A 144,179-nucleotide genomic window follows, 5' to 3' on the forward strand; every position below is an offset into this window, starting at 1 on the left:
TACTGGCTGTTCGGTCAAGGTCACTGTCTTGTTTGAACCCGGCTAGGATATCTCTGAGTGAGTCTTCTCCCATTCATCCATATGGTTGCATTACAATCACTATGAATCAGCTTGGCACCCTCACTCAACCTGTGTCCATTTGGGTTATTTTCAACCAGCTCTTATGGGAAGTGTGGAAACAACTATGCACTTACATCATGACCCTCACACATTGCCATATAGTGTTGTTGTGGGTTGGTATGTCTGTTTTGTTATTGAGAGATGAATAATGTTCACCTCTGAAGCGCTCTGGGGCTGGGTGACTCATCCAACGCCTTAGGGAGGTTTTCCGTGGGATCTGCGTGGTAGCATCAACAACAAACTGTCCATAGCAGAGGAAGCTGGTGGGAGGAGCTATAGGAGGATGGGCTCTTTGTAATGGCTGGAATGGAATTAATGGAAAGGTATCAAACCACGTTTGACTCTTTTCCATTAATTCCATCCAACCATTACAGTGAACCCATCCTCCTATAGCTCCTCCCACCAGCCTCCACTAATACAGCCTATAGGTTAAGAAGAATATAAACTATATAGTCTATGATTAGGCTGAGACATTTTTCTTTTTGTTTATTTCCACCCTGTAGCCTAGATGCTGTAAAACAAAAAAATAAACATTCAGTTGGAAAATAGGGATCAAAGAAAGGTGTTTAGACAGCAAGTACAACCCAAACATTTTTAATAACAGAACAGGCTACAACCGTTTTATTTCGTATGCATTCGTGAGTCTTCGTATGGGTTCGGAAAAGCCCAGGAGAGGGGGCTGAGTCCGAGCCGCACTGATATCTAGGTTGCATGTGACTAATCGAGTTTGCCAGTGAAGTAGGCTACAATTCATTCCTACGGAATGTTCACCTGAGAGAGCGGAAGCACTGCAAAATAACAGGTGAGTCTTCTTAGAAACGCATGTCACTGTTGCAATTGTTCACTAAATGAGTCATGTTATTTCCAATAAGTTACTTTATTATTTTTTGCGGATAAAATAACTTCTAAGAATGATCGTGTCTATCTACTGTAGCACAAACTTTGCTATGAGTTATTTATAGTTCATTTATGGGAAGGCTAGTTTGTGAAAACAACTTGATAAACGTCCAATGTGATTAACTTTACACACGGATAGTAATTTTGAAGTGAGGTCGTTTCATTGAAGTTTGGACCAAATTTACACTAACCGTGATTCTCCATTACCTTTTAGACCGAATCGTTTTGAGAAATGTGGTGTCATTAGAAGCGAAGGACGATTGCACGGTAACCTGACTTAAAACGGAAATTACAAATTCCCTGCTGAAGGAGCGAAGTTTACAAACGTAGTAAAGCCACTGGTGAAAACCCCACACATACAAAACGAAAAAAAAGGAACATGGCAACGGGTGGATTTAAACCAAATGCACAGACAGACTTTCTGGAGGAATGGAAGGCTAAACGGGAGAAAATGAGGGCAAAAATGCTCGGGGACATCGCTGCGGCCACCGGCGCGTGCACTGGTGGTATTGCCCCTGCCACTGCGTCCCTGGGGAGCCACAGCAACAAAAGTGAGATGCGCAATGCTACCTCGAGCACCGAACTTAACAACAACGGCAACCCGGACCGCGGGACATCATACCCCATGGCTCGCTCATCATCCTCCTCAGCCTTGAAGAGACCTGACGATGACCCACACCCGACACCAGCCGTCAGAGGAGCGGATACACCGGGGAGTAACCTGAAGAAGACACCGCAGCCGGAGAAAGTGCCCTGCACCCCACAAGAGTCCAGCCCGACTGCATGCAATGACCATGGCAGTGACAAGGAGAGCCCCTCACCCAGTAAAGGCAAAGAGAAGAAAAACAGTGGTCCAAGCGCCAGGAAGGGGAAAGGACAGATAGAGAAGAGAAAGCTGAGGGAGAAGCGCAGATCAACAGGTGTTGTCAGCATGCCATCCACCGAGGTGAGTCCAAGCTGTCTAACTTTCATTTGTTTACAAATCATCGCCTAGTTAATTAGCATGACGCATGGTGTTGGATGAGACTGTTTACATTCTGTACTGGCAACCTGTAGGCCTATGCAACAACAACAACAAAAAAAAAGTTATGAAAAGACGGCATAAAAGTTGGACTTATCTGTCTCTTAGGTCGCGTCATTATCATTATGAAACGAACATTTCAATGTACCAAATGGGTTGGATATTTGTGGGGAAATAGTTTGAAACAGAGTAGCTTTAATGACCAATGAGATGTTATCAAATGGGTTTCTAAAACATGAATTCTTCTGACCTTCAAAAGCCCACATAAACATGTCTGTTCCGGTGGAGTGTTTATGAAGACCGTCTGTCTAGCACAGACATGAAAAAAGTCTCCATGAGTATGCTGAAAATGTGCAGAGGGAGCAGTATCGTTGTTATTGCACTTAAATCATGTCACAGTCTGGCCGCGGGGACGTTGATGAAAGCTTGACCACTAAGAACTTCCACCATCAGGGAAATTATGTTTATACAGTGCCTTTAGAAAGTATTCGCATCCCTTGACTTTTCCCACATTTTGTTGTGTTACAGCCTGAATTTAAAATGGATTCAATTGAGATTTTGTGTCACTGGCCTACAAACATTTTTATGTTTTTAGAAATGTTTACAAATTCATAAAAAATGAAAAGCTGAATTGTCTTGAGTCAAGTATTCAACCCCGTTGTTATGGCAAGCCTAAATAAAAATGCACTTAACAAGTCATATATTAAGTTGCATGGACTCACTCTGTGTGCTATAATAGTGGTTAACATGATTTTCGAATGAGTACCTCATCTCTGTTCCCCACAGTTACAATTACCTGTAAGGTCCCTCAATTCAGTTGTCAATTTCAAACACAGATTCAATCCAATTTCTCGCAATAAAGGGCACTTATTGGTAGATAGATTAAAAAAGCAGCCATTGAATATCCCTTTGAGCATGGTGAAGTTATTAATTACAGTTTTTGATAGTGTATCAATACTAGAGGACGACTGATTATGATTTTTCAACGCCGATACCGATTATTGGAGGACCAAAAAAAGCCGATGCCAATTTGTATGTATGTATGTATGTATGTATGTATGTATGTATGTGTGTACAGTGCCTTGCGAAAGTATTCGGCCCCCTTGAACTTTGCGACCTTTTGCCACATTTCAGGCTTCAAACATAAAGATATAAAACTGTATTTTTTTTGTGAAGAATCAACAACAAGTGGGACACAATCATGAAGTGGAAAGATATTTATTGGATATTTCAAACTTTTTTAACAAATCAAAAACTGAAAAATTGGGCGTGCAAAATTATTCAGCCCCTTTACTTTCAGTGCAGCAAACTCTCTCCAGAAGTTCAGTGAGGATCTCTGAATGATCCAATGTTGACCTAAATGACTAATGATGATAAATACAATCCACCTGTGTGTAATCAAGTCTCCGTATAAATGCACCTGCACTGTGATAGTCTCAGAGGTCCGTTAAAAGCGCAGAGAGCATCATGAAGAACAAGGAACACACCAGGCAGGTCCGAGATACTGTTGTGAAGAAGTATAAAGCCGGATTTGGATACAAAAAGATTTCCCAAGCTTTAAACATCCCAAGGAGCACTGTGCAAGCGATAATATTGAAATGGAAGGAGTATCAGACCACTGCAAATCTACCAAGACCTGGCCGTCCCTCTAAACTTTCAGCTCATACAAGGAGAACTGTATGTGTATATGTATTATACACATTTTGTAACGATGACAATTACAACAATACTGAATGAACACTTACAGTGGGGCAAAAAAGTATTTAGTCAGCCACCAATTGTGCAAGTTCTCCCACTTAAAAAGATGAGGCCTGTAATTTTCATCATAGGTACACTTCAACTATGACAGACAAAATGAGGGGAAAAAAATCCAGAAAATCACATTGTAGGATTTTTTAATGAATTTATTTGCAAATTATGGTGGAAAATAAGAGGAGGAAAACCTGGTTCCGTCTGCTTTCCAACACACTGGGAGACAAATGTACCTTTCAGCAGGACAATAACCTAAAACACAAGGCCAAATATTCACTGGGGTTGCTTACCAAGATGACATTGAAAGTACCTGAGTGGCCTAGTTGCAGTTTTGACTTAAATCGACTTGAAAATCTATAGCGAGACTTGACAGAGTTTGAAGAATTAAAAAATAATCTGTACAAATATTGTACAAATATTGTACAATCCAGGTGTGCAAAGCTCTTAGAGACTTACCCGGAAAGACTCAAAGCTGTAAACGAAGGTGATTTATAATAGGTTGATTCAGGGGTGTGAATACTTAAGTAAATTAGATATTTCATTGTCAATAAATTAGCACAAATTTGAAACATGTTTTCACTTTGTCATTAGGGGTTATTGTGTGTAGATGGGTGAGCAAAAAAAATAGATGTAATTCATATTGCATGTAGGCTAAAACAACAAAATGTGGAATAGGTCAAGGGGTATGAATACTTTCTGAAGGCACTGTATAATGGGCGTGCTTTATGATGTTGACACTGGCTCAGTGCCTTGAAGCCACAGAGTGTAGTCCACATGTTAGGGGTCTGGCTTTTCTGACAGCTGCCCACACCCAGAGCATGCTGCCCTCTGTGGCGTTTCACCTGTAGGTTGACCAGTGTCTGCTGGCTGGTGACAGCCTGTTATTAGAGGGCCGGCAGTGCCAGTAGAGAAGTTTGAGAGGCTGGTCAGAAGCCAAGCCGTAAAGCTAGGTTTCATCCCCACAGATCATGCCAAACTATGTGCTACCATGCCCCATGCAACAACATTGCCTGTGTTTATTGCATTGCATATTTCCCATGGTAAATCTATACCCTGACATGGCGATCACTGTATGATTTGGACCCTCTTCACACAAGGCCTCTGGTGTTATGAATTTTATTGAATAGGTACGCTGGGGCATAATCAGCCTGCATGTTCTGTGGGGCACAATAGCTGTTGAGGGGGTTTCAGAGCAATAGGGAACCCAATCGCGCCACTCTGAATAGCTGATAATGGCTTCACGGTTAACCGAAGCAAACACTGGCTCTTCTGTGGCGTGTCAATCAGGACCACCTCCTGCATTCCAGGAAGGTGTCTCGTTTCAGCCTCCCTGTCCATCTCACCCTCTTTGGCGGAGAATGGTATGTGTCTACTGGCTGTTGGGGACCTCTGACCCGCTTAACAAATGCTTACTGAACAACGGAATACTGCTTAAGTGATGTGTGCGTTTGAAGATAACGCTATCTGAGTGAGTACTCACATTCCCTGAGATCTTTGCTCGGCTCTCCTTTTCTTTCTCTCTTTAGGATGTGTGCGTTGTCAGTGATCCGTTTCCTGTTGGCCTCACCGTGGCTTAGGCCTAGTTGATGAGCCTCATTGTCTGGGGCCATCCATGTTTTATGACCAGCAGTATGTTTATAAGGCTCTGCTTGGGGAGTTGCTTTCACTCAGGAGCGTGAACTTTGTTTCATGTGTTGGGCTGGATCTCTTTGATAAAGGCTGCTGCTGTTGTGTCTGGAACACCCAGGGCTGTTCGTCAGTAGCAACTGTGAACAGGCTGAGTGATAGGGCAGGCTACATATTGGTGCCAATTAGCGCTGGGCCATTCCACGGTAATGGAAAATGCTGAGACTCACATTTTTAAAGTGAAAAATGTATACCAAAAAAAAAGCATTGATTTAAAAGTTTAACAAATCATACAACAAATCATACAACTATATGCACGAGGACTTTTAACATTTTCCACAGGAAATTTAGCAAAAACACATTCACAGAAAGAACTGTGCAGATACAAAGTTTGGTAACGGAATAAAACTGAGGGAGATTGTACTGTAATTCTGTTGGTAAAATTTGCATCTGCACTGTTTCCAGTAAATGTTAATTTATTTTCTGTGTAAATTGTTCCAAGTAGTCATTGTGCATCGAGTTGTATGGTTTGTTAAACTTTGAAATCAGTTGTTTTTTGTTTAGCATACATTTTTAAAATGAGTCTCAGCGTAATTCCGTTACTGTGGTGATGGGTAGCTTAGCGATTTAAGAGCGCTGGTCCAGGAACCAAAATGTGACTGGTTCAAATCTCAGAGCCGACTTGGTAAAAAAATCTCTCATTGGGCCGTTGAACAAGGCACTCAACACTAATTCTGCTAAATGACTAAAATGTCAAACGTAAAAAGGATAGGGCCGCAGGGTATAGCCAAGGGGATTTCTCAGAGCTTCTTCCTGGTTGCTGTTGAATCACTTGTGTGTAGTTCATGCATATCTGTCATGAACTAAGAGGAGTGTGTGTTTACCTGTACATAATCATGCTGATGTCTTTCACTCCACGGACAAAGCAATGTGATTATAACATTTATTTTCCTATGAGAATCTGCTTCAACAAAGTGCCCATTGACAGTTGGCTTTGCCTCAATGTTTATGGCCCATTGGTAGATAAAGCCACAGCTCCAGTCTGATTGGTTGGATTATCATTGTCATTTTGAGCTCAAACCGCAACAGTTTTGTTTAGGATCATATCTAGCTCTGGGTATATGCACAACAGTCTCTCCAGGTGAGTGAGTTGAGTTTTATCTGCAGACAGACCGAAAAGTTATTTCAAAGCCGTCATGCTACAATTACACCATCAAAACATCTGTAAACGCTCTTGAGTGACATACCATCATGTTGAAACAGTTTTTCTTCAGCATCTCTTGCTATTGTTGTGCTTAAAGTAGCAGTGCTGGCAGTGAGGGATAAAGCAGAGAATCTTGAGTGTATGGTATGTTGTGAGTCAGAGCTTTGCCCTGTAACTACATGAACTCCCCCCTTGACCTGTACTGAAGCCCTGGGGAATGTAACATGGATGTGATAAAGTGGCCTGGTTCTAGTTTATATTTTTTGCTTTCAAAACAATTTCTGGTCAAGCCAGTCTGACTCTCACAACCAGAAGCTGTGGCATTCAGACGTCAGACGTTTGGACACACCTACTCATACAAGGGTTTTTCTTTATTTGTACTATTTTCTACGTTGCAGAATAATAGTGAAGACATCAAAACTATGAAATAACACATGGAATCATGTAGAAACCGAAAAAGTGTTAAACAAATCAAAATATCTGTGTGGGGGTACAGGTTAGTTGAGGTAATTGGTACATGTAGGTGGGGGGTTAGTGACTATGCATAGATAATAAACAGCGAGTAGCAGCAGTGTACAAAAGGGAGGGGGGTGTCAAAGTGAATTGTCCGGTGGCGATTTTATGAATTGTTCAGCAGTGTTATGGCTTGGGGGTAGAAGCTGTTGAGGAGCCTTTTGGTTAAATCAAATCACCCATCCTAGTGCTGCTACACTCTCTGCCTGTCCTCTGGGAGCTGTATACGTTTTGCTCCACTACTTCCGTACCTTATGCTGGGGCTGTGGTACTTTCTCTCATCCATCTGTGTTCAGTTTCCACCTCTAAAGATACCTCTCTTGGTGCTGTAGTACGATCATAAATTATTCTGTTCTAAAGGCCTCCCATGGACTGCAGTTCTGAATGGAGTTGTCATTCACGTCTTTGAAAGCAATGGCCAGGGAACGTTTTGAGTATCAGTGCAATAGGGTGTTATTTAATTGTACGGTAATTAGGTGAAATGTAAAGCTTTCTATACATCTGTTCTCAAGGAATGTAAGTGTGCCATTGGGTGGAGCCTGTTGTACTCGCTCCTAAAACCTTTCCCAAACAAGGTCACATCATCACTGGAAATACCATAGGGATTGGATCATGGGCTTGGATAAGCAAGGAATTATTTTGGCAGGGTTTTGGGTTGTTGGTGGAACAAAAGGAATTTGTGAAGTTATGTTAAACTCTCTAATCCAAATAGTGTTTCTTTTATACCCAGGCTCCTTTGCCAGCTATGTGAGTTTACAAGAACATTTGACAGGTTGACTAATTAGCAGGAGTTGTTGATTTGTTTACGGGGATGTCTTTCGCAAAATAAGTTTTAAGGGGGGTGGGACTAATAGAAAAGTTCCAATAGAGCTGTGTGGTGAAAGTTAGGGGAATTCCACAGGAAGTTGTAGAGGAGGAAGAATGTGGAACTACTGTTCGCCTTGTTCCATGACATGGTTACCAGGTAGGCAGGCCCCTAATAAAGGGGGCACCCAATGGTCTCTCAGCACCTCATAAAACACCCTGCTCCCACTAATGGGCTGTGGCACAGGGTTTTGTGCATGTTTTTGGAACGTTACGTAAGCGACAGCTCTCATTAATGTGCCCTCTGACTAGGTGAGGCCCAGTGAATAGCCGTCCATTACTCTGTCAGGTTTAATCATATCACTTAAACAGACCAAGGGTATGTGAAAACTGGAGCCTTCACTCAGAATACAGTAGTCCTGGCTGCTCCTCTAATGGCCCTCTAACTGACCTGGCCTCTGCTTACTCCCCACATCCTCTTTGCTTGTCACAGGTTAATGAGCTCACTTTCTGGCAACGAATCCAGTTTTAAACGTTTTGTGACAAAACATGATCACAGGAGTATTTTTTACAATGTATGCATTTCAGCAGGCCTGACAAGAAAATAGCCTGCGTAATTTGGACTCCTGTTCCGAATGTGTAGGTTTGTAGAGTGTTCTGTTCTAACCCAGGCCATAGATTTCTCTGCTGTAATTGGGTCAGTGCTCTTTAGTTATGAGGCTATAGGAGCTCCATGTGGTAGATTATTATTGTCCAAAAAAGAATGCTCCCCTGCGCTGCCTCTCTACAAGAATGCAAACCTGATTGCCCAGGGTCAATGGGCATTGATGTCTTGAGCACGTGTCTGGTGAATGAGTAACAACCCCCCCCCCAGCCTTGAGCACAACAGAACCACACAGTCATGGTCCCAATGGACAGTAACACGCCAGGCCCTATGAATCTACCTTTTACAGAGACCCCTGTTTGCACATTTTGTTTGCGTGAGAAATGACATGGTCCTCTGTCACTGCTTGGATGACACAGTGGCTGTCTGAGGGGCCAATCATTAACTCACAATCAAAACCAGGATGTTTCAGCGATATGGGAGACTTGTTGGTTACTTAATAAGGTGTTGTTGAGGTTAATGTCCGACTGTGTTGTGAAATGTGACCGAAGGATGGGTCAACTGTTCGAATAGTAAATCCTAGCGTGACTGATCTTCCCTCTTGGTGTGTGGTTGACCAATACTTTAAACTATTTGTTAGTACCAAATTGTTTGTGTCCAATTCCCTGTGAGGCACTTCAGGATTTACTCTAAGACCTAGAGTAAAATGCCAATGCTTTGGAATTGTGTCACGGAACATGGAAGCCTTCTCCTTTGAACTAAATGGGTATTTCTAAGTCGTTGTCTCCCCTCATAGAGGTTAACACCTTCATAATCCAGTAGCAGATGTGGAGACAGTGATTTCCTTTCATCTGTCATATATTTAGGCTTAAGTTTTCCTTTTTCCATACCTGTTCCCTCCAATACCAGCCATCACGCTAACAGTATTAACATGAACTGTTGCATGTTATTGTAAGTGAAATGTCCTGCCCCTGAAATCTGATAATAGCTTATGGTTTCACACGGATACATGGGGTAGTGGTTTTCATGCCTCCCCTTTGGAAACTGCCACTTAGCCCCCCCCCACTGTGTTCTTGTGGAAGCTTGGGCTGCCACATTCAACTGCTGCATGCAGAGATCCCATAGAGAGATTCAGTGGATTGGGGTTTGTCTGCTGATCACAGCGACTGTCAATCAGCAAGCTGGTGTGTGTGTGTGTGTGTGTGTGCGTGTTCCTGCATAAATGTAACTTGTTTGTTGGACATTCCTGTGTGCTTGGCAGCAGTGGGGGATTTGTGAGTCAGCTGTAATCAGGCCACTGCATGATTAGGCATTCAGGAGAACTGTATGTTTGAATTCATTACAGTAGAACAGAATAGTATGCAGCTGCTACCTCTGTTTCTTTCTCTCCTCTTTCTATGGGCACGGAAAGAGTTGTTATGGAGTGTTATTCTTCGTAAAAACCTTAGCTTAATTTTTATGGATGAGCTCTTATAGATGATATGTCCACATACAGTGTCTCTAAAAGAGTTCCAGAACGTTATGTTAGTACTGCACACACAGCTAGAGAGATCCAGCACCACCACAGGCCAATGGGTTCTCTCTCCTCCCATTATGGCACCATGGTTCCCTGTCAGACTTTGTCCCCTGATAAGCGTCAGCAGAAGTAGGCTACGGTATCAGACACGGCAGCATAACAATCTAGCTAACCAAGGTGATGAATAATAAACATGCAAGTCATACGTCTGGGCTATTTTCATTCTGCTTCACCGTGTGGATAAGGGGGAGAGAGTCTTCTGGGTGTCATAAAAGCACCTAGCTGAGTGTAGGAATACGGTTGGTTGGTGATCTACAGGTGGAGGCGGTCAGGAGTGTTTGACATTCCACTGTATAATGGGAGGACTGTGGGGGATGGGGGTCTTAAGCCTAGCTCTCAGTCTTTAAAAACACATTCACTTTACATGCATACCTGAGGAGGCTTAAGTTGATTTGTTGGAAGCTGGCGAAATGGGAGGGATTCATAATGCTTTGAAGAAATCGAATATTCTAACTGTTGACGTGTATGTTGTTAGTGTGGCTCATCTTGTTGATTTATGGAAAATACAGCCAGGCAGGCTCACATCAAAAGAGGAACCAAATGAAAAAGTGGTTCAGGAGAATGTAGCCGATAAACACTCTAAATCAAATTAAAATGTGGGTTCAAAGTGCCTGTGGATATAAAGCCTTGATCTTTAAGTTGTTGAACCAAACAAATATGAATGAATGTGTTGTAGAGGATTAAAGTAACCACATGCCATCCTACCCTTGGCTTTAAAGCTGGAACCTCATTCTGTGTGTGTCCTTCCCCTACTGATCCTGTTGTGGGTAGAAGGAGAGTCAACTTGGCTGTGTTGAACTATGATGCATTACTGGAACGCATCCCACAATGTCCACAACAGACCAGCGATTGGCTGCTACTGGCAGCATACCTACCTTCCGCCAACCCATGTGACCCACGTATGCGTTCCCAGGGGGCCGAGATGGGCTTCCAACCAACACCCCAACCTCACATCCTTCCTCGCTTCCAGCAGGCCTCTGGGGCACTGGAATGCTGTCCAAATCCCAGTTTTTATTTTTGTGCTGGAAGCCTTAAAGACTCCGTTATGTGGATCATGCCAGCCATGTGCTAGGGTCCGGAGGAAAGCTTGATTTCTTCCCTGAGGCTACTAGGAGGCACGAGGTGCACAAGGCCCAAAGACAACAGAGACACGGAGCAGAACAACATGATTAGTAGTCACGCCATTGTTCCAGACCATTTGCTCCTGCTTACACCCCTCATTGCTTACACCCCTCAGTGCTATCCCGTCTTAGAGAACGTTTGTGTGTTCTGTAACGCCCACGGTGACGATTAACCCAGCCAAAGGTTCAATTCTTCTGCTATCAGAAGAGATTGCTTGGTATTGTACCCGGTGGCCTTAGGTGACACGTGGCCTGGCATGAAAAGTAAACACGGTGCTCTTTAATCACATTGGCAGATGCATCAACAAACCCTGTGTCAGTGTCCCCAACCCAGAGCTGAGGAATCTTGACAATATGGTTACGCCCTGTCAATAGGCATACTTTCCTCATCACACGTCCTATCAAAACAGAGTGTCCACGTAGCTACAGTATCTAGGGTCATTCTGTTTACTCAAGGCTGGTTTATTACACCCCATTGCATGTGTCTTGGCATTTTACAAGCTGTCAAGTGTATGGGTGGTGAGCCTCTCTTTATCATTGATAATCATAGCCATTATGAAGAGGTGTTGGCATGCATGGTATCTTTCCTCAAAGTGAAAGCTCGGCGAGGAGCCGTTGTCCAAGACCACAGTGACCTGCCCACCATCGCAGTTTAAACTAAACAAAGTAGCACTTCTTTGGCCTCCCCAAACATACTTGTATTTTCACTGTAGGGGATTTCCATCAAAGGATGAATGAGCGCCAACATGTTAAGTTCATCGAAGCATATCAAATTGGGTGCCAAGTGAATGAAGGCACAACCATTTTCCATCTTAAAAATTAGACATAAGTAAAGGCTTTAATTTCTGGGTAAACAGATGGAAAAGGGGTCTTAGAAACCAGAAAAAGTCTTAAACGGTATGAGAAATGCATCAAAACGCAATGTTGACGTAAAGACTCCTTTCAAATAATATTAACACTTTATATTTAGTATTTGTTTTAAATTGTTAAGCTTCTGTAAATGAAGATGTTTTCTAATTTCTCTCCCTCATGAGAAACGGAGTATAATGAAAGTTCATAGAAGTAACAAGTAATGGTAGACCTACCAATTAGTTAGTGATTTGACTTTTATCATTTAAGTTATTAAAACTCCTAATTCCGTTAGCAAATTGTTAGTTTTCACTTGTTAGCATTGCCAAATTAATTGCAAAGACTGGCAAATCCAGCTCAAAAAGTTATACAAGCTTGGCTTGTAGCTACCGAATGTCATTTTTGGTGAATGTAGACCATTTACAAGCGAGATAAATTATGCACATGTACAATGTTGTGATGCATGTTTTTCTGAAGGAAAAGTGGGAAGCACAGCGGGGGAAAAACTCATTCGGACCTCTTTGACTTCTGGCAGAAAGCCATTCTAAGATATCTGATGGCAAATATTTTGAAGTGAATTGCATACAAGTGTAACTTCTTCACCTCATGTGCACCGCACAACAGAGACTTGCCGATAGATATAAAACGCTATGGACTCACCAGATCACGCCTTCTCCCGTTGTGCAATTTACAAACATACACGTGACTGGCTCAACTGGTCTGGGGAACTACGGTAAGCTTCATAATGTAAACTGTGACGGGTGAAATGAAGAAAGCAATCTGATTTATCTCCTAACGTATTGCAGTTGACTGCAAGTATTAACTTAAAAGTAGCTACAAATATTCACATTTATTGAAAAACGTCAAATAAATTGACGATATGGAGAACATCCTGTGTCTTTTTCCAAATTCCCCAGTATATGGTATACCACCCAAGCCTAGTACAGATCAGGGACCCATTATGTAATTCTATTACCAGGTGTAAATCTACTTCACTTACAGTAGGTCAATAACATAAACAATTGTTTTGAAACTGAAGGTGGGATGTCATAGCTGGTCACCGCATTGTTTCTACAGACATCTTTGAATCTTAATTCAGGGCAGATATTTAAGTTTTTGGAAAACGTGCTTGCATAAAAACCTGAGGGAGATTTTACCCTAATTCCATTGCAAAAAAAACATTTTGTGTACAATTTTCTGAGGAAGTAGTCCTTGTGTATAGTTTTATGGTTTGTTAAACTTTGAAATCAATGTTTTTTTTTGCATACATTTTAAAGTTAAAAAAAAACTGAGTCATTGTAATTCTGTTACTGTTGAATTGCCCAGAAGCAAGCAATTCCACAGTGACAAAGGGTTATATTAAACAGCAATGTAATTCCAAACAGACACAGCATATACATGTAATTTCCTCCCTGTTTGTCTCTAGGAGTCTGTTACACCTCCAATGTAGATCATCTGCTCGCTTACGTTGTAAAACTGTCCAGTGGTCAGATCAGTGCAATGAAGTCTGTTACTGCTCTGTCCCCGCCAGCACTTATCTCTTGTTAGACGTTCTCCTTCTGCATACTGATAAGTATCAGTTTGGAACAGTTTTTTTCCTCCTCTCTTTCAAAAGTACACTGTTGCATAATTAATGCAGGCTTAATTGGTTTTGCCAGTTTGCATCACCCTCACACCTAAAACCCTGCACAAAAGTTTAAATTGAAGAGCAAGAGTCTCTGAGAGATGGCAAATGCCTCCCTTTAATCTCCTGGGTGATGACTGCACTTTCAGAGAGAATAAACCAAATGGTAATTTTCAGCAGGCTTGCCCTGCGCGATTTTGCCTCCTCTCCTCTGTGGGTATGAACCTTTTTGTCTGTGGAGCCCAGCGGCCTCTTAAAAGATGCACGGCCAATGAAACGCTCCACTCTGGTGTGACCGATGGGATTCTCATCCCCAAAACGCCCTCATTGATTGTGGATGCCTGGTCTGGGTTTCTGCTCCCTTTTTCCATGTCTTATTCTTCCTCTCTTTTATGCTCGGCTAGCTGCTTGAGTCCTCTCATGGTATTTATTTATGTTAGGCTGGTTCCACTTTTTTGCATTCTTTCCTTTCTTTCTCTGGACTGGGGACTAGAGGTCACTCCTCTCTGGCTTATCTTGTGAAACTGCTTATTTGCATGGCAGTCCTCTAGTCTGCCCAGACCGTGTTTGTTTGTGTCCGCTGTCCAGAGAGTTTGAGATGCACTGCTCCTCCTTTTGTGTGTCCCGGGCTCATGAGTAAACATGAGGTGTGGTTCTCGTTCTTTCTTTCGCTCTCTCGCGCCGTCTTTCGCTCCGTCCCCCTCCCCCCTCTTTCCTTTTCCCCTGTGGGCCAGCGGTGAAAGCTAGATGGCTGGATCCTTCTCCAGCAAGATGAAGGGGCTGGTGTTGCCTGCTCTGTCTGTCCACAGCGCTGGATTTATCTTTCCCAGCCTCTAAGTTCACACAATCAAGTGCAAATAGTCCATGGACCAGCATTATCTAGAGGGGGAGAAAGGGACAGAGTGCCTCCAGTCAACACTCCTTTTGATGTGAATGATACAAATGCAAACAGCATGCTTCTGGGTATATGGAATTTAACTTTCAAAGGAATGCACAGGAAGAAAGTCAACCAAATTCATGCAGTGAAATGCTCGAAGGCATTTGCCAATTTAAAGTATTAATGTTTCAGATGTTTCATGACAACACTCCCCCGTTGGTTATAATAATGATATTTCAATTGAACACTTGTCTTTTAGTTATTTATCTACCTAACTTAGTTATATGCTTGTCGTTTAATGTAACGTCAGGGCATTGTGCCAAAGCAGTATAACGTAGTAGTGAATCATGGTTTCCTGTTTCTGATTCCCTCTTAAAATGTGTTAACAACTTGACAGTGGGTTATAGTGGTCAGGAGGATATTCTCTCACAGAATAACTCACTTAGCCTTCATTCTGTGAACGTTCTCCCAGTATTCCCAGTAAGTATAATTCAGATACCACCAGGAGAACGATGATCTTCACAAGGGGCGCTCCCGAAAGAGCTGATTCTAAAATTTTACGAGGACATTTCCAGAAATTGACTTTGACTGCAGCAGCAGCTTTTTGATGTGGTTAGCACAGCACATGAAATTGAATTTCCTGTTTCCTGAGCTTCGCCGTTAGCCCCCCACGCTAACACAGCAGCCTTGGTAGGAAAAGCTATTTGCTCTGTGAACAACAGCCATTTCAAAATCACTCTCTTTATAGTTCAGCTCTTGTACTGATGCCATGTCTCATGTTCTGTGTCATATCTGCACATCTATAGTTCCCAGGTGAAAAGGGGAATAGGGAAATGCTGTTTTTTTTTCCTGATCAAACATGGACTTAACCTTTCCCACAATTCCCAGTGATCCCAATGTCTCCTCCTTGGAACCCAGACAGTGCTCTCTATGACTCATGGTCTACTCTAGTCTGCCAATGACCTAACACAATGGCCACTGTACACAAAGCCCCCTTTCTCATAGGAATGCAAAACATGCCCTAACCGTTTCCGACATAGAATATTGGGAGGTTGTGTTACTCGTTAGGCATGCCATGCAAGGTGCGCTTTATTTTCCCTGAATGTTATTCCCAAAACCACGTATTGTCCTGAGCACAATGGTAAAACCACAGTAGGGGTAGTTTCTTAATCATGAAAACATATTGACTTTGAGGTGTCTTTTATTAGAGTAACTTAGCACTTTCCCAAAAATCCGCTAAAAATCAGGGGGAGGAACGTAAAGTATATGTCACATTAGACACTTCAGACAGATTGTGAGGGAGATAGCAGGCACAAAGCCTTGCAGCAGTCACATGCAGACTGTCAGGTTTTTCCTCATGTTCCCAACAGTCCCTCGCTCTCCTTTCTTCTTTGCTTCTCTCTCTTGCTATCTCTCTTGCTCTCTCTCTCAATTCAATTCAAATAACATTCTAGTTCTCTTTTTTTTGTTAATTACTTGACACATCAGAAAGAATTATCTTTTTGTTTTCTCATGATTTGGTTGGGTCTAATTGTGTCGCTGTTCTGGGGCTCTCTGTTTCTTTGTGAATAGAGCCTCAGGTCCAGGTGTATCTCTCTGTAGGTGATGGCTTTGTTTTGGAAGGTTTGGGAATCGCTTCCTTTTAGGTGGTTGTAGAATTTAACGGCTCTTTTCTGGATTTTGATCATTAGCGGGTATCGTCCTAATTCTGCTCTGCATGCATTATTTGGTGTTTTACATTGTACATAGAGGATATTTTTGCATAATTTTGTATGCAGGGTCTCAGTTTGGTGTTTCTTATTTTGTGAATTCTTGGTTGGTGAGCAGACCCCAGACCTCACAACCATAAAGGTCAATGGGTTCGATAACTGATTCAAGTATTTTTAGCCATATCCTAATTGGTATGTCAAATTTTATGTTCCTTTCGGTGGGATAGTAGGCCCTTCTTGCCTTGTCTCTTAGCTCATTCACAGCTTTGTGGAAGTTCTTTGTGCTCTAGGGCTGCGGTGTCTAGAATTTGTATTTGTTGTCCTGACTTAAAGCTGCATCTCTGTCTCACCCAACAGCCCTGGGGAAAGAAGTGTTTTTTTTTGTTGCCCATTTTAACCGCACATTTGTTGTTTGTGTACATGGATTTTATAATGTCGTATGTTTTTCCCCCAACACCATTTTCCATTAATTTGTACAGCTGACCCTCATGCCAAATTGAGTCAAAGGCTTCTTTTGAAATCAACAAAGCATGAGAAGACTTTGCCTTTGTTTTGGTTTGTATGCTTGTCAATTAGGGTGTGCAGGGTGAACACGTGGTCTGTCGTGCGTAAATAGACAAATTGACATTTGCTCACTACATTGTTTTCATTGAGGAAATGTACGAGACTACTGTTAATGATAATGCAGAGGATTTTCCCAAGGTTGCTGTTGATGCATATCCCACAGTAGTTATTGGTCAAATTTGTCTCCACTTTTATGGATTGGGGTGATCTCAGTCGCTCGCTCGCTCGCTCTTAATCTACTTTGGAGAAGCGGAGGCAGTCATTTTGCAGCAGATGAATAACTGTTGAGTTATAGGGACACTTTTAAAATGCCTGGAGGTGATGATGCTTCTTTGTTGTCACATGCCTGTAGTTTGGAGGCAGTTGGTTTCCTGTCACTCTCCCTCTCTGTGGAGGGTTAATATCTCTGGAAAAGCTGAGAAAGTACAGACCTGAACCTTCTGAACCTTCTGAACCTTTATCTTTCACTTTGCGTCCTCTCTCCATTGGATGAATTATTGCAGTGAGATCCAGCATGCTGTCACATGCAGAGAGAGGGAGACATGGAGGGCGAGGTTCTGCAATGGCGTGTAAGGATATAACTCCCCCTTTGCACAGTGTCTGCCACCAGCCACCACTTAAACAAAAACTGAGAGAGTTCCAGTATAAACATCAGTGCTTTAGGTTAAAATGATTATTGGTTGAAGATCAATTGGTCATGGAGGTTTGTTATGTAATGATTTTGTGAACAATGTAATCTATAACCCTATCACAGTGTAGATATCAGATATGGTATAGCCATTACAATAACATAACTATAGGGAAGCCCGTTAGATCAATCATCCAAATACGTTGTACTGCTACGCCGATCATTAACATTGTTTTATATCAGGGTGAATTCACACCGTCACCATCATCGGCGTAGATATAAAAGGATACAATAGGAAAAGCAGGGGTAGTCGCCTAAATCGGTGCTTGCATGACCATCACTAACACAAAGACACCCGCTTTAAACCTGTTGGCTTCTGCTGTCCTTATCAGGTAATTAGATCTATATTGTGGAGACACACGGTTGCCAGAGTCCCATTTAATCAGATGAACATGCTATCAGGGAAACCAACTGGAAACATGTGAAACACTGCCTCCTCCCTCTCCGGTCTTTTTCCCTCCCTCTCACCCCCGAGTGGCGCTTTGAAGCAGGCAAACGGATCGCTTTGGTTCTAAAATATTCAAGGAACCGCTATCAGCTAGCTGTGATAAATGATGTGTTGCTGTTATCTCCCCGTAATCTCGCTCTGGAGGCCTTCCCTCTCGTGTTTTGCCTATTTTTAGATGGAGTCAAAATCGTGCATGCCTTAGATGTATGCCTCCAAGTGGTGTTTGAGATTTAGCTCAACTTGAGGTTTTTCCTCATTGTCTGGTTTCTGCAGGCATGCATACGCACTCTGTCTTATGATTGTTTTGTGAACTCCTCATTGGTTGAACGTGGCTGCTTGCATGTCTGCAAGGCTCTGAAATCCTCACTATCCCTCTATTATTTTTCTCTCGCTCACTCTATCTCACTGCCTCTCTCCTTCTCCACACATCTCCCCTGATTCATTCTTGGAGACTGTTACCCAATGCATGCTTGACCTGTTGGTCTACTTCCAAGAAAATCCATCATCTTCACCCCGAACTCTCTCTTGCTCTCTCTCACTTCCTCTCTGTCCCCCCCCCCCCCCCCCCCCCCATGCTGAACTCTCTTCTGCCACCTCCCTCTGTGCCAGATAAGAAGTGATGGGGTTTGAGGTCATAGACACGGTAATGGCGGTGGCCATCTTGGTCTGTCTTCAGATCCAGAGAGCAAGGGAGAGAGGAGGTTAATTTGCCCAGACAGTAACATTCCCAGATCTTTGTGGGGGGAGCAGGGAGCCATTTCTTTATCATGAATAACAAACGTCATGCTGGGCTGCGCTCTTGGCCATTTACACTGACTGTTTGTCTCTGTCTTTCCACGTTGGACCCTCCGGCTCCCTTGAAAACCACACCGGGTCCATTGCACATTTCTTGGGTGATCCTCTCTGAAAGGTGAGACTTAAGCAGAGGGAGATGTATACTATGAATGTGACGGTAGACAAACTAACACAACAGAGATGGTACTTTACCCTCTGGGTGTTGTTTAGATAAACGAGGGAGGAAGTTGCCATGCGGCTATCCTGTGCTGATGGTAACCAATGGAATGTGAAGAGCTTTAGACGCCTCTTATATCACAGCCACCTGTCCCGGAACCACACCTGGTGTGTCAACTGTCAACCACTCAAACAGCCCACTAATTATGGAAACTGTTGGTGTATGTTCCTGGCATGATGTGATGCCTCTTGTCACTATCTCTGGGGGTGACCTCCATCTTTGTCATTTCTACTGTCTTTGTGTTCCCTCTTCCTGCACCGCCAGGTTAAGGGGAGCGGTAGGAGGATTTCAGTAATGGTTCTCAGGTAACACAGTGGCCATTTTTAATCTACTGTCTCAGTGATGGAATGGACTGGTGGGTTTTTGAGCAAATTACCACCAGGGAATCGTTCTGACAGAGAGTGTGTGTGTCAGGCCTGTCATTGTTGCTCTAAGCCCGCCCACTGTCTCTGTCCTAACTGTTTTGCCAATGGAGCGGCAGTGCAGGAATGCACTAATCACGCAACTCTGCTGCCCTGCCTAGCCCTGCCTAGCAAAGTCTGCCAGACTGCTTTTCTTTGTCAGCACTTCAAAACAAAAGTCCTCAGACCAGACCTGGGCCATTTGGCTACGTTTGCCCTCTCTGGCCCAAACAATGCTGATGCAGAGGAAGTTTCACTATTGTCGGGAAAGTGTTTTTTTTGTTGTCTTGGTCTGCCGGGGGGGGGGGGGGGGGGGGGGGGGGGGGGATGTTAATATAGGGTAAATGCAGTCCGGCGTTCCCCGGATACCTTTTATGTAGAGGGACTAACAATCTCAGTTCTTGTGACTTTCTAAAAGGACATTCTATTCCAAAATGAATTAAAATAAATATGCTAACACCGTCAAATATAATTTCCATGATACTAGCAGTAAGCATTATCACCTGTAGCCTATGTGATGCAGCATAGTGGCTAGAAATAAATAGGCTGAAGCATGGGGTTGCCAACCTGCATTTTCCCGATTGCGCTAATCATTAGCTAAATCCCAAATGTGATCTTTTAACAAGTTCTCATCATATTTGATTAATTTTATATCCCATATATACAGTGACTATAATACCTGTAAGGGTAACTTGGGGTTAAACGCCACCTGGGGTAATACGCCCCTGCCTGTACTTCTCTCAGAACCCCCCCCCCCCCATCACAATTTGTCACTCCCTTGAAAAGATTGAGGTAGGGTCTCGTTTTACCCCAAGTTATCCTACAATTGACCCATGTTATATTCAGCCCCACTCTCCCCTATATACTCATGGTGGATTGCAGTGTGGTAAGGTTCTTCACCATGCAGCTGCTAAAAAGTCTGGGTTTAAAATGGTGCCATTCGTAAAATATTTAGGAGTTGAGAAATAAAGTAACAACAACAAGCTGACTAGGTAAATGGACCAACTCTTCTACCTTAGGTTTGTCTGATTTGTCTATTCATTACTCATTTTGTTGCAGAGCAAAAGTAAATGTGGACTGTTCCTGCATCTTCAAAGTGCGCCTCGGCAGAAAAATGTGTTCCTGTCCCACATTTTGTTGCCGTGGCGGCAATCATTTTGCCATGCCGCAGCTCCACAGTGAATTAACTGCCGCGGAAACACTGGGCTGAATGGGATCCCCCCGCTCTGTACTACAGTGAAACAATGGGTCTCATTCACAATGAAAGGTGTCTCACCAGGATGGGAGTTTCTCTCCACTTTTACAGCAGCCATGGCAGCACCACACCTTTCTTGCGGTGTTTGACTAACATTTCCAGGCTTGTCTTTCAAATGCACACAGACAAAGGAAGGAGCGCCAACTTCATGGCATTGTGGCATTCTTGTTTGATATGGCAACGGAGTAGCTTGAAGCTGGCTTATGTGTGCCAAAGTGAAAGTTCAGCTTTTTCTGGCCTCAAATAAACAACTGTTTCACTCATGAAGCTTCACTTAAACTGTTTTATGTGACCGTAAACTGAGCTATGTGCTTCCCAACAATATTTTCATCAAAGGGAGCCGCACATTCCATATGGTAGTGGGATGTTTTCAGGCTCAGAACTAGAGTTTTTTTTTCTCCATTTTAGTCATTTAGTAGACACTCTTATCCATACTGGCCCCCTGTGGGAATTGACTCCACAACCCTGGTGTTGCAAGCGCCATGCTCTACCAAGTGAGTTACACGTGCAGCAGAACTCTCTTTTATACCAGACAAGACATGCCCAACACCAGCCTCATTATTACAGTGCCAAAGAGGTGTTTTACTGCATCTCTATGCCAAACATATTTCAAGCTGAGAGTTTAAATGTTTGTTTTCTCCCCATCTGTTCTTAAGTAAAACAGCTGTTTTTGATGTTTTGGCCTCAGAATTCAGGCATTTACTAAGTTTCCTGTGTTTTCTCTACTCTCCCTTGGAATATTGTTATTGTATTAGAAATGTTTTCTATTTTAAAATCAATGATGATGATAATCAAGATGGCGCCGGAAGACATGGAAGCCCTGTTTTCTGGCTCCTAAGCAACTTTGCACAAGCATTTCGCTACACTTACACATATTTTGCAGATACTATTGCATGTGACCAATAAAATTTGACATTCAGAATTCTAGAAACACAACTTGGTTCAGAACCCAGTCTCTGCCTGCCTCACTGGTGAATAACTCTTCCTACAAAGTCCTTAAGGCCCTTTATTCATATTTGCTCTTCATGCAGATAGATGTAACTGACATTTGATACGTGTAGACCTAAAGTCTTTATGCAAATACGCGTCATTCATTCACTTCCTCCTTCCTTATTGAAGCCAAATAAGTAGCATTACTCATGTGTCATCATTGTCATGTTTGACAGGAAACTATGAAGCACGCCCCAGAGTATTTTTTTTTTTTAAGATGGCAAGTTTTCAAACTATTCAGTTACTGTGCGAGGATATGTATTGACTATTTTAGAGAGAGTGTTTCATGGTAAGACTGGTCCAGACTCTTACTTTTTTTTAATATATATTTTTTTAAACATGACAATGAGAATCTGATAAACATTTGCTGAAAACCAGCCTGTTTTTGTTTTCTACACTCTTATCAGCTCTGCTCGACACTGTCTGTCTGGTTGTTAGTTTACTTTGGGAGGAAAACAACCTAGTCATTCGACAAGTATTTCCGGTTTATGGAGGTATTTGTTGTACTCCATTTTAGATAATGTTCGCTAAATGCTAAATATGGCTAAGTTAGATCTATGCTTTTGTTCTGTGTCTTCCATCGAAGCTGAGCAACACAGGCACATTTCTGAAACAGAAGAAAAGGGGTATGGAGACAACGGGGCCTGCAGAATTACGTTGGGGGAAAATGACGGGCTTAAAAAATGCACTAATGCAATACATTCTCATTGAAGCCCTGGAGAAACATGAAGGTTGCATTTTCTCCTTTTTCAAATAAAAATAATATTTTAACATTCCTGTGTATCTGTAGCATTTGCTATATGAAAAATAGTCTTCTCTTCCGACCTGTAGTGGGAATCGCCACACTGACCAAAGCAGCAATGTTAATCCGATCATTGAAGGTCTTTTAACTTACAGTGAAGAAACCCTTATTTACCATCTTTCATTTATTGTAATGAACAGAATAGCATTTTATGTATCTTCACTGGAGCCATAAACTCAGGAACTCTGCAACATCAGGTGTAGTTCACACGAGCCGGCGAGTTCCACTGCCTTGGCGTGACACCCTCAACGGAAATCCAGATCTCTCTGAAGTGTCTCCAGAAGAACAATGCCCTGGAAGCCATCAACCCATCCTGGATAATAGTCTTATGTCACACTCTTGTAAAAAATCAGCCATTGAACCAGTTTCTCCCCACATTCTCTCTCCCACTTAGTCTCTCTCTTTCAAACTCCACCCCCATCTCTCTTTCTTTCTTTCTCGCTCTCTCTCCCTCTTTATCCCCCTCTCAAACCCCCCCTCTCTTTCTCTCTCACTCTCTCTCTCTCTCTCTCTCTCTCTCTCTCTCTCTCTCTCTCTCTCTCTCTCTCTCTCTCTCTCTCTCTCTCTCTCTCTCTCTGTCATCGTCTCCTCAGTTCTCTCTTTCCCCCCTCTGTCTTCATCTCCTCAGTTCACCCTCTCATTGTTTTTACAGCCCCTTTCGCCCCCTCTAGGCATTGAAACATTGTCAGTGTGTTCTGTCTGTATGATAAGTAGATGTCACAAGTCAGGGTATGCCAGTCAAAACAGAGTGTCTAGGGATTTCCTTGACTTGCTCTGAGCCACTCACACACTGATCAAAGCACAATGTCTCAAACATTGTGCCCAGTCACCCTCCTGGGCTCCTTCTTAGGTACTTTACATTGCTATATAGTATCATAGTCCTGCCATGTTGGCCTTATACGTGTTAGGTAATGCTAGTCTCCTTTGTGTTGAGTAGTTTAGTGCATTCCCTTGTGAAGCTGCAGGTGTGAAAGGGTGTTGGCTTAACATGTTCTGACTGGATTGTGTAGTGGAAGGTTAGGACTGGGAGAGACCGCTCTGGGGGACATGCGAGAGAGAATGAGCGTGGAAGAGAAGTGTTATTGAAGCCATGTGCTGTTAAAACCTAGTGCTTATGGGGATCTTCTACAAAGGGCAAATAGTTTAAATGGCTCAAATAACTTCTGATATCAGAGAGGTGATGGAATTTAATTATGCTCTCTTCTACACTTCACAGAGGATTTGAGGTTCTTAGACTTTGGTTTCAATTTCAAATTGCTTATCGGCCCTGAAACAACAGCCACATTTTTTGCTCAACATCAAAGCACACATTTTAATTGAAGCTAAACAGTGGTGGTCGAAGTTGCTAAATGGTAAAATAGCCTTTTTGATATTGTGATTATCAGCTAATCGTCTGAGTGGGTGGTCTTGCCCTCTCAGGGCCTGGAGTTGATGACTAAAACAAGTTTGATTTGAACCTGTAGTCTGTAATTCACGCTGATGATTCTCACTCTCATTACCTCACTCAGTGTGGCCACGGCTCTGTTCTCACTCAAAGGCGTAGAGGTGGCAGTGTGTCCCTTAGCCAGACTTGGTTTAACACGGTGGACTGCCAGAGCTGGTAGCGGGGGTGGTGGTGTTAGGCCAGCCAGCTCGTCCCGGAAAGCAGGGTAAACTGGCATTAGAGCGCTGGTTCATACTTTATAGCTCAGTAGTGCTGTGAAGTGCTTTATCAGCCTATGGCATTGTTTGTTTTTTATGCCCAGTGTAGCAAATCCCTGTCTGTCTCCATGTGCAGTGGACGTCATCATGTCTATGAACAGATGCCAATGAATCTCTACCCTTTTGCACGACTCTCCTATCTTCCCGTAGTGCTTGTGGATTTGCAGTGCATGCTGGGACTTGTGGTAAGCTTCATTGGCCAACTGGGGTATTTTGGTATTACTCCAATCAAAGTGTACCTGTGGTCTGTGGATTGTATTTTAACACTGTTTTTATGGGCTGAACTGAAGATGAGGTTTAGTAGCTCTAGAGATGTATAGTAGGATTGAGGAAATCAGATGGCTGTTTATATCTCTCCAGTGTACTTATACCCTTTAGGGGTCTGGCAGGAATGGGATGGATAGTTGCCCTGCAGGGAAAATAGTTACTCTACAAAAGAAAGGGACCATTAGACACTAATGCAGAACATAATCAAAACTTAATCAGTATGGAGCACACACTGGTATGAAACACGATGGTAAACCAACTGCGAGAGCCTACTTGCTTTGATTTATTACAGCATTCTGTTAGACCCAATTGAGATTACATAAGGTGATCACACAGGCAGAGGCTTCTCCCTCCAGCTCCTATCCACCTACATGTGATTCCACCCACAGTAGGCTACGTGGAAGAGATGGCCTCTAGTGCTGCTATAGCACACTGTTCAGTCCAAAGTAGTCAACCTAGAAACAAATAGTATGTTTATTAGAGAAAGAGTTCAGACAGAAGCCTCTCATCTGCTGTGATCCATCCTCGGGAGAGTTGCATTACCCAGCTTGTCCTGATTCAGGAAGCACACGAGAGAGCGATATCAAGAAAATGTTTTTGTTTTTCCTTCATATCTGACGTTTTTGTGCATGAATGCCACCCGTGGCAAAAAAAGACAGGGAATGCTGGTCCCCGGCTGGGAGGCACAGACAGTGAGAGAGGAGAGGAAGTACAGAATGCCTGAGAATGCTCACTCTTATTTTTTTTCTTTCCTTTTCCTTTCAACCATAGGAAGAAAGAATAAACCTGGCCCTGAAATAAGTGGGATGTCTGTGGGTGTTTTGTGTGGGGTCTCTCTCAAAGCACTTGGTCTGTTCTGTTCAGATCAGGTTTTGTCTCTCATTCTCACCAATCCCATACTTCCTAGTCCTCAAAATGAGAAGTAAAATACATTAGTTGGTTTGTATCTCCTGTCCTGTGGTTCTAACCAACAACAGGCCTAGAACCCCAATGCGTCTTCAGCTCATGTCTCCCCGTTGTCCACCACAGCGTCAACCATAGCCCATAGAAGATATTTGCCCGGTGGCCCCACAAATTGAATCACTCAACCAGACTATTTTCATGTTTGGGAGCTGTTAGAAATCTGGTTTATTTTCTTAAGTCTGCTACTCATCTCTCGCTATGGCTGGGAGTGCAGACAGCTCAAAGTAAAACCCTCAGCAACCCGATGAGTTTCGCACTGGCCGCCACTACTGGGAGGATCCGCACTCAGTTCATTTACATTCCTCTGATATTGGGACTCACTTCAGAGACTCATTACATTTTCCCCAGAACACCAGTCATCTGCAGACACACACACACACACACACACACACACACACACACACACACACTGGGCCCCAGTTTTGGGATTCATTAAAGTCCATATATTACCTTCTGTGTTTATACAATGGGCTTAAAGTTAATGCCGTTATTACAGTATATAAGTCACAAAGGAGTCTTTGTTATACATCTCTGATATACCCCAAAGCCATACTACTTTGATTATCCCATTAACATTTGTTATACCTTAGTTTTAATGCAGAGAGTGAATTTTAGACTTGTACATGGGCCCCGAGAGACTAGTCTCTGGGCCTTCTGCCCTCATTGGACCAACCCCAGCTTGAACCAATCAGAATGACAATGTAGCGGCTGTCCTCCGCACATCACTCTTCACCCACTGCGCTGCCTGGTGATTATGACATGGCTTTGACACTGTGATTCTTGGACTTTGAGATATGTGTGGGTTATTCGATCCACGAGAAACATATGTGCAAGTGTACACAGTGCATTCTCTCGGTTTTGCGTTGTTAAATCGTACCAAATGTGTGCGGAATGTGTTGACGTTGTTAGGTTGTGCAGTCACAAGGCCTGTGAGGAACCTGGGAGCCTGTGTTGCGGCATTGCACTGTGTGATTTATCCAGCCTTTACATGGGAGCACCGCTTGGCTCGTTAGTTCCTCATTAGTTAATGCCCAGGAATTCGGGGCGCTTCTGTCTTGCTGAAAAATAAACTCTTCAGCTGAGCTCTTTTTGTAGAAAACGTCTGTTTTTCCGAGCCTCCTGTTCCCAGCTTCCCTTTTGGTCCCCCTCTCAAGAACCCTTGGAGGAAATGAAAGTAGGAATGAGCTTTGTGCTTTGAATGGACTTGGCTGGGGGAATAAGAGGTGCGTCTTCAGTGTTCTCCTGTTTTTCTTTTTCTTCCAGAGGGCTGTCAATCAGATATAGTAGTCCCTCGGAGTTCCCACAGCCATACGGTAGATAGTTAGGTTAATGTAGGTGTTCAGTCAGCCCTGTGTGTGTTTGGAGGGGCTGTTCTTATGTGCTTAACTTCTTGACGCTACCCATCCCTTAAGCAGGATCATTTTCATCAGCAACCGCTGAATAACATAGAGCCTCAGTCAAATAATATTACTAAAATATTCATATTCATGAAATCACAAGTACAAATATTGCAAAACACAGTTTAGCCTTTTGTTAATCCACCTGTCGTGTCAGATTTTGAAATTATGCTTTACAGCGAAAGCAATCCAAGTGTTTGTAAGTTTATCGATCGCACGACAAAACATTAAGTACACTTAGCATCAGGTGGCTCGGTCACGAATATCAGAAAAGCAATCAAATTAATCGTTTACCTTTGATGATCTTCGGATGTTTTCACTCACGAGACTCCCAGTTACAGAACAAATGTTCCTTTTGTTCCATAAAGATTATTTTTATATCCAAAATACCTCCGTTTGTTTGTCGCGTTATGTTCAGAAATCCACAGGAAGGAGCGGTCACGACAACGCAGACAAATTCCAAATAATATCCGTAATGTCCACAGAAACATGTCAAACATTTTTTATTAGAGGGAAAAGCAATACCTATCCAAACTCTGTTGTGCGAGCAAAACTCATGTGACCACTTGACGCGACGTTATCGTTCTGGCTCATTTTTCAAAATAAAAGCCTGAAACTGACACCTTGAGAAAGCGATAGGAAAATGAATCTGGTTGATATCCCTTTAAATGGAGCAATGGGAACATGGAGTTTTCAAAATAGAAGCCACTTCCTGGTTTGAGTTTTCTCAGGGTTTCGCCTACAATATTGTTCTGTTATACTCAGACAATATTTTGACAGTTTTGGAAACTAGAGTGTTTTCTATCCTAATCTGTCAATTATATGCATATTCTAACATCTGGTCCTTAGAAATAGGCCGTTTACTTTGGGAACGTTATTTTGACCAAACATAAAAATAGTGCCCCCTAGCTTCAAGAGGACTCAATCGGGAATTCTTCATGTGGGGCTACCCATGCAGGGACCAGGGTCATGCACATATTTTTTGTTTGGGCCATTGGGCTTTTATACACATTCCTTTTCAAATGCTTTGTTTGGGAGAAGTACATTAACATAGTTCTCTAAATAGAAATGACTAATACACACTATAATGTAAATTGTGTCAACCGCAAAATTATTAGTCAACCCAGGAGGAGGATGTCCGTCAATTTGATGCCAAACCAACTTTGCACCAAGCTCCTCAGCTCAAAAATTGCCATTGTCGTTAAATCCCTTCAAACGTCCCCCCCCAAGGAAATGCCATATTTTGTGAGTGATCGCCTTTATGTAAACTGTGTACCGTGCATCTGCACAAATTAGGATTTCTGTAAATAAATGGTGGTTGATGGTGCAGATGGATTGATATTTTGCCAGAAACCCTTCATGGATCTGAGGGTGGCTGGCATTTTTCCTTCCATGCACTGAGCGGCTTATAGCACTGCCTCCTCATGTGTTTGACTAACAGATGATCCGGTGTACAAATGGGAGATGACGCGGTATACTCTGTGTGTGGCATTTCATTTTAGAACCTAGCCTAATTAAAAATTGGCTCCATCTTTTGATTCCTTCAAATTAAAGTGGGATGATACAAAAGCTAAGAAGAACATGAGCATGAATGACAAAGCTAATAAGAAAAGAGGAGGACAGTTTGTTTCCCAAGGCTCGGTAATCCCATTACTACATTTGATTCTTGGAGTCAGTCTTAGTGTGTTTTTTTTTCTCTCATTTTGAGAACAAGGAGCTCCATGTGAAATAATTGAATTGTGACCTACTCTGGATCAGTGCCCTGCGCTGGTTGCCAGAGGTATGTTTTGTTGCTATAAGACATTATCTCCTTAATTAGTTTGTTGTTGTATTGCCGAAATTGCTTTTAAACAGGCCAGTCCCCTTAATGAGATGGAGGGAAAATATCCTGAGGAGGAAATCAAGTCTTCAGTGCCATACTTTTCTAATGGCCCAAACTAAAAAGAAAAAAAGAGTCCAGCCTTGGAGCTGTTGGAACTAGGCTACACAGCAATACCCCACCACTCTAGTATTCCGGAGAGTGAAACCACATTGAAGGCAGTATGTGTGTGGTATTTGATTGAATGATGAATACCCCTTCAAACTCAACCTCCAATGTGAAGTGAAGGATGACGCGGGAAATAGAAAGGGACAACATGTTCTCCCACTACTCGATGTCCTCAGTTTCCCCTCAATAATTGTGGTTTGTGCTATCACACTACTTTGAAATTGCCCTGGGTGCCAGACCAGACTATTTCTGTGTTCAACAACGCCATATCATTTACAAGACCAAAAAAAAGTTAGCTAAAGCAGAAATTGAAACGGGTGGGCCTGGCAAAGAGTATGAGAGAGTTAGAAACTATGCATTTAACATCAGATTGTTCTGATTGAAATATATACTTCTGCACTCTGTCCAGCTCAATGCTCCCTACATGTATTTGAGGTCATTGTGTTTCTAGGAGACCTGTTGGAGGTGTGTTGTTTTTATTTATTTAATTTCACCTTTATTTAACCAAGTAGGCTAGTTGAGAACAAGTTCTCATTTACAACTGCGACTTGGCCATGAATAAAGCAAAGCAGTTTGACACGTACAACAAGACAGAGTTACACATGGAATAAACAAACATACAGTAGAAAGAAATCAATATACAGTGAGTGCAAATGAGGTAAGATAAGGGAGGTACGGCAATAAATAGGCCATGGTGGCGAAGTAATTACAATATACCTATTAAACACTGGAGCGTTTTGATGTGCAGAATATGAATGAGCAAGTAGAGATACTGGGGTGCAAAGGAGCAAGATAGATAGATAAAGAAATACAGTATGGGGATGAGGTAGTTGGATGGGCTATATTACAGATGGGCTATGTGCAGTGATCTGTGAGCTGCTCTGACAGTTGGTGAGGGAGATATGAGTCTCCAGCTTCAGTGATTTTTGCAGTTTGTTCCAGTCATTGGTAGCAGAGAACTGGAAGGAAAGGCTGCCAAATGAGGAATTGGCTTTGGGAGTGACTAGTGAGATATACCTGCTGGAACGTGTGCCACGGGTGGGTGCTGCTATGGTGACCAGTGAGCTGAGATAAGGCGGGGATTTTCCTAGCAGAGATTTGTAGATGACCTGGAGCCAGTGGGTTTGGAGACTAGTATGAAGCGAGGGCCAGCCAACGAGAACATACAGGGTAGTATATGGGGCTTTGGTGACAAAACGGATGGCATTGTGATAGATTGCATCCAATTTGTTGAGTAGAGTATTGGAGGCTATTTTCTAAATGACATCGCCGAAGTCGAGGATCGGTAGGATGGTGAGTTTTATGAGGGTATGTTTTAGAGGTTGACCGATTTTTAATTTGGGTTGATTTCAAGTTTTCATAACAATCGGAAATCTGTATTTTTTTTATTCCTTTATTTAACTAGGCAAGTCAGTTAATAAGAACACATTCTTATTTACAATGACGGGTGGGTTAACTGCCTTGTTCAGGGGCAGAACGACAGATTTTCAGCTTGTCAGCTCAGGGGACCCAATCTTGCAACCTTAGTTAACTAGTCCAACACTCTAACCACATGCACTCCACGAGGAGCCCGCCTGTTGCGTGAATGCAGTAGAAGCCAAGGTAAGTTGCTAGCTAGCATTAAACTTATCTTATAAAAACCAATCAATCATAATCACTAGTTATAACTACTAATCCAGGTTAGCAGGCAATATTAACCAGGTGAAATTGTCTAATTTCTCTTGCGTTCGTTGCACGCAGAGTCGGGGTATATGCAACAGTTTGGGCTGCCAGGCTCATTGCAAACTAATTTTCCAGAATTTTACGTAATTATGACATAACATTGAAGGTTGTGCAATGTAACAAGAATATTTAGACTTAAGGATGCCACCCGTTAGATAAAATACTGAACGGTTCTGTATTTCACTGAAATAATAGACGTTTTGTTTTCGAAATTATAGTTTCCCGATTCGACCATTTTAATGACCAAAGGCTCGTATTTCTGTGTGTTATTATGTTATAATAAGTCTGATTTGAAAGAGCAGTCTGACTGAGCAGCAGCAGGCTCGTAATCATTCATTCAAACCACACTTTCATGCGTTTTGCCAGCAGCTCTTCACAAGCACAGCGCTGTTTATGACTTCAAGCCTATCAGCCTAATGGCTGGTGTAACCAATGTGAAATGGCTAGCTAGTTAGCTGGATGTGCGCTAATAGCGTTTCAAATGTCACTCGCTCTGACACTTGGAGTAGTTATTCCCCTTGCGCTGCAAGGGCCGCGGCTTTTGTGGAACCATGGGTAACGCTGCTTCGTGTGTGGCTGTTGTCGATGTGTTCCTGGTTCGAGCCCAGGTAGGGGCGAGGAGAGGGACGAAAGCTATACTGTTACACTGGCAATACTATTGTGCCTATAAGAACATCCAATAGTCAAAGGTATATGAAATACAAATGGTATAGAGTGAAATAGTCCTATTATACTATATTAACTACAACCTAAAACCTCTTACCTTGGAGTATTGAAGTATCATGTTAAAAGGAACCACCAACTCTCATGTTCTGAGCAAGGAACTTAAACGTTAGCTTTTTTTACATGGCACATATTGCACTTTTACTTTCTTCTCCAACACTTTGTTTTTACCTTATTTAAACTAAATTGAACATGTTTCAGTATTTATTTGAGGCTAAATTGATTTTATTGATGTATTATATTAAGTTAAAATAAGTGTTCATTCAGTATTGTTGTAATTGTCATTATTACAAATAAATAAATGCAAATTGGCAGATTTAATCGGTATCGGCTTTTTTGGTCATCCAATAATCGGTATCGGCTTTTTTGGTCATCCAATAATCGGTATCGGCGTTGAAAAATCATAATCGGTCGACCTCTAGTATGTTTTGCAGCATGAGTGAAGGATGCTTTGTTGTGGAATAGGAAGCCGATTCTAGATTTAATTATGGATTGGAGATGCTTGATGCGAGTCTGGTAGGAGAGTTTACAGTCTAACCAGACACCTAGGTATTTGTAGTTGTCCACATATTCTAAGTCAGAACCGTCCAGAGTAGTGATGCTGGACGGGCGGGCAGGTGCGGGCAGCGATCGGTTGAATAGCATGCATTTAGTTTTACTTGCATTTAAGAGCAGTTGGAGGCAACGGAATGAGAGTTTTATGGCATTGAAGCTCGTCTGGAGGTTAGTTAACCTTTCTGATCTCCCCATCCCGGATCCGGGATCGTGAATAGACTCAAGCTCATTACCATAACGCAAAGTTAACTATTCATGAAAATCGCAAATGAAATGAAATAAATATGCTAGCTCTCAAGCTTAGCCTTTTGTTAACAACACTGTCATCTCAGATTTTCAAAATATGCTTCTCAACCATTGCAAAACAAGCATTTGTGTAACAGTATTGATGGCTAACGTAGCATTTAGCATTAGCATTCAGCTGGCAACATTTACACAAAAAAACAGAAAAGCATTCAAATAAAATAATTTACCTTTGAAGAACTTCAGATGTTTTCAATGAGGAGACTCTCAGATAGCAAATGTTCAGTTTTTCCTGAAAGATTATTTGTTTAGGACAAATCGCTCCGTTTTCTGCGTCACGTTTAGCTATGAAAAAACCCCTGTATCCAGGATTGTGTAAATCTATCAGCAAGCTCATTAGCATAACACAACGTTAACTATTCATGAAAATCGCAAATGAAATGAAATAAATATGCCATCTCTCAAGCTTAGCCTTTTGTAAACAACACTGTCATCTCAGATTTTCAAAATATGCTTCTCAACCATAGGAAAACAATCATTTGTGTAAAAGTTTAGCGTTAGCATTTAGCGTTAGCATTTAGCGTTAGCATTTAGCGTTAGCATTTAGCGTTAGCATTAGCGTTAGCATCCAGCACGCAACATTTCAACAAAAACATAAAAGCCTTCAAATAAAATCATTTACCTTTGAAGAACTTCTGATGTTTTCAATGAGGATACTCTCAGTTAGATAGCAGATGCTCAGTTTTTCCAAAAAGATTCTTTGTGTATTAGAAATAGCTCCGTTTTATACATCACATTTGGCTACCAAAAAAAATCCGAAAATTCAGTCCTCAAAACGCGAACTTTTTTCCAAATTAACTCCATAATATCGACTGAAAACATGGCAAACGTTGTTTAGAATCAATCATCAAGGTGTTTTTCACATATCTCTTCATTGATACATCGTTCTTGGACACATGGTTTCTCCCCTATATCAAATGGAAAAGTACAAGCAGCTGGCAATTGCGCACCGAATTCCACGCAGGACACCAGGCGGACACTTGGAAAATGTAGTCTCTTATGGTCAATCTTCCAATGATATGCCTACAAATACGTCACAATGCTGCAAAGACCTTGGGCGAACGACAGAAAGTGTAGGCTCATTCCTTGCGCAATCACAGCCATATAAGGAGACAATGGAAGACAGAGCTTCAGAAATTCTGCTAATTCCTGGTTGATGCATCATCTTGGTTTCGCCTGTAGAATGAGTTCTGGGGCACTTACAGACAAAATCTTTGCAGATTCTGAAACTTCAGAGTGTTTTCTTTCCAAAACTGTCAAGAATATGCATAGTCGAGCATCTTTTCGTGACAAAATATCGCGCTTAAAACGGGAACGTTTTTTATCCAAAAATGAAATAGCGCCCCTAGAGATCTAACAGGTTAACACCGTGTCAAAAGAAGGGCCAGAAGTATACAGAATGGTGTCGTCTGCGTAGAGGTGGATCAGAGACTCACCAGCAGCAAGAGCGACATCATTGATGTATACAGAGAAGAGAGTCGACCCAAGAATTGAACCCTGTGGCACCTCCATAGAGACTGCCAGAGGTCCAGACAACAGGCCCTCCGATTTGACACACTGAACTCTATCGGAGAAGTAGTTGGTGAACCAGGCGAGGCAGTCATTTGAGAAACCAGGGCTGTTTAGTCTGCCGATAAGAATATGGTGATTGACAGTCGAAAGCCTTGGCCAGGTCGATGAATACGGCTACACGGTAATGTCTCTTATCAATGGCGGTTATGATATCGTTTAGGACCTTGAGCGTGGCTGAGGTACACCCATGACCAGCTCTGAAACCAGATTGCATAGTGTAGAAGGTGTACGGTGGGATTCGAAATGGTCGGTGATCTGTTTATTAACTTGGCTTTCGAAGACCTTAGAAAGGCAGGGTATGATAGATATACATCTGTACCCCTTTGAAGAGGGGGATGATTGCGGCAGCTTTTCAATCTTTGGGAATCCCAGACGATACGAAAGAGGTTGAACAGGCTAGGAATAGGGGTTGCAACAATTTCTGCAGATAATTTTAGAAAGAGAGGGTCCATATTGCCTTGCCCGGCTGATTTGCAGGGGTCCAGATTTTGCAATTCTTTCAGAACATCAGTGATTTGGGTGAAGGAGAAATGGGGAAGCTTGGGCGAGTTGCTGTGGGGGGGTGCCGGGCAGTTGACTGGGGTACGGGTAGCCAGGTGGAAAGCAAGGCCAGCCGTTGAAAAATGCTTATTGAAATTCTCAATTATAGTGGATTTATCAGTGGTGACGGTGTTTCCTAGCCTCAGTGCAGTGGGCAGATGGGAGGAGGTGCTCTTATTCTCCATGGACTTTACAGTGTCCCAGAACTTTTTTGAGTTTGTACTACAGGATGCAATTTCTGTTTGAAAAAGCTAGCTTTATCTTTCCTAACGGACTGTGTATATTGGTTCCTAACTTCCCTGAAAAGTTTCATATCACAGGGGCTATTCGATGCTAATGCAGTACACCACAGGATGTTTTTGTGCTGGTCAAGGGCAGTCCGGTCTGGAGTGAACCAAGGTGTATATCTGTTCCTGGTTCTAAATAGTTTGAATGGAGCATGCTTATTTAAGATGGCAAGGAAGGCACTTTTAAAGGATAACCAGGCATCCTCTACTGACGGGATGAGGTCAGTATCATTCCAGGATACCCCGGCCAGGTTGATTAGAAAAGCCTGCTCGTTGAAGCGTTTTAGGGAGCGTTCGACAGTGATGATGGGTGGTTGTTTGACTCCAAGACACATTACGGATGCAGGCAATGAGGCAGTGATTGCTGAGATCTTGGTTGAAAACAGCAGAGGTGTATTTGCAGGGCAGGTTAGTTAGGATGATATCTATGAGGGTGCCTGTGTTTATGGATTTGGGGTTGTACCTGGTAGGTTCATTAATAAATTGTGTGAGATTGAAGGCATCAAGCTTAGATTGTAGGATGGCCGGGGTGTTAAACATGTCCCAGTTTAGGTCACCTAGCAGCACGAGCTCTGAAGATAGATGGGGGACAATCAATTCACATATGGTGTCCAGGGCACAGCTGGGGGCATTGGGTGGTCTATAGCAAGCTGCAATGGTTACTTGTTTCTGGAAAAGTGGATTTTTAAAAGTAGAAGCTCGAATTGTTTGGGTACAGACCTGGATAGTAAGACAGAACTCTGCAGGCTATCTCTACAGTAGATTGCAACCCCGCCCCCTTTGGCAGTTCTATCTTGGCGGAAAATGTTAGTTAGGCATGGAAATTTCAGGGTTTTTGGTGGTCTTCCTAAGCCAGGATTCAGACACGGCTAAGACATCCAGGTTGGTAGAGTGTGCTAAAGCAGTGAATAAAACAAACTTAGGGAAGAGGGTTCTAATGTTAACATGCATGAAACCAAAGCTTTTACGGTTTCAGAAATCAACAAATGAGAGCACCTGGGGAATTGGAGTGGAGCTAGGCACTGCAGGTCCTGGATTAACCTCTACATCACCAGATGAAAGTAGGATAAGGGTACGGTTAAAGGCTATAAAAACTGTCCGTCTAGTACGTTTGGAACAGAGAGTAAAAGGAGCAGGTTTCAGGGCGCGATAGAACAGATTCAAGGCATAATGTACAGACAAAGGTGTGGTAGGATGTGAGTGCATTGGAGGTAAACCTAGGCATTGAGTGATGATAAGAAAGATATCGTCTCTAGAAACATTTAAACCAGGTGGTGTCATCGCATAAGTGGGAGGTGGAACTAAATGGTTGGGTAAGGCATATTGAGAAGGGTGGTGGCTCTACAGTGAAATAAAACAATCACTAACCAGAACAGTAATGGACAAGGCATATTGACATTAGGGAGAGGCATGCGTAGCCGAGTGATCGTAAGGGTCCAGTGAGTGGTTGGGCTGGCTGGAGACATGGCAATTCAGACGGCTAACAGGCCGGAGCTAGCAGAAGGGCCTTAGAGGGAAGTCGGATAGGCGGAGGATAGTCCGTTTTAGCCTCCTCGTGCGTTTCTGTCGATAGACCAGTCGTGATGGATTAGTAGGGTTCCGTGTAGCAGGTGCAGTCCAATTGGCAAATGGCTCTATTCTGCTAATAGTCCAATATGCTCTAGACAGCTAGCGGGCTGCGGCTAGCAGATGGGCATTCAGGGGACGTCGCGATGAAGGAGACTGTTGGAAAAATAATCCTCGGGCAGATTATGTTGGTAGTCCAGTCGTGATGGATAAGCAGGGCTTCATGTGGTAAAAGGGGCCCAGGCTGATTTGGCAAAATATTAATAGTGGCACGAGAAATTAGCCGATGGACCTATTAGCGAACAGTCCGATCTGCTATAGACGGCTACCAGGCCGCGGCTAGCAGATGGGCATTCAGGGGACGTCGCGACGAAGGAGCCAGTTGCGTAACCCCCTCGAGCAGATTACGTCGGTAGTCCAGTTGTGAAGAATCGGCGGGGTTCCGTACCCCGTACCTGCAATAAAGGGGCCCAGGAGTGGCTGGTGGACCTCTTCAGCTAGCCGGGAGATGGGCCTAGCATGGGCTAGCTCCAGGCTAATTGGTGCTTGCTTCGGGACAGAGATGTTAGCCAGGAGTAGCTAGCTGCAATGATCCAAGTGAGAAGGTTCAGAGCTTGCGGTAGGAATCCGGGGATATGGAGAGAAAAATGGGTCCGGTATGCTCTGGTTCGAATCGCATTGTACAGACTAGCGAGAGCTCTCTGAGCTAAAGGTAGGTAGCTGATGACCGCTAGCAGTGGTTAGCTGACTACTAGCTAGTAGCTAGTTATCTGGCTAGCTTCACTTGAGGGATTCAGAGGTAAAGAAAAATAATTTAGAAAAAAGCAGATCCACACCACATTGGGTGAGGTGGGTTGCAGGAGAGTATTTTGAAGTTCAGGTTTAGAAAAATATAAAAAAAGATATGCAAAGAAAAATATATAAAAACATATACATTGGACAAGACGAAGGACAAAGACATCTGACTGCTACGCCATCTTGGATAACATTGTTTTTCTGTGGTGTGTTGTTGCAGGTCTGTGTTAATGTATCTGTGATAGACCTGTAAAGGTATAGTAGAGGAAGGTGGCTGCCTGGCAGGGGAGGATGGTTCAGTACTGCCATCAGGCGCATCCAGGCTGCTCTGCTCTCTCCTATTGGCCCATCAGTCACCCTAGAGACACAACACACACTGGTCTGACTCACAGCTATTTTTCTTTTTATCTCCTCATCTCCTTCTGTCACTTGATGAGCAGGCACCCTGATGTGTTACAGAAGAGCTGCACAGCCATCTTGGATGACATTTTTTGACTGGTATATGTTTAACCTGAATCTAAAGAACCTTGATTCCAAGCAATTGTTGAGACTGTTATTGAGACCTCTCTTGGAAATTGACTCCACAACCCTGAGGTCACGGAGGACTTGATCCATTCTCATGCATTGGGTTTGTCCTGGCCCTGTGTTTTACAGGGTCATAGTTGTGATTGTATGCACTGGTTTTACACACATCCTTTCTCATGTTCTAGACAGAATATATTATTCTACCCCGTGAAAGGACAAAGGAAGCTGGTATTGTACACAGCCCTTCAGGTTGTTTGGTTTCATCCTGGCCATGAGAAGTGATATCTTCCAGTCTGACAACGTGTTGCTGCTACTGCTCTAGCTGGCTGCTGTGCACCGGCTTTACGGCAGCCCAGTGTCTTTTTTTGTCTTTTGATAGCTCTATGAAACCCCAATAGTCCCAGAGTTGAGACTGTATGAGAGTGAAGAAGCTGCTGCCAAGATACCGAGCCATTGCGGCCAAAAACCGTGAGGGCTCACACAAAAGGAGCGAGGGACTGAATGGCGCTTGGCTCTGACTGTCGTTGGCTAGTTTATTTTTTAGATAAACCCAATCAAAGGGACGACGAACCGATGGCTTTCTCTTCTTTAAGCCTCCCGAGGGGTCTTATTGGCTCATACTGGCCCAGCCAAGACATCTCTTCATCTCTCTATTGCCTCCTTTTGTTGGGGCGAACCACTACTGACACAAAAACCCAGTGTTAAGTTCTTCTGTTGCTGATTCCCCTGCCGCTTGGAAGAGCCCCCTGCTCTCCGCACTAGGTAGCCTTAGATCAAAGCATTGACACAACATTGACACAGAATATTATGGGCAGCTACTACAGCTATTAGAGGTCAGGTTGTAATGGGGAGATGAGCAGCCCATTAAATACTGGTTAGCCTCATATAGTGCATTCGGAAAGTAATGGGACTTTTTCCAGACCCCTTATTTTAAATTGGTTAAATAAATAATTGTCTTCATCAATCTATACACAATACCCTATAATGACGAAGTGAGAACAGGTTTTTAGAAATTTTAGCACATTTATTAAAAATACAATATATATATATATATATATATACCTTATTTACTTAAGTATTCAGACCATTTGCTATGAGAAATTGAGCTCAGGTGCATCCTGTTTCCATTGATCATCCTTGATAGTTCTACAACTTGATTGGAGTCCACCTGTGGTAAATTAAATTGATTGGACATGATTTGGAAAGGCACACACCTGTCTATATAAGGTCCCACAGTTGATAGTGCATGTCAGAGCAAAAACTCATCCATGAGTTGGAAAGATTATGTCAAGGCACAGATCTGGGAAAGGGTACCAAACAAATTCTGCAGCGTTGAAGGTCCGCTAGAACACAGTGGCCTCCATCATTCTTACATGGAAGAAGTTTGGAACCACCAAGACTATTCCAAGAGCTGGCCATCCTTTCAAACTGAGCAATCGGAGGAGAAGGGCCATGGCCAGGGAGGTGACCAAGATCCTGGTGGTCACTCTGACAGAGTTCCACAGTTCCTCTGTGGAGATGGGAGAACCTTCCAGAAGGACAATCATCTCTGCAGCACTCCACCAATGTGGGCTTTATGGTAGAGTAGCCAGAAGGAAGCCACTCCTTAGTAAAAGCAACCTGACAGCCCGCTTGGAGTTTGCCAAAAGGCACCTAAAGACTCTCAGACCATGAGAAATAAGATTCTCTGGTCTGATGTTACCAAGGTTGAACTCCTTTGGCCTCAATGTCAAGCCTCACATCTGGAAGAAACCTATCACCATCCCTAAGGTGAAGCATGCTGGTGTCAGCATTCTGTGGGGATGTTTTTCAGTGGCAGGGACTGGGAGATAAGTCAGGTTCGAGGGTAAGATGAATGGAGCAATGTACAGAGAGATCCTTGATGAAAATGAGCTCCAGAGCACTCGGGACAGACTGAGGCGAAGGTTCACGTTCCAACAGGACAATGACCCTAAGCACACAGCCAAGACATGCAGGAGTGCCTTCAGAGCAAGTCACAGAATGTCCTTGAGTGCCCAGACTTGAACCCAATCGAACATCTCATGAGAGACCTGAAAATAGCTGTGCGCCAACTGGCAGAGCTTGAGAGGATCTGCAGAGAAGAATGGGAGAAACTCCTGAAATACAGGTGTGCCATGCTTGTATTTGCTGCCAAAGGAGCTTCAACAAATTCCTGAGTTTAAAGGCTGTTAATACTGGACATTGTAGTTTTATATTTTTTATAAATGTGGAGAAAAAATGGACCTGTTTTTGCTTTGTCATTATAGGGTATTGTGTGTAGATTGATGAGAGAAAAAACAAACAAAAAGTCAAGGGGTCTGAATACTTAACGAATACACTGTTTCTGTCCCATCGGGCCCTCCCACCACCGTGGTGACTCTCGAACAGCACCGACCACCTCTCCCTAAGCGTGAGTCAGCAGCCAATGGAACAAACATGCATTGCTGTCCATTGAGGATTGAAGGAAGGGAGGGGGTGCATTTGAGGCTGCCCTGCTTTCCCTTTAGTCTCCTGGCTACCTGCACTGCTTCCACCTGCATGCTTCTGTAGGACTGTGTGGATGGTGCGGTGAATGACCGAACAATGGAGGGAGCTTGGCGGCCTGGCGCTGGATGAGAAACAGCCTCACACTATGGGGTTGTTCTACGTGTACCAGAGTGCCAAGTCTAGGTCCAAAAGGCTCCTTGACAGCTTCTACCCCCAAGCCGTAAGACTGCTGAACAATTAACCCAATGGCCACCCTGACTATTTTATATTGACCCCCCCCCCCCCCTTGTTTTTACACTGCTGCTACTCACTGTTTATTATCTGCGCATAGTCTTTACCCCACTTTACCCCTACCTACCGCTAAAAGCGGGTGGAAGTAAGTATTCGTGCCAGTGCTGAGGACGGAAACAACATTAGGAGGTTACGCCTCGATCAGACAGACAGCGTCATTGCATAATAAATTCTGTAGTTACATTTTTTTCATTATGTTATCTGTGAGCAAGACAAAGGTGCTGATCTTGGACTACAGGAAAAGGCAGCCCGAACAGGCCCCCATTAACAACGACAGCACTGTGGTAGAGTGGGTCGAGAGTTTCAAGTTCCTTGGTGTCCACATCACCAACAAACTAACATGGTCCAAACATACCAAGATGGTCGTGAAGAGGACACGACACAACCTTTCCCCCTCGAGAGACTGAAAAGATTTGGCATAGGTCCCCAGATCCCCAAAAGGTTCTGCAGCTGCACCATCGAGAGCATCCTGACCGGTTGCATCACCGGCTGTTATGGCAACTGCTCAGCATCTGACCGTAAGGCGCTACAAAGTGTTGTGTCTTTGTCATTATTAAATTGAAGACTTTATTTTATCAAATCAATTTTCTGTAATTATTATTACATCATTAAACTAATGTCAATGTAATTAACTAGGAAGTCTGGGCACCAAGGAAAATCTTCAGATTACAAAGTTATAATTTTCCTAATATAACTTCAGATCTTTTAATATCTTTTAATTACTTTTCTAATTAATGAATTGTTCTTTACCTCACGTTAGTCTCATTCCAAACGTTGTAAATTGTTAGATATCTGCATGAACCCAGCCTTTACTATGAATCATCCATACATCAATTGGCTTAATCATTTATTTACTAACTAAATAATCACAGAAATGCATAAACAAACAAACAGTAGATATGGTTACAAAGAAATGATAGGGGAGGTTCCCTAGTGGGCTAAGTCGATATGACGGCTTGGTGGACAAAGGGAAGTGGGTGTGGACTGAGAAGGGCGCGAAAGACAAAAGAGAGACTACACAGTTGATAATTATATTCATTGAAATGCTAATCCTTTGCACATGAACGCTCACTCATTTGGGAATAATTGCAATCAATATATATTTACGCTCAGTGTGTCATCGTGATCTCTGTTGGAATCGTCCATCTTTCTGTTGGAAAGTTCCTCCAAGCTTCTCTCTGCTTCCCTTCATGGTTAGAATGGTTACTTCAGAGTACCATTCAGAAATGTTCTTATAGAATAGATGTTTTGGCGGTCTTAGCCAATGCTCCACGTGGTTTGGTTAGGAATTCAGCAAGCAATACAACCTTAGCTTATACTGAGGTTTTTGTGGTCTCTACTCAAACCTTCGCCCCCTCTGTGATTGAGGTATGCATGGCGTGTTTTTTTTATTCAGAACAGTAGAAAAGGGCTGTCCCATGAGCCAGATCATGTCTGTGTTCATGGGGGTGGGCCAATGACTTAGTTAAACTTTAAAGGGAATATAATTCTCTCACATTAACGGTTTAAAATCACATTCCATAATTTCACAAATAGTTTCATCTTTATTCATTCATTTTATACAATAATTAGACGCAAACCTCATAACGGAGGCTCCTGTATAAACAGAGTTATGGTAATGTGGCTGTATTGTCTTTCATGAGGTCACAAACATGAAACAAAATGGACCAGGTCGTAGCTGGCTTCTCCACCGACCGTTTACACATTCTCCAAAACATGGATATTGTTCAGTTCTCAAATTCTGTGATGTAGAGAAGTTCCTTTGTTCTCTCTATGCGTCTCTTTCTGCATGGCCAGGAGGAGATAACAGAACCTGGGTGTAGGAGGGAGAGAGGGGGGATGCCATGCTCTATACCCAGAAAGGGCCACTTCATGACAAGAGGGTACTGCGAACGGCCCAGTACATCACTGGGGCCAAGCTTCCTGCCGTCCCGTCCTGTGTCAGAGGAAAGCCCAGAAAATTGAGGCTCCAGTCACCCAAGTTATAGACTGTTTTCTCCGCATGCGGTACCAGAGCGCTAGGACCAAAAGGCTCCTCAAAAACTTTCACCCCAAGCCATTAGACTGCTGAACAATTCATAAAAATCGCTGCTGGACAATTTACATTGAACTCCCCTTCTTTACACTACTGCTACTCGCTGTTTGTTTGTTACCTATGCATAGTCACTTCACCCCCACCTACATGTACAGATTACCTCAACTAGCCTGTACCCTGCACACTGACTCGGTACCTGTGCCCCCTGAATATAGCCTCGTTATTCTTATTGTGTTTCTTTTTTTTTTTTTTTTTTTGCCTACTTGGTAAATATTTTCTTCTTGAACTGCACTGTTGGTTAAGGGCTTGTAAGTAAGAATTTCACGAGTAAAGTCTACACTTGTTGTATTTGGCGCATGTGGCAAATAAAGTTTGATTTTAACATTTTGTTCTGGATATGTGTACAACCAACAGTTCAACATTCACCCTTTTGCTACTATTTCTGTCAAGTCTACGGATACAATTTGATTAATACGTTGGATTTATCCATTGGATATGAATCTACTTCCTGTGTGTCCAAACGCAATGATGCTGTCAGTCTGAGGCTTTAGACAAAACACAGGACCAGCTTCCCCCGCTGACTCCGAATACCACCACCACAAACCCTGTTATTACTGCTGGTTTACAGGGATTCATTATGATGGTCCTGGATCCAGAGCTGTGGGTCTAAGTACTCTAGCAGGTCCCAGCTACCATCAGCCTGGACTCACTGTTATACACTGGTTTGAGTTACAGTACAGGCCCCTTAGCTTGTGGATAGAAGAGCCAGATGTTAAATATATCCCATCTACACTTGCCTTCAGACAGTTTCAAGACCCTCACGCCAGCTCTGGGGATGAGATGGTATTGTTGTTGTCATGCCAACAAGAAGAGTCAACAGTGTTATACTAGAAGAGTTGGATGTAACTGTTGGTATTTGAAAACCACACTGCCATTGAATAGGGGCAGCAGGTAGCCTAACGGTTAAGAGCGTTGGGCCAGTAACTGAAGGGCTTGGTTCAATTCCCAGAACTGGCAAGCTGTAAAAATCTGCCCTTCTGCTCTTGAGCAAGGCAGTTATCCCCCAACAACTGCTCCCCGGGCGCCGATGATGTGAACGTCGATTTAAGGCAGTACCTCTCTGATTCAGAGGGGTTTGGTTAAATGCAGAAGGCACATTTGGGTTGAATGCATTCAGTTGGCGTGAGGGCCTTAACTGTCTGCAGGCAATCTGAATATATATTTAACATCTGGCAAATGACTAGTTACCCCCTTTCCCTTCCCTTCTCTTTCCCTATACCTGTGGACAGGCATGTCTGAACCTCGAGTCATGCAGAGGTTTCCTGTCATCATGATAGCACAATGAGTCTACCTGCACCAACCAGCTGCTCTAGGGTAGCCAGAGCAGTGGACCAGTTGAGTGTGTTTGCAGTTGGATGTGCGTGAGACACTCCTCCCTGGTCAAAGACTAGAGAAAACAAACAGTAGATTTGCAAATGGTGCCTTTAACTACAAGCTGCATACCCTTCTATCAGACCCAGGCAAGCAATGTTTATGCAGTGGGCTAGAGTCAACACAGAGATAAAGACCCCCTGGCCAACAGGTTAGTTTGGTCTGCACAGTATACAGTCCTGCTGGGATGCTTCTATAAGAGGATCTGATAGGTGTAGAAGACTAGACCGATGTATTAAACACTGCTATCATTGGACGCTGATGAGCCCAAATGTGCTGAATGAACTCCAACAGAACTATTGTGCTGAAATCTATTGTCTTGAATATTCATGTTTTATTTCATGAATGGATGCCATGTCCTGGTATGAAAGATGTACGTTATGGTCCAAAATCATAACAGATAGAACGGGCTGCCTTTTTACACAGTGTAAAATCACGTTGTTCTGGAGGGAAGACAACGGGGGGAGAGGGGATCTGTTGGCCATCGGTTACAAGGTGAGTCTGTAATCTTTTAAAATGCTTGGCTGTCTTTTAATTTATTTGACCTTTTATTTAACTAGGCAAGTCAGTTTAGTTAAATTCTTATTTTCAATGATGGCCTACAAACAGTGGGTTAATTGCCTTGTTCAGGGGCAGAACAATATATGTTTTACTTTGTCAGCTCGGGGATTCGATCTTGCAATCTTTCAGTTACTAGTCCAATGCTCTAACCACTAGACTACCTGCCGCCCAAGCTAAAGAGAAGACAGCACTGGCTGTCTTTTCTCGAAGACGGTCTGTGTACAGTAGCCTATTTCCTCTGTTGCATAAATTCAACCAAACTTCCAGCTGCTAATTATTCATTAGGAATGAAGAGGCAACCATGTAATTAAGCAATTCTCCATACGACTGGAAAATTGCTACATCGTAACATATGATCAGCGAATGATATGTATTCATAATATTTCACACTATTTCCAGAGTTTTTTTATGCGGCGTCATCTTCTTACCAAGGTTGTTTTCTCCGAGTCATTTTAGATATTGCTCACTTGAACTCATCTTTTCTGTCTTTGTCTGCCACCGTCTCTGACTGAATGAATGTCTGTCACCGTCTCTGACTGAATGAATGTCTGTCACCGTCTCTGACTGAATGAATGTCTGTCACCGTCTCTGACTGAATGAATGTCTGTCACCGTCTCTGACTGAATGAATGTCTGTCACCGTCTCTGACTGAATGAATGTCTGTCACCGTCTCTGACTGAATGAATGTCTGTCACCGTCTCTGACTGAATGAATGTCTGTCACCGTCTCTGACTGAATGAATGTCTGTCACCGTCTCTGACTGACTGAATGTCTGTCACCGTCTCTGACTGACTGAATGTCTGTCTGTCACCGTCTCTGACTGACTGAATGTCTGTCTGTCACCGTCTCTGACTGACTGACTGACTGAATGAATGTCTGTCTGTCACCGTCTCTGACTGACTGACTGACTGAATGAATGTCTGTCTGTCACCGTCTCTGACTGACTGACTGACTGAATGAATGTCTGTCTGTCACCGTCTCTGACTGACTGACTGACTGAATGAATGTCTGTCTGTCACCGTCTCTGACTGACTGACTGAATGAATGTCTGTCTGTCACCGTCTCTGACTGACTGACTGAATGCATGTCTGTCTGTCACCGTCTCTGACTGACTGACTGAATGCATGTCTGTCTGTCACCGTCTCTGACTGACTGACTGAATGCATGTCTGTCTGTCACCGTCTCTGACTGACTGACTGAATGCATGTCTGTCTGTCACCGTCTCTGACTGACTGACTGAATGCATGTCTGTCTGTCACCGTCTCTGACTGACTGACTGAATGCATGTCTGTCACTGTCTCTGACTGAATGCATGTCTGTCTGTCACTGTCTCTGAATTAATGAATGTCTGCGTCACGGTCTCTGAATTAATGAATGTCTGCGTCACCGTCTGACTGAATGAATGAATCTTGCTCTGTCACTGTCTCTGACTGAATGAATGAATGTCACTGTCTGACTGAATGATTGAATGTCTCTGTCACGGTCTCTGAATGAATGAATGTCTGTCACGGTCTCTGACTGAATGAATGTCTGTGTCACGGTCTCTGACTGAATGAATGTCTGTGTCACGGTCTCTGACTGAATGAATGTCTGTGTCACGGTCTCTGACTGAATGAATGAATGAATACCTGTCACGGTCTCTGACTGAATGAATGAATGAATATCTGTCACGGTCTCTGTCTGAATGAATGTTTGTCTGTCACTGTCTGACTGAATGAATGAATGTTTGTCTGTCACTGTCTCTGAATTAATGAATGTCTTTGTCACTGTCTCTGACTGAATGAATGAATGTCTGTCACTGTCTCTGAATTAATGTCTGTGTCTGTCTGTCTTACAGTCTCTGACTGAATGTCTGTCTGTCTGACTGCACGCCATATTTAAGGCTGGGAATAAAACATGAGGCAGAGAACTCTCCTAGTAGCAGGATGCCATTGAAAACTCAATGATAATTTTGCACCAGAAATGCGTAATGCAATACATGTAATTAAATATGTTGTCACATATTTGTATTCATTAAAAAGCCTTGGATATTTTCATGGCGGTTGAGCAACTCACTAAACTATCATTCGTTGTTCTTATGACCATTCTGTCGTCTTGCGAATGAAACCGGGGGGAGGTCACGACCACACATCCTCTGAGGTCTCGCTGAGGTCAGAGGCACTGCTTTAGGCAGGATGAGACCTGTCAGGAGACTGACTGGTGGTCCTTTGTATCTCAGTTGGTAGAGAGCATGACACTTGTAACGCCAGGGTCGTGGGTTCAACACCCACATGTAAAATGTTATGCACGCATGACTAAGTTGCATTGGATAAAAGTGTCTGCCAAATGGCATATATTTATTTATTCATTTATTCAAAGTTTAATAAGGTCTGCCTCAGGCCTCTCCTGGGGGCTACATAGACTGATGGACAACCAAACAGCGTAGTACATTGTTATCCATTAGCTACACATGGCAATATTTGCTCAATTTCATTGATTCTCTGTCAGAAAACAAGACGACCCCATTCTGTGATATAACATTAGAAATGGGGTTAGTACAGAAAGCTGGGTGGTATTTCAGTAAGCTACCATTTTAGGAGTTTAGGCCCGGAGTCTGTTTTAATACCTTCTCTGCCCCCTCTCAAACTCTTCCCCCAAAGCCTCGTAACATGCCCAGCAGTTCAATTCCTGGCTCTTTGTCCAAACCACAGAGGTTATAGAGCATAGAATGAGGTTGGCAAAGCAAGAGCAGTGAGACACAGTGTGGTGTTGCATGGTCTATTTCCACAGATGGATTAAAGCTGGGGCCAGAGGTCAGACAGTTGACCTCTGCTTGGCCTCCTGGCTGCCCAGGTCTATCTACAACAGAGAGGGAAGCTGATGCTAGCACTGTCTCATGATTGATGACCACGGAGGATTTATAGTGTGTTTCCTAGTAGTTGTAGCCTATGTTTTGTAATGGCATACTTTTACTGTCACCCCATGTGGAGATTCCGTCCCTGTGAGGTCTGGTGGAGTATTAAACATGCTTGTTAAAACATTATTGCTGAAAAGTTTGATAGAAAAAGGGGAAATGTGGACTTCTGCTTTAGACCCAGTTTACTGGTTCTTTCCCGTTCCAGGCTTGTGCTTGATAAACATTGATTAAAAAATATATATAAACTCAGCAAAAAAAGAAACGTCTCTATTTCAGGACCCTGTCTTTCAAAGATAATTTGTAAAAATCCAAATAACTTCACAGATCTTCATTGTAAAGGGTTTAAACACTGTTTCCTATGCTTGTTCAAAGACACAAACAATTAATGAACATGCACCTGTGGAATGGTCGTAAAGACACTAACAGCTTATCGACGATAGGCAATTAAGGTCAGTTATGAAAACTTACGACACTAAAGAGGCCTTTCTACTGACTGAAAAATACCAAAAGAAAGATGCCCAGTGTCCCTGCTCATTTGCATGAACGTGCTTTAGGCATTCTGCAAGGAGGCATGAGGACTGCAGATGTGGCATGGGAAATAAATTGCAATGTCCGTTCTGTGAGACGCCTAAGACAACGCTACAGGAAGACATGACGGACAGCAGATCGTCCTCGCAGTGGCAGACCACGTGCAACAACACCTGCACAGGATCGGTACACATGGACATCACACCTGCGGGACAGTTACAGGATGGCAACAACTGCCCGAGTTACACCAGGAACGCACAATCCCTCCATCAGTGCTCAGACTATCCGCAATAGGGCTTGTAGGCCTGTTGTAAGGCAGGTCCTCGCCAGACATCACCGGCAACAACGTCACCTATGGGCACAAACCCACTGTCGCTGGACGAGGCAGGACTGGAAAAAAGTGCTCTTCACTGACGAGTCACGGTTTTCTCTCACCAGGGGTGATGGTCGGATTTGCGTTTATCGTCGAAGGAATGAGCGTTACTGAGGCCTGTTCTCTGGAGCAGGATCGATTTTGGAGGTGGAGGGTTTACTTAAAGAAGTTGTAATCACAGCCAAGACGAGCTGCATTTTATGAGAATGTCTTGTACACCGTTTGACTTCAAGGCCCAAACCAACCCCTGCAAGGAAAAAGTTTATTCGGAATTTTAACTCAGAAGTTAAATGAAAAAAACTACATTTTGGGAACAAAACCAGTGTGGGATTAACAGGGCAGATAAATCATGCTTTCTGGGTTTGGGGGGAGAGAGAGAGAGTTGGCCCTGATTTTTAGAGGCTCAGAGATGGTTTAAGGTTGGCCCCATAGCTGACCAGCACCTCCATCTGTCTGACACAGCCCACTGAGCAGCCTCTTCATCACTCTGTCTCTCTGTGTGTGTGTGAGCTTGCCTGAATCTGGGCACTGAACAACACTCCCTTGGACTCTTGCTACAGCCAAGAGGCATTGTGGGTAATGCACTTGTATCCTCACGTTGTTCCCTTTTACTCAGCGAATCAACCATCATTTAATTCAGAATTCACCTAATCTGCCTCCATGATATTATTATTTCACGTTGGACCATAACAGGTTGTTACGATAACCAGACAGTCATATTTTACACAAACTCTTATGACCTTGTCAGATGATATCGTTCAGGCCTCATAGCTGGCAAACCTCTACTTTAACCCACATAGGCAACAACGTCCTCAAGTGTCACATTTATCCCCTCGACTCTCACCGTGGATGTTTGTTCTCCCTTTGATCTCTGACAGACCTGAGTTCCTCCAGTCCCTCCAGAGAGCTCTGTGTTGTATTTGTGAGCCAGGTCCTGAATGAACAACGCTAATGATTAATGGACAGTGGGCAGTGTGTGAATCACCTCAGTGCCGTTGTTCCTCTCCTTTCCTCACTGCTCCTCTCCATCTCTAACACATCATCCAAATGAACTCAGTCAGTGCCAGGGCATGCAGTAGGTAATTAATGAACACAAGTCATTAAACACGGTCGTGCAATACCGCCGTCGCAGCAGCCTCCAATGGGAAGAAAAGACTAGCGGACGGAGGTGCCCTTTGCTTGTTTATTAATACATTTGAGGAGTAAACGGACAGAGCGCTGGCACGTTAACATGTTGGCGCTGGCAGTCTGCTTCAATTTTTCAAACGGGTCCTCTGAGGAGAGAGACTTTGTAGTGTTGTCTGTCTTGTTGTGATGTGTGTGTTTTGTCATTTATTTATTTTAATCCCAGGCCGCCGTCCCTGCAGGAGGCTTTTTGCCTTTTGGTAGGCCGTCATTGTAAATAAGGATTTGTTGTTAACTGACTTGCCTAGTTAAAGGGGGGGGGGGGGGGGGAGAGAATATATGAGTGTTAGTGTTTAGGAAGGGATATTAGGTATAGCTCCACACTGAGGAGAGAGAGAGAAGATATTATGAGTGTTAGTGTTTAAGAAGGGATATTAGGTATAAGACCACACTGAGGGGAGAGAGAAGATACTATGAGTGCTCTGCCTGTATGAGCTGTCTGCAGCTATAGTTCTGTCAAGGAGCAGCTGTTGGAAATTGTTCTTGAGGATTTTTTCCCCATCTTAAAACAAGGTGATGATGCTATAAACTGTTCAGATTCTTCACCTCCATTACATAAGCAGTGTTATTTGAGACACCTGATGTCCATTCAGGGAGGTATAGACACAGTCCATTCAGGGAGGTATAGACACAGTCCATTCAGGGAGGTATAGACACAGTCCATTCAGGGAGGTACCAGACTGACTGGTGGTCCTTTGTATCTCAGTTGGTAGAGAGCATGACACTTGTAACGCCAGGGTCGTGGGTTCAACACCCACATGTAAAATGTTATGCACGCATGACTAAGTTGCATTGGATAAAAGTGTCTGCCAAATGGCATATATTTATTTATTCATTTATTCAAAGTTTAATAAGGTCTGCCTCAGGCCTCTCCTGGGGGCTACATAGACTGATGGACAACCAAACAGCGTAGTACATTGTTATCCATTAGCTACACATGGCAATATTTGCTCAATTTCATTGATTCTCTGTCAGAAAACAAGACGACCCCATTCTGTGATATAACATTAGAAATGGGGTTAGTACAGAAAGCTGGGTGGTATTTCAGTAAGCTACCATTTTAGGAGTTTAGGCCCGGAGTCTGTTTTAATACCTTCTCTGCCCCCTCTCAAACTCTTCCCCCAAAGCCTCGTAACATGCCCAGCAGTTCAATTCCTGGCTCTTTGTCCAAACCACAGAGGTTATAGAGCATAGAATGAGGTTGGCAAAGCAAGAGCAGTGAGACACAGTGTGGTGTTGCATGGTCTATTTCCACAGATGGATTAAAGCTGGGGCCAGAGGTCAGACAGTTGACCTCTGCTTGGCCTCCTGGCTGCCCAGGTCTATCTACAACAGAGAGGGAAGCTGATGCTAGCACTGTCTCATGATTGATGACCACGGAGGATTTATAGTGTGTTTCCTAGTAGTTGTAGCCTATGTTTTGTAATGGCATACTTTTACTGTCACCCCATGTGGAGATTCCGTCCCTGTGAGGTCTGGTGGAGTATTAAACATGCTTGTTAAAACATTATTGCTGAAAAGTTTGATAGAAAAAGGGGAAATGTGGACTTCTGCTTTAGACCCAGTTTACTGGTTCTTTCCCGTTCCAGGCTTGTGCTTGATAAACATTGATTAAAAAATATATATAAACTCAGCAAAAAAAGAAACGTCTCTATTTCAGGACCCTGTCTTTCAAAGATAATTTGTAAAAATCCAAATAACTTCACAGATCTTCATTGTAAAGGGTTTAAACACTGTTTCCTATGCTTGTTCAAAGACACAAACAATTAATGAACATGCACCTGTGGAATGGTCGTAAAGACACTAACAGCTTATCGACGATAGGCAATTAAGGTCAGTTATGAAAACTTACGACACTAAAGAGGCCTTTCTACTGACTGAAAAATACCAAAAGAAAGATGCCCAGTGTCCCTGCTCATTTGCATGAACGTGCTTTAGGCATTCTGCAAGGAGGCATGAGGACTGCAGATGTGGCATGGGAAATAAATTGCAATGTCCGTTCTGTGAGACGCCTAAGACAACGCTACAGGAAGACATGACGGACAGCAGATCGTCCTCGCAGTGGCAGACCACGTGCAACAACACCTGCACAGGATCGGTACACATGGACATCACACCTGCGGGACAGTTACAGGATGGCAACAACTGCCCGAGTTACACCAGGAACGCACAATCCCTCCATCAGTGCTCAGACTATCCGCAATAGGGCTTGTAGGCCTGTTGTAAGGCAGGTCCTCGCCAGACATCACCGGCAACAACGTCACCTATGGGCACAAACCCACTGTCGCTGGACGAGGCAGGACTGGAAAAAAGTGCTCTTCACTGACGAGTCACGGTTTTCTCTCACCAGGGGTGATGGTCGGATTTGCGTTTATCGTCGAAGGAATGAGCGTTACTGAGGCCTGTTCTCTGGAGCAGGATCGATTTTGGAGGTGGAGGGTTTACTTAAAGAAGTTGTAATCACAGCCAAGACGAGCTGCATTTTATGAGAATGTCTTGTACACCGTTTGACTTCAAGGCCCAAACCAACCCCTGCAAGGAAAAAGTTTATTCGGAATTTTAACTCAGAAGTTAAATGAAAAAAACTACATTTTGGGAACAAAACCAGTGTGGGATTAACAGGGCAGATAAATCATGCTTTCTGGGTTTGGGGGGAGAGAGAGAGAGTTGGCCCTGATTTTTAGAGGCTCAGAGATGGTTTAAGGTTGGCCCCATAGCTGACCAGCACCTCCATCTGTCTGACACAGCCCACTGAGCAGCCTCTTCATCACTCTGTCTCTCTGTGTGTGTGTGAGCTTGCCTGAATCTGGGCACTGAACAACACTCCCTTGGACTCTTGCTACAGCCAAGAGGCATTGTGGGTAATGCACTTGTATCCTCACGTTGTTCCCTTTTACTCAGCGAATCAACCATCATTTAATTCAGAATTCACCTAATCTGCCTCCATGATATTATTATTTCACGTTGGACCATAACAGGTTGTTACGATAACCAGACAGTCATATTTTACACAAACTCTTATGACCTTGTCAGATGATATCGTTCAGGCCTCATAGCTGGCAAACCTCTACTTTAACCCACATAGGCAACAACGTCCTCAAGTGTCACATTTATCCCCTCGACTCTCACCGTGGATGTTTGTTCTCCCTTTGATCTCTGACAGACCTGAGTTCCTCCAGTCCCTCCAGAGAGCTCTGTGTTGTATTTGTGAGCCAGGTCCTGAATGAACAACGCTAATGATTAATGGACAGTGGGCAGTGTGTGAATCACCTCAGTGCCGTTGTTCCTCTCCTTTCCTCACTGCTCCTCTCCATCTCTAACACATCATCCAAATGAACTCAGTCAGTGCCAGGGCATGCAGTAGGTAATTAATGAACACAAGTCATTAAACACGGTCGTGCAATACCGCCGTCGCAGCAGCCTCCAATGGGAAGAAAAGACTAGCGGACGGAGGTGCCCTTTGCTTGTTTATTAATACATTTGAGGAGTAAACGGACAGAGCGCTGGCACGTTAACATGTTGGCGCTGGCAGTCTGCTTCAATTTTTCAAACGGGTCCTCTGAGGAGAGAGACTTTGTAGTGTTGTCTGTCTTGTTGTGATGTGTGTGTTTTGTCATTTATTTATTTTAATCCCAGGCCGCCGTCCCTGCAGGAGGCTTTTTGCCTTTTGGTAGGCCGTCATTGTAAATAAGGATTTGTTGTTAACTGACTTGCCTAGTTAAAGGGGGGGGGGGGGGGGGAGAGAATATATGAGTGTTAGTGTTTAGGAAGGGATATTAGGTATAGCTCCACACTGAGGAGAGAGAGAGAAGATATTATGAGTGTTAGTGTTTAAGAAGGGATATTAGGTATAAGACCACACTGAGGGGAGAGAGAAGATACTATGAGTGCTCTGCCTGTATGAGCTGTCTGCAGCTATAGTTCTGTCAAGGAGCAGCTGTTGGAAATTGTTCTTGAGGATTTTTTCCCCATCTTAAAACAAGGTGATGATGCTATAAACTGTTCAGATTCTTCACCTCCATTACATAAGCAGTGTTATTTGAGACACCTGATGTCCATTCAGGGAGGTATAGACACAGTCCATTCAGGGAGGTATAGACACAGTCCATTCAGGGAGGTATAGACACAGTCCATTCAGGGAGGTATAGACACAGTCCATTCAGGGAGGTATAGACACAGTCCATTCAGGGAGGTATAGACACAGTCCATTCAGGGAGGTATAGACACAGTCCATTCAGGGAGGTATAGACAGTCCATTCAGGGAGGTATAGACACAGTCAGACATTTTGCAAGTTCCTCCTGCCATGGATTCAGCATTAGAATGATAGATTGCGGATCACTTTCCCACAAAAGGACCACATTTCCACCCAGCACACACATTCCTAATGGACCGCCACAGTCGGGACCAGATGTAGCTTCTTAACTGGACTTGTCTTCCCATGATGAACACTGGCGTTTGGAGACCTCAATAACATGTTGAGTAAACGCTCTTCAGAGGCCTCGCGCTTTACGCCTGCCAAGGTCCCACACATAAACAGGAAGAGGAAGGAATGTTGGGACTCTGCTGCTTCTTTTCAGAACTCACTTCCCCTCTCCCCTCTGGTGTGTGTCATCATCACCACTTTATCTGAGCCCCTCGACAGGAGGAAATGTACTCAGCAATTCCCAGGGCAACCAGTAGTGCCCTCTTCCTGCTTTCAATAGGTGATACTTGTCCCTAGTTTAGCTGTGTGTCTGTGTTTGCTAAGTGTGTTCATCTGTATTTTAAATACAGCTGTCTGATGATAAGTTGTGTGGTTACACCATAATACTGTATACCCATTCTTAATAGTTACTGTACAGTAGTCATACAGTATGCTAATATTTGTATGTCTCTGCCTCCAGTATGAAGGAAGTTAGAGGTAGTTCGCAAGCCAATGCTAGCTAGCATTAGCACAGTGCCTGGAAGTCTATGGTATCTACTAGCATGCTAAGGACAGTATCCTATAATACTTCACTATTGGACTTGGAAATGTGAAAGTGAATGCTGGACTAAGGTTATATATCCATGGTTCTATTGACATAAACCTATTTGACCCTGTGGACTCAGACGTGGCCGCCATGACTGATCGAGTACAGAGACAAAATATGGCTTAGCATAGTCTCCTCACTGGCTGGGTCGGAAAAACACACATTCTTTCTGCTGAAATCAGAAACATCCCTTAAAAGGATAAGCCTAGATCTCCCATTGTTTTATCTGGAATAAGACAAATGCATGGAAATGATTTGAATTAATAGTGGGTAAAACAGCCAGCACCGTGATCCAAAATAAATGTTCGTAACCCAGTTCCAGAAGTCCCTCTGTTTGGGCAACTGTGCATAGCAACATTTTTAGTCTTAAAACACTGTGTTGATGTAGACTGACTTCTGTTAGACTGTAAAATCCCTCATTATTCCATATGTGACTGTTATTAGTTTTATGTTTCTGACCCCTGCTTCTCTGGAGTGTACAGCTGTGTATTGCTGTAGGCAGTTGGGAGGGAGCAGGGGAACGTTTTGGCAAATCAAACAGCACAGAGCATCCCTGTGCCCTTTGCAGAGGTCAGATGGCTAAAGGCAGGCAGTGTGTTTACTGGGCTTGTCTGCACAGACACAGGCAGCATGCTCCTAAAGGTAATGTCTGTGTCAATATGTCATAGGCCAGACGAGAACAACTAGCGTTAACCTCTGCCTGAGTTAGAGCAGAGAAGAAAGGAGTTGGCATTTCCCCAGGCGTGCTGATAAACATTTTGGCAGGAAGGTCTTTGCAAATGACTGCATTCCTTTATAGCCTTTTAAGGCTATTTTTACCATTCAAGGGCCTGTTCGGTAAGCACCGTTTTGTTTGTTGCACAGCGTGAAAACAGGAAAGACTGGTTTGTGTTCTGCATGAGTGGGAGGTTGGCTCCTGTTTCTGTCAATATAGAGGATACAACCGTCAAGTTCAAAGTCAAACTATTTTCTCAATGCATATTCATTTATTTTTGATACACTACTTAACTAAATTGCATATATCATGAATTTCACAATTTCTCGCTGTGCCCCGACTGACTCCTACATCACAGGGCGTTTCGGGGACATTCCACGGGTCAAAAAGCCCTCTGACTACACGTCCACAGCAGCAGTGTAAGGACCCCTTGCCTGCCATCTTCCTGTTGCCTGCGTGTCCCAGTGAATGTGGCATAGGTTGCGTCAGAGCTGTCCAGGGGCTGGGAAAGAAATCATTTCTTAAGAGGATTAAGGGGACCGGGGCCACATCTCTTCGGAGGTGACCACGGTTACAGTGAGAATGACCCTGGCTGTCACCGTGCGCCAACATCAGTGGTGGTGTCTCACTACCCATGCCTCTATCTCTTTATTGCTCTGTACCTCTCTCTCTTTCAATAGATGTACATCCTGTTGATATGTTACTTAGTGTATAGCATAGTTCATTTATTTGCACCTAAAGACCATTCAGGAAGTTGACCTCTATTCACACCTTAATTATTCAATAAAGGTGTGTTCAACTCTCTGTCTCTCTGTATTGCAGAGCCTGGATGAGCTGGATGATGACGACGGAGGGGATAAGGCGAAGGAGGAGGAGCAGCAGCTGACACAGCTCAACACGGAACAGAACGAAGCCATGACCTCTGACCCAGGGGCCGCCACCCACTTACTACAGGTGAGGACCATGTCACCCAACCTCACTGACCTTTTTACCCCTTAGTGTAATATCTAGGGCCTGGAGTTTTGCCTGACCATGTAACTGGACCCGGAAACACTCTGGGCTCAAGTCATATCAATCAACAATGCATTTGGAGCCCCAAGTTATTGTACACATTTAGGGAAAAAAAGGGTTCTATCACTTGCTTCATATATGAAACACCTAGAAGTTCTATATAGAACCCTTTTTATATGGTTCTTTGATCAGAACCCTAGAGGTTCTTCACTGAACTAAAATGTTTCCATATACTGTTGAACACTGCATGGTGCCATTTATGAATTATGGCTACTACTATTTTGAGCTAAGAATATACTTTAATAAACAATTAAGCAATGGATCGAAGAATATCAGCTAGAATTATTTGCCATTCTATGCGAACATAGTTTGGAAATATGCACTGGTGGCCAGGAAGGCATCTCTTTGTTTGAATGATGGCCCACGTCAACTCTGGCTGACTTCTTTACAATACAACACTTTGTCCATTATTTAGTGATCAACAAAAAGGTGTCTTCTGCTCTGTTCTCAACCACCACCAAACAGCAGACCTCACACATACAGTTGAGACAACCACAGGTTCAAGCTGCATGCAGTGCCCCTGGATGGAGAGCATGTTGTGGGGTTAAAGGCCTTGCTCAAGGGCCTAATGGTAGGGGAATGTTTTGAAGATGTGAACCCAGCAGCCCTCCAGTTGTCAGATCAATTCTGTCTTTTTTTTTTCTCCAGTGCCCAGCCCGGGATTAGAACCAGCCACCTTTCGGCCACACGCCGCTGGCTTACCTGCTTGACTGGAGACATGAGTTCATCTCCAGAAATAAGCATGAGTTAACCTGCCAAAATGCTATGCAGTCATACAATTATTATGATGTAGAAGAACAACTTGCATGTAGTTGTCTGCAGCAGCCGAAAGAGAGAGCCTCTGATAGGTCTGCGTTACTGAAAGAGAGAGCCTCTGATAGGTCTGCGTTACTGAAAGAGAGAGCCTCTGATAGGTCTGCGTTACTGAAAGAGAGAGCCTCTGATAGGTCTGCGTTACTGAAAGAGAGAGCCTCTGATAGGTCTGCGTTACTGAAAGAGAGAGCCTCTGATAGGTCTGCGTTACTGAAAGAGAGAGCCTCCGATAGGTCTGCGTTACTGAAAGAGAGAGCCTCTGATAGTTCTGCGTTACTGAAAGAGAGAGCCTCTGATAGGTCTGCGTTACTGAAAGAGAGAGCCTCTGATAGGTCTGCGTTACTGAAAGAGAGAGCCTCTGATAGGTCTGCGTTACTGAAAGAGAGAGCCTCCGATAGGTCTGCGTTACTGAGAGAGAGAGCCTCTGATAGTTCTGCGTGACTGCAAGAGAGAGCCTCTGATAGTTCTGCGTTACTGCAAGAGAGAGCCTCTGATAGTTCTGCGTTACTGCAAGAGAGAGCCTCTGATAGTTCTGCGTTACTGCAAGAGAGAGCCTCTGATAGTTCTGCGTTACTGCAAGAGAGAGCCTCTGATAGTTCTGCGTGACTGCAAGAGAGAGCCTCTGATAGTTCTGCGTTACTGCAAGAGAGAGCCTCTGATAGTTCTGCGTGACTGCAAGAGAGAGCCTCTGATAGGTCTGCGTTACTGCAAGAGAGAGCCTCTGATAGTTCTGCGTTACTGCAAGAGAGCGCCTCTGATAGTTCTGCGTTACTGCAAGAGAGAGCCTCTGATAGTTCTGCGTTACTGCAAGAGAGAGCCTCTGATAGTTCTGCGTTACTGCAAGAGAGAGCCTCTGATAGTTCTGCGTTACTGCAAGAGAGCGCCTCTGATAGTTCTGCGTTACTGCAAGAGAGCGCCTCTGATAGTTCTGCGTTACTGCAAGACAGAGCAAAACACAGATTGTGTGTTTAAAAGTCATGTAATAATTAACTAGGCTATTGAATCACCAATACTTATTATACATTTATTATATTTAATGTATACATACCTCTTATTCAGAAACGGTCATATACTGGTTTTAATGAAACGGTCCCCTCAATTGACTCTGAAATACTGACATAAAATAAAGAATTAGCTAATTGCCAATGTCAGACTGGGTCTGTAGCTCTATTTGGCATGTCCCATAATAAAAAATTGTTTATTAGAAAGCTAGCTTGTGAAGTGGTGAATTTAAAGTAGCCTAGCTTTTTCTGTTTAGCTAGCTAGCTTACAAACATGTACATTCTAATAACGTTTCAACTTTATTTATCTAGTATATAGTTTATCATAAGACTTTTGCTTCATATATTTTAATTAAATCAACTTTGCTCACCTTTTAATACATTGAAAAATAACTTGCTTATTGGTAGGCTAGTTGCAAGTTGCCTCAACCACCGTCCTCTTGCTTTGTCAGGCTGGAATGGATTGGCAGTTGGCTTTTGAATCGGCATGGCAGTTACATTCTGACTTATCCAAAGGTTTCTAGAACCCCTTTATGTGTCTGCTTTTATTTAACACATTATTTCCTCTTGCACAAGTTTGTGCCTGGCTGTTTGCCACTCGGACCGGTCAAGTCCTACAGCAGCATCATTAATATGGATATAAATGTCAATGGAAAACAGCTAAAACCAATTAAGAGGGAATGTTAGCTGTCATTTCAGAGTTTGATGTGACTGGGTTAGCTTTTTTTAGCTGTTTAATTTCTAAAATCCCTATTACACTCTGGGGCGGGATAGAACCCTCAATCTCCTTTGTCTTTACTGGGTATATATAAAAATATAACTTTTTTTTTAGTAAAGGGTCCTTTTAAATATTAATTGAAGAACCAAAAGGATATATATAGAACCCTTTTTTTCTAAGTGTATAGTACAAAACAGGATAGATCTCTTGATTCCCGGTGATCTACAGCTGAGTCCAGCCCCAACTTACACACTCCCCTCCCCTGAGCAGAATGTGATGATGGATAGATAGATAGATACCACAGTGCCACCAAACAGAGGCACTGTTGGTCAGAGAGAAATCACTCTGCTTGAGAAGGAGAGCGCTGCAAATAATACATTGCTCTAGTTGCACTACAATACTCCACAAAATACAAAGTATTCTCATTCCATTCCGAGTGTGGTGACATTAGTAGTACTAAAAACACAGCTTAGACACCTGTGTTTTTGAGATGGTCGCAACACAGATCAGCTCAACGGTCCACAGGGATAAGTGCTTATAGCTTCATTGGGAGCCTATGTTGCAGCAAGTCTCTCTAAAAACACACTTCAGAGCTGTATCTGGAACTAATCTGCATGTATGACAGGCTGTTGATATGGAGCATGCAGTTTGGGAACTACCTATTCAGTCCAATGCGTTAATAGATTTCATAGGAAGGCCAAACCAATTTTATATACACATTGTTTTGCAAACAATTATGTTTTGATTGTGGTACTAGGTGCATAATTGATTTTGAAGCAAACCGTTCCAGAGCATAACATACCTGAATAAGACATAGTCCCTACTATCAGGTTTATTATTATTGATACGATTGTTTCTATAAGCAGTGATGTTGCAAATATCGTTTTCTGTTACTTTTCCCTTGAAGAGATCATTACTGTGCAGTCAACAAGTGTGCAATTGAAGTGCTGTCAAACTCTCTATGCAGAGACATGAAAGGACTTCAATGAGAATGTCGGTAACGAAGGCAACAGCGGACGCACTCGTCTATGAGCTGGAATATGGTACGATTTAGATTTCCTCCCTGTTATATTTACAGATGTGTTTTCTGTCTGTACAATACAGTATATCAGATAATATATTAATATAAAGCTTTCCCAATGTAGTTAGTCATTTAATGTATGAAGTCAGTAGGCCCACAAACACTTAATTCACTAGAAATACAAGTCCCCCACACACTCGTTTAACCTGTCATGTGTGTAGAAAGTGAAGAGGCTTCTACTCTATTGACATACCATATAGTGAATCCAGAAGATTCACTATATAACACATCCTTCCCACTGAGACAAAACCAGATTACACTTCAGCCATTTCAAATGAGACCTAGAGGTGCTTGCTGAGCCCACCTTACCATTACCACATATTTCCCTTAAGTCAGAGCAGATGTGGGTATTGCCACGGCTAACCACTGGGGAGCTCCCACACTGCATCTCACCCATTGCTCTACCACTCCCTGTCTTTGGGTGAGGGATTGTTGATGGTCATATTTGGTTGTGTGTCGTGCTTTTGACCGTAGTGATGATCTAACGGAGGAGGAGGAGGGGAGAGAGGATCTACAGGTAGCTGTCAAGTCGACGTCTGTAAAGACAGAGCATTCCAAAAAATGTGCCGTTTTATTCTGACCCCATTTAATCACACAGACAAGCGGTTGCCATGTTGTCTGTGTAATATACAGCTCCCTCGAGCGCAAACTGTCAGGTCTTTTAGCTTCGGCACCGGTATCAAGATGTCTGGACTGAGACGGGACTGGCAACTTCAAATACTAAGAAAACGTAGACGTTTCTGCAAAACAAAATAATCCCCTATCGTTTTGAGCCCACACGGTGTTGCGTCAATAATAAGTGAACTTGGTTAATGAGCTTTCTGACTTTCATTTGATAGTTGATTCGTATTTCTATCCTTTCATCCTTTCTTGGGTCAGTCTATCTGGTACCAAGTAAAACACACTATCCTCCCCTTCTTCCTCTGTGGAGCTCTGTCTGTTCCTGCCCCATAACAACCCGTTCATGGAGATGAGACTAGGTAATAGCATTGTAGCACTGTCCAGTAGGGATGTGACAATACCAGCATTGCAATATGTTTTCCATGGCAAAAATGAAAACACGAAGCAGACCAAACTCTTTGGTCATTTAAAAACCTGCTGTATGTACAATATTGTGTGCTACAGCTTGGAAAATAAAGAAATACATGTGATTCTGGATGATAACATAATGATTTTTGTTTCCAACAACAGGGCTGTTTTCCTAAAGACGTTAAATCCACTCCGTGTTTTGTTTCCTTGCCATGATACTAACGAGCATCGCGATGCTGGTATCCTCCCGTCCCTCCTGACCAGCCCATCTCAGTGAGAGGGAGTAGAGAGGGATTCCTGTGATGGCTGCAGCACTATCTCCTCCACTGTCATCCTCTCCCTGTTCCTACTCATCTATTTCAACCCGTCCACCCCCACACACTAGCACCTTGTGATACACACGGAATCACACACACACCCGTACGCACACGCATACACAAATACTCACACGCACACTGGTGTTTTTCTTTCCTATGGTTGCGTTCCTCTGTGAGGTAGTGTAATCAAGTGTAGTTTCAGTAATGTCCGTGTCACGGAGAGGCCCTCTCTCTGGGGAACCCATGTGGTCCTGGTTATCAGGCCTTACCCCTCTGTGGTATGTGAGCCGTACAAGGAAAACACTTTCCCTAAACCTGGAGCCTTGTCAGATAAACAAAACCATAGGTAACATTCAACTGGATCATCTGCTTCTAATGTTGCGCCTGGTCCAAAGGGGAGAGTGGCTTAGGTTCTGAGTCCTGAAACGGTGTGCGCTGTATACACTGAGTATACGAAGCATTAGCAACACTAATATTATGCCCCCCCCCTTTGCACTCAGAACAGCCTCAGTTCGTCAGGGTATAGACTGTTCAAGGTGTCAAAAGCATTCCACAGGGATGATGGCCCATGTTCACTCCAATGCTTTCCACAGATGTCAAGTTGGCTGGATGTCCTTGTTGTGGTGGATCATTCGGGAAACGGTTGAGCGTGAAAAACCCTGCAGCGTTGCAGTTCTTGACACAAACCGGTGTGCCTGGCACCTACTACGGTACCATACCCCATTCAAAAGGCACTTAAATATTTTGCCTTGCCCATTCACACTCTGAATGGCACACATACACAATACACGTCTCAATTGTCTCCAGGCTTAAAAATCAATTTTTGGGGCCTCCCGAGTGGGGCAGCAGTCTAAGGCATTGCAGTGCTTGAGGCGTCACTACAGATCATAGCTTTCACCTGGTTCGTCTAAGTCATGCAAAGAGCAGGTGTTGTATACTAAGTTTAAATATATACATATGTAGCTACAGTATATGGTTTTGCAAAACAATTATGTTTTGATTGTGGTACTGAATGTGCAAATGATTTTAGAGCATAACATACGTGAATAAGACGCACACCCACACCCCATTGTGGTATCCAACACCTTAACACTCATTTGCATTTTTGATTTGCACCTGTCAGTCTTTCTCCTCCCTGCCTAGACAGTTTTCAAATGCATTAACTGAAGCTTCCCTGCTTAGATGTAATGTTCTTTAAGCTGTTCAGAAATTTGGTTGTTTAGCCCAAGACATTAATTTCAGAGGGTATCACCATTGTTGACCAAAGATTACAAGTGTGTAAATCAGGTTAACCAGATTAATATTTATCCTTTACAAGACTGCTGCCAGCTAAAATAGGTCATTGGCTGTAGTCCTCTCATTTTGCCAGTTTAATTCTTTGGCCTCACCTTTTGAAATGTCAATCGTGGACTCATAAAATGACAAAGCCTCCAGAGTAACAGATGGGGATATTTATCAGCTTTGCAAGGAGACATAGATGGAGAATTCAGGGCATTGGCAGTATGCTGGAATGCAAAAGTAAGCCTATTGTTGAACTTTTATTAGGCATGCCTTCTGGGATTTCAGACATTTTAATGGGCTGTCAAGCGCACAAAGGCTGTCAGATTGCAAACCCATAAATTCCTTTATTTTTTTTTATTATAAATGTGCATGTGATTTATGAGCGGGAGAACATTGTCATGAATTATATATTTGGCCATGGATAGATGGGCAGACCGACACAGACTGACTGACACAGAAAATCTGCCAACTTTACCATGCAAGGTATTGCCAGTAACAAAGCTTGTACTTTTATTTCCTCCCACCGAGGTCTTTAATGCAGTAATATGTTTAAAAGTCCCGCCAACGCCTCAGTATAAAACGTTGCCTTTTATCTTACCGGCTTTGGCACACAAGAAATCATGAACAGTCTATTCTTGTCCGACATCAAACCTGTCAATTACAAAGCTTCACTGAATTCCTTTTCATGTGTTTATCTCCATTTACTTGTATGTGGTTCTGTCCTTGAGCTGGATTTTGTCACTGAAATGTTGTCATTGTCATTTTGTCATGACTTTGTCATTGTCACAGAAATGCTTTAGCATTTAGCCTGCGTGAACACACACAGGAATCTGCTATTTTAGATTTTTGTATTGACTTTTAACAGGTATATTTTAAAAGGTCCTTATATCTACCTAAGAAATGATGGGTAAATATACATGCGTGTCAAACTTAAACTACAATTCGGCTTTTAATGTCAACTTTTATTAAGCTGGGATTTCTGAATTTCTACTGGGCTGTCCAGCTCACAAAGGCTTTCAGATCGCAAACACCCATAAATTCCTTTTTAAACAACGTGCATGTGATTTATGAGAGGGAGAACATTTGCCACTGCGCTTTTCCTCTTTACCTGGAGTGGCACAAGTCTATAGGCTACAATATCATGTTGACATTTATGTTGAGCATGTTTTGCTGCTCTAGTGGAAGTAATATTTGACGTGTGTATTTACAGTTATTTACAAATACCTCAAGTGCGACTCGTAATAAGACTAGGTATTTAGCCTATTAACATGTTCATCTGACTCCATAAAGATAATTAGCAATATGCAAGAACACTATAATTGCGATACAGTAATAGGCAATGAAGAAATGTCTGAGAATGGAATTCGAAATACAAGTGTATTTAACTACCTTGGAAAATGAATGGATTCACATACAAGGCATAAATCTGAAGTTACAAGGCAATACTGACATTAACAAAGCAGTATACTATGCATGATAAGAGAGAAATCATAGCCTGAAATGCCATGCCCCAGAAATCCATGGGGTAGAGAAGGAAAGAAGGTCAGAAAGAAAAAAGAGAACCTTGAGTCTTAGACTCTTTTATAAGCATCTGAGTTGTTTGGATTCAAAATCTTGAGTTGTTGGCCAATAGTATTCCTGTAAAGTTAACCTCCAATCAGATATCAGATCTGCATGATGTGACCTCTGCTTATCAGAGGTGAGACAATGGGGGTTGGAGAAATAAAACGGAGGATGCTGAATTCCTAAGACAACACAGAGGAGTTTCTTGCATACGGTTGATAAGTCAGGGGCTTCTCTACCCTACAGTACGATTAGTCTTATTTAGATACATGTCTGCTGCCTACAATTTAAAAAAGGCAGTTTGGCGAGGACATTTGTTAGCAAGATATCAATGTGCATGATTTCTAACAAAGCAGAGTGAGGGTAGGAAAATGTATGAAACCTGGATAAAACAGTGACTTTTTCAAATCATCCTTCGGACGTTCATCCAGGTCAGCTTTTACATTTCTTTACATTATCGGAAAGAGCAGATTCTAAGGTTTCTAACATACAATCACTTACAAACTCTGGAAAATGGGGGCAATGGGCTCTGTTTCAAAATATCACTTGTTTTGTTACATGACAGCGTTTCCATGCTTTACCGTGACACTCGAGTTGTGTGGGAAAAGTAATGTAATTAAACCCAAAATACGCTATTTCATTCTTTTGAAAATGTATTTTATTAGTCTTATAATGGTTTTTAGGACCTGCATAAACAAATTAATAATGGATTTCTTTGTGATGGTATATTTTCAATGGATTTATAAAAATAGACGCTTACTCACATCTGCATACCCTCTTTTTTTTTAATGTTATATATTTTTTAAATTGAACCTTTATGTAACTAAGCAAGTCAGTTAAGAACAAAATCTTATTTACAATGACGGCCTACACCGGCCAAACCCGGACGATGCTGGGCCAATTGTGCGCCGCCCTATGGGACTCACAATCATGGCCGGTTATGATACAGCCTGAATTCGAACCAGGGTGTCTGTAGTGACACTTCTAGCACTGAGAAGCAGTGCCTTAGACCGCTACGCCACTCAGGAACCCCTACTCCCATTGTCACCGGTACAGGCATGTGCACAGGATATATACATGGTTTACCCCGGCACAAATGTGGTAAAAATGGGACTGTTTGAAAGGGGGTCGTCCCCCCAAAGTTTTTTTTTACAGGTAACATACACAAATCACACAGGATTTAGAGTATCTTTGACACACACACACACACACACACACACACACACACACACACACACACACACACACACACACACACACACACACACACTGCCTCCTGTTGATGCAACAGAGGTATTTTTCAGTTTAATTGTTTTCTATTGTTAAGATCCCATTGTTAAAATCTCTTCAGTCATATGTATACCTATGAAAATAAAAGAATGCCAACTGTCCCTACCCCGGCTTCATGAAAGACACAACTCTGCACTGACTTCGCTGTCAGCCTTCTAAAATCTAAATTCAGAGACTGGCTACCCCCTGACCGGAGGCAGGAACACCTGCAGCCAAAACAAACAGACTATACCAAAGTCTAGAACAGAAAGGTACATGACGTCACCAATCCCTTGTTTCTGCTCATTGATTAATGAGTCACTTTAAGACAACAGGACATTATTGATTTTTTTTCTTTCTGGTATTTGTTTATTTTGTTACTGTTACCCATGAATATGTTGTATGTGCATGGATTTCTGTTTGTATTGACTTTAATATGAGTGTTGAAACAAACAAAAAATTAACATAAGAGCTGGAAATGTAACATGCATACAGCTCATTCATAGTGTTGTTTCCGAGGCATTCCTGAGGCCTGTCTGTTCTCTGTAATAGTGGCTCTTAGGGCTGCAGCAGAGGCCGTTAATTAAGGATCCGCCCCTTTTTTTTACATTTCTGTATGCATGGTACAACTGGAGGCTGTGTGGTGATAGCTCCCCTGAAGCTAATAGCTTAACTATCTGTCAGTTCAGCAGCAGAGGTACAAGAAGGTTTATACACAACCTACAGGCTCTCTGTAGTAGCTACTCCTGATGACTTTCTGCTGATGTTGACGCAATACTATTTTGTTGTCGTGTCTCTGTGTTGCACACAACTGCGTGTGCGTTTGTGTGTGCTCACCCTAGGCAGATTAATCAGGAAAGGTGGGCTTTGTGTCAGGCAGTGACAAGCTTTTCGAGCGGATTATTTTTGAGTCTCCTCGGTGCATTTCACAATCTGGACACAGGTGTTGAATACAAAAATGCTGACTAAACCGTTTCATAACTCAAGCTACAGATCATAATTTTCCTCAGGCACATTGAGTATTCATCCTAACAAACATTTCCACCGCTGTGTACGATAGACTTCCCTTGCCTTTGTTCATGTATTCATTAGCAATTAGAAATGGCCCTCCCCCTGACATAGCCCACCAGTATGTAATATACTTGCACAAAAGAACCCTGTCCCTTTGTTGTCTGAGTATCCCCTTCCTCTGACATGGCTCTCCTTTGTTTTCCTAGGATACTCCAAGATCCGGGAGTGGCCACCACCAGAGGTAAGAAACCTTCCCTATTACTTCTGTTGAGAATGAGGGCGTGTATTATTGTTTCTGGTATGGTGGGAGTGAAGGTGGTGATAAAAGTGAAGAAACGGAGAACCTGGAAGACCAAGAAGAGAAGGCAACAGTTTAGGTCATTAATTACCATAGCAGATGACCTTGCATTTACTTAAATAGATTTTGAAGTTTCACCATTGTAAATGCCCTCTGTGTTTACGGTGCCTGTCAGAACATCTAGTTCCAGTTTGATTTCAATGCATCAGAAATTACAGCACAGCTTAACTCGCCGGGTGTCTTCTCGTACAGGGTTTCCCAACCCCGGTCCTGGGGCCCACCCTAATTCAAGTTAGCTTTGATTATTTGAATCAGGTGTGTACCCAGGGGGGGGGGCAGGACCGAGTTTGGGAAAACCTGCTCTAGTAGACTGTATGCCAACAACAGGCGTGTACATTTTGTTCAGACTATCGTTCGACAAGTTTGCAGGCAATGCAACGTTGACGTGATACGAGAGCATATCAAGCCGATCCGATGTCTCGATAAGGAGTTGAAGTTCAATCAAGGTCGGAAAGAGTTGTTGCTGATTACAGCCGACATCCTCTTTATACCACACACTTACTATGATTGACTTATCGGAGCATACAAGAGCCAATTAATCCACACCAAGTCAGTATTTTTCTTGCTTATGGTGTGGCCATTGACACCTCAATTTATCTTCTTTAACACTGTTAAGTGTCCAAAGCCATTGACACCTCTGTTTTTCCAGACACCACACTGCTAAATTTCCAACCACCATTTGGACATTCTTTTCCACTATTTGCATAAGGACAATCGCCATCAAATTGTTAAGTTCTGTGTGATCCCTGCCCAGTTCACCGGCTGACGCTCCCAATCTGGCCCAGTAATGATGTCCTACTGTGATTGGCTGGCCTCCACTGTCGGATGGTCCAGTGTTGTGGCGCAGAGAGGCTGCCAGGTGGGCGCCACAAGATGGTGGAAATATTGGACAACCCGGTCTCTGAACTCCACTGAAACTATACAACAGGCTGCTAATGCATTCACACCATCCTCTCTCACTACACTATCATTATGGTTGATATGGGCTATTATAGTGATCAGCCTGTTGCTGGTTGTCAGTCTGGAGATGGCTTATGACTTTAAGATGGATGGGCCTTCTCTGTTCCACTGGGCTCTGCTAGCAGACCACACCAGGCATCTCAATGCTTGTTGTGTGTGGCCATTGGGTCTCTGCCTCTCCTCTCCAACCCCCAACTGCTGAGACCTCCAAGAGTGGATCATTGCCTCTGCCTGTCTCCCGTGCGGTCTCTGCGGGGCGCTAATGGACCAGAGTGGGGTGATTAGCACTGAGGGCATGGCCGTTTAGACTGGGTGCCTGGCAGATGCTGCAAGCCCTAGAGACAGAGGGATGTAGAGCGTTTGTGTGTTTGCATTTACAAGGGTGGAGTGGCCTTGAAGACATTCAGCCAAAAACATGTCATTCACTTGGTGTAGGAAAGTGCCATGGAGAGCATTTCAAGGACTTTCTCTCTATCATCAAAAGCAATGGGCACAACACTCTTTAGTTCTGAAAAGAGTGAGTGAAAATAATTTCTGTGGGCTCAGCCTCTGAGTTACTGAGGAAGTAAATGTCAAATAGCCCCAAAAAACTGCATTACTACATGAGTGTTTGTATTATGAGTGGTGGAGCTTCCTGGCTAAATAAAAGAGATGGTCTGATTTATTATTTATTTTTTTGCTATTTCTGCTTCTTAGGGAGCTTGTGATCATGTAGTCTCGGGAAAGTATATATATTTACTGCTCAGGATAAGTAGGTATTCAACCCCGTTTAAGAAATATTGAAGTTTCCTTTTCTGTAATGCAGACATACTGCACTCTTCCAGAGACTGGGATCACTCTTCTCTTAACTGGTCTATAGAATGCCCAGTAGGTAGCAGCCTGAACACACTTCTACAGGTGGAATACAATGGAATATTATGGTTTTCTGTGGCAATTCCAGAAGTTTCCCTTTTTTTCTTTTTTTTTTGTGGGCCTTGTTGAGAAATATGCAGACAACCCTCTTAAGCAATGAGGCGAAGCCCAGCGGCTGCCCAATAATTTGATTCCAGGAGAGAGTTATTGGACCGGGCACAATCCGCATGGGTAAAAATATGAGGAGCGCAACTCATTCCAAGACTTCCACGTCAGTAATTATTGAAATAAAAGCCGCTAGGAAATAAGTTCCAATATTCCCCTCGCTGCCCTCGAGTCTTCTCAGAGAAGAGCGAGAATGAGAGAGAGAAAGGGGGAGAGAGCTGTTTGTTCCTCACTAGCAGACCAAGGACCGCGGAGCACCTCTTTTCACTAGCCGATGAATAGGGACGCTTTGTTGCTAATGACATGAAGTGGATTTAAGCAGGGCACTCTTTACACATCTCAGCATTCAAGATAGTCATATTGAAATGGCCTCATATTCAGAATCCATTCTTCGCCCTTTGAGATAGAACCCTGACAGCTTTTATGTTCTAATGGGATAAAAGGTATAAGTACTTGTTCTCCTCACACTTAAGTCTGACCATTAGAGCTGTATTGTGCATTCAACAGGCTCTGAGTCATACACTACAACAGCTTTTCAGTTTTTATGTGATTCTTTTGAATGTCAAGGAACGTTCAAAAGGTTTATACGTTCCTTATTGGATTTACTTCACAAACTACAGGTTTTTGTGAACGTGTACCGTACCCAACAGTAAGTCAGTGTTGAAAGCATGGACATTGGTGTTGGTCAGAAGTATTGATGTGTGTGTTGTGGCAGCAGCAGCTCTGGAGGTCCTGGTTCTGAGGAGGAGGCGGGGGGGAACAGTCGACACCGCCACGGCAACCGCCACGGCAACGCCGGAGGACTGGAGAGGAGGATGGAGGAACTGGAAAAGGTACTCAAAATTAGGCTTGCTCTACCATTCCCCCAGAAACGTGCACTCGGTCACTCCCCCTCATGCATTGAACGCATTGGATTAGTGCAAGCAAGCAAGCATAGCTGGGGGAAGGTTCTGCATTAGGCCTGTCGTTCACTGGTTGACAACTATTTCAACACAGGCCTATCCATCATCACTATCCAATGTTTATAATGTCACTGTGATGTAAATATTAAAATGACATGTTTTAGTTGATTATTTCAGAATGACTGTTATGCTTCTTGGCACATTTGACCATTTTTATTGTTGGTATTTGTTATCCTTCCCGTCGACTGCTATTTCTCTGTCTATATCCATCTCACGTTTCCTGAAAGCCCTGTTTGTCCTTCTGTCCATCCGTCACAGGGGCAGAGAGACTTTGATAGTTCTCCTCTCCCAAGGCCCTGCTGCAATAACTGTTTTTAAAGCATCTATCAGCATCCTGTTAAATCTTGAGGATTTCTTTTTAAAAGATGAATTCCTCTCTGAGTCGTTTGAGCGTCTGCCCAGTCTGGCCTCGCTGTTCGTCTTCAGTCAGATGTAGGCATTCCTATATTCCTGTCTGCAATAACTCCTCTGCGTTCAGTCAGAGAATGTATTTTACTGGAGTTCTCTCTTCCCCATCACCCTGTTCTTATGAAACACTCTGTCCTCCCTCTCAATCACTTTTTAGATTCTCAAATGTCATCCCTGTCCAGTCCATTTCTAAAAGAAAAACTACTGCTTTCACTTGCCACGACGCCTGTAAATGGAGAGTTTGCACATCACTGGCGAGTTCGAGAGAGCAGTCAGTGCACTTTAGTTTTGTATTGATTTCAGCAAGTTCTGTCGTTGGTCTCTGGCTCGTTTAAATGCAGTAGATTTCATAGCTTTATACAACATTGACAAATGTGCAGCACCCTTGATTGCTGTGAGTATCGCATTGTAGTGTCATTCATCATGATAATGAAAGTATTACTTTCAACCTTCAGTTACCCATGTAACTCGGGTAACCCTCCATAAAATAAAATGTATCTTCCGCGGCCTGAAGATTTATGGTCGCCGTGGTATGGTCATCATGCTACATTGTTTTGATGTTTTCTCGTTGCTATATGGGTTTCCATGGAAACCAGTTCACGCTTATCTGTAGTAAAAAACAAAGTTAAGTTGGAGAGGCGGATTCCTGGCGAGCCTTCATTTCGCAGCGTAAATATCATCTTGAAATGTGACCATATTTCCACATGGATGAGGCCTCTATATTTGTTCTGTCTCTGTCTCTCTGTCTGTGTATGTGGACCATACCAAAGTGCTGCAGGATGTGTTCTAACGTTAACAGAGCTCTTTGCCCCTTCTTTCTCAGGAGCTGGCCAGACAGAGGCAGGAGAACGAGCAGCTGCTGAAAGCCCACCAGGATAAAGACGACCTGATTGGAAAGCTGAAGGAGGAGATTGACTTGCTGAATAGAGTGAGTGTTGGAGAGGGTTCGGCCAGGGTTGAGCGGGTAGAGTTGGGCTAGGCTGGGGAGTGTTGGAGAGGGTCATCCAGGGTTGACAGGGTAGCTGTGGGGTAGATTGTTGGGGAGGGTCAACCAGGGTTGACAGGGTAGAGTTGGGCTAGAGTGGGGAGTGTTGGAGAGAGTCAACCAGTGTTGACAGGGTAGATGTGGGCTAGGGTGGGCAGCCTCTAAGGCACTGAGAGTTTAAGGTATTTTGAAGAGGTTACTATACAGATGTTAGAGTAGCAAGGCTAGATCTACTTTCACAATTTTTCAAATCAAATTTTATTGGTCACATACACATGGTTAGCAGATGTTATTGCGAGTGTAGCGATATACTTGTGCTTCTAGTTCCGACAGTGCAGCAATATCTAACATGTAGTTTAACAATTCCACAACAACTATCTAATACACACAAATCTAAGTAAGGAATGGAAGAAGAATATAAAGATATGGATGAGTGATAACCGAGCGGCATAGGTAAGATGTAATGGATGGCATAAAATACAGTATATACATAAGAAATTAGTAATGCAAGATATGTAAACATTATTAAAGTGGCATTATAAAAGTCACTAGTGATCCATTTATTAGTGGCCAATGATTTCAAGTCTGTATGTAGGCAGCAGCCTCCCTGTGTTAGTGATGGCTGTTTAACAATCTGATGGCCTTAAGATAGAAGCTGTTTTTCAGTCTCTCGGTCCCAGCTTTGATGCTCCTGTACTGACCTTGCCTTCTGGATGGTTGCGGGGTACACAGGCAGTGGCTCGGGTGGTTGTTGTCCTTGATGATCTTTTTGGCCTTCCTGTGACATCGGGTGCTGTAGGTGTCCTGGAGGGCTAGTAGTTTGCCCCCGGCGATGCGTTGTGCAGACCTCACTACCCTCTGGAGAGCCTTGCAGTTGTGGGCAGTGCAGTTGCTGTATCAGGCGGTGATACTTCCCGACAGGATGCTCACAATTGTATTATACAGTGCCTTGCGAAAGTATTCGGCCCCCTTGAACTTTGCGACCTTTTGCCACATTTCAGGCTTCAAACATAAAGATATAAAACTGTATTTTTTTTGTGAAGAATCAACAACATGTGGGACACATTCATGAAGTGGAACGACATTTATTGGATATTTCAACCTTTTTTAACAAATCAAAAACTGAAAAATTGGGCGTGCAAAATTATTCAGCCCCTTTACTTTCAGTGCAGCAAACTCTCTCCAGAAGTTCAGTGAGGATCTCTGAATGATCCAATGTTGACCTAAATGACTAATGATGATAAATACAATCCACCTGTGTGTAATCAAGTCTCTGTATAAATGCACCTGCACTATGATAGTCTCAGAGGTCCGTTAAAAGCGCAGAGAGCATCATGAAGAACAAGGAACACACCAGGCAGGTCCGAGATACTGTTGTGAAGAAGTTTAAAGCCGGATTTGGATACAAAAAGATTTCCCAAGCTTTAAACATCCCAAGGAGCACTGTGCAAGCGATAATATTGAAATGGAAGGAGTATCAGACCACTGCAAATCTACCAAGACCTGGCCGTCCCTCTAAACTTTCAGCTCATACAAGGAGAAGACTGATCAGAGATGCAGCCAAGAGGCCCATGATCACTCTGGATGAACTGCAGAGATCTACAGCTGAGGTGGGAGACTCTGTCCATAGGACAACAATCAGTCGTATATTGCACAAATCTGGCCTTTATGGAAGAGTGGCAAGAAGAAAGCCATTTCTTAAAGATATCCATAAAAAGTGTTGTTTAAAGTTTGCCACAAGCCACCTGGGAGACACACCAAACATGTGGAAAAATGTGCTCTGGTCAGATGAAACCAAAATTGAACTTTTTGGCAACAATGCAAAACGTTATGTTTGGCGTAAAAGCAACACAGCTGAACACACCATCCCCACTGTCAATCATGGTGGTGGCAGCATCAAGGTTTGGGCCTGCTTTTCTTCAGCAGGGACAGGGAAGATGGTTAAAATTGATGGGAAGATGGATGGAGCCAAATACAGGACCATTCTGGAAGAAAACCTGATGGAGTCTGCAAAAGACCTGAGACTGGGACGGAGATTTGTCTTCCAACAAGACAATGATCCAAAACATAAAGCAAAATCTACAATGGAATGGTTCAAAAATAAACCTATCCAGATGTTAGAATGGCCAAGTCAAAGTCCAGACCTGAATCCAATCGAGAATCTGTGGAAAGAACTGAAAACTGCTGTTCACAAATGCTCTCCATCCAACCTCACTGAGCTCGAGCTGTTTTGCAAGGAGGAATGGGAAAAAATGTCAGTCTCTCGATGTGCAAAACTGATAGAGACATACCCCAAGCGACTTACAGCTGTAATCGCAGCAAAAGGTGGCGCTACAAAGTATTAACTTAAGGGGGCTGAATAATTTTGCACGCCCAATTTTTCAGTTTTTGATTTGTTAAAAAAGTTTGAAATATCCAATAAATGTCGTTCCACTTCATGATTGTGTCCCACTTGTTGTTGATTCTTCACAAAAAAATAGAGTTTTATTTCTTTATGTTTGAAGCCTGAAATGTGGCAAAAGGTCGCAAAGTTCAAGGGGGCCGAATACTTTTGCAAGGCACTGTAAATGAATAGTATGCTACTTAAATGATAATGTATGGTGCCCTTCTAGTCTCGAACACAGGTATAGTAATGTATACCTATGTGGGGTTTTTTGCCCATAATCCTTTGATGGACATCTCTATCCTGCCACAGTTAAAGATGCACTATGCAGAAATAGCTCCGCCATTTCCTGGTTGCAAAAATTCTAATAGTTAGCTAAATTTCAGTTTGTGGCAACTGGCAAGTATAGTGTAGAGAATCATTGTACCATTTAAACAGCTGGGAAATATATTTTTCATAACCCAAAATATTTTATTTTCAGTTTTAAAGCTTGTGTACAAAACTGAAAGAAAGAAAATGCAAAAATGTAACTTAAGGGAAGCATATAAATAGCACACGTAGAACAGATCTACCACTTCAACTTGCTTTCAATGAGAATTACTGATCTATAACACACATTTCTATGTGAATTGGTCAGGTCACCCAAAAAGTTACATATTGCAACTTTAATCTTATTATAGTTTCTCTTAATTGTCAGTTGAAAGCTTGTCATTTTTAGTAACTGTGTACTGCAGAGGAAACTTGGAGCAATTCAGTCTCTCACAGCTGTGTTGAGTGAAGCCGAGGACTAAATAGAACCGATTGCCAAATTACCACGTCCATATCTGCAGGCAATCAGCTTGATATTGTAAAGCTGCTTCTCGGATAAGCAGAAGATTACAATTATCCAGCGCTTGCAAGGATTAACACTCACACAGGCACCCCCCAAAAAAGTCATTTCTCATGTTCTCTCTCGCTCTCTTTATCTCCCATACCCCAACCTCTGAACTGGATCTGATTGGTGTTTTATCAACATTTTAAACTCATTGTCAACCACACGGGTTGTAACCCCATCCGATTTTGGTCTACAGAGCCTGAAGTAAACGATATGCAGACCCGTTCGAGGTGCAGAGCTCTTCAGTTTCACTCCCCTGCACCCCATTGCAGTTTGGAGAAACAACTTTTTAGTTTCGCTCTGTGCCTCCTGACTTAAAACAGCTCCCCTTTTCAAAACATGACATTTTCCCTTCCCTGACAGAGAGTTTATCGGATCTAGTCTGAAGAAAACACTAGGCCCCTGCTATATGTCAAGAGTCCTAATGCCAATCAACATTCTACATGCTGTGGTTAAGAGAAACCCTTGTAGTGTGGAGTACGAGTCTGATTTCAATCATCCCCTGATATGTAACGTGACTTATAACCACTAGGGTTATCAGCCTATAATTAATTCATCATTAGTCAAGAGTTACTACATTTCCTCTCCTATATGCTCCTGAATGTTATGTAACCATTTAGTAGTCCACGCATTAGGCTAAATCCACAGACTGAATGTAAAGAGACAGCTGTGTCATGTGCTTCTTTCTCTAGAGACCAATTACATTGCTTCTCCTTGGCACCAGGGAGTCCGATCTGTGACAGCCTACAGGCAAATACCCCACACCCTGTCTCCATACCTATTGTAGACCCACACTGTATACAGAGGCAAATACCCCACACCCTGTCTCCATACCTATTGTAGACCCACACTGTATACAGAGGCAAATACCCCACCCCCTGTCTCCATACCTATTGTAGACCCACACTGTATACAGAGGCAAATACCCCACACCCTGTCTCCATACCTACTGTAGACCCACACTGTGTACAGAGAGACAAATACCCCACCCCCTGTCTCCATACCTATTGTAGACCCACACTGTATACAGAGGCAAATACCCCACATCCTGTCTCCATACCTACTGTAGACCCACACTGTATACAGAGGCAAATACCCCACCCCCTGTCTCCATACCTATTGTAGACCCACACTGTATACAGAGGCAAATACCCCACACCCTGTCTCCATACCTACTGTAGACCCACACTGTATACAGAGGCAAATACCCCACCCCCTGTCTCCATACCTATTGTAGACCCACACTGTGTACAGAGAGACAAATACCCCACACCCTGTCTCCATACCTACTGTAGACCCACACTGTATACAGAGGCAAATATCCAGTGAAACACATTCCTTAGCATTTCTCTCGATGTTGTTTTGTATCTTTCTAAAATGGATGGCATTCACTCACTTTGAAGGTTTCATATCATTGTCTAGCTCCTGCCATTGCATATTGAGAAGAAATCCGAGGTCAGAGTTTCTGTTTCCTGAGTCTACAATCTTGGGCCAGTGGTCCAGTGTTCCCAGCACTCTGAGACCATCAACAAACTCTCCCCATCGCATGACCCCTGCTCACATTATCTGTGTCACATGTTTTGGCATTGGGAAACCCAGCAGGAGGCCTCTGAAATATTCCAAATACTCTGAAATATTCCAAATACTCTGAAATATTCCAAAAGAGAGTTTGCAGCCTTCCTCGATGAGGCATTCCAATGCAAACAAGCCCCGAGTCTCCCCTGCCAACAAATACAGTTGCCGAACAGTGTTGATTTTGCACATTTCAGGAACTTGCAAGTGTCCTCAATGCCTGGCTTTCTTTATTATCTTCACATTTCTTCATTAAGATAGCCACTGCAGTCTACAGCCTATGAGCCATGTGGAGGAGGCCATATAACTGTTGGATCAGAGACCCCTGATAGCATCACATGAACAGGACCTCATAAGAGGCAGCCTCCCTGTGGGAACACTCGCCGGGGCGATAGTGATCAGAAATGTCCCTCGGAGAGGTTACTGCAAAGCCTGATGGGATGGCAGGAGATAAGGAACAGATCCAGTGTGGCGTCTCCTTCTCGCGGCGCTTGAAGATTGAACTGTGACTCACTAGCAAAGTTTGTTTTGTAGGGAAGGCTTGGATAAGGCTGAGGTGCTGGCAGATGATATGACCCTGGAAAACATCTGACTCTGGGTGTTGGCTACATAGAATACAGGCTCAAGCAGGTGCATGCAAATTGAAGTACATGTGGATATAATCTATTTTGGGAGATTAAATGAAATGTGAATAAAGTTATTAGTCGGTTGTAACTTAAAAAGGTTCAAATGGTATGCCGGAGGCAGCCGCCAGATGCGAAATGAGATTGCTTTTCTCCCCTTGTGTCAGAGCTCAGACAGTGAGCTGTTCTGTAGCCACAGCATGTCTGTGGCTCTGTGACCTCCAGTGTGTGATTCGCAGACTACCTCGCTTTTTAAGTTTCCGACAAGTACGGCTTAGCTAATCTTGACGGTCGCCTGTCGCTTCCGCCAGTGATGGAGGAAGCCGAAAATGAGAAGTGTCACTTTTAGATCAGCGCTTTGATGGGAGTGCGTCATGGCAATGGGGCTCCTCATTTGTGTCTAATTGGAGCTGTTCAAGTTTAATTTGTTATTATCAAGGCAATTCTGCTGAAGAGAGACCCGGGAGGTGAAACTCTTCGTTCCACCTCTCACTCTCATCTTTTTCTAAACTGACAAGCTAACTCTCTGAGGTAAAAATAAGGCAGATCTTGCATAATGAAAGTAAATGACTTCCTTTAGATCAAGCTGAAGTGGAGCTGTCGCCTTTGTTTTTGTTTTGCAGGACCTTGATGACATTGAGGATGAGAATGAGCAGCTGAAGCAGGAGAACAAAACTCTCCTGAAGGTGGTGGGCCAGCTGACGAGGTAGAACCCAACGGGCCACGGATCCCCACTTCCAAAAAGAACAAACCACCCCTCCCTCCAACGGAGTGCCCCTCCCAAGCTCTTACACACCCTGCTCTCACCCTTCCCTTTCTACCCTCGGCCCAAGTCCAGCATGTCCTTTCTCTGTGTCAGTGGTGTCTCTGTTATTGTCGCTGGGTGGAAGGGGACATTTGAAAGTAGCTTTTAGAGCCTTTGTGTCATATGCACACCTTTTTATTCTGTTCTGAGGGGAACCTGAAGCCACTGAGAGCTCTAGTCCTATTTAGATCCAATGGGGTGTCTAAAGAAGATTCTGTGATGGTATATTTAATGTAAATCTCTTGTACATAGGCCATTTAGATTTGTTGTTCTTTTTTGATGAATCTTAAAAAGGAAATTGAATGTACGTGGTGCATCACCGAGCACATGAGGGATGTTTTGTTTGTTTTAGGAACTAAAAGAGGTCTTGGACATTTTGACTCTAATGATCTGTTGACCAAGGTATATAATGCTTGCCTAGGTTATGTGCAACCGGCTCTCTGCTTCTGTTCATCTGCATCATTACAGTGTAAATACGTTGTCAGTCCAGTGACCATATTATCCATCTCAGCACTAAAACCTGGTCTCCATCTGCACGTGAAACAACCTGCTCTGTGATGGAGCCTATGTCATTTAGACTAAATTCAAGACAAAATCCCTGCTACCATCAGCCAAAGTAGGCATAATGCCTTGCACGTTTACGGAGGTCTTTTTTGGAAATCCATTAGTTCCATCTCCCCAAGGGGATAAAAAAAAAAGCCTGGTGCTTTTTCTGTTCATGTTGATGGCGCTTTTACTCTCTTGTTCCGATTTATACTTGGTACATTTTAATCACTGGGGTCGTTTCAGCTAAACTTAGGGTATGCCAGTGACATTGGTGGGGAGATAAAGTTGAAGCTTTATTTACTGCATTTCTACACAATTTAAAAACTCTAAAATGATATTCGGAGAACAAAAACAAGCTAAATTGACTTCTGCCATAATACGCTAAACTGCTATTGCCTTTTAATGGGGATTTGAATGATTTTAGTAGCCTATTTTATATTGTTGGTGTTGAGCTAGGATATGATGTCTGCCATACTCAATTCACGCCCTAATTTTTTAACCCAGGTGGTATATTTTCAACCTGAAGTCATTCAAATATATATATCCCCATTTATAAATCATAAAAAGCAAGCAATTTGTTTTCATTAATTCTTTGCTTTATAGCCATTTCAATGTTGAAAATGAAATATTCTAGTATTGTTGATGGGGAGAGGTCTTGAGGTTACACCCCGGTAGAAATACATATGGAATCTTTTGAAATCCGTTTTGCATCTGTAACTCAAGCGTTTACAGCTTGTTCTGTTAGCAATATTGATAGGTGTAGCTGCTCTTGGTATATCGTGAGCAAGAGTTATAGAGTAAGCTACTGCAGTGCATTTTGTTGTAACCAAATCAACTGAAGGAACATACTTTTTGAAATGCATCTTCTTTTGTATTTCTCAAGACAGTGATGTGGCTGTGAGTAGTTCTATTACTTTACCCAGCTGTATTTAGAGCATTGCATTACATACAGGGGCCCATGTTGTGCTGAAACAAATGTGTGGCTCTTGCATCATGTACTTGGTAAAGATTTTAGGTTTTAGACTTTACTGGAGTACATCTCGATATAGAAACCCCTCTTACCGGTAGGTAGAGACACACACACACACACACACACACACACACACACCCCTTACAGAAAAAACATGTGAAACCATGTGTTTTTGGAACATTTCACGTGTAGTTTCACATGAACCTTTCACATTTTTATTCAAATGTGAATCTTTTTGGGGGGGATATTTTTCACTTGAGATTTCACAGGTGATGCCCTGCAAATAAAACAGATTTGTTAGAATGCACACGCGGTGCTTTTAACATAATGTTTTCAACTCCCATATTTGGCACACTTTGACATACATGATTACGTTGTGTATGTTTGTTTATACAGTAATTGTTATTCCACATGTCCTCGCCGAGGATTTCAACTCCCAACCTCTTCGTTCATGGCATTCCGATATATTCCTACACTTTGGACTTCAAAGTAAATCTGTTTTGTTAAAAGTGCATTTATCGGTGTGATTCAGGAGTAATGTTAAAACAGAATAATATACCCTCCAACATTAGACAACTGTACAGAAAACCCTCAGATTGCTGCAATAAGTAAATGAGTTAAACAATGAGAGAATAGTCAGATGAACTGATAAGTAAAATGGCAGTGTAGATAGCACTCTTTTGGTAAGTGCAGCGATGTAGGGGAATGCTTCAGAGTTTGTGCCACAACAGAAAGATCAGTTTACCACAAATCCAGACGATGTTAAGAGTTTAAATCCCAGGTGGGGTCATATTGAAAAGCCAGTAAATCCCAGGTGGCCTCATATTGAAAAGCCAGTAAATCCCAGGTGGCCTCATATTGAAAAGCCAGTAAATCCCAGGTGGCCTCATATTGAAAAGCCAGTAAATCCCAGGTGGCCTCATATTGAAAAGCCAGTAAATCCCAGGTGGCCTCATATTGAAAAGCCAGTAAATCCCAGGTGGCCTCATATTGAAAAGTCAGTACTTAACTACTAGGTGATCATGTCAAATGTAATCATTGACATTTGAGTAAAGATTTGACTATTTTAGCGAAACAGCGGGCTACTTACTTTAAAACCTCCATATCATGTATTTACTCATCATGTTACGTCTTGATGAATTGTAAAACAAAGGTCTTGAACATCTTACAAACATGTTCCTCAATGACTTTATTGGGATGTTGTGTTGTGGTCCCCTGGAGTTTTTTGTTGTTGTCTAGTTCCAGTTTTGTTCCAGGGATGTCCCCAAGGACGTTGTTAGGATGTTCTTGGAATGTTGTCATGGTCCCCTGGAGGTTTTATCTAGTTCCTGGTTTGTTCCAAGGATTTTCCCCAGGACGTTCTTAGCACATTCCTGGGATGTTGTGTCATGGTCCCCTGGAGGTTTTGTCTAGTTCCCGGTTTGTTTCAAAGATGTCCCCCGGGATGTTTTTAGCACATTATTGGGATGATGTTGTCATGGTCCCCTGAAGGTTTTTGTCAAGCTCAAATGTTGTCACATGTAGTTTCATGCGATCACATGTTAGTTTTGCCTCCCCATTATTGTCACATTTACTCAAATGTTGTCAAGTGTAGTTTAATGGTGTCACGTTGACATTTTGCTTCCCAAGTTGTCACGTTTATTTCACAAATGTTCTCACATGTTGTTTTACATGTCACATGAACTTCATGTGACGTGTTTTTCTGTAAGGGACACACACCTCATTCTCTCTACATTATGCATGTACAGAAGATGAAGTCATTTAATAAAAGTTTGATTATCTCTCTGTCGACTTGTTAGTGTTTATTAAGGCTAATTTGATGTGGTGATACGATACCACTGAGCTGGTATGTAACGTGACAGCGGGGGTTCAGTTGTGTGCTCCCCGACCATGGTTATTCATCATCGCCAATCACCTCGTCGTCTGACTGGAGCGGGACCACCCATCCCTGGCGACGCCGCGTCTCCAAGACACATCGACGCTGGACTAATTTAGCAATGCCATCCAAGTTAATTAGTCTCCCTCACCTTGAGACATTCATTCCTCCTCCTTCCTGTAGTTTGTGACATAATCTCCTTTTTAAACCCCCGGTTTTGTCTTTTTTCCAGTCTTGTTGTTCACAAACTTGACGGTCTTGACTGCTTCTCCTCTGCGTAGTAAAACTAGCATTAACTGAGTTTCAACCCATTCCCTGTAGCTTCATTTAAACCCCCTCTCATCTGTTCCTTAACCAGCCCTCTGAAAGGCACTCACCACAGCCTCATGGGGACATGTTTGGAAAATGGAGGGATGTAGTTTTTGTTCATGCTAAATCCATGTAATTATTCTTACTGATACACGTCACAGTTGGGCTCTCATCGCACTAACGAAAGTACGGGACTGCAGTGTTATCAGATATAATTTTACCTTTACTTTTAAACTAACTTTTATTTTTTTTTAGATCTGAAATGTGACAGAGGTGGCTTTTTTTCTTCAGTGTGAAGACCTTAAAGATCTTCACTGAGCTGAGGCCTGGAGGCTAGTTGATATGGATGGAATGGCCACGTCCGTGTACACCGAAATGCATTTGATCCTGTGGAACTGATAGTCATTGGAGAAAAAATAAAACCAACCCTTATCTTGTTTATTGAAGGAGGCCATATTTCATTATCAGCGGTTTCTTGGTCCTCAGAGCCAATCACCTCCATCTCTGGGATCTCTGGCGCAAGGAACCACTCACCTAGCTGAGGATGGCAGGGGTCGGGGGGAGAGATGGCCGGAGAGAATATATGGGTTTTTGTCTCCCCTGAATTGGCTGGCTGGTTTGGAACCATCTGCTCAGAAAAATACATCCTAAAGAATAAAAAACAATTGCCCATATGGCATTTTGTTTAGACTAAGGTAATATTTCTCTAAAACCATTCGTAACCAGTAGATCCTGTTCTACTGATATGGAACCTACGAGATCTCCCACACGTCACACTTGCATCAAAATTGGGATACATTCTGCAGCGAGTCTTTTGTAACACAGATTAATAGCTTTGGCATTTGTGGAAGCCTGATGGACCCTGTGGCTTGCTACTAGACTAGTGAGGGATTTTTCGACTCGCGCTCTCCCACCAATGCTCTGAAACGCAAACAACACCATGTCAGAGAGAGGGGGAGGTGGAAAAACACAAGACGCACACATTTCCCTCAACACACTAGGGCCACGCGCTGTGCTGCCCTTTCAGAAATACCCTGTAAAAGTCAATAAGGAGGAAAGGTGCCATTTTCAGACCAATAAGCAACATAAACCATTGACAGACCAAAGGCATTTCATTCACCACAGAACTCCTACGAATGTATGATTCATAGTGCGATAGATTCTCATACTTTCATTTTGGTGTATGTGGACTTTGATTAGGCTTATAGTAAGTTATGTTATTGCTGTAGTATTACAGGTTTTAATCATTCCTTAGCAAGGCACAGTACATACCTCAGGGGACCCATTATAAGACTATGCAATTAGCCTGTTGATCTGACTCCATAAAGATCAAATATGCAAGAGAGTATAGTTGAGTTAGTAATAGGCAGTCAAGAAAGGAATGTGTATTTAATTATTTTGTAAGATGAACGCTACATTATACAAGGCATAAACTTAAGTTACAAAGCATGAGAGTGAGAGGTCATAGCCTGAAAGGCCATGCAACCAAGAGTCCCTGGGGTGGAGAACGAAAGAAAGTGTATCTCACTGGCACAGGCCAGGAACAAAAGAGAGAAAAAATTAGGCTAAGACCCCTTTATAACATCTGAGTTGTTTGGATTCAAAATCTGAGATGTTGACCAACAGTATTACTGTAAAGTTAACCTCCAATCAGATATCCGACATATAGGATCTAAAGAACCTCAGAACCTCTGCATCTCAGAGGTGTGACAGGGGGTTGGCAAGACAACACCGGGAATGATGAATTCCTAAGACAATTAAACCCCTTTGTCGATAAGGGTTCCTTCAGGGGCTACAAAGGTATCATAAGAACATAATATTTATGTTATGGGGGGGGGGGGGGGCATCTGAGTAAAAAGAAAAACAAAAGCACACCATGTCCTCTGTGCTTTGCTGGGTGCTCCACTGCATTCTTAAATGACAATAACCTTTTCTTCATCTTAGTTGAATGCGAGGCTTCTAAGCCACATGGACATTGGTCTGTGATGGCCAGTGGGACAAGCGACATTGTTGGAACCTAATTTCTATGTGGTCCTTTTGTCAAACTTGAGGTCAAGTTCAAGGCAGGACAGTTGGATAGCCAGGCACTGTAGTAATGGTAGTTATAAAGTGTCATTGTTTTTCTGTCTTAATCCACTGGTGCCTCGTTGTCCTGATGACTGTCATGTTGGGGGCATCAATGTCACCTTGAAGCTGCATCCTCAAAATGAACTACATCAGCCTCAACATGGATTGTGTAAACCAGAATTTATTCAATAGTATTTGTGTACAGTTGTCGATACTCTGGTCAAAAAGTCCTCATACAACATATGGAACTGTCGAGTCCCATGATTAGAACCGGAGCACGACAGGCTTCAGTAGTGCTCTTCTCAGCTGGAAATAAAGTTGGCTGTTCCAAAGATCCAGTATCGGTCACCATGGCAACGAGTTATGATGCAGAACCCGATCCATCTTTCTAAACTGTGGTCTGCGCACACCCATGCAGACACACACACACAACCTGCCTGCTAATTCCACCAACATATTTGCATTGTTGGGTGAGAACACTAACGACAGAATACCTCATATAAAGACTATGGATATTTTGTTGCCCCTTTTTTTTATTTGCTGGACAAAACTACCTTGAGCGCCACCTATTTTAATTATGTGGAAGAAACGAGTTGAAATAACATATCCAATGTCTTCAACTTTCAAAGGAATTTCAATTCGAAGAATGACTCACACAACCTACACTGTGTAGATAGCAATCATGTTCAGTACCAGATATGTTTCCCTACCCTGCTTCAGTTAGGCTCTGCTCTACCAGTGGATGGCTGTGTTCTCACCACATCCATGCAACCTATTCAATCCACTACACTGGGGGTGTCAAACTCATTCCACGGAGGGCCGAGTGCCTGGTTTTTCCTTTCAATTAAGACCTAGACAACCAGATGAGGGGAGTTCCTTACTAATTAGTGACCTTAATTCATCAATCAAGTGCAAGGGTGGAGCAAAAACCTGCAGGCACTTGGCCCTCCGTGGAATGAGTTTGACACGTGCACTACATTGATTCATATCTCTCTTTGCTACACACACAGTGTCCTGTTAATGCTTCACCTTTGTTCTGTTTGGGTACAACAGTCCTGCCTGCCGTATCTCAGTTGTATGTTTGAGAGGAAATGAAAATGAATGAATTCAATAGCTGCAAATTAAGTCAAATACTGTCGTTTGTATTACATAGAAATGCCCTTTGCACTGTACAGTCACAAATGAACAGCATGTTCTAAAGACCAGTGTTGTTATTATGCTAAAGTGGCATGCTAGCCTGTGGAAACTCATAAAGCCCCTGTGGGAGTCCTGTGTTCTACAAGAGCCTCCCTCTCACAGCACCACCACTAGCTATGGACAAAACACAAAGGCAGAAGATTATTACTGTCAATACTATGGAGGCAGAGAAAATAAAAGATCTCTTGAGTCTGCCAATATTCGCATGTGGGACCGTTGTACACTTTAATTTGTTTCATGATAGTGATGAATCCCAATGTAATTCTGGACACAATAATAACAGTAGTAGTCGAGTTATGAATACAAAAAGCCCTCAAATAAGTTCCTAGTAGCTATTTCCAGTGAAAGTGCATGGATCTCAAGGTTGTGATGGTTACACATAAAGCCACACGACATACTGAATATGAAACATCTCTGGGGAGCATCAATGGTCCCTGAAGGTCACTTTACACTGTTTCCATGAGAGCCCGTCTGGCTCCCCTTCTGGGAAAGCTTGTTGCTGTTGTGGTTTTGTTATGTACTGTGATTTAGGGGTCCACACACACACACACAGAGTCTCTCTCTCTGTAGGAGCGAGGCAGAGGTACATGTTCTGCTCGGAGCAGAGTCTCATTCTCAGTACTCCCAAGGGACGCAAACAGGCACAACACGACTCAACCGCTGGGCTGGCGCAGAGACAGCGGAACACCTCCAGGGAATCAAATCACATTTTATTTGTCACATACACATGGTTAGCAGATGTTAATGCGAGTATAGCAAAATGCTTGTGCTTCTAGTTCCGACAATGCAGTAATAACCAACGAGTAATCTAACCTAACAATTCCACAACTACTATCTTATACAGACAAGTGTAAAGGGATAAAGAATATGTACATAAAGATATATGAATGAGTGATGGTACAGAACGGCATATACAAGATGCAGTAGATGGTATCGAGTACAGTATATACATATGAGATGAGTAATGTAGGGTATGTAAACAAAGTGGCATAGTTTAAAGTGGCTAGTGATACATGTATTACATAAAGATGCAGTAGATGATATAGAGTACAGAATATACAGTGGGGAGAACAAGTATTTGATACACTGCCGATTTTGCAGGTTTTCCTACTTACAAAGTATGTAGAGGTCTGTAATTTTTATCATAGGTACACTTCAACTGTGAGAGACGGAATCTAAAAAAATCCAGAAAATCACATTGTATGATTTTTAAGTAATTAATTAGCATTTTATTAAAACTTAGTACCCTCTCCACTACTGTCCTGTCGATGTGGATAGGGGGGTGCTCTGTCTGCTGTTTCCTGAAGTCCACAATCATCTCCTTTGGTTTGTTGACGTTGAGTGTGAGGTTATTTTCCTGACACCACACTCCGAGGGCCCTCACCTCCTCCCTGTAGGCTGTCTCGTCGTTGTTGGTAATCAAGCCTACCACTGTAGTGTCATCCGCAAATTTGATGATTGATTTGGAGGCGTGCATGGCCACGCAGTCGTGGGTGAACAGGGAGTACAGGAGAGGGCTCAGAACGCACCCTTGTGGGCCCCAGTGTTGAGGATCAGCGGGGTGGAGATGTTGTTACCTACCCTCACCACCTGGGGGCGGCCCGCCTGGAAGTTCAGTACCCAGTTACACAGGGCAGGGTCGAGACCCAGGGTCTCGAGCTTGATGACGAGTTAGGAGGGTACTATGGTGTTAAATGCTGAGCTGTAGTCGATGAACAGCATTCTCACATAGATATTCCTCTTGTCCAGATGGGTATGTGCAGTGTGCAGTGTGATTGCGATGTGGGAACAGCAGACTGGGATAAGAATTGATTGAATATGTCCGTAAACACACCAGCCAGCTGGTCTGCGCATGCTCTGAGGACGCGGCTGGGGATGCCGTCTGGGCCTGCAGCCTTGCGAGGGTTAACAAGTTTAAAAGTTTTGCTCACATCGGCTGCAGTGATGGAGAGTCTGCAGGTTTTGTTAACGGGCCATGTCAGTGGCACTGTATTGTCCTCAAAGCGAGCAAAAAAGTTATTTAGTCTGTCTGGGAGCAAGACATCCTGGTCCGCGACGGGGCTGGTTTTCTTTTTGTAATCCGTGATTGACTGTAGACCCTGCCACATACCTCTTGTGTCTGAGCCGTTGAATTGCGACTCTACTTTGTCTCTATACTGACGCTTAGCTTGTTTGATTGCCTTGGGAATCGGGGAATAGCTACACTGTTTGTATTCGGTCATGTTTCCGGTCACCTTGCCCTGGTTAAAAGCAGTGGTTCACGCGAATGCTGCCATCAATCTACGGTTTCTGGTTTGGGAATGTTTTAATCGTTGCTGTGGGTAGAACATCGTCGATGCACTTTCTAATGAACTCGCTCACCGAATCAGCGTATTCGTCAATGTTGTTGTTGGACGCAATGCGGAACATATTCCAATCCACGTGATCGAAGCAGTCTTGAAGCGTGGAATCAGATAGGTCGGACCAGCGTTGAACAGACCTGAGCGCGGGAGCTTCTTGTTTTAGTCTCTGTCTGTAGGCTGGAAGCAACAAAATGTAGTCGTGGTCAGCTTTTCCGAAAGGAGGGCAGGGGAGGGCCTTATATGCGTCGCGGAAGTTAGAATAACAATGATCTAGGATTTTACCAGCCCTGGTTGGGCAATCGATATGCTGATAGAATTTAGGGAGCCTTGTTTTCAGATTAGCCTTGTTAAAATCCCCATCTACAATGAATGCAGCCTCAGGATATGTGGTTTCCAGTTTACATAGAGTCAAATAAAGTTTGTTCAGGGCCATCGATGTGTCTGCTTGGGGGGGAATATATGCGGCTGTGATTATAATCGAAGAGAATTCTCTTGGTAGACATTTGATTGTGACGAATTCTATGTCAGGTGAACAGAAGGACTTTAGTTCCTGTATGTTGTATTAACCATGCCGAAAGGAAAAGAGTACCACTACCAAACCCACACACCTCAGCAGAAGTGACTGCCTAGAGTGTAGCCTGTTTACCAGATAGCCAGTGGAGAGAAAAGAGAGTACACACCCTATAAAACCCATATCACAGCACAGGGGTAACCCCACGAAGAATACCTCATCAGCACAGGGGTAACCCCACCAAGAATACCTCATACAATAATAATAATAATAATAATAATAATAATAATAATGGCAGAGCAATTGAACAGCAACTTCATACAATAAAGAACCCAGTCATCAACAGAAGATTTGTAGTAATATGTATTATCTTCCAGTAGAGGAGTGCAGAGGGTAAGAATGTGGGGGGTGTTCATAGACACAACACAACAAAGGCCTTAAAAATGTCCACAATCTTCTCGGCCACATGTCATTAGCACACCCCACCTCAAAACAGTTCAAATAACAATACACAAACAACCTCCCTTTTAACTAAAATGTCCACCCAAATACTTCTGGCAGGGCAATGATAGTCCAGCTCTAATGAACTTCAATGGGAAGTGCATTTGAAAAATAGAAAGTCTGTTGCAGGGTAAAGCACTGGAACGATAGAAGGAAGAGAAAGGGAACGAGAGATCTTAGCTGTGGTCTTCAGGCATGCCGGTGTACTGTCTGACCGTCCGATGGTTGGTTGGTTTGTATGTCAAAGCTTCGCAACAATGTTGCTACTAATCCATGCATCCATAACCGGTGCGGTCCCAACCGACAACAACCACGACCTAGAACTGTCACACCGATGATTGAGTTAAATACTTGATCAACTACACACGCTGCAAATAAACAAGGACATCTGCGCACAGCACACACAATCAAACTGTTGCGCCAACCAAGAGCTCCTCCCCAAAGAGCTGAAAGAGCTGTTTTTATTTCCTCCTTCCTTACTGCTGATGCGCTCTTAAAGTGGCAGCGCACGGTGAAGGCTCCGTGCAGGATTTCGCCACATGGTCACTAGTGTAACCAGGAGGTGAGGCCTCATTTAACACAGTAAATTCATCAGGCTTAAGCCATGTTTCAGTCAGGCCAATCACATCAAGATATTGATCAGTGATTAGTTCATTGACTATAACTGCCTTGGAAGTGAGGGATCTAACAATAAGTAGCCCTATTTTGAGATGTGAGATATCACGATCTCTTTCAATAATGGCAGGAATGAAGGAGGTCTATATTCCAATGAGATTGCTAAAGCGAACACAGCCATGTTTAGTTTTCCCCATCCTAGGTCGAGGCACATACACGGTCTCAATGAGGATCGCTGACTACACTGACTGTGCTAGTGGCAGGCTCCACTAAGCTGGCAGGCTGGCTAACAACCTGCTGCCTGGCTATTTCATTGTGGAGATTGGGGAGTTAGAGCCCTGTCTATGTTCGTAGATAAGATGAGAGCACCCCTCCAGCTAGGATGGAGTCCGTCACTCCTCAACAGGTCAGGCTTGGTCCTGTTTGTGGGTGAGTCCCAGAAAGAGTGCCAATTATCTACAAATTCTATATTTTGGGAGGGACAGAAAACAGTTTTTAACCAGCGATTGAGTTGTGAGACTGCTGTAGAGCTCAACGTTCCTCAATAAATTAAATAGTGACATTCAGATGGCGCAGATATATATTTTAAATTATAAACCGGGTAGTTTGGGTCCTGAATGCTGATTGTCTGAAAGCCGCGGTATATCAGACATTATACAACGGGTGGGTCTAATCTTGAATGCTGATTGGTTAAAAGTGTATTCCAGCCGGTGTCTATTCCACAAGTTATCATCGGCTAAATCTATGACGTTAAAATTCCTATTTACTCTGTTCCATCTGACTGCACAATCCATCAGTCCAGGCAGGGAAGTTATGAACTTAATCTACACAATAAAAAGCATGTAGACATTATCTCACATTTCTTTTAGGCTAACATTTAGTTTTCAAAAGCTGAGATTTGTAAAAACCTTGCTGTCTCTCTCCGACATTTGAAACATTGTTTCAATATTTAAATTCGATCTTCAACTGTCCAATAGTAATGAGCGTGTAGGGGTTGGGAGTGAGATGAGAGAGAGAGGTAGGCAGCGTTTCTCAGCCAGTCGAAATCATGAATCAGATGGCATCATTTTTATGGATATATACAAAGAAATGTCAATTTAAGCTAGCTTGCAGTCTTTCCAGCTTCAGTTTGAAGTTATTGTGTTTGCTGTGTTGTTGGCTAGCTCCTGTGAACAACAGTGTCCTGAAGAGAGAGCACATTTTCTATGCCAGGAGAAATCGTGCCTCATTAGCTCATTGTTATGGATGTATCCAAATAAATGTCACAGCTTAAACAAATGCAGCTACTGTTCTGACTGAAGACTGAACGACGGGGTTGCGTCTCTGACTACCGTACCAATAGAACGAATGACCCGCCGGGTTGGGTAACAACCCTAGATTTGTTTCTGGACTATATCTTGTGGAAGGATGAAACAGTATGAATGAATGTATCAAAATAAAGTTTTAAATTAAAATATGTCAATCATTATTTGAATATGTTTGTAACCCTTTGTATAAAAGTGATAATGTCCTCAAAGCCAGGGTTTGGAGGAAATATTGGCGTGGTTTGCTTCGACTTCGTCTCGGGCCTAACAATGCCCGTGCCAATATATCCTTCAAACACTGGCCTCTCAAGCATTATCACTTAATTATTCTGTGGGTGGTTCAATCACTGAATGGTGATTCTCTGAAAGCCGTGGTATATCAGGGTTCCATCTTTCGGATGGGATGTTAAATGGGTGTCCTGACTCTCTGTGGTCACTAAAGATCCCATGGCACTTATCATAAGAGTAGGGGTGTTAGCCCTGGTGTCCTGGCTAAATTTTCAATCTGTCCTTCATACCATCACGGTCACCTAATCATCCCCAACTTACAATTGGCTCATTCATCTCCTCTCCCCTGTAACTATTTCCCAGGTCGTTGCTGTAAATGAGAATGTGTTCTCAGTCAACTTAGGAGCAAGAATGGCTCAACTGCGAAGTGGTAGGCTACACAAGCTCACAGAATAGGACTGCTGAAGCGCATAGTGTGTAAAACTCGTCTGTGCTCGGTTGCAACACTCCCTACTGAGTTCCAAACTGCCTCTGGAAACAATGTCAGCACCAGAACTGTTCATCCAGCTTCATGAAATGGGTTTCCATGGCCAAGCAACCGCACACAAGCCTGAGATCACCATGTGTAATGCCAAGCTTTGGCTGGAGTGGTGTACAGCTCACTGCCATTGGACTCTAGAGCAGTAGAAATACGTTCTCTGGAGTGATGAATCACGCTTTCACATCTGACAGACAAATCTGGGTTTGGCGAATGCCAGGAGAATGCTACCTGCCCAAATGCATAGTGCCAACTGTAAAGTTTGGAGGAGGAATAATGAGGCCAGCACAGAACCCTGACTTCAACCCCATCAAACACCTTTGGGAGGAATTGGAACGCCCACTGCGAGCCAGGCCTACTGTAAACGCCCATCATCAGTGCTCGACCACACTAATGCTTTTGTGGCTGAATGGATGCAAGTCCCTGCTGCAACGTACCAACATCTAGCTGGAAAGCATTCCCAGAAGAGTGGAGGCTGTTAAAGCAGCAAAGGGGAGACCAACTCCATATTAATGTCCATGATTTTGGAATGAGATGTTCGACAAGCAGGAGTCCACAAACTTTTGGTCATGTAGTGTAACATTTTATTCAACATTCTGGCTTGAACATCCCACAGCATCTCAAATGGCACATTTAGCTGCCTAGATCAGGGGAAGACAACCCTGTACCTGGAGTGCTGCAGGTACTGCAGGATGATGTTCCAACTAGGCACCACACCTGACCAACCGAGGTAATTGGTCTAGATGATGATCACCTTTTAGACCTTTTAGAGACATTTCTGGTGCATTGATACTAGAGAGGGAGAGTAACAGGTAGTTTTAACACTTTTACGGAGCTATTAGTGAGTGAACCAAGGTGATGGCATTGTGGTGTGTGTGTGTGCGTGTGCGTGTGCGTGTGCGTGTGTGTGTGTGTGTGTGTGTGTGTGTGTGTGTGTGTGTGTGTGTGTGGTAGATGAAAGCAGAATAGAGTTCAATGGGCCTTTGTTGTAGTGGGAATTAGTCTAAATATTCCTACTAAAGGCAATGTGTTAGGGTAATCTGCCTTGACAATTTCATCTTTCTGCTTTGATCATTGGTTGTTAGTAAGAAAGCAACATAATATATAGGCAAGCTTTACCTTGATTGGATGATGGGCATCAGCTCTTACAAAGATATGTATGAGTGTATTTGAAGTGCTTTGATAAATCAAAGGCTCCCCTCCATACAAAAATAACATTGAAAACACCACTTAGGTGAGTAATCTCACGCAATCAGGATCAAAAGTATTTTGTACATGGTGCTGCTACCGTCTCTTATGACCGAAAAGAGCTTCTGGACATCAGAACTGGGATTACTCACCTCATTTTGGACGAGGAGTTCTTCAATGAGTCGGATGAGAGGGAAATACTTCGGACACCCGACCAGGCCCAGATCCCCATGATTCGCTGGAAAAGGAAACATAGGTTTTGCCGAAAGAGATGAAGATGCCTTGTGAGGATCAAGTGACGAGTGGCTAATCTGCCCTTGCCTTCCGTTCTGCTAGCTAACGTTCAATCGCTGGAAAATAAATGGGATGAACTGAAAGCACGTATATCCTACCAACGGGACATTAAAAACTGTAATAAGTTTAACAAATCTTATGTTATGTTATATCTTATGTTTCACAAATTGTCAGATGAAGCAGATGCTAAACTACAGTACAGGACTGTTTTGCTAGAACATACTGGTATATGTTCCGGGATTATTGCGATGGCATTGAGGAGTACACCACATCAGTCACTGGCTTTATTAATAAGTGCATCGAGGATGTCGTCCCCACAGTGACTGTATGTACATACCCCAACCAGAAGCCATGGAGCTGTCGCTTTCAAGGAGCGGGACTCTAACACGGAAGCTTTTTTTAGCCAGCAGCATACCACCCTGCATACCACTGCTGGCTTGCTTCTGAAGCTAAGCAGGGTTGGTCCTGGTCAGTCCCTGGATGGGAGTAGGAGGCACTCTTACCTCTGGTCTAAAAAATATCCCAATGCCCCAGGCCTTGCAAACTATTACAGACTACAAAGGGAAGCACAGCCGAGTGCTGCTCAGTGACACAAGCCTACCAGACAAGCTAAACAACTTATATGCTTGCCCCAGGGCAAGTAACACTGAAACATGCATGAAAGCATCAGCTGTTCTGGACGACTGTGTGATCACGCTCTCTGCAGCTGATGTGAATAAGACCTTTAAACAGGTCAACAATCACTGGGCCAGACATATTACCAGGACGTGCACTCCGAGCATGCGCTGACCAACTGTAGCCGTGAAATTATTTTAAAGGCTGGTCATGGTTCACATCAACACCATTATCACAGAAACTCTAGACCCCACTCCAATTTGCATACCTCCCTAACAGATCCACAGATGATGCAATCTCTATTGCTCTCCACACTGCACTTTCCCACCTGGACAAAAGGAACACCTATGTGAGAATGCTATTCATTGACTACAGTTAAACGTTCAACACCATAGTGCCCTCAAAGCTCATCACTAAGCTAAGGACCCTGGGACTAAACACCTCCCTCTGCAACTGGATCCTGGACTTCCTGACGGGCCGCCCCCAGGTGGTAAGGGTAGATAACAACACATCTGCCACGCTGATCCTCAACACGCGGGCCCCTCAGAGGTGCGTGCTCAGTCCCCTCCTGTACTCCCTGTTCACTCATGACTCCACGGCCAGGCACGACTCCAACACCACCATTAAGTTTACTTATGGCACAACAGGGTTAGGCCTGATCACCGACAACGATGAGACAGCCTACAGGGAGGAGGTCAGAGACTTGACCGTGTGGTGCAAGGACATCAGCCTCTCCCTCAACATGATCATGACAAAGGAGATGATTGTGGACTACAGGAAAAGGAGGACCTAGCACACCCCTATTCTCTTCGACGGGGCTGTAGTGGATCAAGTTGAGAGCTTCAAGTTCCTTGATGTCCACATCACCAACAAACTAAACTATGGTCCAAGTACACCAAGACAGTCATGAAGAGGGCACAACAAAACCTATTCCCCCTCAGGAGACTGAAAAGATTTGGCATGGGTCCTCAGATCCTCAAAAGGTTTTACAGCTGCACCATCGAGAGCATCCTGACGGGTTGCATCACTGCCTGATATGGCAACTGCTTGGCCTCCGACCGCAAGGCACTACAGAGGGTAGTGCGTACGGTGCAGTACATCATTTGGGCCAAGCTTCCTGCCACCCAGGACCTCTATACCAGGCTTAGTCAGAGGAAGGCCTTAAAAATTGTCAAAGACTCCTGCCACCCTAGTCATAGACTGTTCTCTCTGCTACCGCACGACAAGCGGTACCTGAGCACCAAGTCCAGGTCCAAGAGTCTTCTAAACAATTTCTACCCCCAAGCTGTTAGACTCCTGAACAGCTAATCAAATGGCTACCCAGACTATTTGCATTGCCCCCCTCACATTGTCACATTGACTCTGTACCGGTACCCCCGATATATAACCCCGCTATCATTATTATTTTTATTTTTTATTTTTTAATTTAACCAGGTAGGCTAGTTGAGAACAAGTTCTCATTTACAACTGCAACCTGGCCAAGATAAAGCACAGCAGTTTGACACATACAACAACACAGAGTTACACATGGAATAAACAATCATACAGTCAAGAAAAATCAATATACAGTGAGTGCAAATGAGGTAAGATAAGGGAGGTATGGCAATAAATAGGCCATGGTGGCGAAGTAATTACAATATAGCAGTTAGACACTGGAATGGTAGATGTGCAGAAGATTATTGTGCAAGAAGAGATACTGGGGTGCAAAGGAGCAAGATAAATAAATAAATACAGTATGGGGATGAGGTAGTTGGATGGGCTGTTTACATATGGGCTATGTACAGGTGCAGTAATCTGTGAGCTGCTCTGACAGCTGGTGCTTAAAGCTAGTGAGGGAGATATGGGTCTCCAGCTTCATTGATTTTTGCAGTTCGATCCAGTCATTGGCAGCAGAGAACTGGAAGGAAAGGCAGCCAAAGGAGGAATTGGGCTTTGGGGGTGACCAGTGAGATATGCCTGCAGGAGCAAGTGCTACGGGTGGGTGCTGCTACGGTGACCAGTGAGCTGAGATAAGGTGGGGCTTAACCTAGCAGATGACCTTGTAGATTCCCTGGAGCCAGTGGGTTTGGCGACGAGTCTGAAGCAATGGCCAGCCAACGAGAGCATACAGGTCACAGTGGTGGGTAATATATGGGGCTTTGGTGACAAAACGGATGGCACTGTGATAAACTGCATCCAATTTGTTGAGTAGAGTGTTGGAGGCTATTTTATAGGTGACATCGCTGAAGTCGAGGATCGATAGGATGGTCAGTTTTACGAGGGTTTGTTTGGCAGCATTAGTGAAGGATGCTTTGATGCGAAACCGATTCTAGATTTAATTTTGGATTGGAGATGCTTAATGTGAGTCTGGAAGGAGAGTTTACAGTCTAGCCAGACACCTAGGTATTTGTAATTGTCCACACATTCTAAGTCAGAACAGTCCAGAGTAGTGATGCTGGATGGGCGGGCAGGTGTGGGCAGTGATCGGTTGAAGAGCATGCACTTAGTTTTACTTGCATTTAAGAGTAGTTGGAGGCCACAGAAGGAGAGTTGTATGGCATTGAAGCTCGTTTGGAGGTTAGTTAACACAGTTTCCAAAGAAGGGCCAGAAGTTTACAGAATGGTGTCTTCTGCGTAGAGGTCTATCAGTGAATCAAAAGCAGCGAGAGCGACATCATTGATATATATAGAGAAGAGAGTCGGCCTGAAAATGTAACCCTGTGGCACCCCCCATTGAGACTGCAAGAGGTCCAGACAACAGGCAACAGAGAAGTAGTTGGGGAACCAGGCGAGGCAATCATTTGAGAAACCAAGGCTGTTGAGTCTGCCGATAAGAATGTGGTGACTGACAGAGTCGAAAGCCTTGGCCAGGTCGATGAACACGGCTGCGCAGTAATGTCTCTTATCGATGGCGGTTATGATATTGTTTAGGACCTTGAGCGTGACTGCGGTGCACCCATGACCAGCTCTGAAACCAGATTTCAAAATGGAGAAGGTACGGTGGGATTCGAAATGGTCGGTAATCTGTTTGTTGACTTGGCTTTCGAAAACCTTAGAAAGGCAGGGTAGGATAGATATAGGTCTGTAGCAATTTGGGTCTAGAGTGTCTCCCCCTTTGAAGAGGGGGATGACCGCGGCAGCTTTTCAATCTTTGGGAATCTCAGACGATATGAAAGAGAGGATGAACAGGCTAGTAATATGGGTTACAAGATTTCGGCAAATACTTTAAGAAAGAGAGAGTCCAGATTGTCTAGCCCGGCTGATTTGTAGGGGTCCCGGTTTTGCAGTTCTTTCAGAACATCAGCTATCTGGATTTGGGGGAAGGAGAAATTGGGGAGGCTTGGGCGAGTTGCTGTGGGAAGTGCAGGGCTGTTGACCGGGGTAGGGGTAGCCAGGTGGAAAGCATAGCCAGCCGTAGAAAAATGCTTATTGAAATTCTCAATTATAGTGGATTTATCGGTGGTGACAGTGTTTCCTAGCCTCAGTGCAGTGGGCAGCTGAGAGGAGGTGCTCTTATTCTCCATGGACTTTACAGTGTCCCAGAACATGTTGAGTTTGTGCTACAGGATGCACATTTCTGCTTGAAAAAGATAGCCTTAGCTTTCCTAACTGCCTGTGTGTATTTGCTCCTGACTTCCCTGAGAAGTTGCATATCACGGGGGCTATTCGATGTTATGCAGAATGCCACAGGAAGTTTTTGTGCTGGTCAAGGGCAGTCAGGTCTGGAGAGAACCAAGGGTTGTATCTGTTCCTGGTCCTAAATGTTTGGAAAGGGGCATGCTCATTTAAGATGGTGATGAATGCACTTTTAAATAATGACCAGGCATCCTCTGCTGACGGGATGAGGCCAATATCCTTCCAGGATACCCGGGTCAGGTCTATTAGGATGGCCTGCTCGCTGAAGTGTTTTTGGGAGTGTTTCATAGTGATAAGGGGTGGTTGTTTGACCGCAGACCCGTTACGGATGCAGGCAATGAGGCAGTGATTGCTGAGATCTTGGTTGAAAACAGCAGAGGTGTATTTGGAGGGCAAGTTGGTTAGGATGATATCTATGAGGGTGCCTGTGTTTACGGATTTTGGGTTGTACCTGGTGGGTTCATTGAAATTTGTGAGAGATTGAGGGCATCAAGTTTAGATTATAGGATGGCCGGGGTGTTAAGCATGTCCCAGTTTAGGTCACCTAGCAGCACTAGCTCTGAAGATAGATGGGGGGGCAATCAGTTCTCATATGGTGTCCAGAGCACAGCTGGGGGCAGAGGGTGGTCTATAGCATGCGGCAACAGTGAGAGACTTGTTTCTGGAAAGGTGGATTTTTAAAAGTAGAAGCTCGAATTGTTTGGGTACAGACCTGGATAGTAAGACAGACCTCTGCAGGCTATCTCTGCAGTAGATTGCAATACCGCCGTCTTTGGCAGTTCTATCTTGTCGGAAAATGTTATAGTTAGGGATGGAAATTTCAGGGTTTTTGGTGGTCTTCCTGAGCCAGGATTCAGACACGGCTAGGACATCGGGTTGGCAGAGTGTGCTAGGGCAGTGAATAAAACAAACTTAGGGAGGAGGCTTCTAATGTTAACATGCATGAAATCAAGGCTTTTGCGGTTATAGATGTCAGCAAATGATAGCGCCTGGGGGATGGGGACGGAGCTAGGCACTGCAGGGCCTGGATTACAGGTAAAGATATGGTAGGATGTGGATACAGTGCGGGTAAACCTGTGCATAGAGTGACGATAAAAGAGATACTGTCCCTAGAAGTATCATTTAAACCAAGTGATATCACCGCATGTGTGGTAGTTGGAACTAAAGTGTTAAATAAGGCATATTGAGCAGGGCTAGAGGCTCTACAGTGAAATAAGGAAATAAATACTAACCAAAACAGCAATGGACAAGGCATATTGATGTTAGTGAGAGACATGCGTAGCCGAGTGATCATAGGAGTCCAGTGAGTGGCTTCAGGCAGCTTGCGGGCCGGGGCTAGCAAGCTAACAGAAGAGCCTTGTGGTAAACCTTGTGGTAAACCAGGCCAATTGACAGAATAGGTATAGTTGCCAGAGAATTTGTCCGGTGGGCCTCTTAAGCTAACAGTCCGATGTGCTCTGGACAGCTAGCAGGCCACGGCTAGCATGCTAGCAGATGGGATTTCAGGGGATGAAGCGACGGCGGAGCCAGTTGTGAAGAACCCCATCGGGCGATTCACGTCGGTGGTCCAGTCGTGATGAGTTGGCGGGGGTCCAAGCCAGTTGGCAAAACGAGGTATTGTAGCCCAAGTAGTGGCTGATGGACCTCTTTGGCTAGCCGGGAGATGGGCCTAGCTAGGCTAGCTCCAGGCTAATTGGTTTTTGCTTCGGGACAGTGACGTTAGCCAGGAGTGGCCACTCGAATAGCAGCTAGCAAGCTGTGGTGATCTAGGTGAGAAAACAAAAATGTTCAGAGCTTGCGGTAGAAATCGGGAGATATGGAGAAAAATAAGTCAGATTTGCACTGTGCAGACTGACGAGAGTTGTCTGTGCTAGAGATGGCTGACTACTAGCTAGTAGCTAGTGAGCTGACTAGCATCTGTTGGGGTTCCGGTTCAGGCAACGGTTCAGATGACGGATCAGCAGGGCTCCATATGGTGGGTATAGTGGCCAAAGAATTTGTCCTATGGGCCTCTTAAGCTAACAGTCTGATGTACTTTAGACAGCTAGCAGGCCGTGGCTAACTAGTAGCCAGTTAGCTGGTAGCCAGTTAGTTGGCTAGCTTTTGATGAGTTGATGAGTTCTTAAGTATAAAAATAGCAGATCTGTACCACTTTGGGTGAGGTGGGTTGCAGGAGAGTATATTCAGTCCGTAGATAGAAAGTGATATTAAAATATGAAATATATATACACGAAAAAACAAAGAAAACAAAGGAAAAACTATGTTTACAAGGGACAGGAAAGGACAAGACAAAAACACTCGTCCGACTGCTACGCCATCTTGGAATCCGATTTACTGCTGCTCTTTAATTATTTGTTATTCTTATCTCTTACTTTTTTAGGGATTTTCTTAAAACTGCATTGTTGGTTAAGGACTTGTAAGCAAGCAAGCATTTCACTGTAAGTATTCGGCGCATGTGACAAATAGAATTTGATTTGATTTGACGTAGACTTTCAGTGGCTTGTTGACATCATCATCTTCCTTCAGGGTATACACGATATAACGGTACGTATTTTTCCGTCCTCATTCAAACTTTCTACATTAAATCATAGTTTCAGAACTAGCATCACTTGTTATAATCTAGCTATCACGCTCTCCTTTCTGTTGTGAATGCTTTATAAACAAACATCTCATTTTCAAATCCACTCTGCACTCCAAAGTGAAACTGATAACCAATCAGCAATAGACAGTAACTGTAGTTTTGCTGGTCCTTTTTACATACAAGGGGATGTCTTGCGTGAAATAAACATACTTTTTCTGTTGGTGTGCGTCAGAGCAATCTAAACAAACACTCCTAATGTTCCCTAATTAAAACGGCATAACTGAGAACGGAAAATAAATAATATCATAGCTGCACTCAACACGGTCCTTCTTTCCCAACGGGAGTAACTGATGTGTGAAAAATACAATATTCTTGCTCTAATTAACATATCTTGGGAACAGAAAACAAAAGGCTTGATTTTACAGCCATTGTCCCTGCAGAATAACGACTCCAATATAGAATGGCAACGTCTTGAGAAAAACATCACGACTACTGATGGAGTTATAGACCATGTAATATTCGGGCAAAACTGTACTGTAGATAGTCATGATGAAAGACACCATGATACGTTTTCACTAACTCCTTATAGTAGGTACTAAGTGTACAGTTGACTAGGGTGCAACTCCACAGAGAAACCATTGCAGGTCATCCTCGCTTCTTTGAACACACTCCTTCGATGACTGCAGCTAAGATATCCTCTCTGGTCTGTGAGCTGTTCACTTCATAGCCCGTATAGAATGGCCATTCTGCTCTGTCATAAAAGAAGGACTTGAAAGGGATATATGCACTTGCCACTCGCACAGACATTCATGTACCAGGAGAAGATGTTCTTGGCAGTAACAGGATATGAGGCAATGGGATATAAGGACTTGACACTCGCTCAGATTAGGGGATCAGGTAGGTTCTCTCAGCCCAAGGAGTGTTCTCCCACAATGCCATTGTGCAGCGGTGCACAGCTGGGAGGCGAGGATAGCGAGTGCGTCCGTCTGATTGTGTGACTTGGCCCAGTGTGCCCGCAAGACACATTCATCTCTGGGTTTTTAGCTATAGGTTTCAGTGGGGAGCTTGACTGTGTGGTATACAGTACCCAGATCCCCTGGTGGCTCTGCAGCATGAAGGAACAGACCCCTACATGGTTTTTACTAGGTGGTGTACAGCTATGAATGGAAGTGACTTTTTCATAGCAGGTTAGGAGAATTAACAGAACAGGTTTGAGAATCAGGTTAAGGTTAGGAAAAAGGTTAGCGTCAGATAAAATGCTTTCGTAACCTGCTACGAAAAGTAACTTCAGGTTGTAGCTGTACTCCATCTCGTCACAACCCTGCAGGAGAGCACTCTGGTGATTAGACAGTGGTGGTTGAGCGGCTCCAGCTGACTGGCTGCAAAGCTGCAATCAGTTGGCCCTCACACTCTGATTTGCCTGCTGTGTGAGAGTTAGAAGGGAAATGGGATCATGACTCAATGTTTGTTGTGGTTGACGAGGTTCATGAAAACGGTGCCATTAAATGCTATTCTACCCCTTGTAAGTCTTTGTGAGATGTGAATGAATTCCTGAAAAGGACCGTTTGGGTACTATGACATTTAAAAAAAAATATGACTGAAAGCATGCCGTTGAGCATGCAGCAATATGTCTTTCACAGCAAAAAGATGATGCATGTTGTACATCTTTTCAGCATCCCTGTTTAAGACCTGAATATTGAAGTATTGTGCCACCCATAGACCTTGTCTGGTCATACATTGAACTCTGAGAAGGAGCGCGACTATGTGATCTATCTGATTAGAATCATAACTAAGCAGGTTTAAACCCTACCTCTCTGACTCAGGCAGCTAAAGAACAGTGGATCAAGAAAAGGCACCTTGTGCCCAAGGTACAATATACCCAAGATCACATCTACCTTAGTCGTTGTACTTGCTCGAAGCTACAAGTCAGGTTTAGAGTATACCAAGCCAATCTATAGTAACTTACACGTAACATTTAAAATATATTGAGTACAATACTCATTCAGTTCCATTTGTACCAGATAGTTAAAGCAGCGGTTCATGCCTTGTGTTGTCCCGCTGCATTTGTGTCCTCTCTCCTGCCACCATCTCCTCCTTCAGCACTGCTTTCCAGCCACAGTCTTGTCAGATAAATGAATGGCTTATCACTGGCTAATTTCATAATAGCCACTTATCGATCTGCATGAGTTGGCGTCACGTAATTGAAATGAGGCTGGGACATTGTGTCTCAGGAAGCCGGTGGAGAGGGTTCTTGAACAATGCCTCAGGGCCTCCAAGGAGATGTCTGTTAATTTTCTCTCTCTCTCTTTTTTTCTTTCTCTCTCGCTCTCTCCCTGAGCGACGTGGACGTGTCTGCATGCCGCCTAAGCATGTTTTTATGTCGACACACAGTGGGTTGCTATTATCCTGCATGTCATAGCTGTATTAGTGTATATGAAGCCCACTTTAAAATGGCATTATAAAGTGGTCTGGGACTTCCACTGACACTCATGTTTTATGAAAGACGACGTTCCTCTTTTTTTTTTAGTAATTTGGGTAAAAATAAGCTTTGAAAGCCTTTCCATTAGTAAAAGGTCTGAAAATGGAGCAAATCTGTTTTGCCAATATAAAATAGGGATTTTCAATGCACTAAAAGCCTGAGTAGTTGTAATGCAAATGGGGAAAACAGAAATACATCTGCTAATGTCAGTCAGCAATACAGTGAGATAAAAGGTGAGAAAGAGGAAAGGCTATATGGTAATTTATTCGGCTGGAATGTGGTTTAATTTCCCCCACAGTGAGGCAATACGCCACAATTCCCATCAGTGTTCTGCTGCATCTGTGTGAAATTAAGAAAACCTGCTCAAACTTCTTAATTCAACAGATAAACAAAAGGGAGGGCATGTGTGTGTCAGCACGCTTTCAGTAAGTACGCTGATTTACATTATTCATGAACACCTGAATTTTCATTTTCATCACAAACTGCTGCTCCTGTTGCTAAACTTTGCAAAACACCAGGCAATCTGCTTGGTGGTTATAGCGTCAGACGAGAGAGATAATGAGAGGGCCACCCCTAAAGTGCGGTGACTGACAGTGAACACATCTCTCTCATTGTTCTCCAGATCATTTTTCTCTCAGGTGTGGGAGTTGTGACTGTTTAACAGAAGCAGTTGACCAGCCTGCTATAACCTCCACCCATGATTTGAAATGTAAATGACAGAGTTGTCTCTCAAGCATGCCATGTGTGACAAAGCCTCCATTCTTATAAAACAAAAGTACTTAATAGAGCACTTTTGAGTAATGACCCCTTTGTGCCATGTAATGAGGTAAATTATGGAGAGAGTCGCATCGGTAAATTATATGGTGTCAGTCATCTCTGTCATTTCTACTTAAACACCCGTTTTATTTTGTACTGACCTCAGATCAGCTTCCATCCCTACAGGAGTGTATGAGGGTGTTAGTCTGGCACAAAATTCTGCATTAAGAACAGTTTGTTGTTTGTTAGTGCATTCTTTTCTTTTCTTTTTTTACAGCACAGTCACGATTTCTACACATTGTCATAGAAATGTGATTTATTGATAAGCAATGACCTTTATTGTCTGTGTTAAATCTGTGTTGAGGTAAGATACCACACACAGCAGTGGGGGTAGGCTAAACTACAGAGAGTTAACATGACAGTGGTTGACTGGGGTAATAGCTGTTCACTGGGGTGTGTAAGGTGAAGATAATGTGTGTTTGTCTTACAGTAAAGGAGGTGTACTGCCCAGGGGCTCCCCGAGCATCACGGTTCCCATCAGACTTCGCTGGAGGAAGTGCCAGCGCCATTACATTAACTACTAGCCTGTTGGTTGACAGAGCCTCAGGAAATTACTAAAATGTCTGTAGATAGCCATGCGTTATTGAGTATTACTGAATATACTGAAAGCTACAGGACAGTAGTTATTTGTCTCAGGCTCTGGGCTTTGTGAGTCTAGCATGTTGGAGCTGTGTGACTCCACATGCTGTGTATTCTCGCTACGAGAACCATAATTAAATCTCGAGCTAGCTGGTGTGATCACATGTCTACCCACCTAAAAATAACCTCACTCCCAACATACAATGGGGATAATGCCCATAACTCTAAATAGACTCAATGGAGGGAAGTAGGGGAAAACCTAAACCTATAGGGGAGGGTCTGGGTGGGCATTACTCCCTGGTGGGGGATTACTCCTGCTCTGGTGAGGGACGTGGACCCCGCTCCACCTCTGGCTCGGCTCACTTAGGTGACGCCTCTAGAGCAGGGACCCTCACTGCCGACCCCGGACTGAAGGCCCTCGTAGAGAGCTCTGGACTGAGGGGCTGCATTGCAAGCTCCGGACAGGAGGGCGACTCTGGCAGCTCCGGACAGGAGGGCGTCTCTGGCAGCTCCGGACAGGAGGGCGTCTCTGGCAGCTCCGGACAGGAGGGCGTCTCTGGCAGCTCCGGACAGGAGGGCGTCTCTGGCAGCTCCGGACAGGAGGGCGTCTCTGGCAGCTCCGGACAGGAGGGCGACTCTGGCAGCTCCGGACAGGAGGGCGACTCTGGCAGCTCCGGACAGGAGGGCGACCCTGGAGAGAGGAGACGGAGAGACAGCCTGGTGCTTGGGGCTGGCACCGGATGAACCGGGCTGTGGGGGAGCACTGGAGCTGGTTCGCAGCCTTGGCACCACTCCTCCGGCTGGATGACCACTTAGCCAGGCCCCTCCAGAGTGCAGGCACAGGTCGAACCGGGCTATGGGGGAGCACTGGAGATCTGGTGCTTACCAATCGCACCTCTCCCTTAGTCTCAATGCCCACATTCGCCCGGCACGGGCGGAGTGCAGGCATAGGGTGAACTGAACTCTCCCAACGCCCCGGAGACACAGTATGCAGAGCCGGCACAGGATACCCTGGACCGAAACGGCGCACCGGAGACCAAACGCGCTGAGTTGGCACAATTCGCCCTGGCTGGATGCCCACTCTCGCATGGTACTTGTGGGGGCTGGCCTATAGCACTCCGGGCTATGAGCGCGCACTGGAGACACCTTGCGCTTCACCGCGCTGCTTCCGGTAAGCACGGGGAGTTGGCTCAGGTCTCTCGCCAATCTCCCCGTGTTCCCCCCAATTTTCTTGGGGGGGGGGCTGCCTCTCGTGCCTGCTGCCTTGCCTCATATATTCCCCAGCCTGTCCCCAGGTCCCTGTCCGTCTAAAATCTCCTCCCATGTCCAGGAGTCCAGGAAACCCTGCTTGGTCTTTTTGTGGTGGGATCTTTACGGCTGTCGTCGGAAGGATGAGACCAAGGCGCAGCGTTGCTTGAGTTCCACATAATATTTATTGATGAAGTGAAACTTTTAGACAAAACAAAACAATAAAGATAACAACGACTGAACAGCTTCGCAACTACCTGGTCACAAACGAAGAACAAGATCCCACACAGAAGGAGGGGAAAAAAGCTACCTAAGTATGATTCCCAATCAGAGACAATGATAGACAGCTGTCCCTGATTGAGAACCATACCTGGCCAAACACAAAGAAATAGAAAACATAGAAAAATGAACATAGAATGCCCACCCAAATCACACCCTGACCAAACCAAAAATAGAGACATAAAAACATCTCTACGGTCAGGGTGTGACACTGTTAGCGATGGCTGCCATAAGGAGGAGTTTCAACATTGAGCAATAGATTGATTCCAGTGCCGTCAGTGACATAGTAATCTGCATTGTGCAGTAATTAGTATCTGTCAGGTAAATGAGGCTCGTCCCACTACTGTACTGTGCTATTCCCCATCAATGGGAATCCTCCTCTGCTTGTTGCCACAGGAATGGTTTGATTAAGATTAAAATGAACAAAATAAGAAATTAAGGTGGGTAGCCTAGCGGTTAAGAGCGTTGGGCCGGTAACTGAAAGCACACTGGTTCGAATCTCAGAGCTGACTAGGTGAAAAATCTGTTGATGTACCAATGAGCAAGACATTTAACCATAATTGCTTCTGTATGTCGCTCTGGCTAAGAGCATATGGTAAAATAGTTTGAGTGGGTTGTTTCACTTTAGCCGATAGGACTAGGACCAATAGATGCTCATATTGCACAGACGCCACTCTCAGGTCGCAGACAATACTGCTTTCACGACCAAAGACAGTGTCATTATGCAGATACATGTATGTGGCATGCACCTCCCCATGGCAGCCATTTTGCTGTCCTTACTGTACCCCATGTCTCCCTCCCTATGCATTAATTCAAATGGGGCATTGAGCCCCTGCTGGAGTGTTGATGAGACTCCTGAGAGCCACGCTAAGGCACTCGACCGTCAATCAAATGAATACAAATCCAGTCTGTACACTGCTCCCACCTGCCCCAGCTAGATCCTCATTATTATTGTATGAGGGCAATTCCACAGTAACAGTGTGATGCTGAGACTGACTTTTTCACACAAAACATGTATGCCAAGCAAAAACCATTGCTTGTGAAGTTTTACAAACCACACACATACAGAATATGCAGAAGTCAACTTTTAACAATTGCCTCTGAACATTTTGCTAAAACACATTTACTTGAGGAACAGAGCAGATGCAAGGTTTGGTAACAGAATGACAGTAAAATCTCCAGTTTTTTTTATGCGACCAGATTTTCCAAAAACACTGTTACATATCTACTCCAAATGAAGATTCAAAGATGTCTGCAGAAATAATAAGAAATAATGGGGTGTCATTATTGATATGACACCTTGAGTTTGAAAAAACATATGTTGGTTATTGAACTACAGTAAGTGAAGTGGATCAACATCTGGATGATGGTAAACGAATGACATCATTGGTCTTTGATCTGTACTATACAGAAATACATCATTAGGAATGTTATTATCTTCACTGTGATGTATCTTAAATAGGTACACAAACGTAGAAAAATGTGATATCCTCTTTTTCGTGTTTGGGTATTATTCTACACACGGGCTATTATTGTAAGGAAATCTGCCCCCAAAACAAGACCACATTTGCAGTGGTGGAAAAAGTACTCAACTGTCATACTTGAGTAAAAGTAAAGATAGAAAATGTGAAAGTCACCCAGTAAAATACTACTTGAGCAAAAGTCTAAAAGTATTTGGTTTTAAATATAGTTAAGTATCAAAAGTAAATGGAATTGCTAAAATGTACTTAAGTATCAAAATTAAAAATATAAACCATTTAATATCCCTTATGGTACAATTTTACATTTGTTATATTGACAGATAGACAGGGGCACACTACAACACTCAGACATAATTTACAAACAAAGCATTTGTGTCTAGTGAGTCCGCCAGATCAGAGGCAGTAGGGATGACCGGGGATGTTTTTATTTTATCTTTTATTTCACCTTTATTTAACCAGGTAGGCTAGTTGAGAACAAGTTCTCATTTACAACTGCGACCTGGCCAAGAAAAAGCAAAGCAGTTTGACACATACAACAACACAGTTATACATGGAATAAACAAACATAGTCAATAATACAGTAGAAAAATAATATATACAGTGTGTGCAAATGAGGTAAGATAAGGGAGGTATGGCAATACCATGGTGGCGAAGTAATTACAATATACCAATTGTGTATATCTATTTTTTTATACTTTAAGGGGTCCTACAATTCTAAATCAAAAAGTGAAATGATCCACAGTATGTCCATCTGAAAACGACTCCATATAACATTGGAGTAATAGATATGCAGAAGATGAATGTGCACGTAGAGATAATGGGGTGCAAAGGAGCAAGATAAATACATAACTACAGTATGGGGATGAGGTAGTTGGATGGGCTGTTTACAGATGGGCTATGTACAGGTGCAGTGATCTGTGAGCTGCTCTGACAGCTGGTGCTTAAAGCTAGTGAGGGAGATATGAGTCTCCAGCTTCAGTGATTTTTGCAGTTCGTTCCAGTCATTGGCAGCAGAGAACTGGAAGGAAAGGCGGCCAAAGGGGGAATTGGCTTTGGGGGTGACCAGTGAGATATACCTGCTGGAGCGCGTGCTACGTGTGGGTGCTGCTATGGTGACCAGTGAGCTGAGTTAAGGCAGGGCTTTACCTAGCAAAGACTTTTAGATTACCTGGAGCCAGTGGGTTTGGCTACGAGTATGAAGTGAGGGCCAGCCAACGAGAGCGTACAGGTCGCAGTGGTGTGTAGTATATGGGGCTTTGGTGACAAAATGGATGGCACTGTGATAGACTGCATCCAATTTGTTGAGTAGAGTGTTGGAGGCTATTTTGTAGATGACATCGCCAAAGTCGAGGATCGGTAGGATGGTCAGTTTTATGAGGGTTTGTTTGGCAGCATGAGTGAAGGATTCTTTGTTGCGAAATAGGAAGCCAATTCTAGATTTAATTTTGGATTGGACATGCTTAATGTTGTTTTGATAACTGTGTGTACTTTTGGGTGTCAGGGAAATGTATGGTAAAAAGGTCATTCTTTTCTTTAGGATTGTAGTGAAGTAAAAGTTGTCAGAAATATAAATAGTAAAGTACAGACACCTAAAAACCACTTAAGTCGTACTTTAAAGTATTTTTACTTAAGTACTTTACACCACACTGCAAATTTGGTTTGTCCAAAATGGACCACATCTGTACCAATCATTGTCGTCTCTGTTTCACAAGTTGGACATTACAGTACAACACATTACAGTACAGTAGAGTAAAGACAAGTAGAGTATAGTTCAGTACAGAACAGTACAGTAGAGCAGAGTAAAGAGTATAAGCAGAGTATATTACAGTACAATACAGTCCAGTAAAGTAGAGTATTGCATTATACTGTACCTTACTCATGTGTGCTCTACAACACTGTACTGAATTCTACTCTACTTTTCTTTGCTTCATGTGTGCTCTACTGTACTTTACTGTACAGTACTCTACTGTACTGTGCTCTACTGTGCTCTACTGTGCTGTACTGTGCTCTACTGCAACGGGTCACTCCGGGTCACTCCGTTACCGATTTAGTAACAGAGTGACTCCTTTTAATCACTTACTAATTGTTGCCTGTACTTGTTACTAACTTTACTTGTTACTTTCAGAATCTACCCTCCTCATGAGGGAGAGACATTAGACTATCTTAAAGATATGTTGGGTTTTGGTAACAGAATGACAAGACAATGACAAGACAATAGACAATATTTCTTAAACTTACGGAAGGCAAATAAAAACTAAATATAAATGTTGATATTAGTTGGCAGGAGTCTTTACTTCAACACTATTCTGTTTTTATGTATTTCCAATACCTTTTAAGACTTTTTATAGTAGATGTTATTTTTTGACCAGAAATCAAAACCTTTGCTTATTCCACATTTTTAGAATAGGAAACGTATCTATGCCTTCGTTTCCCAATAATGTAGACTCTTAGCTTTCAAATGACACCAACTTTGGTATGCTCCTATAAACTTCACATGTTGGTTCCCATGGGTCCTTTTACATGGAAATGACCATGAGCATCAGGCAGCACACTAAAGAGTCCAGAACGTTCAGGCTAAGGCCGAGCCTGAGGAGGCCGGTCACGGTTCATAAGAGGATCTTCATTTCGTCACAATTTTTCTGCTGATAAAAATGCTAACTTGTAGTTTATTCAAGGTTTAAAAACGCTTCTAAAGTTTGTAATTTCCACTTTAAAATGTCAGACTGATATGCCCTAATTAAAAATGTATTAACCCCTACAAAAAAATGGCCATTAATTATTATCCACATAGTAATTCACATTTCCTTTTGCTGCAGGATTATTTTCCTGCTGTAGCAAACTGTCTCTAATTAATATCCTACATCTGTACCTTTTTGTTTGTTTTATGAGCCATCAAACATCTCAAGACCACATAATGTGATTACACATCTCATTACAGCATCCACTTTCAATAAAGAGCCTCCAGGGGCAAGTTTTGGAAGCAGGGAATGTGCAATTAAGACACTCTCCGAGAGGGCCTGATCAAATCCATGGATCTGAATATTTTAGTGTTCTGCTAATCTTAGGCCTGCCTGTTAGCTCTCTCTGTGTTTATGTATGCTTGAAACCAATTCAGGGCAGCTCAGCCTCTGTTTTATAAAGGCTTATATTGACATTGACCAATTGTTACCTTGATAACATTTATCCTGTTATACAACAATATATGCCATCACACATTACCTGTGGTCCTATGAAGGAGCAGAAGGAACTCAAAATATATTTCTCCATCAACTGTTGCCCAAGGATTTCCTGTGTTTTCAATGTAGATCTAAACTCCTCTTATTTGGTATGAACTGAAACACAATATCCTATCAATACTGTCAGGAAGGCACACTCTAGAGGCACTTTGGACTTGGGTTTGGGCTGGAGGGCAAAAGTGGGAGGCATCTTCATATGGCTCCTGAAGAACGTTTCTGCTCTCAGGCAGACAATCCAGCCCCTCTTATCCCTCTCCCAAAGAGGACTGAACAGACAGACAATCCAGCCCCTCTTAAACCTCTCTGAAATAGGACTGAGCCGACAGACAATCCAGCCCCTCTTATCCCTCTCCGAAAGATGGCTGAGCCGACAGACAATCCAGCCCCTCTTATCCCTCTCCGAAAGATGGCTGAGCCGACAGACAATCCAGCCCCTCTTATCCCTCTCCCAAAGAGGACTGAGCCGACAGACAATCCAGCCCCTCTTATCCCTCTCCCAAAGAGGACTGAGACGACAGACAATCCAGCCCCTCTTATCCATCTCCGAAAGAGGACTGAGACGACAGACAATCCAGCCCCTCTTATCCCTCTCCCAAAGAGGACTGAGCCGACAGACAATCCAGCCCCTCTTATCCCTCTCCGAAAGAGGGCGGAGACGACAGACAATCCAGCCCCTCTTATCCCCCTCCCAAAGAGGACTGAGCCGACAGACAAGTCGATTGTATATGATGAACATGTCTGTGGAGCCTCCAGGGCATATGGTGACTGCAGGCTCATCTCTAGGCGCGCGAGCAGAGATAAGGTGGCTTGAGGTCTGGATTCACTGATAATAAGAAGTGGCTCCCCGCCATCAGAGGTGGGTCTTCAGTTCAAGACCTGTGCACTCGGTATACCCTTAAGAGGATTGAACCCTTTAAAGCTACTGTAGTCCCCCACCACCTGCTGTTGATGTCTCTAAGCATTTGGTGTAAATCTGATTTACCTTAAAGGTAGAACCAGTGAAACAATGTTGCAACGAAAAGCACTGCAGATATTGAGATGAGAGCGATGCAAGACTTTGTGTTTGTAATTTAGTGCATGCAACGACATCTCGCTGGGTCTACCTTTAAGATATGGCAAATTATTAGCAGTAAATATGGCCAGTATCACTCCAAATGCTATACATTATCTGGCATTAGAGAAGAAAATGCGATATGATTGTGATCATTTCATTTAATGACCTCAGTAACCTTAGTTCTTCATCTCAAGGGAGCTTCTCCTTTGAGTATTTGCTGCTTGTTTACTTGACAGACTAGATAATAATCACACCTCCCCATTAAGTCAATCATGCACATTGTGGATTGCCTCATGTTTCGTCTCCTGAACTCAATTTCCATATAGCAAAAAGAAACGATTAGTATTAGTAATCTGCCAATAAAATCCCAGCACAGCGACACAGCCTCCCTAGATGTGTTTGGGAAGAGGTGGGGAGAGAGAGAGAGATGGAGAGACACAGGAAGTGCAAGAGAGAGAGAGACAGTAAAATAGAGAGATAGTGAGACACAGAGAGAGAGACCAGAAAAAAGAGAGATATACGGAGGGAGAGACAGGATTAGCAAGTCAAACGGTGCGGTGGGCCCTCATTGACCCAGTGCGTACCTGGGGTCACCTTGATTGGAAGGAAGAGAGAGTATAGGTCTACTAGGAGTGTATGATGCACAGCCTTGGATGTGGAATCCAATCTGGCTGACTTCAAAGCACACTTGGCCTAATTTACTGGAAATGGTAAACTCACAGCCTTTTATGATTAGAATTCAGTTGGAATGCCAGTTTGGAACCTTGCTGTTGAATGATTTCCCAACACTGCTGTTGTTGCCTATCAGAGTTGACTTTGAGCAACTCTTGTCTTTCCATTAGAGGAGCTCACAGCCATCATCCCATGAAGCACTGGGGTGACAGCATCATGTTGTGGGGGTGCTTTGCTGCAGGAGGGACTGGTGCACTTCACAATGGTCCTCTTTACCCTGAGATGTAATTAGGTTTGCTAACACACATTTAGTGATGGGTGTTATGCAGATTTTCATATCGTTTCTGTACCCTACCGGGGTATACGGTATTACCGGAAGTGCATATAAGGGGCACTATTTCAAAATATACAGTTGAAGTAGGAAGTTTAAATACACTTAGGTTGGAGTCATTAAAACTCGTTTTTCAACCACTCCACAAATTTCTTGTTAACAAACTATAGTTTTGGCAAGTCAGTTAGGACATCTACTTTCTGCATGACACAAATCATTTTTCCAACAATTGTTAACAGACAGATTATTTCACTTATAATTCACTGTATCACAATTCCAGTGGGTCAGAAGTTTACATACACTAAGTTGACTGTGCCTTTAAACAGCTTGGAAAATTCCCGAAACTGATGTCATGGCTTTAGAAGCTTCTGATAGGCTAATTGACATAATTTGAGTCAATTGGAGGTGTACCTGTGGATGTATTTCAAGGCCTACCTTCAAACTCAGTGCCTCTTTGCTTGACATCATGGGAAAATCTAAATAAATCAGCCAAGACCTCAGAAAAAAATTGTAGACCTCCACAAGTCTGGTTTATCCTTGGGAACAATTTCCAAACACCTGAAGGTACCACGTTCATCTGTACAAACAATAGAATGCAAGTATAAACACCATAGGACCACGCAGCCGTCATACCGCTCAGGAAGGACACGCGTTCTGTCTCCTAGAGATGAACGTACTTTGGTGCGAAAAGTGCAAATCAATCCCAGAACAACAGCAAAAGACATTGTGAAGATACTGGAGGAAACAGGTACAAACGTATGTACTGTATATCCACAGTAAAAAAAAAGTCCTATATTGACATAACCTGAAATGTAGTTCAGCAGGGAAGAAGCCACTGCTCCAAAACCTCCATAAAATAGCCAGAATACAGCTTGCAACTGCACATGGGGACAAATATCGTACTTTTTGGGGACATGTCCTCTGGTCTGATGAAACAAAAATAGAACTGTTTGGCCATAATGACCATCGTTATGTTTGCAGGAAAAGGGCGAGGCTTGCAAGCTGAAGAACACCATCCCAGCCATGAAGCAAGGGGGTGACAGCATCATGTTGTGGGGGTGCTTTGCTGCAGGAGGTACTGGTGCACTTCACAAAATAGATGGCATCATGAGGGGGGGGGAAATTATGGGGATATATTGAAGCAACATCTCAAGACATCAGTCAGGAAGTTAAAGCTTGGTCGCAAATGGGTCTTCCAAATGGAAAACGACCCCAAGCATACTTCCGAAGTTGTGGCAAAATGGCTTAAGGACAACAAAGTCAAGGTATTGGAGTGGCCATCACAAATCCCTGACCTCAATCCTATAGAACATTTGTGGGCAGAACTGAAAAAGTGTGTGCGAGCAAGGAGGCCTTCTAACCTGACTCAATTACACCATCTCTGTCAGGAGGAATGTGACTAAATTCACCCAACTTATTGTGGGAAGCTTGTGGAAGGCTAACCGAAACGTTTGACCCAAGTTAAACAATTTAAAGGCAATGCTACCAAATACTAATTGAGTGTATGTAAACTTCTGACTTCAACTGTATACATATATATTATTATTATTTTTTTAAATTGGGTGGAGCACAAAACAATTTATGCAACAAGGATCTTAATCCAGGAGGGGATTGAATGTCTCATTTGTAACGAAGAAGCTTGGTCTTGACTCTTAGCCACTTAACTAGCAAGTTATTTGGCCATTTTGAGTCTGTAATCGAACATGACTCCAGCTATGCAGAAGGCCAGCATCCCGGAGTCTTCTCCTCACTGTTGACGTTGAGACTGGTGTTTTGCGGGTACTATTAAATGAAGCTGCCAGTTGAGGACTTGTGAGGCGCCTGTTTCTTGAACTAGACACTCTAATGTACTTGTCCTCTTGCTCAGTTGTGCACCGGGGCCTCCCACTCCTCTTTCTATTCTGGTTGGAGCCTGTAATCGAAACCACAAATGCTGATGCTCCAGATACTCAACTAGTCTAAAGAAGGCCAGTTTTATTGCTTCTTCAATCAGAACAACAGTTGTCAGCTGTGCTTACATAATTGCAAAAGGTTTTTCTAATGATCAATTAGCCTTTTAAAATGATTAACTTGTATTAGCTAACACAACGTGCATTGGAACACAGGAGTGATGGTTGCTGATAATAATAAGACCTATTTAGCTATTCCATAAAAAATCTGCCGTTTCCAGCTACAATAGTAATTTACAACATTAACAATGTCTACACTATATTTCTCATCAATTTGATGTTATTTTAATGGACAAAATATGTAATTTTCTTTCAAAAACAAGGACATTTCTAAGTGACCCCAAACTTTTGAACGGTAGTGTAGGTATTTTGAAATACCCCAGTACACAGTATAAACGGTATATTGCCCAAACCTACATCCAATTAAGATGACTGTAAAGCCCAACATTCTAATCTGAATGTCCCTCCTAATGACTAGTAAATTATTTGGTTTCCAGCTAGACATTCTTCCCTAACCATTCATCCCTGTCCTCCTGTGGGAATCAAATCATGTTTCATAGAAAAAATAAATTCAGCTTGTGAAATTCTTGTAATTATTTGTCAGTAGTTGGTCCATGGAGAATGTGTGTCACGTTGAACACCTTACCCATTATGTCTGGGGTTTGAACCCCGGTGACCTCTCTCTGTTGTGTCTTTTCTCAGAAAAAAAGGTTTAATAATGTGAGCGAGGGCTTTGCCTGGCAAAACAGATGAATGTGAATGCCGATGGGTTGAGCCAACAGCATGCAGAGCATTACTAATAAGACAGGGCGATGGGTTGAGCCAACAGCATGCAGAGCATTACTAATAAGACAGGGCGATGGGTTGAGCCAACAGCATGCAGAGCATTACTAATAAGGCAGGGCGATGGGTTGAGCCAACAGCATGTAGAGCATTACTAATAAGACAGGCCGATGGGTTGAGCCAACAGCATGCAGAGCATTACTAATAAGACAGGACGATCGGTTGAGCCAACAGCATGCAGAGCATTACTAATAAGACAGGGCGACGGTTTGAGCCAACAGCATGCAGAGCATTACTAATAAGACAGGGCGATGGGTTGAGCCAACAGCATGCAGAGCATTACTAATAAGACAGGGCGATGGGTTGATCCAACAGCATGCAGAGCATTACTAATAAGACAGGGCGATGGGTTGAGCCAACAGCATGCAGAGCTTTACTAATAAGACAGGGCGATGGGTTGAGCCAACAGCATGCAGAGCATTACTAATAAGACAGGGCGATGGGTTGAGCCAACAGCATGCAGAGCATTACTAATAAGACAGGGCGATGGGTTGAGCCAACAGCATGCAGAGCATTACTAATAAGACAGGGCGATGATGGGAACATTTAAAGGTCTATGAATTTCATAGAGCAACAACAATATCTAATCTAAAAGAGCATCGATCACAGTTCATAATTTTGAAGTCATTCAGCTTTTCATCCACATCAAGGTGTTCCTGGAGACATCATATTGATTGGAAGAAAGAATACTTCAATAGCAACGTTGATCGCTTGAATCGTCTCTTAATTATTTTGCAATTAATGAATCTATTGTAGTCCGTGGTTGTTGTTTTGTTTGCGTGCGTATCCAAGGAACATGCATAGGCTGAGTCACCTCTGGTGCGACTCTGAATAAGGAAGTGTCGACGTGGAGAGAAAAACTAGATTAGTTATGCATGACATTTACCAGACAGAAATATGGTCAGTGATCCTCTTGACAGGCCGTGTTGCTACTCTGCCTGTGGTCTCAATTTCCTCTACTTCCTTCACCTGATGGGGAAGCTGTGCCTCTCACAGAGAAGACCTCAGATGTGTAATTTGGACACTGCGCCTCTCATTTCCATGCAGATGCATTTGGCCTCGTTTTCATAATTTCTCGTCCTCCCGCCTGTCGCCCGTCTTGTCTCCCTCGCTTCCCTCGCAGCATCATCTGGGGCAGGTCTGGCCTTGTCATCCAGCCGTTGACAACCACGCGAGCTGACAGCCGCCCACTCGGCCCCGCGTCTATGCTGTATGTGGGGGGAAGGGGTGCTTTATGCCCCCCTCAGCACCTCCTGATCCACCTACACCCCCGTCCCCCCGTCCGTCCCCCCCCGTCCCCCCATCTCCCCTCTGGGTAGATTCGGGGGTGACAAGGCGCTCTGCCGTGTCACATCATCCATCAGGCTGTCAGAGGCTGTCGACCAGACCAGGAATGCCACAGATCTGTAAACAACCGAGTGAGAGACACGGCCGTCCCTGGGTCCCGTGCAGCAGGCCAAGCAGGCCTCTCCTCCTGGATGACTCACTCTCCCCCATGCCACGCCAGAGAGGGGACACAAAGACACAGACAGAAGCTACTTCTGATCAGCACACCGCCAGGTGGAAATGACTAACACCTCTTGATGCATGTTGTTTATGTGTCTGCACACCCTGCCGGAACCATGAGAATGATCAATGAACTATGTTACTCTGTGATGAGGGAATGATGTCATTATATCAATAGGGAGGAATTGATAGAGCACCTGGTGGAGTGGTTGTTCTTGTCAACATGCTTAAATTGAGATGTTGAAAGGATTCTTCTCAGGCTGTCTGGCAACGGCAAACCTAAATCCTCATTATAGCATAACCATAAGCTAAATGTATTTCTCTCAAAACATCACCACTTTTCTGGAGCTGTGATGCACGTAAGAACTCATGGCGAGAAAGATTACATTTAAAAGAAAAATTATACTGGAACATTTGAGTTGTCCAAATTGTTAAAGAATCGTAATGAACTCCCTCAACTCAGAACTGACGAGGTGATTTTGTAGTTTTCACTCTGAGGTGATGAAACGAAGACTGTGACAGTTTTATTGGGTTGTATATTTTCTCCATTAAGGCAGAAAGACTTCAGGTGTCTACGGATGGATTGGCTGTTGATGACTGCATGCAGAAACAGGCATGCACACTTTCATTACCCACTCGGCCAAACAGTAATCTGTCCGTGCAGATGGCTGAAGGGGGGATTAATTTACTTTTTCATTAGTCTGTAATTATTTTTTCCCACCACATGATTAATATTGTCACTTTGATTTTCTCGTGAGGGCATTCAATTATAGAGACCATGTGACTGCAGACTGTGGAATCACAACTAGGGGTGGATGACATTATGTCAATCCCCTATGCTAACCTCATATTGCCCCCCCCCCACCCCCACCCCCTTCCCTCTTAGTCTCTGAAGTCTAACCTCCAAAAAATCTACTTTTGGGCCAGCCAGGGCCTGTTGGAGCGTAGTGGGTTGAGCTGTTGGCTGGGACTTGGCCAGGTTGCCGCTGGGCCAGGCTATGTGTGAAGGCCAGCAGGGAGGGTACAGCTGGTGTCCCGACTGTGGAGCGCACAGCCAGGCCATCTCTGCTGACGGGGATTCAGCCCAGAGCCGCTGAGCTGCCGTATGGCCTCCGAAGGGGATGGGTCCGGCCCCCCCTCTACAATCAGCACAATGATCTATAGCCAGAGCCACAAATATAGTAGGGTAATTCCACGTTAACAGAGTAACACAGAGACTCAGATTCTTCACTTTAAAATGCATGTCAAACAAAAACCAATGATTGAAAAGTTAAACAAACCATACAACGCTATGCACAATAACTACTTGTAACAATTGCTACAGATTTTTTTTTTGACAAAAATAAATTTACTTGAAGAACAGTGCAGATGCAACATTTTGTAAGAGAATAACGGCACAAACAGCACAAATCATTGTTCTTCAAGTAAATGTGTTTTTGTCAAATTTTCAGTGGAAATTGTTAAAAGTAGTCCTTGTGCGTAATGTTGTATGATTTGTTTAACTTTGCAATCATTGTTTTTTGTTTGACTATAGAAGGTGAACAATCTGAGTCTGCGTCACTTTGTTACCGTGGAATTGTCCAATACACAGTTCTGTAAACTCAGTTTGAGATGAGGAATTTGAATGGCCGCAAAGTTCCAAGGCAATGACATCTAAGTATGAATATTCTGTTTCTCTACTAATGGCTCTGTGTAACTGTGGTGTGTGGTAGGAGGATGACCTTGGAGTGTGGGAGGTGGGGATAGCTCAGCAGAGAGCTTGGTGACTCACCTATAGAGAGAAGCTTTGGAATTTGTGAATCGTGGTTGCAAATCGTGATTCTCGAACGGGTGTCTTTTGAGGATATTGGACATTGGGCAATTACTGGATGTAATGGGGTTGCATATGAAAATGTTCATAGCCTTTTGTGAATGAATTAGATCAGGGGAAGCTTGATTTCTAGTTAAATTCATACATCAGTTATGTTGATGTGCATTATAAAATCTAGTAGATATAGCAATGTGCCTGTTCTCATTTAAATGACCTTCTTATGTAGAGTAAAAATATAGACTGAAAGGCAAAGGAAATAAAATTGACATTTGTATGGAGGCGGGGTTCAAGCTGTCATTGCCAATGTCATCCATACCAATAATCTTCCTGGCTAAAATGGCGACTGATCTTTACCATTCTGAAGGACTAGCTTTTGTCATCATGTTGTTATAGCCGCTGACCAGGCAGCTGTTAGTGCTACACACCAAAGTTAGTTAGAGAGGATTTCCATTGGTACTCCCCCATCCCAGAGTTCACAGAGACTGTTTAAGAGAGTGTACTGTAGGGATTTGTGATGACTATCTGTATGAGGTAAGCAGTTGTTCAGAGGCACCACCAGGCTTCTAACGGTTCTGACTGCAGAGAGGGCGCACAGTGTATCTACATGTATACTGTATGTAACACACTTGTTGGCAGGGGCCAATGTCAAAGTGAATACTAAATGGGTCAGCTACGTTATTAAACATGAGATATAGCTAATGACGCCCATTCACCCATTCAGGCTCGTGCTGTTCAGAAAATACTACTTGGTTTGAGTAAATAAAGCATGGCAAAGTAATAGAAGTGAAATGATTTTACTCGTACTGTTCATAGTTATTTTGTTTTCCTCTCCTCCTGGATGACTCACTCTCCCCCACGCCACGCCAGAGAGGGGACACAAAGACACAGACAGAAGCTACTTCTGATCAGCACACCGCCAGGTGGAAATGACTAACACCTCTTGATGCATGTTGTTTATGTGTCTGCACACCCTGCCGGAACCATGAGAATGATCAATGAACTATGTTACTCTGTGATGAGGGAATGATGTCATTATATCAATAGGGAGGAATTGATAGAGCACCTGGTGGAGTGGTTGTTCTTGTCAACATGCTTAAATTGAGATGTTGAAAGGATTCTTCTCAGGCTGTCTGGCAACGGCAAACCTAAATCCTCATTATAGCATAACCATAAGCTAAATGTATTTCTCTCAAAACATCACCACTTTTCTGGAGCTGTGATGCACGTAAGAACTCATGGCGAGAAAGATTACATTTAAAAGAAAAATTATACTGGAACATTTGAGTTGTCCAAATTGTTAAAGAATCGTAATGAACCCCCTCAATTTTCTAATTATACTGGAACATCCAAATTGTTAAAGAATTGTGTTGAACCCCCCCCCCCCCCCCCTCCCATTCAGGACTGGTAAGGTGATTTTGTGGTTCTCACTCTGAGGTGAAGAAATGACGACTTGGTTTGCCCCTCTGTCTTCTGAATTTAAACAAGATCCCTTTTGATAATGCATAGCAAAGTAATAGAAATGAAATGATTTTACTCATGCTTTTCATAGTGATTAGGTTATTTTATTTTCAGCGGTTTATGCCTTTAAATCATGTGGTGCACATCATGAGAATCAGTAAATGGAGAAGATGAAGAACACACACACACACGCTCAACTATAAAGGAGAGATGAGGTGGAAACCAGACGGCTGCCGCTCAATATGACATCTCCAGATTGAGATTAGCCCCTTTTCACTCCCAGAATGCCCCAAGACTGTGTTTGACACTGTGTGTGTGGGAACATGAAAGGAGTCAGAACGCTCTCCTGCTTAGCCCTCCATCATGACCTTTCAGCCCAGCCAGCCCTGCTCCTCATTCAATCCCCTATTGATTCCTTCCTGGTATTTCAGAGATTTTGATTTGAGGTGCAGAGGAACACTTTCTTGAAAGTTGAACTACTGTTTATTTCCTTCGTGAATTCCATCTCATTATAAATGTAAAGATCCACTAGGGAATTATGTGTATGTTGCATAATGAGGTATTGTATGCAATTTCCTGTAAAAATATATAATTTCATCAATGTTATCATGGTGCCCAGTGTTGCACATCCTCATCAAATAACTATCCTGAAGGATACAGAGCAGACCAGAGGATAGCACTTATTGGATGGTGTTGCTGATCTCCTTCCAGGCTGTCACATGGAGTGAATAAGCATCCCCCTCCTAGTGCCTGGGTCAGAGTCACGACTCTTTCATCATTTTAATGAAATATTGCCTTGCAGTGTTTGTTGAGCTCCTCTATTGATGAGCTCTCCCCCCCTCTCTGGGGAAATCATGTCTCCTTCATGGGCATGATCTGACGGGACCTCTGTGTGTGTGCGTGTGTGTGTGTGTCTGTGTGTGTGTGTGTGTGTGTGTGTGTGTGCGTGTGCGTGTGCGTCTGTGTGTGTGTGTGTGTGTGTGTGTGTGTGTGTGTGTGTGTGTGTGTCTGTGTCTGTGTCTGTGTCTGTGTCTGTGTCTGTGTCTGTGTCTGTGTCTGTGTCTGTGTGTGTGTGTGTGTGTGTGTGTGTCTGTGTGTGCGTGTGCGTGTGCGTGTGCGTGTGTCTGTGTGTGTCTGTCTGTGTGTGTGTGTGTGTGTGTGTGTGTGTGTGTGTCTGTGTGTGCATGTGTGTGTGTGTGTGTCTGTGTGTGTGTGTGTGTGTGTGTGTGTGTGTGTGTGTGTGTGTGTGTGTGTGTGTGTGTGTGTGTGTGTGCGTGTGTGTGTGTGTGTGTGTGTGTGAATGTACAGTATGTCTTAATGTGTGTGTGCAGAGGCAAGCCAGGGTTTTCCATGCATACAGAAACCCTGCACCCTTCACCCACTCACAAGCACACACACACACCCACACAGCTCCCAAAGGGGGGATTTTTGGGAGTGTCCTTGCTTGTCATTGATGGTGTGCCCTGCGATGTTGGGCTCAGACACAGGAGGGGGTGTTATGTGTGCTGAAAGGGTCATCTTACTTTACCGCCGCCAGAGCAGAGCACAACAGATCCCCCGTCCCTAGCATCTCCCCTCGACTCAGCCAATCACAGCCAAGGACTCTGTGATGTAGCGCCCCTCTCACTTGAGGGATTCCGAAGGAACTGCCGAATGACGACGGTCCGCTTAAACAGCCCAGTCTCTCCCTTCTCTCTCTTTCTCCACCTCCTCCCTCTCTCTCTCTCTCAGCCCAGCGCTCGGTGCATCCACTGTCGTTTCTAACGGGGGATAATAGAGCGCCACCCGTACTGCTCCCTCAACTCTGGCCACAAAATAAAGGCGGCAGACGGTGACAACATCAGCATTAGCAACAGGAGGCTCCTCTCTGATCTCCTCCTCCTCTCCTTTTGTCTAAAGACTCCTCCTCTCTCTGTCTCTCTCTCTCTTTCTCTCCCAGAGACTGCCTTGTTCCCTCCAGATGAGATCTTCTCCACATCCGGACGGACAGATCGGGAGCTGACAGCATGCTGTGCCAGGTAAAATGAGACATTCCCTTTCTGGGGTACCGCAAAAGTTATGGGCATGAGTAGCGTGGAGGTGAGGGAGGGGCTGTGTTTGTTTGGGTGAGTGTGATTGCTATCTGATTGATATTGAGAAGAGGAGTGGAGGGAGAGGGGCAGGGGAAGTCTACTCTCTGACAACTCCCACCGCTTTGGCGTGGCACCATTTTTGGCGCCCATTTCCGTGTGGCTGCGCCCCAGCGGGCGAGGTGTTAGCGTGGTTATTAGGAGATGGAAGACTATGTACAGGTTGAAATTAGGTGATATAAGCAGAGAGATGAGTAGCTGGAGGCACGGCTCCGGAAACAGAGACCACTGTGTTGATGTCTGGGTGGATGGATGGAGGGATGAGGTGGAGGGAAGGGGGTGGAAGATGAGCAGCTGCTTTCATCCTGGGGAAGCTAATCCCTCTCACCATCAGATAAAATGGCCCGGCTGTGGCTCCGTCTTTTCCTCCTCCATCCGTCACGTGACGGGTTTATCTTTGGCATGACTTGCTTAGGGAGGAACGGAGCACACTATTGATTCGGAAAAGAGCTATAATGCCATTTGGAATAAGGAGCCAAATGTCGCTCTCAATCCTTTAACCCCTTAGTTGTGCTGCTTCCTGTTTCTGCACAGGTGTGTGGGATAAACATCATATACAGAATCTTCTTTGCACAGCAGTCTATCGCTGTTGATAAGATTGAAAAAACGTTGCGAGCCCTCGAGCTGCGAACATGGATAGCTTCTTAACATCACTCTCAGTTGGTGTCGGGTCCACTAACATGGGGCCTTTGTCACAATGAACACACGTACTGTGATAACCCCATGTACTGAGCCCAGTCTGAAACATGTCAAGCATATCCCTAGTTATTGTACTGTTGCTCTCTCTCTCTAACAAACAAGGCATGGGCACAGGTCGCCTGTTTCCCCGCCCGCCCATTATTACCTCGTATCTCAGGTGGTATGGATAAACCGGTTGCTATGAGAGTCCTACCCAAGAGAGACTACCAAGCGGGTTTGCTCAGCTGTAGCCCTGGGCTCATGCAATTGAGACTCTCAGCCCCAGCCTCCCTCAGTCGCTGTGAATACATTAACCGGGAGGTGCCCATGTCAAACTGTTGCCAGGTGATAGTAGCGAGAAGGGAAGCAACTCTCCCTCCTGCCCTCCCTCCCTGCCCCACCCTGTTGCCATCCCTCCCACCCACCCTTCCTCCTCTCCCAAATCACAATTTTCTCCCCAGCTCATTTCTCCAGACAGCAGCTTGTTGTTTACATACTGTCTGGGAGAGCTTTGCAGACGCTTCGTTTCATAACCACTAACTGAATCAGATGTGATAGGGGAAGATGGGGCTGGTCTCTAGCTGGTGGATGCCATGTGCACTGTGTTATTGTGATGACTTATTGAAACACAACAGGCAGAGAATACTTCTGTCATTCACCGGTCATATGGGAATACAGGAAACACCGTTGGGGTAGATCTGTGTGACATGGTTTTTCCATCCGTTTACATTTATATTTCAGTCATTTAGCAGACACTCTTATCCAGAGCGACTTACAGGAGCAATTATGGTTAAGTGCCGTGCTCAAAGGCATATTGACAGAGTTTTGTTCACCTAGTCTTCTCTGGGATTCGAACCAGCAACCTTTCAGTTACTGGCCCAATGCTTTGCTACCTGCTGCCCCAATAAGGCCAATTAGGCCAATAATCCAATAAGGCCTCAAGAAACCCTAACAAGACAATGTCTGTGAGAGCAACAACTTCCCAACCAGAGAGGAAGGGGCAGATATTGAGCTCAAATAAATCAAGCATCCCCTCTGTCGCCGGAGGTAGCATCATGTTTTATCATCCTCGTTAAATCGCCAATAATGAGGAGGACTAGGAGGCTGCTGCCCCGAGCCTGATGTGCAAACAGCCCTAACCTTTTGATTCAGCCCTGGTTATTTTGGGTTTGCCTTTTCAAAACCCAAGTCTTCTGGGTCAGAAAGGGCAGCTGGCAGGATGACTTGGTGTTTGCTCAGAGCTCTTTATTTTAAACAGCTGTTGTTAATGAGAGCCGATGATTGAGGAGGAGAAGGGGGAAGAGGAGATGGAGAGGGAGGAGGGGGAGGGTGCTATTGTCATTGCAAAATAGAAGGTTAAAAATAGTCTCTGTATGATTTGACATCGTGCGGCCGTTTGGCAGCAGGTTGCTCTGAAAGGAAGTGCACCAATCAATGACATGCTCATGAAGTGGCCTGTGTTGGCCAATGATGAATGCTTCCAATATCAGGACCTGACGTCCCTCTCACCTTTCACTGTCTGCAGCTCCAATATCAGGACCTGACATGCCTCTCACCTTTCACTGTCTGCAGCTCCAATATCAGGACCTGACGTCCCTCTCACCTTTCACTGTCTGCAGCTCCAATATCAGGACCTGACGTCCCTCTCACCTTTCACTGTCTGCAGCTCCAATATCAGGACCTGACGTCCCTCTCACCTTTCACTGTCTGCAGCTCCAATATCAGGACCTGACGTCCCTCTCACCTTTCACTGTCTGCAGCTTCAATATCAAGACCTGACGTCTCTCTCACCTTTCACTGTCTGCAGCTCCAATATCAGGACCTGACGTGCCTCTCACCTTTCACTGTCTGCAGCTCCAATATCAAGACCTGACGTCCCTCTCACCTTTCACTGTCTGCAGCTCCAATATCAGGACCTGACGTGCCTCTCACCTTTCACTGTCTGCAGCTCCAATATCAGGACCTGACGTGCCTCTCACCTTTCACTGTCTGCAGCTCCAATATCAGGACCTGACGTGCCTCTCACCTTTCACTGTCTGCAGCTCCAATATCAGGACCTGACGTCCCTCTCACCTTTCACTGTCTGCAGCTCCAATATCAGGACCTGACGTGCCTCTCACCTTTCACTGTCTGCAGCGGATTCGGTTGTCCATGTCAAAGGCAAAAGCAACTTCACAGTAGCCTCAGAAACACTCACGTCTGCTCGCTAGATGGTACAGATACAGAACCGGCTCCAGGCATAAGCGACATGAGCAGTAAGTCATGGAAAAATGTGTCGAATTGCATGAAATTACAGAAGCTTTAAACTAAAAACTATTCTCTCTACCCCATGGCAAAATTAGTAGAATTCCAGGAAATGTACTTTAAACATATATTTTTCTCTCAGCTGTCAAGAGGTGGGGCCACTGTACAGCCGGCCCTGTACAGATATGAGGGTGTCTGAGTGTGCCTGTCTGAGAGGTGGAAAGAGCTGCTATTTTCATCTAAAAAAAGCTTTTATAGCCACCTATAAAAAACCATGCATTTTAGATTCCTTGAGTGTGAAGAACCATAGAGCACCGTTTAACATCCAAACCAATGACAAAGACAGAGGATCACAGAGCAGGTTGTAGTTGGCTAACCATTCTGCATGGGCCAGATACATCACGGGGGCAAGTGGCCCCCAGGGATGTGTAGTGTAGCCGGATAAATCATGTTGTGTTCAGGCAGCAAGTCGTCCCAAGGTCAGATTCACAGTAAGGGGGAGAATAGGGATGACATATCTTGTGCAACAGTGTATGTACTGTATGTGGAACAGAACTCTATACTGTCCAAATGTTGCTTTTTACCTGGTCCAGATAGGGACGACTATTGGAAACATACCTTTGATATGTTTTATCATCTTATTTCCGAGGCATGAATTCAGTTGCATTTCTCACACCTCTAATTCAAACAGACAACGGGGCTCAGTGAGGACGGTGTGATAGCCCCTGGACAGATCAAAGAGAACGCTCTTGTCTGTGGTTTTCTCTTCTGAATTCTGCCCCTGTTTAGCTCCTGGGCCAGCTACCCTCTCTGACCTTTCCCCTCTGAAATCCTTTAAACAAGGCTTCAAACAACAACCATACAATGCAATCTCACTGCTAGCACCTGTAACTTTGCCATAGGGCCAACTGTCATGAAATACACTACATGACCAAAAGTATGCTGACACCTGCTCGTCGAACATCTCATTCCAAAATCAAGGTCATTAATATGGAGTTGGTCCCCCCTTTGGTGCTATAACAGCCTCCATTATTCTGTGGAGGCTTTCCGCTAGATGTTGGAACATTTCTGCGGGGACTTTCATCCACTGTCGTTTCTAACGGGGGATAATACAGTGCCACCCGTACTGCTCCCTCAAAGCTGGCCACACACTAAAGGCGGCTTCCATTCAGCCACAAGAGCATTTGTGATGTTGGGCAATGATGTTGGGCGATTAGGCCTGGTTCGCAGTCAGGTTTACAATGAATTCCAAAGGTGTTTGATGTCAGGGCTCTGTGCAGGCCAGTCAACTTCTTGCACACCAATCTGGACAAACCATTTCTGTATGAGCCTTGATTTAAGCACGGGGGCATTGCCCTGCTGAAACAGGAAAGGGCCCCAAACAACTATTCCTCCTCCACCAAACTATACAGTTGAAACTCTGCTTTGGGGCAGGTAGCACTCTCCAGGCATCTGCCAATCCCAGATTAATCTGTCAGACTGCCAGATGCTGAAGCGTGATTCATCACTCCAGAGAACGCGTTTCCACGTTCTAGAGTCCAATGGTGGCAAGCTTTACACCAGTCCAGCCATCGCTTGGCATTGCGTATGGTGATCTTAGGCTTGTGTGCGGCTGCTCGGCCATGGGAACCGATTTCATGAAGCTCTCGACAAACAGTCCTTGTGCTGACATTCAAGAGGCAGTTTGGAACTCGGTAGTGAGTGTTGCAACCGAGGACAGATGATTTCTACGCACTATGTGCTTCAGCATGCGACAGTCCCGTTCTGTGAGCTTGTATGGCCTACCACTTCGCGGCTGAGCCGTTGTTGCTTCTATATGCTTCCACTTCACAATAGCAGCCCTTACAGTTGACCCGGGCAGCTCTAGAAGAGCAGAAATTGATGAACTGACTTATTGGAAAGGTGGCATCCTATGACGATGCCACGTTGAAAGCCCCTGACCTCTTCAGTGAGGTCATTCTACTGCCACTGTTTGTCTATGGAGATTGCATGGCTTTGTGCTCAATTTTATACACCTGTCAGCAATGGGTGTGGCTGAAATAGCCGAATCCACTAATTTGAAGGGGTGTCCACATTCTTTTGTGTGTATGTAGTGTATACAGTGCCTTTCGAAAGTATTCGACCCCCTTGAACTTTGCGACCTTTTGCCACATTTCAGGCTTCAAACATAAAGATATAAAACTGTATTTTTTCGTGAAGAATCAACAACAAGTGGGACACAATCATGAAGTGGAACGACATTTATTGGATATTTCAAACTTTTTTAACAAATCAAAAACTGAAAAATTGGGCGTGCAAAATTATTCATCCCCCTTAAGTTAATACTTTGTAGCGCCACCTTTTGCTGCGATTACAGCTGTAAGTCGCTTGGGGTATGTCTCTATCAGTTTTGCACATCGAGAGACTGACATTTTTTCCCATTCCTCCTTGCAAAACAGCTCGAGCTCAGTGAGGTTGGATGGAGAGCATTTGTGAACAGCAGTTTTCAGTTCTTTCCACAGATTCTCGATTGGATTCAGGTCTGGACTTTGACTTGGACATTCTAACACCTGGATATGTTTATTTTTGAACCATTCCATTGTAGATTTTGCTTTATGTTTTGGATCATTGTCTTGTTGGAAGACAAATCTCCGTCCCAGTCTCAGGTCTTTTGCAGACTCCATCAGGTTTTCTTCCAGAATGGTCCTGTATTTGGCTCCATCCATCTTCCCATCAATTTTAACCATCTTCCCTGTCCCTGCTGAAGAAAAGCAGGCCCAAACCATGATGCTGCCACCACTATGTTTGACAGTGGGGATGGTGTGTTCAGCTGTGTTGCTTTTACGCCAAACATAACGTTTTGCATTGTTGCCAAAAAGTTCAATTTTGTTTTCATCTGACCAGAGCACCTTCTTCCACATGTTTGGTGTGTCTCCCAGGTGGCTTGTGGCAAACTTTAAACAACACTTTTTATGGATATCTTTAAGAAATGGCTTTCTTCTTGCCACTCTTCCATAAAGGCCAGATTTGTGCAATATACGACTGATTGTTGTCCTATGGACAGAGTCTCCCACCTCAGCTGTAGATCTCTGCAGTTCATCCAGAGTGATCATGGACCTCTTGGCTGCATCTCTGATCAGTCTTCTCCTTGTATGAGCTGAAAGTTTAGAGGGACGGCCAGGTCTTGGTAGATTTGCAGTGGTCTGATACTCCTTCCATTTCAATATTATCGCTTGCACAGTGCTCCTTGGGATGTTTAAAGCTTGGGAAATCTTTTTGTATCCAAATCCGGCTTTAAACTTCTTCACAACAGTATCTCGGACCTGCCTGGTGTGTTCCTTGTTCTTCATGATGCTCTCTGTGCTTTTAACGGACCTCTGAGACTATCACAGTGCAGGTGCATTTATACGGAGACTTGATTACACACAGGTGGATTGTATTTATCATCATTAGTCATTTAGGTCAACATTGAATCATTCAGAGATCCTCACTGAACTTCTGGAGAGAGTTTGCTGCACTGAAAGTAAAGGGGCTGAATAATTTTGCACGCCCAATTTTTCAGTTTTTGATTTGTTAAAAAAGTTTGAAATATCCAATAAATGTCGTTCCACTTCATGATTGTGTCACACTTGTTGTTGATTCTTCACAAAAAAATACAGTTTTATATCTTTATGTTTGAAGCCTGAAATGTGGCAAAAGGTCGCAAAGTTCAAGGGGCCCGAATACTTTCGCAAGGCACTGTAGCTAAGCATTGAGTCCCAATGCATTTGTATCAGTAATGTATTTGGCTACCACCACCACTAGAACATTGCTGTTTAAAAGAGTGTGTAGTAGGGGAGATAGTGAACATAGTACGTAGTGAACAATGAGATATTGCCTTCTTGACTCAATGGCATGTTGACGGTTGGTTTCAGGCAAGGAGGGATTGGTGGAGGGAGGAGCTCTCATTTGACTAGCTGTGTGTTACCATGGTGCTACATTCACTACAGTATGCCCACAGTCAACCAATGTGATGTAAGATCCTTATTCAAACAACTGGATCACTGGTGAGCATGAAACTCGAATGGCTTGTTGCACTTTGAAACACTTTGTTCGCATTGAATTCTGGCCTATCGATCTCTGTTTTGTTTGTGATGGCTTATTTCTGTCTGGGCTTGGTCCTGTGGTATTACTCTGTTATAAGGCCCGCCTCTGATAGTCTAATTAGGCTGGTCTGAGGCTAAATCCTGATACAAGGCTCAGTGTTTAACAAGGTCTACGGAACTCAGGGCTCCTTGATCTCTGTTAGACCTGGGGAGATAAGGCAGAGATTACATAATCAATGAGGCCTTTACAATAATACAGACCCAGTGCACACCACACTCAACATTTCTTGACAATGCAATGGCTGGCACTGCTGATGCTGGGTTTGCAGAGAGCTAGGGTGAATGAGTGGCATGGACTCCTTTGTTTTGTGGTTTTGCTCCAGTTCTGTCTCAGACCCTGAATGTACTGTATGTACAAAGGATATTGTGATGAGTTTGAAAGTGACTCACTGACACTGAACTCAACTGGGTGAGGGTTAAGATCCTTCCCTTCACGTGGAAGTCATTGGTGCAATAACAAAGCATAAAAACAAACAGCTCTTTTTGATGAGGCCCAATCTGTTTAGCCTACAGCTGTTGTTGTCCAATGTTTCTATTCATATTTACAGAGTGCGCTGTGCTGAAAACAGTTGCTGTTCCATTGCAGTTAGTCCTGTGGACCCAATGACTGTAGACAGGCTGGAAACGGTGTGTTTAATGAGGCCTGTAGAAGTGCACCGTCTATATTGGAGATGTCTGTCTCCTATTTGAGCCACAACAATGGAATGAAGAAGCGCATGAAGTGACAATTCAAAACAATTGAATGGTTTCACCGTAGTCAAAACTAATGAACACCAACATTTCATCATCCTGCATGCAGGATGATTTTTTTTATTGAGGAGGAATCCAAACTAACTGGTAAATGAGAGAAGTACGGAAGAGAGATAGCATAGTAGGTGCAAATCTTCTCAGAGAGACCAGCCCTGGAGGAGAAATTCTCAATGCCGAGCTTCTGAGCATATCAATAATTACTAAGCCGAGCCACAGAGGTGGGTTGGAGGACATTTTGACTGTTTTATGAATGAATAAGGAACGGGAGCAGCATTCAAAGGAATGCCATTTACCTCCCCTCTTCTCCCCTCTCCCACTTTCCTAAAATGCTCACACTCATCCACTCCGTCCTGTGTCACACCTAGCAGGAGGGTAAGGGAATCATGGCATCCCAAGATGCATCTGTGGCCAGCATGCAATGAGTTGATAAAAGAAAGCTAATATAACAGAGGATGCTGTTTCACTTTACCATGTCTAGTATCTAGTAATGACTGTCTGAGTTGTACAATGCTTTTTGGCTAACATGGTTTGGACAGTCTCGTCAGAGCGATGAGACTTGTTTCGGTGGGCACAGTGGGGGTGAGTCATATTGTGACCCTCATTCATCAGAGCCATGACCACAGAGAAAAAACCCTTTCACTGCTTTATAAGGTTAACAATAAAAAGAGGATCAGGAAATTGGCGCATGCCGTTGTATTACATTTAGGGTGAAAAGACATGACAACTAGACTGAATAGCTTCTTAATACCGTATCTATTTGGACAAAGCAGCCTAGTCTGAGTACAGAAGATCCACGTTGCGAGTTATTGAAGAGCTGCTTTATGTTGTTAAATTGCATTTTTCTATAAAAGTATGTTCAGTTACTTATCTCCCGTCCCTCTGTTGAAACCCCTCAAATAGGGCCAGCATGACAGCTTCGAAATGAGAGAAACTACTTCCAAGAGATTGGCCTCTGAGCTATTGCACAGCAACAACAACAGCAAGTGCCTCTGGTGCCCTTGGAAGACGCATGAGTCATAAAGGACAGGACAGACAGTAATGTACAAGACACAGCGCCACCACCAAAACGTACACGCAATTACAGTCAATGTCTTACTGCTGCATCCATGTCAGAAAACATCCTTCGTTGAGTTTGTGTGGCCATACTAACCTGATTAGCGTATTAGAAACGAATGACATCAGTACATGTGGGTATGGGCGGTCTTTTCTGTGTACAGATCATAGCTTCCTTTTGCCCATACATCCTATACCCCTAACATTGATTATATACAGTGGATTTAATGTCTGGTTCTTGACCTCCCTCCACCCTGATATGCTTCAGTAGGAGGATATTTGGTTGGATGAATCCCACACTAACCAATGGCATTCCTCTATTGTTTTACTACCAGCCAAGGTCATTGTTGATCCTTGTTGATCATTTACTAAGGATGAATGAAATGTGATATTCTGCTGTTATTGAATCTACAAATACACTTAGTGTGGCCATAATGTGTAGTAAACAGTGTAATCTGGTATATAGATGCTAGTGTCCCTCCCTACTGAAGAACAAGGCTGTAGTAAACATTATAGCTGCTAGACCAATGGCAGCCCCAGCCCGTCTCATATTAGAATGGAACCCTCCTTCTGGTCATGGCTCGACTGGACCCTGATTGAGGAGGAATGTCGAGTGATAAGAAAAATGTATACCTCTCCACCACCTGCCCCCCCCCCCCCCCCCCCCCCCTCTCTTTGGAATGAATAGCCAGTGTCGAGCTCCAGTGATTCTCCATTACTGCCGGTGGAAGGTGTGTGTGCCTTTTGTGGCCGCCTGCCGAGATTAGCCTCTGATACAAACATCCTTGTTTGTCGCCATGGCAACCAAGTCTCCCGCCTGCCGTGGGTTGTCATGCCGCCTCTTCCTCCCTCACCCCTCCCTCTTGCTCCCCTGTGAGCACTGTAGATGAACACAAGCAGTTCCCTGTTACAAGCCACAACGTGCTCCATCTAGTTATCTCCCTAATCTGTAAAATGAGCCTCTCCTCCCTCTTCCAGTCCACTGTCTTTCAGGCTGCTGCGTTTACATTACACCCCAAGTCATGGCTCTTCAATTTTTCTCTCTTGCCGCTAAAAGATGAAATTGCCCCGTGAGCAGAGCTTGTGTCAATTGCTAGAATAATAACATAGCAAAATAAGCCCATAGCTCTGCCTCTGCCATGGTCAGAATGGCAAAAAAATAAGCTGAAAATAGCACAACTAACATAGTTTCATATTTTGTTTGTTTGGTCCCCCCTCCCTCCATCAATGGAACAGTCTGATGAATTTGGGGATCCTCTGAAGGACGAGGCAAATGAGGAGGCTTGCTTACGGAACGGCGCATCCCACTGGGCACACACCAGTTGAATCAACGTTGTTTTCACGACATTTCAATGAAATGACGTGGAACTAACGTGGAATAGACGTTGAATTGACGTCTGTGTCCAGTGGGACGCATCGTCAGAAGAGAGAGAGAGCTAGGCTTCTCCGGAGCCAGACAGAGAGGAGGCCTCCCCAAAACATGTCCACCCAGTCAGACGGAAAACAACACTTAGTACCACAGCGCCAAGAGGGCAACTCGCCCCATTGGGGATAATAGCTAGGCATCTGGTTAAATTTGATAGACTGTAATGCTAGCTCTGTGTCTAGTCTGAAGTCTGGAGTGTAGTAACAGGTAATATTCCTCTCCATTAAACCTTGGGACTTTTGTATTGCAAACAGCTTGAAGCATACGATGTAAAGCTTGAATAAATGTAGAGAATGTAGAACATTTGCATATCTGGCCATTTTTATCACATTTGGCAGCTATTGAATGAAATCCCATATTATAGCATTAATAGAGGCCATTTTCTCCTCTCTTCAGTGGGCGGTAGCTGGAGAGGCCATATTGTTGCTGGTGGAGAAATCTCAGAGCATACATTTGCTGTTCCTTATCCTAAATGAACTCATTACCTTGACATCCATCCCCTGCACAGATTGGCCTTGAATTTCTAATGGAACATGGCTGTCCCCTCCCAAATGCACGGTGATAGATTCCCAGCCCAGGTTCTAACTCTCGCCACTGCTCTCGCCATTGATTTTGACTTCACTCTTCATCCAGATGAATACTCTTGAGGAGGAAGATAAGATCTGGGGGAAAAACAGAACTCCCTCCTACAGTATAGAGACTTTCTGTGGCCATGTCCCCTCTGAAATGAAGGCATATCAAACCCAGAGCAAGGCTCTGCTAGCATCGCTCGGCTGCCTACAAGACCACCACAGCAATCTCAACAAATAGCTGTTTGCTCATCGCACAGAGGACCCCACTCAGGGGGTTTGCCGTCATTGTTCCTCCACTACAAAAGTGAGGCAGCCATCAATAACAAACAGTTGTGGGCGTAAATTGGGTGTGCAGTTTCCCCCTGGCTTGCAGTTTGATTGATTGTAATGGGCAGTGAGATGAAGAATGGAAGTGTGTGTCCAGGCCAGAAGGAGGGAAGGCTTTTAGATAGATCTCAGCTGGGTCTCGTCTGGCCTTGTCCACCTGCTATGTCTCCCCAGCATGGGGCCAACACCTAGCAACACCTAGCACAACCAACAGCAAATTACTGCTACAAGATTGACTATATGGATGGGCAACAGCTGTCTTCTAGGGCATGGAACATGCGTAATCCCCATTTCCTTCCCCTGTTGAAAGTCTATACTCTTCGCATTTGCTACTGGGAACCAAGTACCTAACGTGCCAAACCATTCCATTCACGTCAATCTTTTTTCCCGGCGGTTTATTTTAATTGCATATTATATGCAAATTGGTGCAGAATGATATAGGACTCAACTGAATGATAGCAGAGATATGATAATGGAAGATTTCCTCATGTTTTTATCTCAGAAACATACTCAGTCACTAAGAAACGTTGATTATGCATGCATTGTGCATTGTAAAACAAACTCTTGAGGCTGCTGGCATTAATGACAATTATGCTAATGTGGGAAACAATCAAGGTATTTCACCCCAGTCCAGATGCATGTGGAACATGCAGCATTGTTACAGATTATTGCTCAGCAAATGATTTATCTGCTTCCTTCCATGGAGTGTAAATGTGGTCAATCATACGTCGAAATGGTCCTCACATGTTCCTTATCAGCATCAGTGTTATGGCATCAATGTCATTCATGATTTCCTTACATTCTGAAAGTTTGACAATATGTAAAAAGGTTTTATTGAATAAGCATTATGTGTTACCCCTTTACACACGTGGGAATTGGCCTATATGGATATGGCTCAATTGAAATGTTTCTTGCAGAAGAAGTATGAAAAGCACATGCATAACCATGGTAGCAATTGAAAGGAAACCGTTTGGAGATCAAAGGTCAATCCAAACATCACACTGTTTTATGTGCATTTTGCATTTACTGTACTTTTCACAGCATTTATTGACAAGGAAATCTGAAAATACTCTGGATACATTCAGTAACATGATACGAATATTCCTGGAAAATGTGTTGTAGGTGCAACGTACTGTACGACAAAAGGATGACAAAGGTTTGAGTGAGAGGACTAACTGGTGTCTCCAAGTGGCCACAATCCTCTCCAAACTAAGCAATTGCAACGGACTTTATGACCCAAAGAAGAGTCTTGAACTATAAGATGTTTTTAGCTCTCCTAGCTGTGCTGTTGAGGAACTACAGCAAGCACACTTGTCGTTGTTTTGTTTGGAACACAACCCTGCATCCATGTCATCACACAAAAAAAGGTCCATTATAAATCGCAATCTGGGTCAGGTGGGCATGATTTGAAAGCTTGTTCTATTGCCAACACGACTAGCTAAGTTATAAAATAGGATCTCACAGTGTTAGGCTTTCACCAGGCAATTCAGAGAAACAGAACGTAATATTTGTGCCATAGAGAGGAGTCATGTGCGCATTCAGGTGCGTGTGCGGCGGCACATTTTCTTCACATGCACACATATGCTCATTCTGTTCAGAACAACCCAGTGTATGACGACATGTCATCTTGTAACTGTACATCAAACACAGTGACCATGGTTGTTGAATCTGAATATGACATGAGTTTTATGATTTGGAGATGTGAAGGGCACGTTTGGACTCACGGGTGTTTGGCTTGCTTGTATGACATCAAAGCAGTACGTGTCATAATGCAGTATTTATTATGATCCTCGACGTCTCATCTTTCAAAAATATATACATTGAGTCCTCTTAATTTACAGCATTCCCCTCTCTCTGTCAACAAAAAAATGTGCAAAAGTAGCCCGATTAGCGGGAGGGGTGGTTCAACTTCAGAACGTCTATCAGTCAAAACCCATACAGAGCTCTGAATCGCAGAGCCATGGCTCTGACATTATGCTCCTATTTAGGTGCTTATTAGTGCCCAAATATGCTATTTTCAACTTGTATACATACGGGTATGACTGTAAAGGGTTACTACACTATAATATATTTATTTACTCACAATGTACTCACAAAAGAACAACAGACAAATAAAAAAATACCAGATATTCTTGAAAATGAAAGAGCAGGAACTTGTCCGCCTGCCAGCAGTAGCCACTAAACACCACGGGTCCTGGCTACATAGAGGGTTTTTAAAACGGTTTCTATTTAGTGGCCGGAAGGAGGCAAGGACGGCCTCAATGTCAGAGCTCTCCCCCACCGTGCTTAGTCCATCTGGGCCTCAGGGGCCCCACTCACATATTCCAAGACTCTTCAATCAACAACCTAGCAACCCAGCCTCCCCGCGCGGCTGCCCAACCCTGCTAAGAATCCCCTGGGGGCCGTTGGGTACAACCTAGCACAGACACTCATGACCCTCCAGATGGTGACTAAACCCAGCCTTATCTGTGCAGCATTCACAGACCTGTACAGCATGTGGATAAACCAAGAAAGTCAGTGGTTCTGCACCAGTCACTCCAGCTTTGTGAATTCATAAAGGCATCCAGGCCATTAACACACATGGGTTCATTGCTAGAAGGTGTATGTGAATGACTGTAGTGGATTAGAGGCTCTTAAAGACGTGAGGTTCATTTGCACATTAGTATTCCAACCCATAGAGGCTGGAGTCGTTCACTCTTTATGATAACTCAAGCAGAGTAGTTCATTTGCCTATTCAGATGATGGAGAGATGGCTGCAGTGCTGCGTCACTGCCGCTAGATACTGCTGCAACCTGAAATGTGATGGCCCCTTTTGATGAATCAGTGGCCACCAGCAGACTGACTCTTATGACGTGATGTCATATGAATCTGTTCATATGTAAATATACAATTATGTCATTATTGGAACATGGATAAAGGAGATTGGAACTGAGCTCAAATATTGTGTGAGGCAGGAGCTATTTCGGGAGAAAGAGGGAAGAGTGGAGTGCGTATGCTGCATTTGAGTGGCCCTGAATTAGCCCCCCATTGCACCAGCCGTCTGCAATTGCATATAACTCACGCGGGGCACCAAGGCCTTACATCTGTGCCGATGCCTCTGCCAAGCTTCTACACCCTCATGAAAAAGTACTACTGATCACTACTTCACAAGAGCTACACAAAACCTTCTGGTTTTACTACTTGATTACTATTGCGATGTCTAGTAAACCAGTGGTAACTTATGTAGTAACTACATATTTCCTATTCAAATCACTACATTCATCTCACTTAATGACTACTGTGTAACTACTGAGCTTTCTGGAATCTACAACACATGTTCACTACGGAATTACTACGTAGTGCCTACAAAATACTGCTGTAGGCCTACTCAATCCCTATTGAGTTACTACTGCCATTTGTGTGTGTAGAGTTGTCAATACTGATCACTTCTGAATAGCTCCTGATCCTTTTTATTTTCCTACAAACCCTTTTGAATTGCTACTGAAAACAGACACATTTACCTATTTAAAATCACAATTGACATCTTCTTGTTTCACCATTGTGTCACCTCTAGACTAGTACACATGTTATTTCCTCAAGTTTCTAGCTGTAGTTAAGTCATCAAACAAGAAATAATAAGCGTTTTACAAACGTAACTGCATTTTTAAAATGTATTAAATGAATTACATATCAAATTACATACGAACACATTATTTTATCCCTTTGAAGCCGTGTCTTCATTCAGCATCGACTTAACTATCTTCAGATACTCTTTTTTTGTTGCAGCCATATTTCTCCACCATGTAACCTTTTAGAAAATAAAGACAAGCACAAGAGACAACCAATTATAAGCCATTATCAATCATCTGCTAACAGAGGTCCAATAAGGCAACACAGAAAAACATTTGATAAACAATGTTACTCTTACTAACAATGGCCTCCAGTCTTCTTATGTCGAGGGCCTCCTTGGCTGGCAGGTCAAAAGAGGTAAGTGGAATGTGTATGCATACCAATATGAACATAGTGCACATTTCCATTCAAACACACATGCAGTACTTATTAGCTAGCGTGAATAAAACAGAGCCTACATAGCTACATTTCAATGTGGCTAGCAAACAGCTAAGCTAAACATGGATAGCAATCTTTTTAATGTGGTAAAAAAGTTATTTAAACAGCTAAACAACGACATGAAAATATTCATAAAACATAAAGGAAAGTTAAAACTTATAGATGGTGCCAGAATAAGGGCTATGAAAGACAGGATGACAAAGGATGGAAGATCATTACATTCGGAATTGTCAAAAACAGTAGCTAACAGTAGCTAACTACTTCCTGCTTTGTCTTCTTTGGTGGTCACAAAAAGCCGGTGTAGTCTGACTTCAGTGTTGTGACGACTTATTTGCTACCAACTTCAAGTAGCACAAATCTCTACCTGATTACTACTGGAAACTACTGTTTTCCTACTGAACCCTACAAAACTCTACTTGTGTATCTTGAGTTGTGCATAAGCTATTTCTTCACTACACAATCCCTACAGGTCTCTACATAGTCACTCCTGCACGAATAGGTTTTGTTCAGGAATTCAATAGTACTTTTTCATGAGGGTTTGGCCTTAGTTTGGCCTTAGTAACCTGGTGTTTGCTCTTGTCTCGGTGCAATGTCATGGAGTCAACATCTTTTTTGTATGGGGGGAGGGGATAATTCACCATTGACTGGTCAGACAGGAAGGAAGCATAATAAAAAAAGTGTATCAGTGTTGTTAAACTGTATTTGGACATACTAATATCAGAGCTTATTGTCGTGATGTGTGTGGTATTGGCAATGGAGGTTAGCAAAGTGGTTTGCTTTGTTCCCGGAATTGGACAGAAAAATCCCCTTCTCTCCTGTCATCCACTGTTGCAAAGTGGTGGCTCTTGATTGACCCCTGTCTGCGCAGCGTGACAGAAAATTATGTTGTCTCTGTCGGAACAGTAAACACACTCAACAGCCAACTCCATCTCATGCCACAGATCACAGTACACTGAGTGACTCTGTCTACTATTCCTCCACTTGCTATCACTTCCTTGTTTGCCTCTATTTCTCCCCCCACTCTCTCTGTCGCACTCCTCCTTATCTCCATCTCTTTCGCTCAATATATATTTTTCACACTCTCCATATATGCAGCTCTTCACTAGACACAAAGCCATAGGCAACATTTACCATTCATTAAGCTTGCGGGACATTCACAAAATGAATATGTGTGTGCGTGGTCATACATTGTCCTGTCTTGGTTATCTCCATTCATTTACTGTCCCTTATAGTTGCCCCTGGATGCAAAAGTATTGTTTCCGCCCAGCGCCTGGTGTTGGTCTGCTTAAGCAAACATACTTTGAAGTTGATTTGACAAATTGTTTGTGTTCCAGATGCACTGAGTCCTTTGGCCCCAGGGCGCCATTTGCAGAACGCAACGATTTTACCTTTGCCTTGACCAATAGCTTTGTTTGGCTTCTATCAAAGGAAGCAGACTTGTTCTGAATCAGACCCGGATGTTCAGTGCCTTCCAAAACTATTCATCCCCCTTGGCATTTGTCCTATTTGTTGCGTTACAACGTGTAATTTAAATTGACTTTCATTTGGATTTCATGTAGTGGTCATAAAGAAAATAGTCCAAATTGGTGAAATGAAATGAAAAAATTACTTGTTTAAAAAAATGAAAAACAATTTAAAATGTAAAGGTGTGCGTGCATATGTATTCATCCCCTTTGCTATGAAGCCCCTAAATAAGATTTGGTGCAACCAATTACCTTCAGAAGTCACATGATTAGTTAGATTGCACACAGGTGGACTTTATTTAAGTGTCACATGCTCTGTCACATGATCTCAGTAAATATACACCTGTTCTGAAAGGCCACAGTGTTTGCAACACCACTAAGCAAGGAGCACCACCAAGCAAGCGGCACCATGAAGACCAAGGAGCTGGCCAAACAGGTCAGGGACAAAGTTGTGGAGAAGTACAGATCAGGGTTAGGTTCTAAAAAAATATCAGAAACTTTGAACATCCCACGGAGCACAATTAAATCCATTATTAAAAAATGGAAAGAGTACGGCACAACAACAAACCTGCCAAGAGAGGGCCGCCCACCAAAACTCACGGACCAGGCAAGGAGGGCATTAATCAGAGAGGCAACAGAGAGACCAAAGATATACCTGAAGGGTCTGCAAAGCTCGACAGCGGAGATTGGAGTATCTGTCCATAGGACCACTTTAAGCCGTACACTCCACAGAGCTGGGCTTTACGGAAGAGTGGCCAGAAAAAAAGCCATTGTTTAAAGAAAAAAATAAGCACCCACATTTGGTGTTCGCCAAAAGCATGTGGGAGACTCCCCAAACATATGGAAGAAGGAACTCTGGTCAGATGAGAATAAACTTCAGCTTTTTGTCCATCAAGGAAAACGCTATGTCTGGCGCAAACCCAACCCCTCTCATCACCCCGAGAACCATCTCCACAGTGAAGCATGGGGGTGGCAGCATTATGTTGTGGGGATGTTTTTAATTGGCAGGTACTGGGAAACTGGTCAGAATTGAAGGAATGATGGATGGCGCTAAATACAGGAAAATTCTTGAGGGAAACCTGTTTCAGTCTTCCTGAGATTTGAGACTGGGACAGAGGTTCACCTTCCAACAGGACAATGACCCTAAGCATACTGCTAAAGCAACACTTGAGTGGTTTAAGGGGAAACATGTAAATGTTTTGAAATGGCCTAGTCAAAGCACAGACCTCAATCCAATTGAGAATCTGTGATATAACTTAAAGATTGTTGTACACCAGCAGAACCCATCCAACTTGAAGGAGTTGGAGCAGTTTTGCCTTGAGGAATGAGCAAAAATCCCAGTGGCTAGATGTGCCAAGCTTATAGAGACATACACCAAGAGACTTGCAGCTGTAATTGCTACAAAAGGTGGCTCTACAAAGTATTGACTTTGGGGCGGGGGGGGGGGGAGTTATGCACGCTCAAGTTTTTTTGTCTTATTTCTTATGTATGTTTCCCAATAAAAAATATTTTGCATCTTCAAAGTGATAGGCATGTTGTGTAAATCAAATGATACAAACCCCCCAAAAATGTATTTTAATTCCAGGTTGTACGGCAACAAAATAGGGAAAATGCCAAGGGGGGTGAATACTTTCGCAAGCCACTGTATTTTCGTTGGACATCTAACTTCTGGAAATCTCCAAAGTGATCATCAGAGGATCTGTTCAATAACTGAGTCTCGTGAATCACACTAATGCTCCCTTAAATCCCTCTGAATTACAAATTTCAGCCCAGTTTGTCAGGTAATGTTATTTAAAATGTGATGTCAAGTTGTACTGGGGCTTAGGGGGGCAGTGGCTCCGGTAATCTGATACAGCCAGTGAACTAGTAGTTTAAACACTGAATCGATGCCAACGTGTCTCCAAAGTCTCATTGATTTTTCACGTGCAGCTAAATAAGCAGTGTCTTGGTGCTGTGCCAGGATAGGGATCAAAAACTCCTCTTTTCCTCCTACATGACTACATTAGACTTCTATTCACAGACAGAGAACAGGGAAGTCCCATGACATCTTGTTATCTCTCTATATAAGGCCAGACAAGGTCATCTTGCATATGTATTTACTCTGTAACTTGTTACCATTAGATGTTGAGGAGTGTCATGACGTTGCCCTCTTTGAGTACAGCGAGCACCATCACCCGCCATCACCCGTTCTACAACCAGACTGCTGTGGTCAGAGGTCGTAAATTCCTGAGAAGACCTCATGGACATACAGTTATAGAGAGTCGTTTTTCATGGAGACAAAGGAAATCCTTCCACCTCACAGAACCTGAGGTACGAACAAAGTTCATGTTCCTGAGAAAGTGTAAAAGATCAGTGAAGAATCCAGCTACGAACTGGTCCGTTTGTCACAACTTGGGAAGCTCAAGAGAGACAGTGTGGCCACATTATCATAATGCTGTTTATATAATAGCCTCAGATATGAGGTTTACATCAAATTGTTGTATTAGATGAATGAGTGAGTATGATACTGTTTGTATAATTGTGTAATATGATTGTGGACTGTTTAATGAAGAAAAATACAACTCCCTTTTGATTTGAACTAAATCAGAGGACCGCCCCTGAGCCCAGTTAGTGTCAGACATCCTGGGACAGCCCTCTTCGGCCCTTCCGAATAAAACCCAACTTTGAGAAATTATCACCAGACCATGTTTTTCTCCATTAGGAGGGGACAAAGGTTGTAGACCAAGCTTACCTCAATTACGAGATGGCTAAAGGTGTAGACCATTGCTGAATCTTTTTAACCATGCCTTGTGGTTAAACTCTTAGACTATCGATACCGACAGAATAAGAACAAGTCTTTGATATTGATTACTAGTCTGCAGCTAGGAATTCGGCATCATTGAATGCGAAGAACGACAACCACCGAAACATCCATCCTATAACGAATGTCACTTTGAACTATCCCCTCTAACCAAGACAGAGAGAGAGAAGGAGAGAGACGGACAATTCCACAAAAGAGACTTTTCACCAGCGATCAAGACGATACACTTAGCGTAAATATATATATTGATTGCAATTGTTCCCAAATGAGTGAGCGTTCATCTGTAAGGATTAGCATTTCAATTGTTATAATTATTAACTCTTTAGTGACTTCTTAGTCGACCTCCACTCCCCTTTTGTCTAACGATCCGGCATGCCGGTTCAGCCCACTAGGGCACATTCTATCATTTCATGTAACCATATTTACTGTTTGTTTATGCATTTCTGTGAATTACTTAGTTTGTAATAAATACATGATTTAAGACAATTGATGTATGGATGACTCATAGTGAAGACTGGGTTCGTGCAGATAACCAACAATTTACAACGTTTGGAATGAGACTAACGTGAGGTAAAATAAATAAATCATTAATCAGAAGACTATTGATCGAATATGAAAATATCTGAAAGGTTATATTGGGAAATTATAACTTTGTAATCTGAATACTTTCCTTGGTGCCCCAACTTCCTAGTTAATTACAGTGACATGATTATTCAGTTTAATCGAGTAACTAATTACAGAGAATCTTTGATAAAAACAAAGTCTTCAGTTTAATGATAGTAAAGACACAACAGGAGGAATGATTGGTAAGGTGTGTTAGCTAGTAAAGGGGTGATGGTTGAATCGGAGTGTGTAGCAGGCCTTTCATGCCAGCCAGATAACACCTCTAGTTCCAGGGTGCTCTCCCAATGTTTCCCCACACTCCATGTGGAACCCTGGACCCAGTCCCTGTTCTGCTCAGCTAGCCTGGACACCAGCCCTATCAGGGTCTCATGTTTCACACCACACCAGCACCTCTTCCTCCCTCTCTGCCTGGCTGAAAGGCATGTCCTCCACAGGGCGGAACACCTCCGTCACCAGGGGGGAGGTGACACCAAGTTGTGTGGACTTAATGATGGGGCTGACGTTTACAGAACAGGGCCAACTGCATCACTTCTCCAGTGCATCATCTGTTCTCCCTCTCACCTCAGCCCCCACACAGTCACAAACCTATTTATGTGCATGTGTGACTGTGAGATACGTGCCTTTGACATGTCTGACTAGCATCATCATTGACAGGTATGAAATACCATATTATTATGTTTGTCCGTGGGAGGTTTGGCTGACAGAAAACACAGTATCCCGCCATCAGTCAGGAAGTCAATGTGTCAGATGTTTTATTCAAGACAGCTGGGTGTATTTCTGGCACCTGGCTGGTCCATCTGACCCACATCAAACAGCCCAGACACCTGTTCTACAAAGACACTGGGCTGTTTATCTGCCCCTCCCCCTCAGTCTGATCAGATCAAAGGAAAAGGAAACTTTCAACCAGGGGAACATTGGCTGAGATCCAAAGTTTATTTCAAAGAAGGATATCTCTTTGTGGGTCATTTGCGTTGATCAAATCACTCGTTTTGTCATTCCCTTTGGGACCAAAAGATGTATCTGTCTGTTTAGCCGCCATTGTCTGTGCTTCCATTGTCCTTGCCAATGGCAGCATTCAACTCAACTGCCACAGAACTGACAGGTCCATCTAGACAAACGTCAAAAGATACATCAGGCCTCGTATCTCTGACTATCTGCCTTCAGTGTTGGTGACACGAAGTGGAGAAGCCGTAAACTGTTTTGCAGTGAAAATCTTAAAACCTCTCAGTTGATAATGGCCCTCTCTCATTCTACAGTTGAGTCTGTGGGGACGAATCCACACACTAGGGTTTTTTTTAGATCTGCAGATCTTTTTTAATGTCCACTGTTCAAAGCAAATTGCGCTTTGGGATTTCACTTGACTTAATGGGATTTGGCTTTGAATGGCTGTTTCCCCGCCCAATTCAAAGTCTGACGTTCCTTTTTAAATCAAGTGGTTGATTTGCGGAGACTGGGAGCTCATCAGGATGCCTTCTGTCCTGTTGCATCCTTTTGATCACAGTAGCAACAACGGAGAAAATCATCTGTCTCATTCACGGTAGTCAGATCATGTTGTGACCTAGAAATGAATAAACACTGGAGCATAGAAACACACTTTACGCACATCATTACGCTGACAAATAACCTTAATGTGGTATACATACTGTGAGTAATGCCACGTCATTGGGGACTTCAGAGGAGAATCAATGCTGCACAAAGGCAGTTGACCAAATATTCCAATATTCCAAAGATGTAGGATACTCTTACCCAGAATATTATGATAGAAATGTCACAATGTCCATGTGAGAGAGGGGCTGGGTAAATGTGAGAGCCATGTCAGTTTGAAGTACAGCATGTCCCCCCAGAGCAGGGTGCTCCTCTTCCTCTCATTTCCTCCCTGACTTTAGGGGACAGCATGGCAGCAAGGAGAGGAGGGAGAGCAGGGTGTGTATATTTACAGGCTTACAGTGTCATGGGTAAAGGACTGTCACAAAAATAGACATGCTCAAGTCTGTCCAATACAGTATGCCACCATACATCTCAAAAATACCACCAACTAGATAGGTGAAAAGTTAGCTTGGCCTATGACAATTTAGTCAAGCATGTGTGTGCATGTGTACTTATGTATGTGTGTGTGTGTGTGTGTGTGTGTGTGTGTGTGTGTGTGTGTGTGTGTGTGTGTGTGCGTGTGTGTGTGTGTGTGTGTGTGTGTGTGTGTGTGTGTGTGTGTGTGTGTGTGTGTGTGTGTGTACCCATGTCAAGCATATTAGTATCGAGTGCACCTTTGAGTTAGATAAGCCTGTGGAAAGGGTAAACCCTCAATGTAGATTAACACCTCTTGTTCTTGCTGCCGAAGGATCATTTGTGAGTTTTAATAAAACCAAGCCCCTCCTTTTGAAGATAATTAAACCTCCAAATCAGAACTCCTTAAAAGGAGAGCAAAGAGAGGGACCGTCCAGCGAATCACTCTCTGTTCCCTATAATGAATTATGGTGCACAAATACACATTTGCATAACAAGCCCATCTGCTGACACTATAAAGTCTTGGGGGGAAAAGTGTTCAAAAGAAGAAGACATCAAGGACTTTACTGTTTTTGTTTAACAGAGTCAATGTTTTCTAAGACATTTCTTACAAATAGAACAGGCAACACACTGACCACGTCTACGGTCGTGCAAAGATTCAAACAGACCCCTATCTTCCTAATAATGTGCTGCAAAATTAGTTCCTCCCTTAGTGTCTGCGGTAGCTGCTAAGGGTAGCTATCTGGCTTTACAGGTATTAAGGGTGCATTGAGCATTTAATATGAAATCAGAGCAGTTTAATGGCATTCGGGACCATTAGCCTCGTCAATTTGAATTCCGGGCACAAACATCATTCATCCATCTACGATAATGGAATTCTACTAGTGTTGTACTAACATTTCTAAGTTGTTCAAGAATCAATGGGTATACAGTTGAAGTGGGAAGTTTACACTTAGGTTGGAGTCATTAAAATGAGTTTTTCAACCACTCCACACATTTCTTGTTAACAAACTAAAGTTTTGGCAAGTCAGTTAGGACATCTACTTTGTGCATAACACAAGTAATTTTTCCAACAATTGTTTACGGACAGATTATTTCACTTATAATTCACTGTATCACAATTCCAGTAGGTCAGAAGTTTAAATACTCTAAGTTGACTGTGCCTTTAAACAGCTTGGAAAATTCCCGAAAATTATGTCATGGCTTTAGAAGCTTCTGATGGGCTAATTGACATCATTTGAGTGTCATGGGGGATGTGTCATGTACTTCTATAAGTAGTGGGTGGAGGAGTCAGGCGCAGAGAGCAGGGTAGTTGATATGTGGAATGTTTATTCCCAAAACAACAGTGTCGGTCAACGCCACACACACGGGCGCAATAAGACCCAGTCCAAAACAACAGTGTCAGTCAACGCCACACACACGGGCGAGTAGGCCGGCGAGTAGGCAGCGAGTAGGCCGGCGACGACGACCGCTGAGCGCCGCCCGAACAGGAAGAGGCACCATCTTCAGCGGGATTCGTGACAGGAGGCTTGCAAGCCGAAGAACACCATCCCATCCGTGAAGCACGGGGGTGGCAGCATCATGTTATGGGGTGCTTTACTGCAGGAGGGCCTGGTGCACTTCACAAAGTTGATGGCATCATGAGGAGGGGAAATTATATGGATACAGTGCCTTGCGAAAGTATTCGGCCCCCTTGAACTTTGCGACCTTTTGCCACATTTCAGGCTTCAAACATAAAGATATAAAACTGTATTTTTTTGGGAAGAATCAACAACAAGTGGGACACAATCATGAAGTGGAACGACATTTATTTCTATTTCAAACTTTTTTTAACAAATCAAAGACTGAAAAATTGGGCGTGCAAAATTATTCAGCCGCCTTAAGTTAATACTTTGTAGCGCCACCTTTTGCTGTGATTACAGCTATAAGT

At 43.5% G+C, this 144,179-nt stretch overlaps 2 protein-coding genes across 4 annotated transcripts in view; both read left to right on the forward strand.

Moving 5' to 3' along the window:
- The first annotated feature begins 595 nt into the window (after positions 1-595).
- On the forward strand, positions 596-80,274 carry pawr (PRKC, apoptosis, WT1, regulator). Of its 2 annotated transcripts, none has more exons than XM_021563854.2 (7): positions 596-922; positions 1,232-1,963; positions 55,695-55,826; positions 66,233-66,267; positions 69,077-69,194; positions 70,555-70,659; positions 76,792-80,274. In XM_021563854.2, exons 2-7 carry the CDS (start codon positions 1,397-1,399, stop codon positions 76,876-76,878), a joined length of 1,044 nt encoding a protein of 347 aa, XP_021419529.1. In that variant the 5' UTR covers positions 596-922; positions 1,232-1,396; the 3' UTR covers positions 76,879-80,274. The 2 variants fall into 2 exon arrangements, with proteins under 2 accessions (XP_021419529.1, XP_021419530.1); XM_021563855.2 differs by having other exon boundaries at positions 69,080-69,194.
- Positions 80,275-119,645: 39,371 nt separating this feature from the next.
- Positions 119,646-144,179, forward strand: part of LOC110490458 (synaptotagmin-1) — a 213,885-nt gene continuing 189,351 nt past the window's right edge. For both annotated transcript variants that reach the window (XM_036944838.1, XM_036944841.1), the window contains exon 1: positions 119,646-120,029. The gene's annotated coding sequence lies outside the window, so the exon portion shown is untranslated. The remainder of the gene's footprint in view (positions 120,030-144,179) is intronic.

This window comes from Oncorhynchus mykiss, chromosome 15 (assembly GCF_013265735.2).
Source record: "Oncorhynchus mykiss isolate Arlee chromosome 15, USDA_OmykA_1.1, whole genome shotgun sequence".
Taxonomy (NCBI): Eukaryota; Metazoa; Chordata; class Actinopteri; order Salmoniformes; family Salmonidae; genus Oncorhynchus; species Oncorhynchus mykiss.

Coding starts and splice junctions, on each gene's coding strand:
- pawr (XM_021563854.2), top strand. CDS start 1,397: ATGGCAACGGGTGGATTTAAACCAAATGCACAGACAGACTTTCTGGAG. Junction 1,964..55,694: donor TCAGCATGCCATCCACCGAG/GTGAGTCCAAGC, acceptor TCTGTATTGCAG/AGCCTGGATGAGCTGGATGA. Junction 66,268..69,076: donor GGGAGTGGCCACCACCAGAG/GTAAGAAACCTT, acceptor GTGTTGTGGCAG/CAGCAGCTCTGGAGGTCCTG.